This window comes from Crocodylus siamensis, chromosome 1, assembly GCF_052110815.1.
Source record: "Crocodylus siamensis isolate JL-2025a chromosome 1, ASM5211081v1, whole genome shotgun sequence".
Classification (NCBI taxonomy): Eukaryota; Metazoa; Chordata; order Crocodylia; family Crocodylidae; genus Crocodylus; species Crocodylus siamensis.
Window position 1 is genome coordinate 299,526,617 of NC_143395.1, and position 144,179 is coordinate 299,670,795.

The 144,179-nt window shown below is 43.0% G+C and overlaps 1 protein-coding gene and 1 long non-coding RNA gene across 3 annotated transcripts; both read left to right on the plus strand.

Annotated features, from left to right (window-relative positions):
- The first annotated feature begins 3,474 nt into the window (after positions 1 to 3,474).
- Positions 3,475 to 22,325, plus strand: LOC149874689 (uncharacterized). The gene is made up of 4 exons (XR_016438385.1): positions 3,475 to 15,447; positions 16,256 to 16,441; positions 16,549 to 16,694; positions 21,245 to 22,325. It is a non-coding gene; the product is annotated as an uncharacterized LOC149874689 (long non-coding RNA).
- Positions 22,326 to 24,297: 1,972 nt separating this feature from the next.
- Positions 24,298 to 74,575, plus strand: TMEM182 (transmembrane protein 182). Of its 2 annotated transcripts, none has more exons than XM_090020872.1 (5): positions 24,298 to 24,895; positions 25,191 to 25,287; positions 28,082 to 28,180; positions 50,626 to 50,772; positions 70,540 to 74,575. In XM_090020872.1, the coding sequence occupies exons 1-5, from the start codon at positions 24,755 to 24,757 to the stop codon at positions 70,761 to 70,763; spliced, it is 708 nt and encodes a 235-aa protein (XP_089876998.1). In that variant the 5' UTR covers positions 24,298 to 24,754; the 3' UTR covers positions 70,764 to 74,575. The 2 variants fall into 2 exon arrangements, with proteins under 2 accessions (XP_089876998.1, XP_089877008.1); XM_090020882.1 differs by having other exon boundaries at positions 24,396 to 24,895; positions 50,635 to 50,772.
- Positions 74,576 to 144,179: the final 69,604 nt, after the last annotated feature.

Sequence of the window (144,179 nt, forward strand, 5' to 3'; positions counted from 1 at the left end):
ATGAAAACCTCTCCACAACTCTGCTAGCCCCCTATTGCATCTCCACTGGACAATAGCTTTGTTGACAGCCATGATAGGACAAGGTTCACGGGTTATGGGAGGTTCCCTGGCCAATGGAACAGATCTGGCCTGTCCCTAGCATCAAGGCTGTTTTGCAGAAAGAGATGGGAAGGAAGGGTTATGGCTATGGCAGGGGCACTGTTCTGCAGTTTGTACTGGTGTAATAGCTCATACAGTAACATTACAAGTCAGTACAGCTTGGAGCAAGATCCAGGGCCAAATTACAGCAGACACAAAAGTTGGCTTAAACCTGCACCACAACTCACATACACTTTCCTTCAGTTAGCCCTGGAAAAGGGAATCAGACCTCACAAACTGTGAGTCTTTAATTCTTTCTTCTTGACAAAAATATTATGCCTTCTTACACTCCAGTCTGATTATCTGGTTAACCTGCCAGCTAAGCTAAAAAGTCATTTGCTTTGATCAGGTGTTTGATTCAGGGGATCAGATGCTCTTTTTACTTTGGGAATGTAAGCTTCAGATGTGTAATGTGTAAAATTACTGGGAGCTGTGACAAAGCCATACAAAGGTGAAATATACTGCTGCTGAGTTTTATATGTGAGTTTTATATGTGCTTTTCTGCAAGCTTTTCATATGCTTTAGGAGCAAGAGATACTGTCACAGTTTTAATTCCAAACTCCCCAACCAGACCAATGCGCTGCTGGAAAGCAAGGGTAACTCCAGGATGTCAGCCTCAAATTTGTATCTGGAGCAGGATATTATTATGTGCTCCATGGTTTGATCAAGGTGTCCACAGTTGCAGCCAGGTAAGGTTTTTAGGCACCACTTGTACATCAGGTGGCCACACCAAACATGTCCAGTATGTATCCTAATAAGGGCTGTCCACATGGAAGGTTGGAGGGTTGTTGCCTTGTTGGGTTGGAGGAAGGTTGAAGCCTGGTTGTTGCATTGTTGGGTTGGAAACAAGATGTTTATTTGGGAAAGTATTTTCTGCCCAAGCTTTCTTCCAAGATTCTTCAGTGTTGTGGTATATGAAGTGCTCGGTTCGTGTCCCAAAAGTTTTTTGTGAAATCATGTGATGAGTTGGGAGATCCTGAAGGTCGCTGTGGATGGGAAGGTCCAGATTGCTATTGATATGCATTATTTCTCTGTATGATGCTACATGCCATCGAATAGAGGGAGGAGTAATGTTTGAAAGTACTGGTAGCCACTGCACTGGTGTTGATATCAAAGTTCCAGAGATAGCTCTCATTTCTGAGCAGAGTTGTGTGTCGATGAATTTGGAATGTTGACTTGAGGCCCAGACGGGTGCACAGTACTCAGTTGTTGAGAAGACCAGGGCTATGGCAGAAGTCACTTTTGCACCCCAGGTTGTGCTGGAGAGCTTTTGGATGGTGTTCACTTGTGCCTTTGTTTTCATGGCAGTCTTTTGGATGTGATGATGGTAGGTTAGGGAGTGGTCAGGGGTCACCTCAAGGTAGGTAGGATTTGGGTCGTGACATACTTTTTCTTAACAAAAGGTGACATTGAGGGTGTCATGTACCTTGCAATTGTCAAGATGGAATGCGGAGACGATAGACTTGTTTGGATTTGGTCGTTTTCCACTGATGGAAGTATTCAGTCGTCATTGGTAAATCAGAGTTCAGTGTGGCTTCAGTATCCTAAAAACATTTTGCTTGTGTGGTTAAAGTGATATCATTGGTGTAGATAAATTTCTGTGATGATTTGTAGGGCGTATCACTTATGTAGATTGTTAAAAATTGTCAGTGCCAGAACACTACCCTGTGGGAAGCTGTTGTTGAGTATTCTTGGAGTGCTGGCCTTATCTGGTAGGTAGACCTTCATCCTTCTGTTGCTCATTAAAGTCCACAGAAGCTGGAGTAATTTGGCACATGGCAGCAGCAGGGACAATTTGAGCATCAGTCCCTGTTTCCACCCAGTGTCATAGGCCAAGGACATCTATGAAGGACATAGGCCACATCTATGCAGGACACAGTATCATAGGCCAAGGACATCTATGAAGACAGCCCCAGTCTTGAGCTTATGGTGAAAACCAGCTTTGATGTTTGTAGTGATGGCAAGGACTTGTTCACAGCAGCTACGATGAGGTCTAAAGCCAGCCTGTCCTTGGGGTTGTAATAGGTTGATGATAGGGCTGATTCTTAGAAGGATCAGCTGCTCCAAGAGCTTATAGGTTTTGTAGAGCAAAGAGATGGGTCTGTAGTTCCTAGGGTCATGTACCGGCTTTCCTGATTTTGGCAGAGCTATCACCATTGCCTCACACCAGATTTGTGGAATGTAGCCGTTCTTTATCACAGTTGAAAAGAGAGCCAAAAGCCACTGTTTTGCCATGGGCCAAGAAGGGGGAGGAATTTCGGTGGAATACCATCTTTCCCAGCAGTTTCCCCCTTCTTTGTGGATGCTAGGTTAGCATCCAGTTCCACAAAAGTAAAATGATCAGACAGTCGAGAGGACTGGACAATTTGCCATTGTCTCTGCATTTCATTTGAGTTGGCCACCAATTTAGCAGCAACAGCATTTGAGCTGACTTGTGGGTTAGCAGCCTCTGTTGGGTTTGATGCTTTAAGTTTCCTCAGGAGGCCCCAGGCCCAACGGCTTGAGTGCATCAAGTCTGTGGATTACACTCAGTCCAGCCAGCTTTGTTGTCTACAAGTATCCAAAGATTCAAGCAGGGCTGGGGCTGTTGCTGGGTCTCCAGATTCTTTATATCATTGGAAAAGTGCTGCGCAGTCATGGCTCCAACAAGGGATGTACCGCTCTGAAACTTGAAGGATGTTCTTTTTACCTGCAGCAATAAGCAGGGCCGTAAAACGATTATACTGTTTTGGCATCGGGGGATGCCGTGGATGGTTTTCTCCACCTCAGCAGTAAATCCAGACCAGTCTGCCCTATGAAAGTTCCATCTTGGCACTCATTTTGATGGCATGACAGGGATTTCAACTCCTATGTGACTGATAATCGGCTTGTGCTGGCTGTGTGGGAAGTCTGAGAGAGTAGTTTGAGACAGGTGTATAGGGACACCTTCATTATCTGACGAGACAAGGGTGAGGTCAGGGTTATATTCCCTCCCCTATCTTGCTGATAGAAAAGCTGCACAATGTTTGGTATCATACACAAGGTGAAGATCCTGGGCCAACATCCAGTCTATCAGGACTTCCCCATTGTTGTCATTTACATCATAGCCCCATTCAGTATGGGGACTGTTAAAGTCTCCCACCTATATAGTTAGATGCTGGGGGGGGGCAGGGTCGTGGCAAGTTTGTAGCCATAACTCTTATAGCGGTGTGCCTACTCATTATTAGCAACATGCATTTCCTGTAATGTGAGAACATTCATATAATTGATTCTCAGCATCTTTCTTAGGTTTTGCCCATGAGAGAACTTCCTTCAACATTCAGTAGACAGATCTGTGTTCCAGGGCCTAATCTTTGGGGTCCTTGTTCTTGAAAGGGATTGTTGTAATGACTTCAATTTTGAGTTTTGCGCCATTAATCGGGAGGCTAGTTAAAGGCATTTGGTCGCCTTTTTGGTGACAATAGTTGCAGACCCAGGAATTTTCTGCATTGGGCATTTATGAAAGTTGAACTTTGGATAGACATAATTTTATATTATATTTCAATTTTAAACAGTTGCAATTGCAAAACAGCCTGGGATTCTTGGCTGAAACTTGCCATATGAATGCAAAAAAATGTTGTAATTGGGAGATTTTCATGCAACCACTTGGTCAAAGATCAGACAGCAAAGCTGAGAGCCAAGATACTATATAAAATAGCAGTTCTATGGAAAGAACAGGCCATGGAAACAGGCATGCTCCTAGGCCTGGTGCGTGAGTTAGCGTGGAAGTTTGCACAGGAGGGCAAGTGGGAGCCCCTCAGGGTAGACAGTCCCAGCTGCAGTCAGTGCACCAGTGGCATGACATGGATGGGCATGTGCTGTACCCCTGGGGTCCCCTCAGGGTCTGCGGCCCTCACCTCTGGCACCTCAGAGACGGCCACCCAGATGGAGTGCATGGATGGCTCTGGGCTCCACTTAGACAGAGCCTCTGGCTCTTGGCTGAGGGGGCTGCCTGTCACTTTTTCAGGCTCTGGGGCCTGGGAGCATGGCCACCTCCCCTTGTGAGGTCTGCTCCCTTCTGGGGTTTCTGGTGCATCAACTGGAGGAGCTCCAGGCCGGAGCCCAGAGACTGCATGCCATCAGGACTGTGAGCAGGAGATTGACTCCTACTGCCAGGCCCTTCTCCCCTGGGAGGCAGAGGGTAGACCACAGTCTCCCTCCAGGACAAGGGAGGACTCAGGGACCTCCCATTCTGTCTAGCCCAGGGGATGGACCAAGGTGGTCAAGGGCCCCAAGGCCCACTGCATCAAGGCCCCCACCCCACTGGAGCTTTGCAACATGTATAAACCTCTTGCAGCCCCAGCAGAGCCTGCTGAATTGCCAACTCCCACAGGCAACACAGGCTCTATTGTAGCTACCATCCCCACTCTCCCCAAGACAAAACGCAAAGTGTTTGTTGTGGGAGACTCCATCCTGAGGGGGACTGAGGGGGTAATCTGCTGTCCCAACCACTCAGCCTGGGAAGTTTGCTGCTCCCCAGGAGCCTGCATCCAAGACATTGCAGAGAAGATCCCTAAACTCCTCCAGCCCATTGACCACTATCCCATGCTCCTTATCCATGTGGGCACCAATGACACGGCTTGGAGTGTTCCCAGCCAGGTCATGAGGTGCTACAGGGATTTGGGAGCAGGATTTAAGGCTCTGGGGGTACAGGAGGTGTTCTCTTCGATCCTCCCAGTCTTGGGCTATGGGCTGAGGAGGGAGAGGAGGATCCAGGTAGTTAACCAAAGACTGCGGCACTGGTGTCATCGGGAAGGCTTTGGCTTCCATGACCGCTCTTTGGCGAGACAGGCAGCGAGTTGCTGGGAAGGGACAGCCTCCACCTCTCTCCGCTGGGGAGGAGGCTCTTCTCAGCCAGACTGGCTGACCTGCTCCACCGGACTTTAAACTAAGCCCACCAGGGGATGAGGGGACTACTGCCACTGCTGGCCTGCTGAGCAACCCTGGCAAAGCCAGAAGGCCAAGGCACTTAAGGGATCCAACCCCTGCCTTAGCCCTGGAACAATGTGTAGGCAAGACATCTCATGGGAGGAGCTCTTAGCCAAATCTGAGTGGTCGCAAATCTTTCTCTTGTGTATGGATGACCTCTATCTGATGCAGGAAGTCTACGGGCTGATGAGAGGTAAAGCGCTGCTCGACCTTGTACTGGCAACTGGGGACGACCTAATCAGCGACCTAACAATCGAAGGGAAGCTGGGTGACAGTGACCACGAGCTGATCACCGTCACCATCTGCCGTAAAGCTGGCAAGTCATTAATACAGAAGTTCTTGATTTAAGGAAAGCTGACTTTGACAAAAAAAGGAGGCTTGTCAGTGAGGCCCTAAAAGGCCACAACCCGAAGGGATGAGGGGGTTCAGGATGGGTGGTTGCTCCTCAAGGGAGCAATCCTGGTTGCACAAACAAAGTACATCCCATCTCAGAGGAAAGGCAGCAAAAGGGCACAGCAGCCCCATTGGCTCTCCATGGAACTGGCAGACCTCCTACGTCTTAAAAGGAAGACCCACAAAGGAAGGAGGACTGGAACCATCACTAAAGAATACTCTACTCTGGTCCAGACCTGCAGAGAGCAAACTAGGAAAGCCAAGGCTGTGATGGAACTCCAGCTAGCTACAGATATCAAGGGCAATAAAAAGTCCTTTTTTAGATATGTGGGGAGCCGGAGGATAAGCAAGGGCAACACTGGAGCCCTGCTAAATCAGACAGGACAACTGACAACCGATGCCCATGAAAAAGCAAACTTGCTAAATGAGTGCTTTGCATCAGTTTTTCACCAGTGCCATGGGATGCCTCTGCCCCCTGTGGGTCAGGGAGACCCGGGTGAGGGAGATTGCTTGTCCTCCATTGAAGCTGACCTCGTGAAGGAACACCTTGAGAGGCTAGATACCTTCAAGTCAGCCGGCCCTGACGGTTTACATCCCAGGGTACTCAAGGTAAGCATCTGGTAAGCATCATAGCTCAGCCCCTGGCACAGATCTTTGAGAACTCCTGGTGCTCTGGTGAAGTGCCCGAAGATTGGAAGAAGGCCAATGTCGTGCCAATCTTCAAGAAAGGGAGAAAAGTAGATCCGGCAAACTACAGGCCCATCAGTTTGACTTCTACCCTAGGAAAGGTCTTGGAAAAGATTATGAAAGAGGCCATCCTTAACAGACTAGCTGATGGCAATATCCTGAAGGATACCCAGCATGGGTTTGTTGCGAGTAGGTCTTGCTTGACCAATCTCATTTCCTTTTATGGCCAGGTGACCTATCACCTGGACAAGAAGGAAGAGATTGATGTCATATACCTTGATTTTAAAAAAAGCCTTCGATCTGGTATCTCATGATCACTTCTTGACAAAACTGGCTGACTGCGGCCTCAACCTCACCATGATCTACTGGCTGGGAAATTGGCTCCGCAGTAGAACCCAAAGGTTGTTGTTTAACGGAAGCCAATCATCTTTGTGTGCGGTCACCAGTGGGGTCCCTCAAGGCTCTGTCCTAGGGCCTATACTGTTTAACATCTTCATCAGTGATGTGGACATTTGTGTCAGAAGTGGACTGGCCAAGTTTGCTGACGACACCAAACCCTTGGGTAAAGCATCCACACCTGAGGACAGGAGGATGATCCAGGTAGATCTTGACAGGCTCAGGAAATGGGCAGATGAGAACCTGATGGTGTTCAACACCGAAAAATGCAAGGTTCTTCCCCTGGGTGGAAAAACCTGCAGGATGCTTCTAGGCTCGGCAGTGCTATGCTGGTTAGCAGTACAGATGAAAGGGACTTGCTGGTCATGATTGACCACAAGATGAACTTGAGCCTTCAATGTGATGCTGCGGCTAGTAAAACAAGCAAAACGCTGGCTTGCATCCATAGATGCTTCTCAAGCAAATCCTGGGATGTCATTCTCCCATTGTACTCTGCCCTGGTGAGGCTGCAGCTGGAGTGCTGTGTCCTGTTCCACAATTCAAAAAGGATGTGGAGAAGCTTGAGAGAGTGCAGAGGAGAGCCACGCACATAATTAGAGGTCAGGAAAACAGGCCTTATGATGAGAGGCTGAGAGCCATGGGACTCTTCAGCCTAGAAAAGTGCAGGCTCTGGTGGCCATGTATAAGTTTATCAGGGGTGCTCTCCAGGATCTGGGGGAATGTCTGTTCACCAGAGCGCCCCAAGGGATGAAAATATCGAATGGTCACAAACTCTGCTGTGACCGATTCAGGCTGGACATAAGAAAGAACTTCTTTACTGTCCAAGCCCCCAAGGTTTGGAATAAACTGCTGCCGGAGGCAGTTCAAGCACCCACTTTGAATACCTTCAAGACACATTTGGAAGCTTATCTTGCTGGGATCCTATGATCCTTGCTGACTTCCTGCCCCTGGGGCAGGGGGCTGGACTCGATGATCTTCCAGGGTCCCTTCCAGTCATAATGTCTATGAAATAGCTATGAAGAGAGATATGTACTAATTACTTGCAAGTATTTATTAAATGAGGAGTGTTTATCTTAGTTTTTAATAATTAAAGTAAATACTAAAATTTTTATTTAAGAAAAAGCTCTACACAAAAGGCCCCTTACAACAGTTAAGTTGGAAAAGACTTAGTTCAATAGTATTTTCCTAAAATTGGATTTTACATTATGCTTGTGTTCCAATTGTGTTTAAAGAGTTCTCTGGGCATTTAGGCACCTTTCAGGATACAACCGTTCTAAGCATCTAACATAATCTCTTAGCTAGTTAGGGTGTAAATCCTTAGCTGGTCACTTGATGAAAGGAAAGATTATGTCAGCTAAGAAAGGTAGGCAGAAATGAGTAACTGAGCTATACAGGCATCACTGGGTAATTTGCATCATTTATATTTTCATATCCTCTGAAGAACATCACACAGGATTGAGGGACTGGTTAAACGTGGGCTAAAAATTAAATGAAGAACTGGTGTTTTTCTTCTGTCAATAAAGAGGAAGCTTTGAAAGATACTGCAAAACTTAGAAGAATGTAACCTATTGATATATATCAAAACAGAGTCCAACTTGCTGTCATTGCCATTAGGAGAAATTACTTTTTGTCACCCATGACATTGCTATGGCAGTAACACTTCCGATCCACTTCTGGGTCTGCTGCTGAGCATGTGGGCTACCCCTCCCCCCCGTGCCTCCCGGGCTTGGTGATCAGCTGTGCGGGGACCCCAGGTGCCCCCCCAGACCCAGAAGGCACCAGTCATCGAGTTGGAGGGGCACAGGGGGCTCCTCCCCAGCAGACTCAGAAGTGGATCAGAAGTGCTTCTGGTCCACTTCTGGGTCTGCTGCTGAGTGCGCTGGGGAGCCCCTTGCGCTCCTGTGGGATGTTCCATCCGCCTCAGCATCCCGGCATTCATGAGCTGTCTGGTACCTTGAGGTATGTAGAAAAAACATAAAGCTGTGTCTATGTCCGAATCGTTGAATCTCTGCAAATCAATTCAGAGGGTTCTGATTTGATTAGGAGAGATTAAAGAGTCTCCTGATTTGATTCGGATTTGGAGATTCAGCCACTGAATCAGACTGAATCTCCACCAAATCGAATCGGCGACCAAAGCTTCATATAGCCCTAATGTTTACTTTCCATAGCAAGTCCCACTGAGCTAGTCAATTTATTGAGTCCACCCAATAAAAACGGAGTAGTAATAAATGTGCACACACAGAAACAAGGTGGAAGGGATGGGGAACAATATAAAAAATATTATAATGCCATTATAAATTGATGTGATGTTGTCTTCCTGTTGAAAACTGGATTGAATTTTGGTAATCTCATTTCAGAAATGACATAGAAGTAATATAAAAAGCCTGGTGAAGGGAAAAATATTATAGGCTTGAGGAAGGGAAGGGAGGGCTAAAAAATGCTAGAATTTATTTAGACACTGGTCATGCAATTGGATGCAGGCGGGCTTTTACATCCACTCTGGAGCCTGTTGACATCAGTGCCAGATTTCAGAATCTAAGCTTTGTACGTGCACATTCCTCTCAGGCTGTGGAGAACTGTTCAGAATTATTGAATGGCTAGGAAATCAAAATTGTAGACTGCATTGAATTCAAGAAGCAGGAGAAATAAATCTTAGTTTTATCTTTCTCCAAAATCTCAATGAACAGTCCCTTGTAACAGAAGTAAGGCATAGACAGTCACCAAACATTTTACTATTCTACAGAGTCGATAGGGCTTGTTCGTTATGGAGCAAACTTCTGGAAAGATAAGCTTTTCTGTTCATTTAACATTTGGTTCTTTATGCTTTGTTTCAAGCAAACATGATTAGCTTATGGAAATGTAAATAATATGTTTGATTTTTTTATTAATGTAAGACATACACTTTAATATGTAGCAACAAGGAAAATACCTCTGTAGTCTTTAGCTGTAAAGAGGCTCTTTCCTGCCACCTCAAGAAATCCCACTCATCTCTCATGTATATTACACAATTTAAGTCAAAGTTTTGCAGACAAAATGGCTAATACATGATTTGATTAAAGAAACATTTAAGGAAGGACATATAGATAGTGGCAATTAACATGGTTTTGTGGAAAATAGATCCCACCTAACTTGATATCTTTTTTGAATTAGATTACAATTTTGCTTGACAAAGATAAAAATGTTGATGATAAAAATGATGAGGCATCTTCCTTGGTTATTTTCATTAAGAAACCAAAATGAAACAAAATGAATGTGGTAGTCATTAAGTAGAGTAAAAAGTAGTGAATTAATAGATCTCCAAGTGTAATTAGACATCTAGACAGTGTTACCATTTCTGCATAAATGATTTCTATATTTGCTCCAGGCATACTATACAGTCATGAATGAGAGGAGCAATGACTCATGTGATCATAATGGGCAAAGAAGTGTTCCATGGGATGAACTATGTACTAAAATGTGGTCCATGCTATAGGCCCATTCTTCAGATAATGTCTTGTATTTGAAAGCTTGTCTGATTTTATCCCAACTACATACTTGATTCAATAAAAGATATCACCCTAAGAAATCCTTGCCTCTTGCATAATTTATGGACCATCACACCTACAGCATCATTCTTACTCTACTGTCTCTGCTATAAAAAGTTGAAAACCTTGGGTATAAGGTTTAAAGATCTAGCAAGTTTTGAAAAAGACATACTCTCATTCTTCATCAGTTAAGAAAATTAAAAAAATTGTAAATGTTCAGCATTCTTACAGTCTTTTGGTAAAGAAGATCTAAGGTAACTAATGCAATGTATTGAAGTAAATGGAACTCATTCTTGGATTTCTGTATTATAAATAGGCAAGATAATGACCTTCAAATGTATCATCTATCATCAAATTTAGCAAATCTAAAAATGACTTATTTCATTCTAGTTTACAACTTCTGATCATTACGGTGCATTTAACCCTCATTTAAACTTTTCAGATACAAATTGAGTGCTGTAGAAAAGGTTACAGTCCAGTGGGCCAGAAATTTTTAAGAGCTACTGTAAATGGACTGGAGTTTGGAAACTACCAATAATACTAAGAGCATTTAAAATGTAATCCCTTCTAAAAGATGTACAAAATCGAGCTGTAGAAAATAGTCCATTTACTGACTACAACTTCAAAGCTATTAACATGGAGGAGTGGGACAGAGGCTAGGAACAGATGTTGCATTTGTCTCTGGACAAGTTGTGCCTGCATTTGTCCCAGAACAGAAATATCCTGGGATTGGCATGTACACACATCACCCTTGTAGTCAAGCTTTAGTGAGCAGTTGAATGCACTGGTGTCTTTCTGCTATTTGTTCAATGATGCCACAAATTAGGCAAAATGGGTTCAGTGATGCAATCCTGGGATAACTGTTCAGGCATACATTGTGATGTCCCAAGATAAACTGCTTGTACTTCTTACCCTATTATTCTGGGGACCACAAACATGGATGTCTGAACATTTGCATTTTGTCCTGGGATAAAATGGTTTATCTTGGGACAGATTGAACATCTGTTTGTAGCCAAAATATTTTAGAAGCATTTTTTTCCTTTTAATCTGGTTAAGAGGTATTATCTTAAGGGTACTGCTTACCTTGGCTTGCTCTGCTTTTCTAGGGATAGTGTAATTAGCACTGAGCACAATAGTTACCTTTCTTATTTCTTTTTTTCTATGTATATTAAAATATTAGTGGAGGTATTTCTTGTGTGTTCTTCAGGAATTCTGCAGAGGGGGAAGTTGGTACCTTTAGAGAAAGAACCAAGGACTAGATCTACAAAGGGACTGTGATGCTGCAAGCCTGAGAGAGCTGTCAAAGCTCTCTACAGTACAGGCAACCCCTGCTTATCACTTTTAATTGGTTCTGGAAAAAACAAGTGTTAAGTAGAGCAGCTTTAAGCAAAACCTATTTTCCCATAGGAGTTAATGTAAATAAATATAATTTGTTACAGGGCGCCCAGCAGCAGCAACATGAGCACCTGGTAGCTCAGGGCCAGCTCGGCCAAGCTGTGGAGGCAGTGCTCTTGGACCCCTCCATGCTGGGTGGCGGGCAGGGGGGTGGTTATGGCCACAGTCATGGTCACTCCAGGCCAGCTCCTCCTTCTCTCTGCTGGCGCAGCCCAGCCTGCCTCCATAGAGCCCCTGCCAGCCTTGGCCCCATGCTCCTGCCATCCTGCCCTGGGCCCTGCTGGCCCTGGCACTGAGGCACTGGCAAAGGCCCTGTGCTCATGCCCACCCACTCAGTGCCACTTGTCTCCCTGCCTGCTGCTGCTATTTCCCTACTTTTCTGCCCGCCACTGCCACTTCTCCCCACCTGCCCACTGGCTGCTCTGGCATCATGTGCCAAAGTGTTATAACAAAACTTGCTGAGCGCCAAGTGGAATCAGGTATGAATGTAAAATGAGCATTGTAGCAAAATAGTGCTAAGTGAAACAGTGTTAAGCTGGGGTTGCCTGTATAAGGAGAAAGTTAAGCACCTACTCTGTACTACAAAGTTTTGTCAGTATAGTTATAGTAGCTAGGGGAGGGAGGGAAGAGGAGTGAAAAAAGACCATAGTACTTAGCTATGCTGACATGAGTCCTGGTGTTGGCACAGTTATGCTAACAAAAAGTATTTTTGTTGGCTTAGCTCTTGTCATTTAGCGGGTGGCCTGGCTACATTAGCAGAAAAAAATTCTGTTAGCATACACTACAAATCAAATCCTGATTTGGAATGGACTAGTGTAAAGGGACAGTCATAGCAACCTAGGGCTAGAAGAGGCCACAGGGCAGAAACATCTCTGTCTAAGCTATCCCGGAGAAATGTTTGTCTAATCTGTGTGTGAAAGCATGCGGTACTGGAACTTCCACAATCTCCTTAAATCTGTTTCAATACTTCAGGGCTGTCTGGTTTCTTGGGGGAAGTGGGGTGACAAACATCTTGTAGGCTGCAAACCCCTGACTGCCATGAGCATGGGCTACACACCACAGGTCTGGTCCCATTGGGGTTCACCCCTGCTGTGCAGGCAGCTCATTCCCCTTGCTCCTCATATGCAACCCAGACTGCACCATGGTCACCCTATATCTGCTCCTGGCCCTGCTTTCAGTCATGCATGCAGTCTGGGCAGCCCCACTCCACTCCTGACTGTACATGCAAGCCCAGTCAGGCCCAGCCAGACCCACTGTGCGTCTCTCCTGCCTGTGCAGAGAGTGCAGGCAACAGAAACCCCTCCTTGGTCCTTCTTCCATCACAATGCTTGGCCTCCAGGAGCAGGGCAGGAAGCAGAAGCTGGAAGAGAGAGGCAGAGCACAGAGCAGCTGGAACCATGTGGGAAGTGGTGGCCGGATAGGAGCCTGCAAGCAACCAGTTGGACATCTGTGTAATACTTAATCACCTTCATATTTAGAAAGTTCTTTCTAATATCCAACTTAAATCTGTCTGGTTGCCTATTAAACCTGTTACTTCTTGCCCTGTCTCCTGTGAGCATAGAGAGAACAATTACTTACAACAATCCATTCTGTATTGGAAGACTGTGATCAAATTCCCCCTTAGTCTTTTCTTAAAGGTGAATAATCCAAGTTCTTCCAATCTTTCTTCATCTGTCGTGTGCCATAGACTTCTAATCATTTCTGTTGCTTTCCACTGGATTTTTTCTAATTTATCTGTGTCTTTCTTGAAGTGTGGCAGTCAAACAGGGCCTCACTGCCCCATCAGGGAGTAGAGCGAAAGAATCATTTCCCATTTATTAAGCTGTCCACTTATATTTAGCTTTGCGGTTTGCTATAACTCTCCCATTATTTTCTGCATTGCTGCAGCCTGGCCAGTCTTTCCCCATTTTCTATTTGTGCATTTTATTTTTTCCCTTTTTTGTACTTATCCTTATAGAACTTAATCTTATCTATTTCATACTGATTCTCAAATTTGTTCAGGTCATTTTGAATCCTATTCCTGTCCTGTAAAGCAGTGCTGTCCAATTGAGAGACTGGCTGTTGGCAACGGCTGAGGTTTCTGGACTCCCCCTCCCTCATTTGGCTTCTAGTTCCTGCCATGCTTCTGACCTCAGGGCAGCAACAGTGGGAGGGGACCAGACTACCCAGGCTCTGTGTGTGGCAGAGAAGGGTACCAGGCTGTGCACACTAAGTGTTTGGCATGGGAGGAAGCCAGGCTGTCTTTGCGGAGTGCTGCAGTACATGTGGCTAGGGGGCAAGCTGGGATGCATGCATGGTGAGAGGTGGCTTTGGAGGAGAGGTCAACTCCTGTGATGTGCAGCCCTGGGTTCTGCAGCCTGCCCTCTGTGATGCTCCCAGCTGCCCAGAAGTTGGACAGCCCAGCTATAAAGTGCTTATTATCCAAGCCAGCTTCATGTCATCTGCAAACTTATGACATGAGTCCTATCTGCCAAGACAGTTACTGAATGGTGCTGAACTTAGAACAGACATCTGAGAATCCCACTTGATAATTTCTCCCAATTAGACACTGAGCCATGGACTATGCTTTGAGTTCAATTTTCCACCCAGTTATAAAACCTCCTCTAGGGTTTTCATCTAGGCTGTATTTTCTTACCTTCATTCTTAAAATGGGAGATAGTTTCTAAAGCCTTGCTGAAGTCAAAGTATAGCACATAGATATGCTCTCCACCCATCCGCAAAGCCTGTCACCATGTCATAAAAGAAAATTGTGGTGGCTAAGCATGGGTTGCTGTTCACAAATCCATGGTAGCTGTTAGTTACCACCTTGTCATCTTAAATTATTTGAACAATTAAATATCTTGTGAAGTATTACATTGGCCAGTCTGTAATTCCATGAGGCCACCTTTTCTGTTTTTTAAAGATGGGCATTGTATTTGTCCATAGTGTTATAGGTCTATGTCTACCTCTATGAATTCTCAGAGATAATAGCCAGTGTTTCTAAAATTAACATGAGCCTCATCAGGCCCTCATGATTTGAAAACACCTAGCTTATCTAAGTAGTCTTTAATATTTTTTTCTTTACTTTAGGCTGGTTAGCCTTGCTGCTGGGTTTGCCATCTGTTAATTGATTTTTTTTGAGGGGGAGATGTCGGGGCTAGGAACTGAGGTAAAAAAGTCATTAAACTCTTCAGGCTTCTGCACATCAACTGGTGCTAGCCACCCCTTCCAGTTTAGTAAGGGACATTGTCTTTGGTCTTCATCTTACTTGTAGCATATTTATATAATGCTTTTTGTTGCCTTTTACGTCCTTTGCTAGCTGTATTTCATTATGTGCCTTGGCCTTCTTTATCCTGTCCATTATACTCGTATACTCATCTTTATTGCCAAGCAATATTGCCAAGTTTCCATTTTTGAAGATTCTTTATTAAATTTCAGGTAATTGAAGAGTCCACTGTTTAGCCAAGCTGGTATCTTGCTACATTTCCTGTCTGTCCTTTGCACTGAGATAGTATGCTATTGTGCCTTTAATACTGTCTCTTTAAGGAACAACTAACTATCCTTAATTCCTTTATCCCTTAGATTTGCCTCCCTTGGGATCCTGCCTACCTTAACTTTCCTGACATCCACAGGTGTTTATATATGTGCTCTGGGAGTGTGTGTGTACGTGTGGGGGGGGCACTTTAATTAGAGGAGCTCTGAGAGCCACTTTAATTAAAGCACCAGAGCATCTCTTGTATAAGTATCCCAAGCTGAAAAATGGCGGTGGGGGTGCTTTAGTTAAAGCTTAGTCCAGCGGACTCAATCAAGTCTGCTCCAATGCAGTGTAATTACAGTGTATTGGAGCAGCCTCGCTGCACATGTATGGGTGTCCCATAAATTTAATTCTGATACTCTCCTTCCTTTCTTTTCCCTAGGATCATGAACTGTTATTGGCTAGGTACAGACAGTCAAAAAGCCTGAGACTGAATCAATTCAGTCTTTGCAGGTTAGTCTAAGCTGTACAAATTAAATTGAAACAGAAGTGAACAGGGCATTTACCTTTCATCCAAGAAATGCAGTCACATGCCTTCAATGGCTCAGGTCAGAAGCTGGGAAGTGTTAGAGCACAGCTCTCTTCTTACTGTGTGTTCAGTGTGTCTTCTTACTGCCCCTAAGGTCTCTGGGATTTGCAGTCCAAAATCACAGCAGTAGGACTCTGCAGGGTTTCTCATCACTTCCTCTTCCTGCTTCCAGGTGCCTCTGGGATTTGTAGTCCACAGTCGCAGCAAGCAGTAAGCTTGAGTAGGGGAAGGGGAGTTTAATCCTCCTCCCTGGCCCCAGACCCCAGCTGGGGTTTGCTTGGAGGGGGTATTCCCCCCCACAGACTGAGTTGCATCCTCAGCTGCCCCCCTTCCCACTCTTGTCAGCTAGCCCTCACTGCTCCAGCTAGGGAGCAAGGGGGCGGGGCCAGCCCTGCTCTCTGGAACAGACAGCATAGCCCAGCCCAGCCTAGGGCTGAAAAGCATGCTGAGATGCTGCGGGACTCTGATTTAACTTGAACCAGGAAGGGGTCTGGGACAGAAGCTCCATAAACCAGTTTATCCAAATCAGTTAAGTCTGATACTACATTTAAGATAAGTCGCTCATCATAGGCAACTTCATCCTGGGAGGTACAGAGGATCCCATCTGTCACCAAGATCCCATGTCATGTGAGGTCTACTGTCTGCCTGGAATGAGGATTCAGAATGTAATGGAGATGATCCTGGCCATTATCTAGCCCACTGATTACTTCCCCATGATCCTAATCCATGCAGGCACTAATGATGCAGCCAGGAGCAGCCCTGATTGCCTGATGAAGGACTACCAAGCTCTGGGGAGCAAGCTGAAGGAGGCAGGGGCACAGGTGGTCTTCTCGTCTGTCCTTCCAGTGAGCAGACATGGATGACACCATGAGACGCATCAGGGAGGCCAACCTGCAGCTTTGGAAATGGTGTCTCAAGGTGGGCTTTGGCTTTTTGGACCACGACTCATACTTCAGGACAAGAGACATGCTCGGGTGGGATGGGATTCACCTCTCCCCCAAAGGTAAGCATGTGTTCTTTTTCAGGTTGGCCGATCTCCTCAGGCGGGCTTTAAACTAGGCTCATTGGGGAGGGGGAAGATGAGGACGGAGGGAGCCATGGAACACCAAACCAAGAGCCACCCACAAGAACAGCCCAGTCAAGACAGGCGACGAGCACAAGAAATAGCCAGGTAAGAGAGGGGCCCGGATAGTCCTGGGATTAGGGGGGCAATGCATACACCTCCACGAGGCCTTAAATGTCTCTACACTAATGCTCGTAGCATGGGGAACAAGCAAGAGGGTCTTGCCCTCCTGCTAGCTAACACTAACCTGGACATAGTGGGGCTTACTGAAACTTGGTGGGATCCAACACACGAGTGGGCAGTGAACATCAAGGGCTATAGTCTGTACAGGAGGGATAGAATAGGGAGAAAAGGTGGGAGTGTGGTGCTCTACCCTAAACAGCAGTACACATCCTCAACAAACAGCGCTGGGTCAGAGGAGGGGAAGACTGAAATGCTCTGGGTCCATATACAAGGGGGTCGAGGGGGAAAGGGACTTAATGGTAAGGGTTTACTACAGGGCACCCAACCAGGGGGAGGAGCTGGACCAGGAATTCTCAGGTTGGCTCGCGGAGGCAGTTAAGTCAAGGGATGTGGTCATCGTGGGTGACCTAAACTACCTGGACATCTGCTGGGAAGAGCAGTCAGCAAGGTATGACCACTCACATAGATTCCTAGCCGAGTTACAGGACCGTCATCTAATCCAGGAGGTGCACAGTCCCACCAGGGGAAATGCCTTGTTGGACCTGGTCCTGGCCACGGGCGATGACCTGGTGAGTGGACTGTGAGTTCTCGTCCATCTGGGCAAAAGCAATCATTGCCTACTGGAATTCACCTTCCAGCGCAGGGTGTCAAAGGCCTGCAGCAAGGCAACAGCCCTAGACTTCAAGAGGGCAGATTTCAGTGAGGTAAGGAGACTAGTTGGGGAGGCACTGAGGTCCCAGAGGGGAGGGGAGTTGGGAGTCCAGGAAGAGTGGTCTCTCCTTAAGGAGACGATCCTCCAAGCCCAAACGGTGACAATCCTAATGTGGATCAATGGGGGCAAGAGTGCTCAAAAGCCCCCATGGCTCACCAAAAGCATCCAGGAACGTCTCAAAGCCAAAAAGGAGGCGTACACCCAGTGGAAGGGAGGGGCCATCACCAAGGAGGATTATACCTCCATTGCTCAAGACTGTAGGAGGGCTGTTAGGAAGGCTAAGGCGGAGATGGAACTGGGACTAGCGACCCGGATCAAGGATAACAAGAAGTCCTTTTTTAAATACATAAGGGGTAAAAAGAAGTTACTGGGTAATGTAGGACCTCTGCAGGATATGCTAGGAAATCTAGTGGTCACACCAGATGACAAAGCTAACCTCTTTAACAATTTTTTTCTTCCATCTTTTTGAGCAGGGACTGGGGCATCCCCCCCACCAGGATCCCCGACAGACCCAGGGTCAGTGAGGACCTAGTCAGGGAAAGTCTGGTGGGTCTAGATGTGTTAAAATGTGCAGGTCCTGAGAATCTCCACCCCAGAGTGCTGAGGGAATTAGCAGAGGTCATTGCAGGACCTCTTTAAAGCTTTACAAGCACTCATCGTGCTCTGGCGAGGTGCCAGAGGACTGGAAAAGGGCCGATGTGGTTCCTTTTTCAAAAAAGGGAGGAAGGAGGACCCAGGAAACTACAGGCCCATTAGACTTACCTCAGTCCTGGGGAAGCTCTTTGAGAAAATTATCCAGGACCACATCTGTGAGGGACCAGTGGGGGGGGGGGGGAAGATGCTTAGGGCCAACCAACATGAGTTAATTTGAGGCAGGTCCTGTCAGACCAACCTGGTGGCCTTCTACGACTAGGTCAAAAAAATCCTTGGACGCAGATGTCGTGATGGATGTAGTCTTTCTGGATTTTAGGAAGGCCTTCAACACTGTCTCTCACCCCATTCTCATTAAGAAATTAGGCAACTGTGGCGTCAATGCCTACACAGTCAGATGGGTCGCAAATTGGCCGGAGGGCCGCACCCAGAGAGTGGTGGCGGACAGGTCTTTTTCGACCTGGAGGGATGTGGGCAGTGGGGTCCCACAGGGCTCGGTCCTCAGGCCCGCACTGTTTAACATCTTCATCAGTGACTTGGACAAGGGGGTGAAAAACACCTTGTTCAAATTTGCAGATGACACTAAGATGTGGGGAGAAGTGGGCACACTGGAGGAGAGGGACAGGCTGCAACTAGATCTAGACAGGTTACAGGGGTGGGCGGATGAGAACAGGATGGGATTCAACACTGACAAGTGCAAGGTGATACACCTGGGGTTGAAAAGCCAGCACCATACCTACAGGCTGGGGAACTCCCTTCTCGTCAGTGCAGAGGCAGAAAAGGATCTTGGAATCACTATTGATTCCAAGATGAGCATGGGCTGGCAGTGTGGGGACGTGGGCAGGAAGGCTAACCGCACCTTGTCACGCATGCACAGATGCATCACGAGCAGGTCCAATGAGGTGATCATCCCCCTCTATGCAACACTGGTCAGGCCGCACTTGGACTACCACGTCCAGTTCTGGATGCCGCACTTCAGGAGGGATGTGGACAACATGGAGAGGGTCCAGAGGAGGGCCACTCACATGATCAGGGGGCAGCAGGGCAGGCCCTATGAGGAGGCTACGGGACCCGAACCTGTTCAGCCTCCACGAGAGAAGGCTGAGAGGGGATCTGGTGTCTGTCTACAAACTGGCCAAGGGAGACCAGCAGGCTATGGGAGAGTCCCTGTTCCCCCAAGCACTACCGGGGGTAACAAGGAATAACAGCCATAAGTTGACTGAGAGTAGATTCAGGCTAGACATCAGGACATCAGGCTACTTCACAGTCTGGCAGGCTAGGATCTGGAACCAACTTCCAAGGGAAGTGGTGCTGGCTCCTACCCTGAAAGTCTTTAAAAGGAGGCTAGATAGTACTCTTTCCTGCCATGGCAGGGGGTTGGACTTGATCTGCTCAGGTCCCTTCCAACCCTACCAATTATGAAACTATGAAACTATTTAACCAGGTTTATCTTAAATCAGTTTCATCCATTTTGAAGCTGGTTTATGTACACTGAGATTCTGTTTTGTTACCAGCTTAAACCAGTTTCTGGTCACTAAACCAATTTATGTGCAACTTCTGTCCCTAGATATTTTGTCTATGATCACTTTCAGCTAACTTATCTGCCGCCCTCAGATCCTCGGCCAATTCCTCTCTGTTGTTAAGTACCAAATCAAGAAGAGCTTCTCTTCTGTTTGTTTCTTTCACCATCTATACAAAAAAATGTCTCCAACACAATCCAGAATCTTTCTGAAATGTCTGTGTACTACTATATTACCTTTCCAGCCTAATTCATAGCAATTAAAGGCCCACTATTTGGAATGCACCCTGTAACTTGGATGCTTTATTTGTTTAAAAGAAAGACCACTTTCTCCTCCTGGTCTGGTGTCTGTTGTAGCACCACCCTTACTGTTTGCTTCTTTTGCCTCAACCTGGAGGTTTTCAATAAGTCTACCTCCTGTTTCATTCTGTACCTCAGAACAAGAGTATGTATCTTACTAAATATACAGTGCAACACCGCTTCCTTTTTTCCTTTCTGTCCTACCTCAGTAAATTACATCATCCAGACAATATCCCAGTTGTGTGAACTAACTAACTCTCAAGTTATTTTAATATGTTATCATTTTGTGTGTGTACTATGATGCCTAACTCTTCCTGCTTATTCCCCATACTTCTTACAGTGGTATATAAACATCCTGAGTGACCAGCAGATTACTCTTTTAATTCTTTCCTAAAATAACCTTGTTAAGATTCTCCATATTGCCTCCTCTCCCCGGGCCTTTATTCAGGTCATCTTGCACTTTATCTACCCATGGGATTTTGTCTCCAACACTCATTAAACATAGTTTAAAGCCTTCCTCATTGGGTTAGCTCATCTTACGTGCAAAGATCCCATTTCCCCTATTTGTTAGAGGGACCCTAATCCTGCTCAGCGGGCCTTCTTCCTGGAGTATCACTCCAAAGAGCAGTGTTAGTCCAGGGTTAGATGGCTGTAAACTGCATGTGCTTAAAAGAAACCTAGGCCTGGTGAATTTAGCTCTGTATGTACATCCAGCATTATGAATACATTTTATCATATGCAGAGATCCTGGTTTTCTCTGGTTAAAACCCCCCTCCAATTTTCAGGTTAAAAAGGTAACCCAAAATCCATATGATCAAAATGCAAAACCGCTATATGTATATCTATGTATTACAGGCATTACATTTTAATCATGGAAAAATGTGGATTTTGGGTTACTTTTTTTAACCCGAAAATTGGTGGCTATTTTTCACCCAGGATCCCTTATCATATGGATATAATATATTCTAGCTGGGATGGTGAATGCAGATTAGTATCTGCAAGAGTGGTTGAGATATTCCACATCTTTTTAAAAATATCCTTAAGCAGTAAGTAGACCATTAGGTCTTAAAATGATTCAGCTCTTTGAACATTTTTTTCAGCAGCTGCTGCAGCAGTGAAAGGCAACTAGTATAAAAGGCTGTTTTTAGATCATGGACTTATCTGCCAGCACAGATAAGGAGACACTTGCCAAGTTCCAACATACACACACTACATTCAATCAATCACACACAAATATAAACAAGCAAACAGACAACCCTCCTCCATAAACTAATCATGCTATTTCTCCTTCAGACAAAGAAGAAAGAAAGAGGCAGACTGCTATTGTTATTTTTATTTTGAAATGCATGGTAGGTACTCAGATGCTGTTTGGAAAAGCATATAAAAGGATAGCAACATGCAGGAGTGAGTTGTAGGCCTATTTGAAAAAAAAATGAGTCAGACAGCATTTGTCAGTTTTATCACATGAGATCTGAATCCATTCATTATATTAAGTCCTTTACCACTGTCTACCTCCCTAAGAAACAAGAAATGCAATTAATACAAATTAGGCAAAATGGGTGGAGTTGATTTATGTAGGAAATCATTTAGTTATATAGAAATGACTTTGGCCCAGTTTTCTTTCTTAAAATCCTAGTTTTCTAGAGAAAATTTATGAGTGTTAGGTATTATGAATCAGGGACCAAACTTGTTTTAAGGTTCAGAAGAATAATTGGAATTCTGTTCCTTTCCTTACTTTTTTCTTACTTCATGATGAACCATCAGAATTAAATGAATTAAAGAAAAATTGCCAAAAGATTTTCTGTGAGTTTGAAAGAGTGGAAAATATGAACCTTTACCATGACATAGATTTCATAGATTTCATAGACATTAGAGCTGGAAGGGACCTCGGGAGATCATTGAGTCCAGCCCCCTGCCCAAAGGGCAGGAAGTCAGCTGGGGTCATAGGATCCCAAAAGCAAGTCTTGATATGGCTCCTGATTCATTCCCAACATAGACGGGCATTATTCTGAAGATATTACAGTAGTGGTGCCAGATTGGCAGTGCCCAGTCCATCCATGAAGTGTTTCAATGCTCAGGCAGGTATGATGGGCACCATCTGGCTGAACAGAGTGGTCAGGGGGCAGGCTGGCCCCAACATACCCCACAGGGGAAAGGACCCTGACTCAGCTCAGTGGAGAGGGGAGGAAGTGCAGCCAGGCCCCAAAGTGACCCCGTGGGGGAATGGTGTGTAGCCCTGCAGGGAGGGACAAGGACTCCCCTCTTGCCAGCACGGAGACGGAAAAGGATCTTGGAGTTGTCATTGACTCCACGATGAACATGGGCCGGCAGTGTGGGGAGGCAGTCAAGAAGGCCAACCGTACCCTGTCATGCATCCACAGATGCATCTCGAGCAGGTCCAGAGAGGTGATCCTCCCCCTCTATGCGGCACTGGTCAGGCCGCAGCTGGAGTACTGTGTCCAGTTCTGGGCGCCACACTTCAAGAGGGACATGGACAATATGGAAAGAGTTCAGAGGAGGGCCACTCGTATGATCAGGGGTCAGCAGGGCAGGCCTTATGAGGAGAGGCTACGGGACCTGAACCTGTTTAGCCTCCACAAGAGAAGGTTAAGGGGGGACCTTGTGGCCTGCTACAAACTGGTCAGGGGGGATCAGCAGGTATTGGGGGAGTCCCTGTTCCCCCGTGCGCTGCCAGGAGTGACCAGGAATAACGGTCACAAACTGGCGGAGGGTAAGTTTAGATTAGATATTAGGAGGCGCTACTTCACAGTCAGGGCGGCTAGGGCCTGGAACCAGCTTCCAGGGGAAGTGGTGCAGGCTCCTAGCCTGGGGATTTTTAAAAGGAAGTTAGATGAGCACCTTGCCGGGGTCATCTGACCCCGGTGCTCTTTCCTGCTAAGGCAGGGGGTCGGACTAGATGATCTACCTAGGTCCCTTCCGACTCTAGCTACTATGAAACTATGAAACTATGGCCTGACTCCATTCCAGAAATGGGGGCAGGTATGGCCTGGCCCCATGGGAAAAGGGGGCATAGCTTGCCTTTGACCAGCTGTGCAGAGATTGGAGCTTGGGGATTTGGCAGTGGGAAGGGTGCCTGTGTTAATGGCCACTGCTCCCCCACTGCAAAATTCCCGGACACATGGGGAATTCCGGGGGTCAGATAAAAGTAGGAGTTTCAGTGCCTTCAGGAGACAGGAAACAATAGTAAAGAATCTATTGAATTTATGGTCATGTGTCTAAATTGTCCAGTGTAAAAAGGTCAGAACAGTAAAAGAATATCACACTCACATGTGTATTAAGTTAATTTGGTACAAAACTAAATTAATAAATGTGTAAATGTAATATGCTTTTACTGTTCTGGTCCTTTCACACTGGACAACTTCAATTAACATAGGTTCTTTGCTACCATTTTCTAACAATCTGCAAACATTATATTGGTTATTCCCATTAGCTATGTAAAAACTTATTCAGACCTTGAAAAAAACATCCCATCTCCAGCTTTTTCTTTTTGGGGTATGATGTAGGAAATGCAGGGAGTCTCTTCCATTCTCTCTCCCCAAGCACACCCAGGTAAGATCCAGAATGGATTGTAACTGCAGCAGGTCATCGAGCTAATTCAAAATAAAAGTTTCTCTGTGACTGTTTTCGGTTGTTGTAGCTTCCACAGCTCCTTGATTCCAAACTTGCCAGGATAAGAAATCAATGGAGTTTTATCTGGAAGGTTTGCTGCACTGTGCCAGGTCGGTGTCATTTTGTGGGAGCATGTCATGCTCTAGGTTATTGGGAATGTCTGCTTGGCATAAAAAGAAGGGCTTTTCCTGTGAGGGATTCAAATTTTGGAATTTACTACCTCATTACATTCTGAAATGGTCTTCAGGACAGGTAGCAATACTCCTTCACAGAAGGGCTGGCATTCCTTTTATGGATTAAGTTATTATGTGCCTGCAGTGGTTTATTTTGTTTGAATTTGTCATAAATTGATTCATAATATACATGTTATGAATTATATGCCCTTTTGGATCTATATATGCAAAGTGCCTTGGGGAGGTGCTTTCTAACATTGTCTATACATCTAAATATATAAATCACATAAGGAATTAATCTGAAATAAGTAAAAAGTGCAAATTTTCCCCTTTTAAAATAAGGAGGATTTGAAGCAAAATGTTACAGTTTATTTGGGACTTTTCAAAGAAATCAGTAGGATTTAAGTACCCTATTTTCAGTAGAATTTGGGCACCTGATTCCTTCTTATTCCTTTGAGGGATATAGGACTTACAGGAACTTACACAGCGTTGTGTGTATTTTCTTTCCTGTTAGTGTTAGAAGAAATGTTCTCATTGACATACTGGAAGTGCTTGCTGTTACTATGCTATAATTCAGCCCATTGGAATGATAAGATTGCTGCTGCTTCTTCTCCCTTCCACTTATGTCAATGTACCAGCTGCAATAATATTTCAAGTCAATCCCTGTCTCTGGATAGTTGGGGGAAGGTCAGCTATATTTGACTCTCCTCGCCCTGAGAATGAAGAGAGTACAGCTCTTCTATCAGTGTCCTAAAATAGAAGGCCCTTTCCATCTGTTGGCCTAAAGTCAGCCCCATGGAACACAAATCAACCAGAGGGCACAGGGCTACAGAGAAAGAAAGACAAGGAAAGATAAAATTCTTCAGACAGAGGCTTCATTGTCCAGACAGCATTAACTATCAACTAGCTTAATTTCTCTTTTTTTGTCCTTTATTTGAATGGATTGATTTTTAAAAACAATTTTAAGCCTGATTCATATTCATCTGGAAAGAAATCAATAATGAAACTGAACGTGGGAATATTTTTTGGAGGCTTCTTTGGGGCCCTGGGAATTTTGCTCTTTTTGGTGGCCTTTGGAACAGATTACTGGCTTCTTGCTACAGAAGGTGGAAAGTGTACAAGAGGTCCAGATGACATTGGGGTTCGTATGTATATTTCTTCTTCATAATAATGACCTCTATGAGTTCAGAGATATGTTTATCTCTTTCTGCAGGTAGCAAGAACTTCTGTACTGAAACTTACGTACAGAATCACAAAATGCAGCCTGACGTTCTTACAAAAGGAGCTATAAGTATACAGGCTTTTTTGAAATAATCAACAGGCAGATAGGGTGCATTTTATTATTTTTTCAGCTTTTCACCTATATTCAATAGAACTTGATTCTCTCAGCTACCTGTCTTGACTCAGGCTGCAAAAATTATGTTTGTTTTGTATAGGAGGAAAAGATCACTTTCCACCATGAAGGTTTCTTCTGGAGGTGCTGGTTTAGTGATGTAGGGGAGAACACTACTAACATTTGGAAATTCTGGTACAGTAAGTGACTTTTTAACTTTTTTGCATCCCCCTTACCACTGCGTTGTAAAAGCTGATTTTTTTTTTTGGTTTGTTGGTTTGTTTGGTTGCTTATCATTGGTTTGGATTAGCTCTGTGGTAGCCAAGTTTCTTAGTTACATTACTAATAAACCTGTGACAGGCAATGACTTAACTGAAAAAGACAAAAAAAGAACAAAACCATGCTTGCATATACCCCAACTCTGTCTGTTAGTCTAGTTATGGATAAGAAAAAGTCACCTTCAAGTTATCAGTTAACAACAAACTGCAAAAGATTGTCCTGGTAACTGACTACTTGCTTTCTTTAACAAGCTTGTAGGAAGCAAAACAGAATGAAACGTAAAGTTAGAAAAAATCCATTATATTCCACTCTCAAATTTTCTGGTGGGGGATGGGTGGGGTTAAGAGGAAATTGAGTTTACCCTCACTAAAGGACAGATCAGAAGAATCCCTCTCCTAAAATATGCCAATGATTTGAGATCTAAATGAACTCTAGAAGATTATCAGGACATAAAGACACCAGCTGAAAGGTTGCTGAGAGGTACTAAGGTACAAAGCACCATCTGATGTCTTCTACAAATACACTTCTTGAAGGCAGCACTTTTTGTAACTGGATTTACCATCAGGAATCTCCCATAAGTAGGCTGGTAACAGAAAGTCCCTTTCATTGCTCTTGGTCCATCTCTCAATCATAGAACCTCTTACTGGATTTCCACAGAGCTTGTGACAACTGGAAGGTTGGAGAAGAGCTGCACTGTGCAGATGTAACCTCAATGTGCCATGTTTTGCTATCCATGCCATTCAACATTAGGTAACACATGTAATGCCTTCTGTAGCTAACTTCCCTTGAATCTTATAAGCCTTGAAATTGTCAAGAACATTCGGCATTTGAAAGTTTGAAATATTTAATCCATTTAATCTAGTGAATATTCATCATGCACAGGGAAGAATGAAGGTGATAGGCCTTTTATAAACATTTGAGACTGGGAAAAATGAAAGCATCTTTTTTCCGGGAGATATTGGCACCATAGACTTTGGTTGAAAACACAGACTTTTTCACAGCTTTTGGTTTATCTCGCTGCCCTAATTCAGGGCTGCATTTTAAGTCCCTCCATCCACTTAGGATCCTGAGTTCAGATTTCTTTCCTGAGAGTTGGCCCATAACAGGCAGTACCTAATGCTTTTTAGAAAGACAGTAGTAGTAGTGGTACCTAAGTTTACTATAACAGCCTAACAAGCAGAGAACTTCGCCAATGAGAGAGCTGGGTTCTAGACCATCCTTAGCACGCATATGAGAGTATCCTAACCAGTGCAATATTGAACCATCTAGCTGGTTGAAGCTGGGTCATTGTCTAGCTAAGAATGCAGGATCATGGAGCCAGACAGAGAACAATGAAATGGGAACCTGACTCCACAATTCCTGGGAGGTATGAGTCCTGGGTTATAGCCTCAGTTCCCATGAAGGATTCTTAATGTATTTAGACAGCTATAGGATAAAAAGCAGAAATAAGCTTTCAGGGACCAGACCCTAGATCAGGGGTGGGCAATTATTTCAGGTGGAGGGCTGCCTACTGAGTTTTGGCAAGCCATCGAGAGCTGCATGACAGGCAGCCAGGGGCAGATAAAAATTAATTTTCTAAATTTTTAGGGGCCCCATGGGCTGGATACAATAGTCTGGCAGATCACATCTGGTCCGAGGGCCACATTTTACCCACCCCTGCCCTAGAACTCCCTCTCTTGTCTAAGTGCCTTAACCACTAAACAGTACTTCCACTGCCACTTGCATTCTACTCTATGGAGTGGCTCAGCTACTTCAACAGTGGGAGTGGATGTTTTCCCTCTTACACAGCTCTCCTGTTGGGGTAATTTCTGCAAAGTAAGAGATGTAGTTGAATCCTTCTGGGCTGAGGAGGGCCTAGAACATGTCTCCCATTTTTTAGATGGTTGCTATAATGATTAAGTTACTTAAGGGGGGCAGATTCCTTCTCCAGCCATTCGTTTGAATGAAAGTGACTGTGGATACTGTGCTTTGTGTTATTGGTATGCATTAGGCCTTCTCAGCGCACCTAATGGATTAGGCCTCCCTAGAGACTTTGGTAGAGTTTAATTGCCACTGCATCTCATGTTTGTATCGCAACAGAGCATAGGCAGGAACTAGGCTGCTCAGACTCGAATGATTCAGTGCTTGCTCAGAAACCTAAGCTGAGGTTACTTATGGAACTTGGTGGTCTGAAATGTAGGCATCAGATGGTGAATAAGGGGTTTCGTGCCTGATGGTATGGGGGTTTTCTGGACCACTTTTCTGGACTGAGGCACTAATATTCTGCTTAAGTTCATTTTACAAACACTCTCTGGATCTCACCTTTAGGCCTTAGAAAAGCGTGTATGTATAACTTTATTGAACTATATTCTGGCTGTCACTAAAATCATTCTACTTTAGGGCAGCATAAAGTTTCCTTTAACCTGCCGTAGCTGGGCATTCTCCTCAGATAGGGCTATTACTAAAAGGGAGGCAAAATGGGTAGAATTGATCTCTGGTATGAAGCTATTTAGTACAATAGGAATGGGGCCAAAGTGGATATTGCCTCTCTTGCTGTAGTAAAATTTACATGAAAGTTCATAAAATTTTGTCCAAAACCCCCCCAAACAAACCAGCCTTGTAGACTGGACGGTAGAACTCAGCCCAACACTTCAGACTTCTAAATTATTCTGTTGGGAAAAGATGCAGTGCGTCTTCATAAACATTAATGTTTAACCTTTTTCTTCTTTTTCCTAGCCAACCAGCCACCTTCTAAAAATTGCACGCATGCTTACCTCTCACCATTTCCTCGTATCCGAGATGAATACAACTCAACCTCCTATGACTCTGCAATCAGTAAGTACTTTCTTTGGCTGCAAATAGTTCTGATACCTATACTTGCCAAAAAACAAATTTGGACACTCCAGTACACAATAGCTTTATCACTTCACGCAGTTTAATTAATAGACTTTCAGTATTTCATACTTCATACAATTTGTAAATAAAAGTGCAAGCAAAAATGCCATTAATTCCCTTCACCAGCACTGAACTGCTCATTTCTGAAAGACAGTTATATTTAGGCCACTGCCCAGCAAACTGTATAGCACATTTAACTTTAAGCATGGGAATAATCTTATGAAACTCCACAGGATACCTCCCAAGCTTAAAGCTAAGTGTGTGTTTAAGTGCTTCATTGGATAAGAACCGTAGTCTACAAATATGACATTTCTTTTTTGAGAGATTTTTTGTTGTTGTTTTACCAATAAAAAAGTGTCTCCCTAAAATTTGAGCTTAGACTTGGATAAAGTATAAAATATAAAACCATTTAGCTTTTCTATGAAGAGTCAAAAAATTCCATGAATGTCCTCAGAGTTAATCTCATACAGTTACACTGTTCATGTAAAGAATAATAAATTCTACTTTACGTGTTTTTGTTTTTCTTGACATGGGTTTAGTGAGGTAATTCCACAGTAATGATTCAAATTTTTCTTTTTGTGGTTTTGATGGTGCTAGGGGATTTTTTTTATCTTTATGCAGGTTGAGAGAGAGAGAACCATTTGGGTTCTTTGAATGAGAATCTTTAGGTTTCCAATAAATTAATATTTGAGGATACACTTGTATTGGTTTTTCAACACTCAGGCTTATTTTGTCAGGTACACCCTAATGGAGCATGTATGCTCTGTAAGATTTAAAAACCTATACTTCCCTGTAGTATATGTTGACACCAGCAAACTCTACAGGAATTACTTTAATATACAATGGTAAAGACATCATCTGCACAGAACTTGAAAACCTGTGTTTGTACAGCTGCCATTAAAATGGACAGATTTGATTGAAACAAGGACTTCATGCAAATGCAGTGAAAATTACTTTTGAAATAATATGTGGTTCCTTTGTTTTTCAACTGTAACTCATGATATATGGCTGCTGTGTATTCTTGGACATTCACTATACCTGTTTGCAGTTGCTTACAGGATCCAGTTTTATTTTACATATGGCTCACACAAGAAAATAACATGCATTGCCAGCAATTCTATTGATATTTAAAAATATGGTAACTAATAGCAGAAGCAGAGTTCAAACTTAGTCATTTAGAGTCAGAGGTCAAATCTAGGACTTTACAGCAAGTCTAGTGAAGTTTATCTTTCCAGGTACATATGACAGAACCTTAAACCCCTACTAATCTAAGAAAAGTATAAATCAATCATTCATTCAGAAATTCATAAAGAATCTTAAAATTATTTTACATGATTACACATAGATGGACAAATAAAGAATAAGAAAGGGAGAAAGAATATCATCAAAATTTTAATTATTTTTAGTTAATATTTGCCAAAAGAGCCATTGCTTAAATATAATTTACTTACTTATATTTCATATTAGAAGATTAGAGACTGTACAGTAGATGTCGTCTTAGGAAGCGTATTCAAGACCATTCCTACTATATAAATAGACTCAACTGGATTGCTTTGGAGCTTATTAAATCTGTGTTAAGAAAGAAATTGTTTCAGCATCTGAGATGAGTTGTTTACTAAAGCAGATCTTATGTTAAAGAATCTTTACATGTGATCATAATAATACCCCCCAATGTTTGATGCTTTTTATGTTGTCGTTTTTGCCAGTGCAAAAACCTCCTTGGGCTTTGACATAACACAACTACCTGCAACATCTTCTAGAAGTTTGTATACCTTGCTGGAATTGTGCTTGCTAAGGGAAGAAAATAATATTAATGTTCTATTATTTTTAGCATACCCTGGGTGAAATCATAGCTCTGTTGAAGACAATGATAAAACACCAATTGAGATCAATCTGACCAAGAGTTCACCAATTATTTGTGTGTCTGTGTCCAATATTAGCTCTCAACCAAATAAAAGACAAAAATGAGACTATCAAGACACTGAGGTTACTGCCTTCTTTTATCTCTTTTCTGTTGTTTGCTGATGATACCAGGTTACCTCAGCTGATATCTCAATGTTGCAAAACACAAATAGATCACAACTCCCTTTCACAAGCTCATAACTTTCTCAACAGTCTTCCAAGCTTGATTTTTTTCTTGAAGAGTTATTTATTCATTCATTCATGGTCAGTCCCTTAAAATATGCTTTATTAATGGGACAAATCAGGAGGAAGAAGGGCAACATGACTGTGTGGGAGGTGGGGGGCACTATAGGGCAAAGTGATATGAATATAAGATTTAAGGGTATAATATTGTTGCAAAATAGTTAATAGCATGCTGGATGTATCAGTAAGAGCGTCACATTCAAGTTATGGGCACACAATATTTGTGCTCTGTTCTATACTGGTGAGGACTCACCTGGTGTACTGTGTCCAGTTTCAGGCACTACACTTTAAGAAAAATGTGGACAGATTGAAGAGTCCTGGAGTGAGGTGGGGGAACCAAACATGATTTGAGGTCTTGAATACATGATACTTGAGTACCAGTGGAAAGACTGGAATTATTTAGGCTAGAGAAGGGAAAAGTGGGAGGAGAGATTGACCAGAAAAAAAAAAAGATATAAAAGATGATGATAAGCAGTTGCTATTTGTGTCTACTGTGGACAGGAGAAGTAGTAGTGGACTTATGCAGGAATATCTAGGTTTAATATGCGGAAGAACCTTCTAACTGTGAGGAAGACTATGTACCAGAACAGATTCTTTTAGACAGATGGGGGAGGTTTTTCAGTATAGTTTAGAAAAACTTTTATCTGGAATAGTTTAAATGATAATGCTCCTGTTCTGAGCAAGTGGTGAGGCTACCTGACCTCCTCAGGGCTATTTCAGTCCTATTTTTCTATTGGTGATTTTTCATAGACTGTCTTCAGGAAAAATATATGCTCACAAAACAAAAAACTATCTATCTATTTCTTTTGAATATGAAACAGCTACCATGACAAAAGCCAACCAGAATCACAGCAGAATTGTGGATATAAACACCCATCTGCTCATACATTCATATCCACCTTTACAAGTTAGACGTCATAGATTCAAAACTTCAACTCATTACACTTTTTACAGTCACCATTATTTTATGTTACTCTGCACATTATTTTTTGTAAACATCATGGTCTGTATTCTATTCCATCATCGGGCATTTGAGTGAATTTAGGTTTCTAAGTGTGATTCAGGGACTTGAGCAGGATGGAAGAGAGTTGTACTTAAGTCCATTTAGACTCCTAATAGTTGGAAAAAAGTCTTGTCCTGTATGTCTTTTAGGTATTAAATAACAGTTTACAGCAGGGGTATGCAAAATACGGCCTGTGGGCCAGAACCAGCCCACAAGGCCATTCTATCCAGCCTGCGGGGCCCATAAAAAAAAAATGTAAAAAGTTAATATTCATCTGCCCTTAGTTCCTGTCAAAAATGACAGGAACCTAAGGCAGTAGGACCCAGGGGAAGCCCAGCGAGCTCCCACAACAGCAGAACCTGCCTGGCCCCGCCCCCATTGCTGGGGTTTCTGGCCTGGGAGCACGTAGCTGCCCCGGACCGGAACTGCAGGTAAGGGGGGGGAGGAGAAGGGCAGGGGGGGACCCTGGGCAGGGAAGGAGTGTGGGGAGGAGGAAGTGGCCCCACCCCCACCCCATGCCTGGTGCCCCATGCTGCAGCTGCTTGCAGCCTGCCTGTACCTATTCTGGACAGCCCCGTGTGGGCTGCGAACGCCTGCAGCAAGGAGTGCTGGCCATGGAATAGGCAAGGAGCTGCTTTTCCCACTCCACACTCAACTTTTCCCTGGGCTCTTTCCCTGCTTCTTTCCAGTATGGAAGAAAGTGGCCCCTCGCTTGCCCCATGGCTGATGCTCCCTGCTGCAGCCGTTTGCAGCCCATGCACGGCTGTCTGGAGCAGACACAGGCAGCCCCAGGGGGGCTGCAAGTAGCTTCAGCACGGGGCACTGGGCATGGGGTGGGGAGAGGCTGCATCCCCCCACCCCCAGCGCTCAGCACCACCCTGTAACCCAGCCCCGCTGCCAGGCTGGGCCCCATGCCAGCTCCAGGTTTGCCCGTTGGGGCTGTGCGTGGCAACAGCAGCTGCAGCCCCCACCCCTGCTTGCCATGCTGGGCAGTGTTTGCCACCACCGCCTGTGGGCTGCCCAGTGCATGAGCTCTGGGGTGGGTTACAAGCTGGTGCTGAGTGTGGGGAAAAGCAGCCCCTCGCTTGCACCATGGCCAGCGCCCTGCACTGTAGCCACTCGCAGCCCGCGTAAGGCTGCCTGTGCTTTTCCAGACAGCCCTGCGTGGGCTGTGAGTGCCTGCAGCAAGGAGTGTTGGCCATGGGGCAGGTGAGGTGCCACTTCTTCCTGTGCTCAGTGCCAGCTTCTTCCCTGCTGGTGAGCAGGGGTTCAGGGCTGTGTGCTGCCCCATGCCTGTACCGTGGGGCTGGGGGGCACTGGGAGAGTGGGTGGGGAGCCAGCAGGAACATGGGGCCTGCACCAGCATCCTGGCACCAGTGCCGGCGGGGCCCAGAGCAGGGTGGCTGGAGCACAGGGTCCCAACTGGCAGGGGCTCTATGGAGCTGGGCAAGCTCCCCCCTCTCCCTGCTGGTGCCGGCCCAGCCTGGCTCCATAGACCTCTGCCTACCTGCACCCTGCTTTGGGCCCCACCAGTGCTAGCCCTGGGACATTGGTCCCAAGATGGTGGCCAGGGGATGGGGCACGTGTCAAGGGGCGGGGCTACCCATGTGGCCCTCAACAGCCTGCCAAAACTGGGTAAGCGGCCCTCCACCCAAAATAATTGCCCACCCCTGGTTTACAGTGACAGGATTCAGCATTTGAACTAGGCCTGTACAAAGCGGCTAGTATTTGCTTTGGATTCACCTGATTCAGGGGACAGTGATTCAAATCACTGTCCTGAATCAATTCACCTGAATCTGATTTGGAGATTTGGCTGGTGATGAATCAGCTGAATCTCCGAATCACACAGGCCCCATCCTCCGCCCACTCTCAATGCCTGCCTCACCTGCCCCAGCTCCTGACTCTTTGGGAAAAAAAAAATTAAAAAAACCCCACACTCACCTGCTGCTGCCAGGCAGGGGGAAATCCCTGCTGTCCCCCAGCCATGAAGGGGGCTCTGTCACGAGCCCCCCCGATTGTTCTTTCAGCCCCAGCAATGGCTGCCCTACCCACCCCAGGTCCTGGCCCTTTCAGAAAAAGAAAAAAAAAAGCCCGCATTCACTCAATGCTGCCAGGTGGAGGGGGGGCCGATCCCCACTGCTGGGTTCTGCATGGACTCCCAGAAGCCCCAAGGCCAATGCAGGATCCACTGAGTGCTGGGAGGTTTTCTTCTTAAAAGGTCTGGAGCTCAGGCAGGCAGGGGGCTCATGGCAGAGCCCTCCATATGGCACGAGGAGGTGGAGGGCAGTGGGGATCACTCCCCTGTTGGGCAGCAGCCAATTAATGGGGGCTTTTTTTTTTAAAGGGCTGGGAGCTGGGGCCATGAGGGGTGCTGGGGGAAAGGTGGGGGGTCAGTGGGGGCTGGGGGAGCAAGTAGGGGATGGGCCTGGCAGGGGTCCCTCTACGATCCCCTCCCTTCTCCTCCTGCCCCCTCTACCTACCAGCTCAGAGTCTGGGTCCAGCTCCCCGCTGCAGCCAGCAGGGACTGCCCGAGTTGCTGAAGCTCTCCAAATCTTTTCTGAATTGATTTGGAGATATTTGAATCGATTCAGACCTTTTAATTGGTCCCCTGATTCGATTCGGATCCATAGATTGCCTATAACCCTGGTCTGATTGGGTGAGTGTTGTAACCAGTACATCGATACAAACAAGGCAACCAACATCATCTCCTTTAGCTGTTTTTTCTTTTCTTTCTTTTTCCTTTTCCCTCCGCCCCTTCCCCCCCCACACACTTTTGTTCTGTGAAAGTGGCAGTGGCGCACTTTTGAACTAAAATGCATCAAAGGTGTTTAAGTTCAAAAGTGCACTTCCATCATTTTCTGCATGTTGATGTGTATTTTGTTGTTTATACGAATGTATGCAATGCAGCACCGGGTATGTCAGCTCTCGTGCTCCGCAGACTCAATCAATTGTGTTTGCTCCAACGCACTGGATTTCAGACACATCAAAAGTACATGTATAAATGTCCTAGATGCCTAGCTTTCAACCAAAAGCAGTCCTGGTCATGCACAGTAAGCAGGACTGCAAGCAACTAGAGAGCTTTGAAGCTGAACAGGGAAGTACTTAGGCAGTTTTAGATACTTGCAGGGTTAGGCATCTGGTGAACAGGCCACAACTCAATCACAGTTTTGGGTACAGATGGGTTTAAGGGCCACCTGAATCCCATTTAAGACAGCTAAGCCCTTCCCTACTCCTTACTCATGCAAGCCCATTCCTTTCAGTAGGACTGTTCAGTGAGCACATCTACACATATATTAATGTGCCTTTTCTAATGCTTATTAAATTTAGTATCTGCAGTGTGAGGTACTAGGCTGTACTAATTTGAAGTAGTGCATTTGCACACTCTTTTACTAATGCCTAATGTGCAGTAGACTATTTTACTGTGCATAGTGTAATGTTACTGTTTTTACACGACATTTTAATGCACAGTAAAATACTCTACTACTCATTAAAGTGCATGTGTAGATGCATCCAGTTAATTGCAGGATTTGGTCCACAGCCAAGTTATTAAGTTGATCTGCAAATAAAGAAGCATTTCCCTAGCTGCTATAATTCAGCATAGGTTCTTTGAAATCCACATCAGAAAGTCATTGAATTAATGGGGCTACACTAATTTATGCCATTTGACTAATCTGACCGGTGGTCCTTAAAAGTCTTTTCTGACCCCACCTGACCATTAATATTCTGGGTTTTTTGGTTTGTTTTGTTTTTTAAACAGTATGAAGCCCCTGTCAGCAGATAACAAATAATACCTTGTAATGATATGGATACAGAAAGTCCACTGAGCCAAGAAATTCTAGTTTATCTACTGTCAAGTTTTAAATAGCACAATGAAATTTCTTGGCAGGTATGTTACTGGATTGAAACTACCCTATTGTAACCAATAAAAGTATCTAGTCCGGACGTTAATCTATGACGTATTAGAAATGGCATCTGAAAACAATAATTGTGTATAGGAACCTTAGACATAACCTATCTCCAGGGCAAGGATTATTATTATATAATATAGTCATGTCCTTGCATACCACAGATTATACTGTAATACAGGGAAACTTTTCAAATGTAAGATCAAGTCAAAGGAAAAAAATATTTAGCAATTGAACATTACATTTGTTTTCCTGCTAAGATTCAAGATTTCGGTTTTTTTAAAGTAACTGCTGTTAAGGGATAATTACTGGTAATTGATGGCATATGAGAAGAGACTGTCTTGCAAGATTGATGGTGTTTCTGTGAATCCAATACTAACCTGACTTATACTTTGACTTCCAAGAAGATTCTTTTAATTTATGCTGGCATTTTAAGCCTTCTAGACCTAGCTTCATTTTCTTTTGTAATTTGGGAAGGTTTTGTGATACTTCTGTTCCTTATAGACAACAGGAAGGTAAAGAAACACTTTTTAAAGAACTTTATCACATTTTCAAACGTCAGAAAAAGTGAAGCTCAGATTTGTAGTGTCCGAGTGAAAATTTAGGTCAATTCTTATTTAAATCAATGTACTGATCTCTTAACTATGACTTACATACCTTTATATTCAGACACCAGCTTCAAAAGAACATTCAGTGTTATAGTACCTAACAATTCATCCTTTGATTTTATACTGTTGTTTTCTGTAGGCTGTAGGAAATATATGGTACAAGTTCTTTGAATAGACTAAACTTTAATGGCTGCTGGGTACAAAATCAGCACATGTGCTTGAGACAGCAACACTTCGAGTTGGGATGGAGCAGCCTTGGGCTGGCAGCAGGTTCAGGGGGCCATTTCCTGGCTCTGATTGTGGCATTGGGAGGCAGAGAGGCTGGCTCAGGCACAAGAGTGCCCAAAGAATGGAGCTGTGTGACTAGGTGACAGGCAGGAGCCTGGCCCCTGGCTGCCTGGGCTGAGTGCATGCAGTTTATGCCAGGGTCAGTGTTTACACATCCATTTAGGTGCAGTTATTTTTGCCACTGTAAGATAATACTGTCCCTGACAGCCACCGTAAGCTGTACAGTCAGGGACAGTACTATCTTACAGCAGCAAAAATTAGTTTGCACATGTAGGCTCTAATGCTTTAGACCACAAGAAATTAATCTAATGCACAGTTAAGTGCACATGTAGATGCACCCTATGATGCTTTGCATTGCCTCTTTTTTTAGAAAATCTGACATCCCTTGATGTAAATTTCCTAGCGGCCAGGGGCTGTTAAAAAGAATGCTTAATGAAGCTGGTATGATCATGTACTATCATGCATCTCTATTAGTTACTAACACTATTTACTTCTGTAGTTACATTAAATCTTTTTTCCTCTATCAGATATATTCCCTTCTTGTATCTTATGATGGATTAAAAATAGCATGACTTCCTTAACTAGGTTGGGAACTACTATTGTAGTCTGGTAGCATTGCCTAATATTCAACCCTTTCTTGGGGGCTAGGGTCATATGGCTGCTAAAATGCAAGTTCGAGGCCACAGCAGAAGCACTCATGGCGTGACAAATACCTTGTCACAAGGACATAGGAAGGAAGGAACCTTTTCTCAACTTCCAGCTCACTGCCCAAGAATGGTTGCTTCTTGGCCAATTTCTAAACCAGGTAGGGAAGCTCCGAAGGGAATTCTATTATAACTTCAGTTTGGAGGATGAGGGATTGAGTCTTGGAGAGAAAGAAGGATCATTAGGAAACAGAAGGGCTGAACTATAGTTCTTCAGTAGTGACAAGAAAGTTTTTATTTTAGGAAAAGAAAACAAGCCAAATTACATGCCAAACAATTTGGAATGCATGCAAGTGTTACTATTCCTGTAGCATGCTTCATGAATGGGGCACAGCTCAGACACACATGCAGTGTGTACTTTTGTGTTCTTTTAAGTACAATCATATTTTTAGGTTTGGCTGACACTTGCAGTGCTTAGATATAGGGAAAGTCTTCTGAATAGTTAGAGAACTGTACTGTTTAAGGCTGTGGCAACATAGAGTTGCAAATACTGCAGATATAGGATTACCTCAGAACCTGCAGTATTGCCTTGTACTTTCTTATTCTTATTACAGGAAATGCTTTGAATGTTGCAAGTTTTGAGGTTAGCTAACTCAATACAGCTGGGAAGTTAATTTACTTGGGGCCTCCATATACCCTGGCAGAAATCAAGTAGAAGCTTAATGAGAGGCAGAACATGGCATTTACCATGTCAAGTGAGTAGAGGAGGCAGAAGCCAGCCCCTTGCAAAAATGAACCACACTACTATGTCTGATAAACAAACAGGCTTCCTTGAACTCATTTCCTTGGAACGGGAGAGAAGATAGGGAGCAAGCAGAACCTTTTCTGCCCTCCAAAGTGACTGGCAGCATAATGGTCAGGAGCGTATTCTAATAGACCTGCTCCAGTTTACTCCATCCACAGAGCAGCAGGGAGATTGAAGGTCCTTGGGTCACAATCTCTCTATCACATTCTTTCTCCTGAGCTGCCTCAGGGACAGTCCTACAACATATAGGTAGCCCTTTTCTGTAAGATATAATACAAACTGATTGTTCCTATGACTAGAGACGTCTGCGAGTACTCAACTTGGAGTAAGGTATTATTCCATGCAAATAAAAGCTGCAACATTTGTCTTTGAGCTATTCAAGGTGGCCATTTTTATGTACAACTATGCTTTTCAGTTTCATTTTAGTACCTCTGATAGCATATGTATGTATCTACAAAAACATTAAAGCAAAGTAGTCATATTGTATATAATTAGTCTAAAATAATACGGAAATGTTCCATATAACTCATGTTTTGAAACATTTAATTCTTAATTCTTCAATTATACCAATCACCTAGGTTTCTAAACATGACCTAGGGTTTAAATGATGAAAAAAAAGGTGTTTTAAGGCATCAAAGTAAAAATGAACTATTCAAATCTGTCCTCAAGGGGAACAAAGTATATCAAAGCATGCATCAGTAAGCAAGCTGTGGGAAAGCCAGGTCAAAGAAATAGAATGTGGATTTGGATCTGAATGGCAGTAAGGTTCAGGTTCATCTTTGTGTTTCAAAGTTTGATCCTATCAACAACAATGACTTGTTTCTTGTAACCACAAACTAAACAGGATAAGAACCTCCCCCTCTCCTATCCAGGGCAATGGCCTCACCACAGTGCTTCAGTGTTGCCTCTCTTCTTAGCTTCCCTCCTTCCAAGTACTGTTTCTCTGAGAGCTTTCAGGGTCAGCCACTCATCTATGTCAGCTGGCCCAGCACTTCTAGGCAGACGGACTAGTACTTTTAACCCCCTGCAGCTGGACTTCAGCCCCTGAACCATGCACTATGTTACACATGCCCCTCCCAAGAGTGGAGTCCAGGATACACTCTTCCATTTTTACATCCCCTCCCACGAGGAGAAGTCTGCATTTGCATGTGTAGTCCCAGGGTGGTCGTGTACTGAATAATCAAAAGCCTGCAGGGACAGGTACTCTCTCATCAATTGGGGATTGGCTTTCCACATAGTATTAAGCCATGTTAAAGGGGCATGTTCAGTGACCAAAAGGAAACGGACCCCTAGGAGGTAATAACAGAGCATCTCAACTACCCACTTAGTTGCTAGACTCTCCTTTGCTATCGCAGCACGTTTCAGCTCTTGGGGCAGGAACTTTCTGCAGAGATACAAGATGTGGTGTTCTCCATCTTCAAACTCCTGGGAGAGAACAGCCCCCATGACTCACTCTGAGGCTTTCATCTGGAATATGAACTCCTTTGTTAAGTCTGGGCTGTGCAGGATCAGCACACTGCATAGCAGCTGTTTTACTGTCCTAGATGTTGCCTCATACTTGAGTGACCGCTGGATTTTTTGAGGTGCTCCTATCCCCAGCAGGTCAGTCAATGGGACTATAATGGCAGCAAATTCTGGGATGAATCACCAATAGTAGTCTGCTAACCCTAAAAATGACTTCAACTTCTCTGCTGCTGCATGCACCCCTGGGGGAGGCACGGGGCGCATGTGCCAGCTTTGATTTGTACGGTGGGTGGAGGCAGGATGCCTTCTGCGGGCTTGGGGCTAGGGACAGTGCCAGCCTCTTCCCAGTAGGCTGGGCTAGGAATGGGCTGGAGCAAGGCGGGCTTAGCTGCATGTAGTGGGTGGCAGTGCTTGGAGGGGTGGTTATGGGGGGGGCTAAGGTGAATTTTGGGGTGGCCAATAGCCCCTTAAGTCCCTCCAAGTGCTGCCTCTCCTTGGAGAACTCTGTTCTGCTGCATTTTCCCTCAGGATCCTTGTGCTGTGGGGTGGGCAGGGAACGTGCAGCCAGCACAGAGCTCCTGAGGGAGAGACAGCAGAGTGGAGTGCCCTGAACAGGGGTGGCACTAGGGAGAGTTTGGGGGGGGGGGGGGGGCGGGGGGGGGGCTATAGCCTGAGTCTGCCCTGCTCCCACCACCAGTTCTCAGCCCAGCCCCAGCCCAGCCCCACCACTGTTAAGAGGCAGGTGCTTCCCTGGCCCCAAGTCCACAGCAGGCAGCCCACCTCCACCCTGCACACAAATCGGGGGGGGGGCATATGCCCCCCACACCTCCCTTGGGGATTTGTGCAGTGGTGAGGAGCTGCCCTCCCATCCCCCCCCCAAACACCCTGGATGAGCTGTCCATTGCTCTGTCCCACTCCTAGCCCCAGGGTGTCATTCACCACACTGGCAGTGCAGCATGTGCCCCTCACCCTTCCCTCACTGTGGGGGCCTCAGTCTGCCCCCTCATGTCCCTTCCCTCCCCCATGCCCTTTCCTGGCCACATGTAAGGTGTCTGCACACATGCATGTGGCATTTAATCAGTGACATTAATGGTACACCAGCCCAAAAAACCCAATAGCCAAAAATGGTAATTTTCCTTTTATCAGTGCCAATCCAATATGTGACTGATATATTGGTGCACCTCTAATAATAATTCTGGCAATAACTGATCCCAATTCTGAGACAAATCCCCTTATCATTCCCTTCAGTGTCTGATTCAGTCTTTCAATTAATCCAGTGGGAATGGTACACTGAAGTCTTTACAGAATGGACCATCAGTAAGCCCCAAGCTTCTTACAATAACCAGGACATGAAGACTGTGTCCTGGTCAGTCAAAACCTTGTGGGAAATGCCTAGGATGGTAAATGGGAGAATATCTGAAATAGGTCAGAGGCCAAAGTATGTGCTGAGCAAAATCGCCACAGCCTTGGGGTAGTGGGTGGCATACTTGACAAGGATAAACGAGGATCCTCTTGAGCTGGGTTTCAGTGGTCCCACCAAGACCATTCTACCCCACTCAAAGGATATATGTCAGCTGACAAAATAGATACCAATGGGGCTTTGAGTGGGGTGGGGAGGAGGTGCAGGGTGGAACCAGCTGGCACAAGGCAGGATACACAATAGTCCTCGATTTCTTGGTGCACCTCAGGCCAGAAAAACGTTGCCAGTACTCTATCCTGGGGCTTTTCCACCCCAATATGACCTCTCCATTGTATATTATGGGCTAGTTTCTGCAGCTGACCATGAGCCAGGGTTTAGCCAGCAGGTGCACAAGTCCTTTAATTTCTGAGCCTTGCATTTGGGTCCCAAGTCTCCCATTGAAACTTGCAGCAGTAGGTCTCCTCTGTGAGATCCAACCCATCTAGTATGGCAGCTTTAAGGGTTTTTATAATCCTGGGCCACATCTGCTCCTAGATTTCATAGACATTAGGGCTGGAAGGGACCTCAGAAGATCATCAAGTCCAGCTCCCCGCCCAAAGGGCAGGAAGTCAGCTGGGGTCATAGGATCCCAGCAAGATAAGCATCCAATTTGCTCTTGAAGGTGTTCAATGTAGGTGCTTGAACCACCTCCAATGGCAGGCTGTTCCAGACCTTGGGGGCTTGGACAGTAAAGAAATTCTTCCTTATGTCCAGCGTGAAATGGTCTTGTAGTAGTTTATGACCATTTGACCTTGTCATCCCTTGAGGCGCTCTGGTGATCAAACATTCCCCCAGATACTGGTGGTCACCCCGATCAACTTATAGGTGGCCATCAGATCACTCCTGAGCATGCACCTTTCCAGGCTAAAGAGCCCCATGGCTCTTAGCTTGTCATCGTAAGGTCTGCTTTCCTGACATCTGATCGTGCGCGTGGCTCTTTTCTGGACTCTCCCAAGCTTCTCCACATCCTTTTTGAATTGTGGAGCCCAAAACTGGATGCAATACTCTAGCTGTGGCCTCACCAAGGCTGAATACAGGGGGAGAAGGACATCCTGGGATTTGCTTGAGAAGCATCTATGGATGCAAGCTAGCATTTTGGTTGCTTTTCTAGCCGCAGCTTCGCATTGCAGGCTCATGTTCATTTTGTGGTCAGTGATAACCCCCAAGTCTCTTTCTTCCGTAGTGCTAGCCAGCGTAGTACTGTTGAGCCTATAAGGATGCTGCAGGTTTTTTTCCCCCCTCCCAAGGTGGAGAACCTTGCATTTTTTGGTGTTAAACGCCATCAGATCCTTGTCCATCCATTTGCTGAGCCTGTCCAGGTCAGCCTGGATCACCCGCCTGTCTTCTGGCATGGATGCTTTGCCCCAAAGTTTGGTGTCATCGGCGAACTTGGCCAGTCTGCTTCTGACTCCAATGTCCACATCATTAATGAAGATGTTGAACAATATGGGTCCAAGGACAGAGCCTTGGGGGACCCCACTGGTCACAGGGCACCACGATGAGTGACTTCCATCAATTACTACCCTCTGGGTCTGACCACGGAGCCAATTTCCCAGCCAGCGGATCATGGTGGATCCAAGGCCACAGTTTTGCCAAGAGGTGATTATTGGATACCAGATCGAAGGCTTTTTTGAAGTCAAGATATATGACATCAATCTCTTCTCCCTTGTCCAGGTGATAGGTCACCTGGTCATAGAAGGAAATGAGATTGGTCAAGCAAGACCTACCCGCAACAAACCCATGCTGGCTATCCCTCAGGATGTTGGTGTCGACCAATCCATTAAGAATGGCCTCTTTGATAAACTTTTCTAAGATCTTCCCCGGGATAGAAGTCAGGCTGATGGGCCTATAGTTAGCTGGATCCACTTTCCTCCCTTTCTTGAAGATAGGCACCATATTAGCCTTCTTCCAATCTTTGGGCACTACACCAAAGCGCCAGGAGTTTTTAAAGATCCGTGCCACGGGCTGGGCTATGATGCTCGGCAGCTCCTTGAGTACCCCGAGGTGTAGATTGTCAGGGCCAGCTGATTTGAAGGTATCCAGCTTCTCAAGATGTTCCTTCACAAGGTCAGCATTTATGGAGGGCAGGGGATTTCCCCCACCCGGACTTCCCTGTCCCGTAGTGGGCATGGGTGTCCCATGGGACTGATGAAAGACCGACGCAAAGTACCCATTTAACAGGTTGGCTTTTTCCTGGGCATGAGTTGTCAGTTGTCTCATCTGGTTCAGCAGGGGTCCAATGTTGCCCTTGCATTTCCTCTGGCTCCCCACATATCTGAAAAAGGACTTTTTATTGTCCTCAGTGCTCGAAGCTAGTTGGAGTTCAGTTGCAGCCTTCGCTTTCCTGGTTTGCTCCCTGCAGGACCAGATCAGTGCAGAATAATCCTCCTTGGAGGTGAATCCCATCCTCCATCCTTTGTAGGCCTTTCTTTTTAGCCTCAGGAGGTCCGCCAGGTTCCTGGAGAGTCAGTGGGGCTGCTGTGCCCTCCTGCTGCCTTTCCTCCAAGATGGAATAGACTTAGCTTGTGCATTGAGGATCACTCCCTTGAGGGGCAACCACTTTTCTTGAACTCCCCCCTCCCTGGGGTCGTGGTCCCTTAGGGCCTGACTAACAAACCTCCTGAGCTTGTCAAAGTCGGCTTTTCTGATGTCAAGGACTTCCGTGTTGCTGACTGACTTGCCAGCTTTACAGCGGATGGTGAAGGTGATCAGCTCATGGTCGCTGTCACCCAGCTTCCCACTGAACATTAGGTCGTTAATTAGGTCATCTCCAGTAGCCAGTACCAGGTCGAGCAGCGCTTTGCTGCTTGTTTGCCCACAGACTTCTTGAGTCAAGTAGAGGTCATCCATGCATGAGAGGAAGCTTTGTACCACTTGGGTTTTGCTTAGTGATCCTCCCATGAGATGTCCAGGTAATTGAAGTCACCCATGACAACCGTGGTCCTGGAGCATGCGGCCTCAGCCAGTTCCCGGGGGAATTCCTGCTCAAGCTCAGGACTTTGGGTGGAAAGTCTGTAGTAGACTCCCACCGTTGTGTCCCCTGTGCCATGTTCCCCAAAGATTTTAACCCAGAGGGTCTCCAGTCATCCACCCTGGTCACCAATATCAGCTTGCAGGGACATGTAAGTTTCCTTAACATAGAGAGCTACACCCCCGCCCCTTTTATCTACATGATCCCTCCTGTACAGGGTATAGCCATCTATACCCAAGGTCCAGTCATGGGCGGAGTCCCACCAGGTCTCCGTTATCCCTATGACATCATAATTATTTGCATTGAGCAGGAGGACGAGCTCCTCCTGCTTATTCCCCAAGCTCCTGGTATTTGCATACAGGCAGGCAAGTGTCCCCTTGGGGGTTCTTGCCTTGCCCACAGATTGTACCAGGGCTGGGGCAAGGGTGGGCTCCCTTAAGTGCTTTGGCCCACTGGCTTTGCAAGGGTTGCTCAGCAGGCCAGCAGTGGCAGTAGTCCCTCCGTTCCCCAATGGGCTTAGTTTAAAGCCCAGTGGAGCAGGTCAGCCCATCTGGCTGAGAAGAGCCTCCTCCCCAGGGGAGAGAGGTGGAGGTCATCTCTTCCCTGCAGCTTGCTGCCTCTCGCCAAAGAGCGGGCTGTGGTCCTGGAAGCCAAAGCCTTCCCGATGACACCAGCGCTAGTCTTTGGCTCACAATGTGGATCCTCCTCTCCCTTCTCAGCCCATAGCCCAAGACTGGGAGGATCAATGAAGACACCACCTGTGCCCCCAGACCCTTTAGCCCCACTCCTAAATCCCTGTAGCACCTCATGGTCCAGCTGGGAGCACTCCGAGCCGTGTCATTGGTGCCCACATGAATAAGGAGCATAGGATAGTGGTCTGTGGGCTGGAGGAGCTTTGGGATCTTCTCCGCAATGTCCTGGATGCGGGCCCCGGGAAGCAGCAGACTTCCCTGACTAAGGTGTCGGGGCGGCAGATTGCCCCCGCAGTCCCCCTCAGGATGGAGTCTCCCGCAACAAACACCTTACGTTTTGTCTTGGGGAGAGCAGGGGCAGTAGCTGCAGTTGAGCCTGTGTTGCCTGTGGGAGCTGGCAACTCAGCAGGCTCTGCTGGAGCAGCAAGAGGTGCATACCTGTTGCTAAGCTCCGGCGGGGCAGGGGCCTTGGTGCGGTGGGCCTTAAGTCCCTTGACCACCTTGGTCTGTGCCCCTGACTGGACAAAGTAGGAGGTCCCAGAGTCCTCCTTTGTCCTGGAGGGAGATAGTGGTCTACCCTCTGGCTCTCAGGGGAGAAGGGCCTGGCAGTAGGAGTCAGTCTCCAGCTCACAGTCCCTGATGGCACACAGTCTCTAGACTGTGGCCTGGAGTTCCTCCAGGTTGCGCGCCAGAGACCCCAAAAGGGAACAGACCCCACATGGGGAGGTGGCCATGCTCCTGGGCCCTAGAGCCTGAAAAAGGGACAGGCAGCCCCCTCAGCCAGGGGCTCCATCTGTGTGGAGCCTGGAAGCATGGGATCCAACTGGGTGGCTATCTCTGAGGTGCCTGAGGGGTGGTGGGGCTGCAGAGCCCAAGGCGACACTTGGGGTGCGATACATGCCCATCCATCTCATGCTTCTGGTAGTCTGGCTATGGCTGGGACTGTCTACCCTGGGGGATTGGCAGGCAGGGTCTTGGGCACCCTCCTGTGCGAACTCTATGCTAACTCACGCACCAGCAGGCAAGTGAGCCTGTTTGTGCAGCCTGGTCGTGCAGCTCCATTTGCGTGGGTTCCTGGGGGGCTGGGCGAAGTAGGGGCCTGGGCGGGACTTGACCTGGCCCGGCTCTATGCAGCCACCTTCTCCCATTCAGTGAGGGGTTAACCCCTGCCCACCACAGGCCCCGCTTGCCTCTGACTGTGCTGGGGGTCAGCGAGGGGCTCTGCAGCTGCTGGGGGGGTGTCTGCGGGGCTTTGGGGGAGTGGGGGCACAGTGGGCTTTCACCCGCATGTCTCTCACTGCTCCAGAGCCTAGGGCCTAGTAAATGTCCTGCGCCTTCCCCATTAACAGAGGAGCCATCCTTATAGCCAAAATGTTCTGTGCCCACTGATAGTTCTCTGCCACCCTCTCAGAAGTCACAAGGAAGGCCTCTGGGTCATCTGTAGGTCCCATCTTGGTGAATACACCACCCTCTATCATCTGGATACCAGAAGACTCACCAATTTAGGTTTGGGTCCATCTTGACTCCAAATACTGCTTTAAGAACTCCTGCTGTTGTTGCTGCTGCTGCTTCCTCAGAAACAGCTGCTGCTGTTGTTGCTGCTGCAGCCCCTCTAGCCATTTAGCAGGGCTGCCATCTCTATTGCTGGAGTTGAACTTAGAATGCCCACATTCTCCATCACATGTAGCAGGTTCTTACTCCTTTAGCAAGTCAGCCTTCCCCCTGTCCTTTCTCAAACTAAACAGGATAACCGAAACATTAACACCACCCACCTCTCCTATCTATGGCAAGGGCCTCACCACTGTGTTTCAGTGTTACCTCTCTTCTTTGCTTCCCATCTCCCCAGAATCATCTCTCTGGGAGCTTTAAATTTATTCCGGGGCCAGCCAATCATCTCTGTCACCTGGCCCAGCACTTCTAGGCAGGCAAGCTATTACCCTCTAATACCCTGCACCTGGGCTCCAGCCCCTGAACCATGCACCTTGTTATAGTTCCCTTATTAAGAAATAGAACTATGGCCATCTAGATGATTAAGGACTGGAAAATTACATTTGAGAACTTAAAGTTGACAGTGTTTCACAGGAACTGAATGGACTGGCAGGGCACATCTGTATGGGACATTTACTGCGGAGCTGCCTAATTAGCTCTACAGTAAAGTCTCAGTGTCTACAGATGTGGCTTTATTAGGCTGCAGTAAACTAATTAATTCTGCCATAGGTTAGAACTTGTAAATACAAGTACTATCCTATGGCGACATTCTTTAGTGCTCAGCAGTGCATGTGTAGATGCTGACAGGGCTGGATGTGGCACAAGGGTGCTTCAGTGCAGGGGCTACCTGCTGGTTAGCTCCACACTGGAGCATCCTTGTGCCTCAGGAAGCCCCTCCACAGCACATCAGAGGTGCTCCGACCCAGCTCAGCATGCTTAAGTCCTAGGCACATGTGTAAATGTGGTGCCCAGGAGCTATAAACTGTGGCTCAATATGCACCAGAGCTTATTTCTCTTTGTTAGTCGTACGTGTAGATGCACACGCAGAGTACTGAGTAGCCCATGTTGATAAGACATTGTCCCCCGTTCAGTACCAGTTACAGTCTTTTTTTAAGAATGATGGTTTCCATGGTATAAGGTACTGGAATAATTCAGTCCAAAGAAACAAATTTGTGCAAGAACATGGCTTGATTTGGCAATAATTTGTGGAGGATGTAGTTTCTTAACTGGTTGTAGATCGAAGAATGAATGAATGGCTCTGCTGTTACATGAAAAAGCTATATGAGAGAACAGTTTCAGTGGACAGTACAAAAGGACCCTTAGATTTCTGGTACCCCTTAATGTTTTGGGGGGGAAAATGTTTTCAACTGGTAGAGACAGTGTATAACATTAAGCTCTGTAAGATCTTTCCTTTTGGCCACAAACAGATATTCATTCTTATGGGTTTAACTTCAACTCTTTGAATCCATGTGCTGTTTCCAGCTGAACAGTTAGCTTATCTTGTGAAAGAGAGAGGTGAGCACTCCCTAAATACTAGCAGCTTTTGGATCTATGGAGACTAACTACTTGTCCCTTCATTTGGCCATTTGTAAAAACTGATAGCTAGAAGGGTGGCATTAATAGTACAGTAACCCACAGTTGAGAGCTTTTCTTCCAAAACAGAAGTACAGCCCTTAAAGGAGTCGTCAAACCATTTTGTGCTTCCCTGATTAGATAAATGTTATTTTTTTTAACTGAAATTTCATTACCATGACAGTTTAGTGTTACCAAGACTTCTGCTTTTTGCCTTTGACTGACAGTGCTTAGGATAAATCACTGGCAAATAAATATCTTAGTTTAAAAATATAATTTTTTTGAAGTTGCACTCTTCTTGCTTGTCAATTTTGGCTTCATTTTCCAGCATTCAAAATTGACAGTTAACAATGCTTTTGGCCATAAGTATAGATATCAGGAAAATATTAGCTCCTCTCCATTATTTTCTAGGTAAATATTTCAAACAAAATCTGGACCCGTGCATACAGATGTATATAGACATAAACCACCATCTACGTTATGGATGTTAGCTCTGTCAAATTGAAATTTATTTCAAAATGAATAAAATAGTTTTGTTACTAAAGGTGGGAAAATTTCTTCTCATTCATAGTTATGAGAAGGTTTACATAAATTTGCATTGGTTACATTTGTACTACTTTTGAGTTGCTGATAAAATGTTCACAGAAAGCAGATTTCAAAGGTGCCTGTTAACTAGAAAGGAAACATTAAAATTGTATACAAATGTGTTAATGCATGGTATACTTTTGTTCCTTTGCATTCAGCAAGGAAAAACAATACTATATGACCAGGTGGTGACATGTAGGGGGTGCACAGGGGTGCACACGCACCCCCTGAGAGCGCCGGTGCACCCCTAACCTGCTGCTCTCGCCACTTAGGCAATGGGCGGGAGGGGCAGGTGGGAGCTCTGGTGCCCCACCTGCAAGTGCCGTCCGATAGCTGCAACCACTTCTGGGAGTGGCTGCGGCCGCTTCTGGGAGCGGCTGCAGCGATTGGCTGGCACTTGCTCCCAGAAGCAGCCACAGCCATTCCCAGAAGCGGCTGCAGCGATTGCAGCGATCAGCCATCGTGGCATTGCCCTGGGGGGAATCCTCCCCCCCGTCCATAGGATCAGCCACGTGGGGAATCCCACCCCCCAGTTAGCAGGACTGGTTGCAGAGGGGGCACATGCTCCACCTGACTAAGGCGGCACCAGTCGCCCATGATATGACCTAACCTGACTAACCATAACACTTGTTAGAGCTTTTCGTAGGTCTGTTTTGGCAAGATATGCTACAATATGCTTAACTTTCAAGTATTTGCGGATACCCATTCACAATAGTTGGGTGATCATAGACTAATTTAGCAGCGTTAGCTTTTAAATGAGGAAGTTGGATTCCATGAACTCGGGGATGATGAGCCTTACCAAACCACCCCATACTGTGTGACACTTCCTCAAAGGTTCAAGACTGAAGAATGAGAGAGATTTAATCTTCTAGGTCTCAATTTACTGTCTATCCTCTCAGTAATTCATTTAATTATGTGTTTAACTCTATGCTTGTGCTTATATCCCATAGGAGTTAAAGTATTTAAACATCTGTTAAAATGCTGTGGCCATAGTGTCAGGTGATATTTCTATCAGCATTTGCGTGTGAAGGAAGCTTCACACTGCTTTAAACCTAACTACAAGTTTGATAGCTACATTAGAACAGATGCTGGAAGGTTTATTTCTTTCCCTGAATGCCAGGGACAGATGGATACCTCTGTCTGAAACTTTGTCAAGAGGCAGCTTTAAAACTGTGTTAATTAGATGTTACATAACATGTTCCAATGCATTATAAAGAATGTTTGTAACCTGTTATTCTTAAGGAGTTTTATTGTAAAGAACACCCTACCCATTCCTTCTCTGCATGGGCTAAATCTAGAAATGAGGCAATGGAGCAATGCTGCTGTTGCATGCCGTCACCCTTTAGCAAACCAGAGACAGAGCTCTGGAGAGTGAGCATGGGGTAAAGTGCTTATTTCTGGGTTTGCCATGCATAGGGTGGGAGGGCAGGATTGGAGAGTTGCCAGCAGGGCCAGGGAAGTTGTGCAGACATATCCAACACATAGATAAGGCCATACGACACTTTAATACGAGTAAACTGGTCAAGTTAAAACCAATAGACTTTTAGAATACATTAGATCATGTGCATTAGCTGATACCTCCTAACAGCACACCTTTAAATCCTAGTCTACACAAAGCCTGAGTGACTCTAGAGCGGCTGCCACTTGAGAGCTATAAGTGTTTGAAACTTTCAGCTTACAAATCTAAATGTTAAAGCTGCTTAGTTGCATAGTGTCAATAAGAGTAAGTAGGTGCTGTCAGCTGGGAAATGGCAGGTTCTTCTGCAAATCACTTTTTCTTAGGTACCACTTGTTTTGCATGCTTTTCCTTAGGCACGTGGAAATGTTTTTACTGACTGAATTGTCAGTACTCTCTTTGGTTTTCAGATCCAGGGTCAAAAATCTTAACTACTCACAGTTTGGCTAATGGACTATATTAACGCATTCCTTTTGTGAGTTGCTAGAGGAATTCACTTCACATTGGTAGCTTTTGTAACTTGATGACTTTAATATGTGTGTCATTAATCAGCTATAAAAGTATTGTAGAAGCACTCTTTTGGCCAGAATCTATCACAAAACACTCATCCCATATATCACCAGTTGCAGCTAATAATTCAGCATTGCTTGTCTTTGACTAAAGGGGGCTTCTGCAACTTTACTGACAGAATTGGTTTTATTTAAAGCACTTAATTCTTCAAAAATATGGTTCACATTTTTATTTCTGTCTTTTATAGCTTTATCTTTTCTTAATACATCTCTTATAAAGATGTAATTATATATGGAGAATTATCAATTTCTAAGTGTTCGCTTTGTCAGAGAGAGAGAATCATACAGATTGTTAGTGGTGATATTATGCCAGCATTAAGAATTTCAATGTGTTACTACCTCCTTGATACAGTTGTATCCAATCAATCTGAGCAGTGATCCAAAAGCATCCTGGCTACGGCATCAGTGTACCATTTTCTAAATAATTTAAAATTTGATCAAGTAAATGAATTTATTAAGCATACATACACTGTATACACACTGAACAGCAGGTTTTCATTCCTCTGTAACTTACATCATATATTCCATGATCACCAGATAAGATCTGGGATTCAAATCTAATTCTCTCCATATGGTATATAAAATATGTGCACAGTGGAAACAGACCTGGAATGACTTTGGGTTCATTAATAAGAAAAGTGAGAAGAGAACAAAATCTTTAGTAGATAAAGCTGTGTTCTGTTTGAGTTCTAAGAATGTTTGTGCTCTTTTCTCCTTTCTTTCTCTTTTGGGGCCTCCAGTTTATCGTGGTTTCTGGACTGTTCTCATGCTCTTGGGAGTGGTCACTGTTCTGATGGCTGGTTTCTTCATCATCTGTGCAGCCCCCTATGCCAGCCACATTCTGTACAAGACAGGAGGAGGCTTTTTCATCACTGCTGGTAGGTATCCTGTATATGTATGTACGTGTATATGTGTGTGTGTGTGTATGCACACACACATATACACATATATAGGGCTGTGCGAAACAGCACCATTTCGTTTCGACTTCCATTTTGCCGGGACAGTGTTTTGTTTCGGGTTTCATTTAGTTTCGAACTACCATTCCGTTTCGTTTAGTCAAAACTTTTGCTGTTTCAGCGTTTCGCCCATAGGTTATAATGGGGAAGCACAAAACTGCCTATAACTTTGTCATTTCATGCCTGATTGCAGGGATGGTAGCCCCTTCTGAGGCCATGAAGCCTGCTAAATTTCAAGGAGATAGGTGCAGGGATTTCTGGGAAACTGCACCTCAAGCTGCTGACAAGCAAACCTCATGTCACGTATGTGTTGAGGCACAGCTGGGTGAAAACTGCAGACATGGTAGCCCCTGCTGAGGCCAGGAAGCCTTTTAGCTTTCAAGGAGATAGGTGCAGGGGTTTCTGGGAAATTGCACTTCAGGCTGCTGACAAGCAGAACTCGTGATGTGTGACTATGTGTGTATATTAAGGTGCAGTGGGGTGAAAACTGCATGAATGGTAGCCCCTGCTGAGGCCATGAAGCCTGCAGAGGTTCAAGGAGATAAGTGCAGGGGTTTCTGGGAAACTGTACCTCAAACTGTTCAGAGCAAAACTTGTGTCACTTGTGTGAAGGCACAGAAAAAGTTCAGTTCAAACAATACTGCTTTTTAAGCTGTTTTTCTGTTCCTCCCCCAGACCACTGGGATTGGAAGGGACCTCAGGGAAGGATCACAGTCACTGGCCAGCTACACAGTCAATATCAGAGCAGTTCTTTCCCTGTCTTCTCCCTCCCTCTCCTTAGTTTCTCTTTAGCTGTGAGCTTGAAACAAGTCGATACAGCGTCAAAAAAAAAAAAAAAAAGCTGGTGAAATTTCTCACAGCCCTAGTGTGTGTGTGTGTGTTTATATGTATATATATATGTATATGTATGTATTTATAGTCATTCATAGCTGGAAACACAATGAGTATTTCTGTCCCTTATATCAGTTTACTTCATTAGCTAAGAATTGTACACATCACAATTAAGAAGCATAAAGTTCACCACTCTGGGTGTATGGAGGGCCAGATTGGCAGAGGTTTATTTCCAAGATATTGTAGTATGAAACTGTTATGACAGTTACATTTGCATTAAAATAAAGAACCTAAGATTTAAATTAAACCATACAATTAAATTGAAAATATAGTTTAATTTTTTAATAAGCAAAAATATATAAATGCTTAGTAATTGTTGCTTGCTGCTTTATAGTAATATGATTTCTGAGTGCTTTCTGTAAGGTGATATTTTTGCAACGCATATGAAAGATAATGGACTTTAATGAAGTTGGAAACCACAGTACATTCATATGAGCATTTCTACAACAGGAATGTTTTGAACAAGAAGGGAATGCATAGGATTTTACTATGCTTCCTAAAATGCAAATGGAATAAAGGTAACTTTAAAATTCTATAAAAGAAGGCTGGCTAATAACTGAGCTCTTAGCCCCTTGTAAAAACAAGACCTTAAGGAATCTTCATTTTTTTTAACTGTTTCTTTAGGGTCCATAAATACACACATTGTTAAAATTAATGACTTTTATCACATTTCATGTATAACACATTAGCACATCCCCTTTTCTTTAAGAAACATGTCAATTTCTTGAAATGAAATATAATGAGAAGTAAATATGTGACCTTGTAGGTGAACAATTAAAATTTAGTTACATTGAGTTGAACAGTACACAATTGGGGCATAGATTCATAGAATCATAGAAAATTTGGGTTGGAAGGGACCTCAGAAAGTCATCTACTTAAAACCCCCTGCTCAAAGCAGAACCACTCCCAACTAGATCATCCCAGCCAATGCTTTGTCTTAAAAGCCTCCAAGCATGGAGGTTCCACAACCTGTTTGGGAAACCTGTTCCAATGTTTTACTACGATCCTAGTGAGAAAGTATTTCCTAATATCTAAACTAAACTTCCCTTGCTGCAACTTGAGACAATTGCTCCTTGTTTTGTTATCCGCCATTGCTGAGAACAGTCTAGCTCCATCCTTTTTTGGAACCCCTGCTTCAGGTAGTTGAAGACTGCTATTAAATCCCCTCTCGGTCTTCTGTTCTCTAAATAAGCCAAGGTCTCTCAACCTCTCCTCCCAAGTCATGTTCCCCAGCCCTCTATCCATTTTGTTGCCCTCCGCTGGACTCTCTCCAATTTGTCTACATCCTTTTCGTAATGGGGGCCCCAAAACTGGACACAATACTCCAGATGTGGCCTTACCACTTCTGAATAGAGGGCAACAATCACTCTTATCAATGTTGCCCAGTATGCTGTTAGCCTTCTTTGCAACAAGAGAACACTGTTGGCTCATAGTCAGCTTTTTGTTCACTCTAAGTCTCAGGTCCTTTTCTGCAGATCTGCCCCCAGCCTGTACTGGTGCATGGGATTGTTCTGTCCTAAATGCAGGACTTTGCACTTGTCTTTACTGAAACTCATGAGATTTCTTTGGTCCAATTTGTATGTCTCTCTGAATCCTAACCCTACCCGACAGCGTATTTACTACTCCCCGCAGCTTGGTGTCACCTGCAGATTTGCTGAGGGTGCACTTCCAAGCCATCTTCCTTCATTGATGAAGATATTGAACAAAACCAGCCCCAGGACTGACAGCTGGGGCACTCCACCTAATACCAGCTGCTAATTAGACATCAAGCCATTTACTACTACCCTCTGATCCAACCAGTTTTCTATCCACCTTACAGTCCAATCATCCAACCTGTGCTTTCTTAGTTTGCCTGCAAGACTGTTGTGGGACACCATATCAAAAGCCTTGCTAAAGTCAAGGTATACCACATCCACTGGTCACCCTGAATCCCCAGAGCCAGTCATCTCATCATAGAAGGCAATCAGGTTGGTCAGGCATGAGCTGCCCTTGGTGAATCCATGTGGACTATTCTTAATCACCTTTTTCTCCTCCAAGTGCATAGAAATAGATTCTTTGAGGATCTACTCCGTGATTTTTCCAGGGACTGAGGTGATGCTGAATTGTCTGTAGTTTCCAGGATTTTCCTTCTTCTCTTTCTTAAATATGGGCACTATATTTGCCCTTTTCCAATTGTCTCAGACTTCCCCCAGTCACTATAAGTTTTCAAAGATAATGGCCACTGGCTCTGCAATCACATTAGCTAACTCCCTCAGCACCCTCAGGTGCATCCTGTCCAGCCCCATGGACTTGTATATGCCAACCTTTTCTAAATAGTTCCTAACCTGTTCTTTTGCCACAGCTGACTGCTCATCTCCTCCCTAAACTGTGCTGCCAGGTGCAGTAGTCTGGGAGGTAACTTTGCCTGTGAAGACGGAGGTGAAAAAGGCATTGAGCACTTCAGCTTTTTCTTCATCCTCTGTCACAAGCTTGCCTCCCCCATTCAGTAAGGGACCCACACTTTCCCTGATCCTCCTCTTCTGTGGTTTTAAAGGTGTTAATTAGGTGTTAACAAGCTAATTAGCAAGGATTAACACCTACAAAGCCACAGACTAAGGAGAGGAAATAATCAATACAGACAATCAACTGTCCCAAGACAGTCAGTTGCACAAGCACCCATGTCACTAGTTTTACCTGCCAGCAGCTAGAGGTGCAGGGCCCCATGGGCCTATCACATTCCCATAGATGGGGGTGCCCAGGCCACCACAGACCCATCATGCTCCCATGGATGGGGAGCTCCAGAACTCAGAACCCCTGCACCTATGTCCTTGACAACTGGTCAGCCTGCAGCTTTCACCCCGCTGCGTCTTAACACACACAGTGTCACCCATGTCATGAGTTCTGCTTGTCCACGGCTTGAGGCACAGTTCCCCCTGCCCCAAACCCCTGCACCTATCTCCTTGAAACTTGGCAGGCTTTGTGGCCTCAGCATGGGCCACCACCTCTGCAGTTTTCAGCCCGCTGCGCCTTAATTCACACAGGGTCATCTGTGTCACGAGTTTTGCCTGTCGGCAGCTTGAGGTGCAGTTCCCCCCCAAACACCTGCACTTATCTTCTTTAAACTTGGAAGGCTTCATGGCCTCAACAGGGGCCACCACCCCTGCAGTTTTCACCCCCTATGGTGTAATACATACACGTGACTTGAGTTTTCCTTTCAAGAATTTGGGGTGCAGTTTCCCCTGAACCCTTGTATCGATCTTCTTGAAACCTGGCAGGCTTTATGCTCTCCACAGAGGCTACCAGCCCTGCATGTTTCATCCAAATGAGACAAAAAACAACAAAGTTATAGATATTTAATTGACTCCCTATTATACCCTATGGCTGGATCTCCGAGGCAGCTCCGAAGCTTTGGAGCCGCTTCGGCCAGATCGAAGTAGGAACCCAGTCCGGAGCTCCGGATCAAATTGCTGGCATCTGAAGCTGGATCAAATAGCTGCCTACTTGCACAGGCCTAATAGCAAACCCCCACCGTGACATCACCCTTGTTGCTCTCTTTTCTGACCCTGACCCACTTTCAACAGACCAGTTGAAATACTGGAGCTCTAAGCAATCATATGGCTTTTTTACATGAAATGTAACTCCTCCTCCTCCTCTCCTCTGCCTGTCTTACCGGAACAGTTTATACCCACCCATGATGGTGCTCCAGTCATGTGAGCTATCCCACCAAGTCCCTGTTATTCCAATCACGTCATAGTTCCTTGACTTCCAATTCTTTCTGCTTGTTTCCCAGGCTCTGTGCATTCATGTAGAGGCGTCTAAGGTAACTAGCCAATGGCCTTGATTTCTCAGAAAGAATGAGAACACCTCCCCTGTTGCCCACTCCTGCTTGTGCTTCCTCCAGGTCACCCACTTACCTTAGAGCTTTGGTCTCTATCCCCCGGCTAACCTAATTTAACTAGATTAGTGAGCCTATCTGTGAAGATGGTTTTCCCTCTCTTTGTCAGGTGGGTCCCATCTCTTCCTAGAAATCCTTCTTACAGCATCATCCCATGGTCAAAGAAGCCAAAGCCCTGCTGGTGACACTGCCTGCACAGCCATGCATTGATCTGCAGGATATGCCCACTTCTGCCCAGGCCCGTCCCTTTGACCAGAAGGATTGAGGAGAATACCACCTGAGCCCCAGTTCCCTTCACCCTTGCACCCAGACCCCTGTAGTCACTTTTGATCTGCTCTGGGTCTACCCTGGCAGTATCATTGGTACCCACGTGAATGAGCAGCATGGGGTAGTCAGAGGGCCAGATGAGTACCAGTAATTCCTCTGTGATGTTTTGGATCTGGGCTCTGGACAAGCAGCAGACCTTCTAAGACAACAGGTCAGGCTGGCAGATGGATGCCTCTGTCCCCCAAAAAAGGGAATCTCGAAACACCACCAGCTGCTGCTTCTCCTTGTTGGTGGTCGTCTCGATCCTTCTAACCTTGAGAGATGGTTCACTATGTTAGTCTGAAGTCAGGCAGATGACAGGGCACGTTGGCACCTTAGAGATGAACAGGTTCAGAGAGGAATGAGTTTTCATAGTTAACAGCCTTCATCATCATTTTGAAGTGTTTCTACTGGTCTTGCCCACGAACACAGAAAGAATGTTTTACAGCCATGGTTCCCAGCAAAGTGATATAGTATAAAGAGTATAGACAAGCATGGGCCAAATTCAAGGAGGATGTGGATGAGGGAGTCCTGGATAGTATAAAATATAGATGGAAGGTTCTGGAAGAAATTCTGAATTATACCAGTGTAGAGTTTCACTGAATTTACCTATATGTTTGGTTCAAATATATACTTCTGGGAGTCTTCTCCTTCAATCAGTTGCAAGTTTTGTTTTTTGTGAAGCTAGAATTGAGTAAAATCTGTTGGGGAGGTAGTGTGGTCTCAGGTGTAGAAAACTTGAGCAGGTCTGACTTCTGTTCCTGGTTCTGCCCTGACTTGTATCCTGACTGTGGGCAAGCTGCTCTACCTCCTTGTATCTCTGTGTTCCTTATATACATGCCCTTTGTAAAATGGTGGTAATGAGCCTTACCTTTACTCCTAAAAGACTTGGAAAACTGTGTGGAACATTCCCTCCATATGAACTAAGTGTTTTATATTATCATCATCAAACCTTCCTCCAAACTCCTGCATTCATTTCCATAAACCTTACTCAACCACAAGAAAGGTAGAGTTTATAGGAAATTATAGACTGTTCAGTGCTTTGTAAAACATTTTTTTCTTTTACAGATGAAAAAAATCCTTGGCTGTTCTGTTCACTGATTTTTTAATAATGTTTTATAATGTTCAGGTTTCAGAAGGCATTTGTTTGGATTTCTTAGGACAGGATAGGAGGTGATAGAAAGGCAATGTGACTAAGGGTTAGGGCACTGAAATGGAAGTCAGGGGACCTGGGTTGTATTCCAGACTTCGTAATTGTTCTGCTCTTTGATCTTCACCTTTCTCACTTTTTGTGAAGAGCATACATCTAGGATGTATGCTCGTCACAAAGGAATTGTTCTCACTGTGCATTTGTATAGTGCCTAACACAATGTTCATCGTGTCCACTAAGCACCGATATTATTATAGTTAATACCGTTAGTGTTGTCACATGTGGTGTATTTGGATCTCATAATGGTCATATCACAACCACACTGCAGAAATTGGGCATAAACTGAATTATAAGAACACGGATCCTTTGGAAAACAACACCACTTGGCACCTTTAAAATATGTACTGAGAAAGGCGATAACATCCTCAAGTAAATTGATCATACAATCATAGAAGTAGGGTCAGAAGGGACCTTGTAGACCTTCAGGTCTGACCCTCTGCCTGGGCAGGAGAGAACTGGGCTCAAATGATCCCACCTAGGTAGGCATCAACCTCCTCTTAAAGACCCCCAGGGTAGGAGCCAGCACCACTTCCCTTGGAAGTTGGCTCCAGATCCTAGCCGCCCTGACTGTGAAGTAGTTCTTACGAATGTCTAATATAAACCTACTCTCCAACAATTTATGGCCGTTATTCCTTGTTATGCCAGGGGGCGCTAGGGGAAACAAGGTCTCTCCCAAACTCTTCTGGTCCCCCCTAGTGAGTTTATAGACAGTCACCAGGTCCCCCCTCAGCCTTCTCTTGTGACGGCTGAACAGGTTCAGGTCCCGCAGTCTCTCATTGTAGGGTCTGCCTTGTTGTCCCCAGATCATGCGGGTGGCCCTCCTCTGGACCCTTTCCATGTTGTCCACATCCCTCCTGAAGTGGGGTGCACAGAACTGGACACAGTACTCCAGCTGTGGCCTGACTAGTGTTGCATAGAGGGGGAGGATCACCTTCTTGTCCCTGCTAGAGGTGCACCTGTGGATGCACGACAAGGTGCGGTTAGCCCTTCCAACCGTGACCTCGCATTGTCGGCCCACGTTCATCTTGGAGTCAATAATGACTCCGAGATCCCTTTCTGCCTCCGTGCTCTCAAGAAGGGAGTTCCCATCTTATAAGTGTGCTGCTGGTTACTACTGCCCAAGTGCAGCACCCTGTACTTGTCAGCATTGAAACGCATCCTGTTTTTGCTAGCCCACCCCTGCAACCTATCCAAGTCTTGCTGCAGTCTTTCCCTCCCTACTAGCATGCTCACCTCACCCCAAATTTTGGTATCATGAGCGAATTTAAACAGGGTGTTTTTCACCCTGTCGTCCAAATCGCTGATAAGGAGATTGAACAGCGTAGGCCCCAGGACCGAGCCCTGGGGGACTCCGCTGCCCACTTCCCCCCAGGTCGGATATGACCCGTCCACCACCACCCTCTGAGTACAACCCTTCAGCCAATCTGCAACCATCTGACTGTGTAGGCATCAATGCCACAGTCACCCAATTTTTTAATGAGGATGGGGTCTTAGACTTGGTCTTGATGCCTTGGTTTAAGTTATGTTTGCAGTAATGATTGTGTTGCCCCTGAGATTCTGCAATGTGGCTGATTAATAATAATCATATACAGTGACTGGTGATGACAAAAGCCATAATATGTGACAAAATCCAGGTCTATTTACCAGGAGAAAGTGATAGCAGTAGAGGACAGGTTCCTGGCAGCATTCAGGATGACCTGTACAGAACAGGAAACACCTTTATTTCAGTGTTTCTCACCACTCCTAATATAACCCTTCCGTCATCTCCTCCTAATTCTATCATCTACTGAGAGTTGAGGAAGTTACTTCATGTTAAAAATTCTGATGTGTAACAACACTGAAAATCTTTCAGTATGAATATTTTTAAATGAACTGGTTGTTCTAACTAGTTTCTATAGCTGCTCAGTGATAGAAAATACAGTATGTAGAAAGACACAAAAGCTTGTAACCTTATAAATATAATATATAGAACTCAAGGTCAATACATAGTCAGAATATGACAAGAAAATTTGAAAGGGTATTACCTGTATTTTATTCATTTGAGGCTATCATCAAGGGTAAGATTTGCTATAATACTGGATTCTAGTTTAGTTGTACATCATACATAACCTACTGTTTTACAGGAGGGAGGGTTCTTATCAACATAGGAAACACTTGGAGATGTCTTTTCAGTAACAAATTAGATTATGATATTGCTAAAGTAACCTTCAGGACCAGGATTTATTTCAATTTTTTCCCTTGTTTTAAATTTGTTTGTTTTTTTTAAACTACCAGTTCTTCTGAAAACTGTAATTCCTGATTTACCCATTTTTCGCAAGTCAAGCATATACTTGAACTTAAGTGGGAAGTAAACAGTGATAGTATTGGCATTGACAGTTGGTAAATTAATCTGGATTGGCACTTTTAAAATGGTATTAAAAAGGTGATATAAGAAATGTGATTTTAAAACCTCACAAATAAAAAGGAAAAATATTTAAAGCCTGGGCTTGCTGAAGTCAGTGTAAAAAATCCCATTGATCTGTTTAGGTTTATGATTTCATCTGTTTATTAAGAATGACCTATTTAATTAATAACTGGCTTAGTTTCAGTTTTTAGATCACAAAATATCCAGATATTAAATGTCTATACTTTTATATTCTCCAATTAAAAATAATTTTACTGAGCAGTCCCTAAAACCAGCACAACATACTTTGAGGTTAATGTCTACTGTATTATATTCGGTCATGAAGGCCTCCAGAAAGGAAAATAATGGATAAATATTACAGTACATATTACAAAGATAGAATTATTACAACGGTACTTAGTACTTATCTAGCAACTTCCTTCCAAAGCGCTCAGTGTATATAATTATATTTAACTGAATAAGCCTCATAATCATTTATAGGGTGCTGCAGGGAAGTTTAATTTGAATACTCAGTTTGTATATTTAATACACAGTTTCTATCCAAAGCGCTTGATGGGTAATGCATTCATTCTCTTCCCTGCCTCAATTATGTCTCTATGGTTTCATTGTAATTTTTCATAGAACTGTGTCTACGTGTGCTGCCTTTTTGTTACAGTGTTTTGAGCATGCAGTAACCCAGTTTTCAGTGGTATAATATTTCAGTATACAGCAATATCCAAGTGGACAGCGAGGAACGCTTAGACCCAAAGGTATCCATCACGAGATGCCATCTCTGTTCCCCCTGTTGCAGGGCTCAGATCAGGAAGGAGAATGTGTGCACCATGTCACCGCTCATGCTTCTCAGGCTCCTGATGAACAAGGGTCAGATTTTGCAGCCCTTGCCCATAATGTGTAGTACCTTATTCTTTGAGTAATTTTATTGATTTCAAAATGAGTAGGGACATTGATAACTGGTCTCAAACCTGTGATCTTCCTTCAGTCTGTATAGTAGTTATGGCTTGCTACATGTAGACACTCTTGCAGTGGTGGCTGTCCTTTTTAGCAACTGTGCCACAAGGTAAGTCCAAAGTATGAGATAATGCCACTGTAATAATCTGTCACTGTGTTCCCCAGTGCTGCTGAATCCCATCACCACTGGGGTATGATAACACTGAACTCTATGGCATCTACCCTTGCAATTCTTGCAAGGCCAAACCCTTTAAGGCAGCATTTGCTACACATTGAGCCCCTGATGCCTGACTCTCTCCCTGAGTGCTGCTTCAGTCCCCTCCCCTTCCCTGAGTGCCTCCCTGATGACTATTACCATCATGCCAGTTAACTTGGTACTTGGGCTTATGTTCCAAACCCATTGGTTGCTCATGCTACGTGTACATTATTGTATGGTTATACCAACAAAATGTTGCTACTTCATGCCTTCTGTCCTGTTGCCCCTAAAACACGTAAGCACACAATATACCATCCCACAGATCTCCAAAAGTGAGACGGGGTAATTGGCTAGATGGATCATGTGGGAACAATAAAAGATATAGAAGCAGCTAGTAAAGTGGTACAGATCTTTGTTAAAGAAAGTTTAAGTTCCTTTAACATTTAATATATAAGGGACTAGTGTATGCAGATGTTTGCTCCAACACATTGTGCATAAGAACTTGCATATAGGTTAGTATCTTAACTATTAATATACCTGTTTTAGAGTCTAGGGAAGTGTGTCCATGCTGCCTGTGGAATCAGATTGCAAACTCTGCATACATGCCACAAATGGCAGTTATCTAGCTGCATAACTCTCATTTGAGCATGTAAAGCAAAACAGGTTTCTACCCCAAGTGCATGTGTTTGCTTGTATATACCATCTTCTGTGCATCTTCTATGGAAGGAGGTTTGATGACTGTTGGATGCTTAAGGAAGTATGCTGAGTGTGCTGACTCAGCTCCTGCAGCATTGTAATGGATACAGCAACAAAGGCTTCAATTCCACAGGTGGTAAGCAGCATTATGGTTACTTTTTCTGTGAGCGGATATACCCAATAATTGGGGACAACTGGCTGGATGGCAGTAATATGGAGAAGGAACTAATTGACATGTAGGATCACAGATGCAATATAAGTCTGCAGTTGGATGGCACAAAAGAGGAATGTGGTTTTGGGTTGTGTCAGTTGGATTATTAGGTGCAAGACACAGGAAGTTATCGTGCCTCTTCACTCAGCACTGATTAGGCCTCATCTAGAGTACCGTATGCAGTTTTGGGCTCACAGTTTTTAAAGGATATGGAGAAGTTAGAGTCCAGAGGTGGGAGACAAAAGTGATAAAGGACTTGTAAGGCAAGCTATATGAGGAAAGGCTAAAGGAAATTGGCATGTTCAGCTTGTAGAGAAGGTGCTTGAAGAGGACATGACAGCAGTCTTTAAATTTCTGGAAGGTTACCATAAAGAAGAGGAAAAACACCTTTTTTCACTTGCTGCAGGGGGCAGGATATGGTGAAGTTGCAGCAAAGCAGGTTTAGATTGCATAGCAGGAAAAAACTTCTTTAATGTCAGATCAGTGAAGCAGTGGAATAAGATGCCAAGGGAAGTTGCAAAATCTTTATCACTCAAGGTGTTCAAGAAGAAGTTTCATAAATATTGGTGAGTGATGATCTAGGAGTAGGCATGCCTAAGCTATACTCTGGGTAGTTTCCAAGCTTTTGGCTTTGTTAGTTGTCACATGGGACCAGAAAGTAAGCAATTTCTTACCCCCTCCTGTTGCTACACATGTGAGGGCCAGTAACATAACTGGGGTGGAAAAGCAAGCACCAACTTAGGAGATGTACCAGACATGCTCTCCATCCCCAAAAACTCTGTGCCCCAGTAGCAGAAGCAGCTCCACAGTATTGCTTTTGTAGTAGTAACTGGGTGCACCCTCCTACACTCCCACAGGATTCTCCCATGATGCAAATCCTGCTTATTATGCCTCTGGTCAGGGGATTCATCTTTTTTTTTTTTTGCTTTCTTCAGGGACTTTGGATGTTGGCTGCAGCCAAAACTGAGGGATTTGACTGGAGTGTGCTAGTGCTCCTGCTGGGACTAAACCTGGATATTCCCGGATAAAGGATCTTGTCCTTTTACTCAGGGGCAGACCAGTTGTTACATTAGTGATCAGGAAGGAATTTTACCCCATATTCAGTCTGGTATGCATTGTGGGAGTTTTTCTCTTCCTTGATACCTCAAGTGTATTTTAACAACCCTTACAGCAGCAGGACAATGGCCACCCTTGTTCTCCTGCTTTACCTTGGTGAGGCTAGGGTGCTATACTTCAAGTCTGTGTGACAGGGTTGACTGTAGTTTTAGTGATTTAGTAGTTTTAGACAAGGATTTGCTAGGGATGGTTTGGATAAGGATGGTCCTGCCTACAGCAAGGGATTGAACTAGATGTCCTCCATAGGTTCCTTCCAGCCCTACTTCTCTGTGATTCTATAATAATTTAATTATGAGGGAAGTCTTAGTAAAACCCATAATTACCATAGGCCTAATACTTCAAGGTGCTGTGTACCTCCTGGGATCTCCTTAGAGCTGTCAGCTCCCGTGGACTTAAGTGAGAATTGATGAGACTCACAAGCCACCAACAGGTTCATAGTAAGTTGCATGATCAGGCCTCCTGTGGGAGCCTAAGATTAAGAAGGTATTTAGGATTCCCCTCCACCCCCCTTTTTTGCTGATAGAATGAAGGGAATGATGTCTGTATTCTAGGTACTGACTTACAGCACATTTTGCTCTCAGATGTACATGCAGGCTCCTGTTACACTAAAAAGAATCCCATGTACATATTCAAGAGCTGAATAGGACCCTTACTGCCTGACACTAAAGTCCTAAGAGCCAGGAGGACAGAGGTCAAAGTGGGAGGGATATCTGTGAGCTAAGCGAGAAAACAAAAACTGGCTTATAAAAAAAGTTCTCTACAAATTGGAGAACTTCAGAACTTTTAAGCACAACCAAAGGAGTCTCATCATTTGTCTAGCACCTGTTGTCTTTGTGTCTATATAGTGAAAGATTCATGCTATAAACAGACATCTACCATTGACAAGTAAAAGGCATTTCTGCATGGTAAGAATAAGTGCTAAAGGCCAACAAACTGCCTCTTGAATGCATAGACATTTCTAAAGGTTCTGCATTCTTTTTTTCCCCCTGTAATATGCAAAAGTATTTGTTTGAAAGAAATTCAAAAGAATAAATGCTTGTGACAGAAAAGAGTGACCTCAGAGGAGTACGTGTCTTATCACACTGCACAGTGCTGTGTATTAAACATGTGGGTTCTTAAAAAAATGCGGAATGGAAAGGAAAAGGCGGGGGGGGAAGTATTTATTTATCCTAATCTCTCTCAGACATATTTTATGCTCTGGAAATAATTTTTCCCATCATTCCTGATGCATGCAATTGCTGTTTTATTCCATGCTTACTTAAAGGCAAGGGCAAGTGGACACCCATCCCTTCACAAGAGGTCTAACATCTTAAAATGTAGAAATATAGCACCGCACTAAATGTTTCTAAAAGTATTTGATGGAATTGTGTGATTTCTTTTTCACATTGGTCATTATAAATTGAAAGTTGGGCAAATTGAGGGTTCATGACATTTTCAATAGCAAGTCAGCATATGGGGGACAGGACCAGATTTCCCAAAACAAATATATTCATCTTAGTATATTTTCCTTCATAGTGAGCTGACATTTCACTTATACTTGAAATGGATGTTTTGTTGACTTTTATAGGCATGACTAATATTTTGAAGGAGACAGACAAGCTAATGATGAAAATGTGTGAGTATAGAAATATGGAGGAGCAAATTACTTTACAATTCCCTGCAAGTATAATTCTCTTTATCTAAACAAGTATTCTTAAGAAATAAAGGCCTAGTTCTGCTCTCACATATACAAGATTTACATCAGTGAATTAACTTCAAATCAGACTTCAAATGCATGTTTTGAGCAATTCTGATTAATTTGCCTCTTAGAAATTTCAAATACCCATCACAGTTTGTTTTTTCTTATTATCTTGTAGAGCAGGGGTGGCCAACCTGCAGCTCTATAGCCACATACGGCTCTTCAGAGGCTAATATGCATCTTCTTGAATCTTTGCACAAACACACGGTGACCAGCTTCGAAATGGAATTATTGGTCCAAGTAGAAGCTGGTCACCATGTGCTTGTGCAAAGATTCAAGGAGACACATGTTAACTTCTGAAGAGCCACATGTGGCTACGGAGCTGCAGGTTGGCCACCCCTGTTGTAGAGGAACTGCCTTAAAAAGTTATCATATTCCCTGTATGCTCCCTGTATCTGATGTACTAAGTGTGGAGACAGACATCTCCTTTTGTTGCCCTGTGCGACCATACAATTTTTTTTGGTGGCACAAAGGCCAAACAAAAAGATAGGTCCATGCCCCTTGCTGTACCACAAATGCCCAAAATTTGTGGCCATGACAAAGGTGGTATTAATTTGTGCTGCTGTTTAGTGCTGGATGTCTCTTTGCTTTGTGGTGGGAGAGACTTGGCAGCTCGCAGCTGCTTACATTCTGTCACTGCCCCAGGCAGGTGCTCCAGGGGGTGAGGGGCCCTGCATATCTTGGGAATTTCCACTCAGCATCAGACCCCTTAAGCCCTGGAAGCACCTGCCTGCATTTTGCTTCTCTCAGAGATATGCACTTGGGACCTTTAAGTTAAATGATGGAGTCCTATCTGGTGAGAAACCCCGCCTGTTGCATTTATACGTGCTCCTGTATACATGCTTCATCAACTGGCTAAGACAGTCCCTTGAATATGGCAGAAGATTGTGTGGTTTTGCTCACAGAGCTGTAGAACTGAAAATCAGAAGACTTTTTGTTTTATTTTTTGGTTTGCTGTTGATTTGCTCTGTAACTTTGAACAAATCACTTTGGTGTGGTTTTCAGAATGCCCCTAAAAGGCTCACTGTCAGCAGCAATAGGAGGGTGCTGAGAGCCTTTGAAAATCTAACTCTGGTCATTCTATAAATCATTTTGTCTTCTAGAAAATGGAGATAATCAGGTAAACTCACACTTAGATGGTGCCTTTTATCTGGAGATTAAGCACTTTGCTATATAAATCCTGAGATGACATTATCGTATGTGACGTTATTTTTATTTATATTCTTGTTTATGTCCTGTGTTAAAAAAATATTTTTATGTTGCATGTTAGGAAATTAATTGTTTTTGAGTCTGTCTTCCTTTAGATAAATGGTCAAGAGTCAATTGCCCATTCAGTAAATCCACAATTCCTCTTGTCTGTATCACCATGTGTTTGGTGTAGGTAATGAACAGGGATCCTGGGTTTCTCTGATAACAATTTTTATTTTCTCTGACTAAAAAAAAAATCCTTAATTTTCAGGTTTAAAAAAGTAACCCAAAATCCACATTTTCTGTGATGAAAATGAAACACCACTCTGTATGTGTGTGTGCTAGTGACATTTCATTTTACTCATGGGAAAACGTGGATTTTGGGTAACTTTTTTTAACCTGAATATTGGGGATTTTTTTTTTTATCAGAGAAAATCAGGATTCTTGGTAATGAAGTTTTTTGAACTTGTCAGAGAATTAAGCATGTTCTTTTCTGCTCTTGACACCTTTATTGTTCAGGTTTTTTCTTCAGTGCAGGAATCCTTGAACGTCTCACAACACAAGATTGAATGGGCAGCAGTGGAGGTCCTGCCTCTTTGCTTTCCATGTTAGGTTTTGCTGACTTCTGCAATGGACTCTCCCACGTGATTAGTAGAGGCAAGAGGGCCACTGCATGCCATGGAACATTCCAGGAATTAGCTGGGTTTATGGCAGAAATTCTCACTAGTATTGTTATCTAGCTTGTGTCTGCAAAGTGCGTTAGAGACTGAGATAAGTACAGATACATGAAGATGGATAACTTTTATTTGTTTTTATGACGAAAGCTCATATGTCACCAGTCTGATATTTTGTTTGAAGTGAAATCTGCCCTTCTGCAAAGATCCTGCCTAAAGCCCTTGTGCCTTTTAAGTCCTCCTTAAACCTTCTTTTAAAGAGTTTTAATGGAGCCTAGACACTGTGTTGCCTATCCATAGGGGAGTGGCTTCCATCGAGGGCGGCTATCATAAAGGGCAGTCCAGTTGTCCTCTGTCCTCTATTGATATGAAACCCGGCACCTTTATGTCCTCCATTTTTCTCTTGCAGAAAAATGGCATTGGGTTTCATATCAATAGAGGCCAGAGTAGCAGAAAACTGGAATGTCCTCTATGATGGCCATCCTGCTTCCATCCTCTGGGTGAATTTTCTGGGTGAGTAGTTCATTAATACTGATATTTAGTATAACTTCAGTACTAAATTCCATCAATATTGGGTGTGTGTAACATTTTAGTTGGGTAAAATATTTTCAGAATTGAATTTATGCCATTTAGAGTTGGGATGGGGGAGAGGGTTGACTTTGTTGTGAACTCAAGCACTTAAAATATATATATACTCTTGAACATGTATTTCACAGTCAGACAATGTGTCTGCCTTACTTATAATGCATCTCTTCTGCCTCCTTAAGATTGCAGCTACTTTGGGATTTTAAGTCTTAATTATGCTTCAAGGTAACCATACTAGCTTTTTTTTGGCAGGCTTCAAAATCTAGTATTCATAACCTGAAAGTGATTGAGAATGACTTCATTACAGATAATCATGATGGTCAAAGTGTAAAGACAGTAAGTTTGCAAAATAAATTCCAATAAAAATGTCAGTGCATTATATCTTAAGTCTTTGAATTTGGGTCAACTAATGAGTCCAAAATATAGTTTGGTTTGTTTTAGGCTTTTTATATTTAATGTCTTTCAAACAGTTAACTTCATTGCTGGAGGCCTGGCAAATCAAGTTATCAGTCCAAAATCACTCGCCTCCAGTTTTCACTAGTATGTTACCTCATTCTGGTAATGTAATTCTGACTTGGAAAACCTTTAAAATTTTTAAGAACATCCCGCTATTCAAAAGGTCCACAGACATTTAAGAATCTCAGAAAACCCATGAGGTAGCTAAATAGCCCCTGGACAGACAGGGCATTGACAGTGTGTTGCCAGTAGGTCCAGGGAAAAGATTATTCCCCTCTATTCAGCGCTGATGAGTCCACATCTGGAGTACTGTGTTCAGTTTTGGGCCCCCTACTACAGAAAGGATGTGGACAAAATGGAGAGAGTCTAGTGGAGGGCAACAGAAATGGTGGGGCTGGGGGATATGACTTCTGAGGAGAGGCTGGGGGACCTGTGTTTATTTAGTCTAAAGATGAGAAGACTGAGTGGGGATTTAATTGCAGCCTTCAACTACCTGAACGAGTGTTTGAAAGAGGATGGATGGAGCTAGGCTGTTCTCAGTGGTGGCAGATGACAGAACAAGGAGAAATGGTCTTAAGTTGCAACAAGGGAAGTTTAGGTTAGCTATTGGGAAGAATTTTCTCACTAGGAGTATAATAAAGCACTGGAACAGGTTACCCAGAGAGGTGGTGGAAGCTCCATCCTTGGAGGTTTTCAAGACATGGTTAGACAAAACTTTTGCTGGGATAATCTAGTTGTGGCTGGTCCTGCTTTGAGCAGGGCCTTGGACTAGATGACTTCCTGAGGTCCCTTCCAACCCTCATTTTCTACGATTCTATGATTCTATTCTGATTAAAACTCTCCAAAGATTTCTAGCATGATTTTCAGATTTATTGGGCATCACCCACTCCAGCTGAAGTCAAAGAAAGTTGTGAGTACTCCACCCCTTGACATCTTGTAGCAAAATAACTCAATTATCGTACTCAGAATTTGAATACATTCTGGCAAAAATGCCATAACTGCCCAATGTCACCAGAAATAACTGGCAGAGTTGCTGTTAGAACTTAGAAGCCTGTGGCTCCCACTCCCCTGCTTTTTCTTCTACAATCTGTAGACCCAGTTTTACTAAGAAGTGCCACCCAAAACTGGGTTTTTTTGTATTACAGAGATACATACCCATCTTGGAATTGATATTTGATGTCAGTTATCCTCATTATATTTGAATATCTGAATACCTAGCCCTAATTTTGGAATATAAGGTATGCTTACACCTCTTCTGTAGCAATCCTGAGACCACCTCTGAGAAACTAGCCCCACCCAATCTCCTGCTCTGCACATGCTGCTTGCATAGAATACAGTCTGGTTGCATTTTTGGAACTTGCCCAGGGTGGCTCTCAGATTCCCCGCCTGGGGTGTGCTTCCAGGACTGCTCTAACTGCAACCATATGCAATTTTTTTGTTGGGATGTGGCATATGAGGAGTGGGGGTGAGTGGGTAAAGATTATTTCTTGGCAGCTGTCACCTCTGTGGCTGTGAGCGTTTGACTGCACCCAGCACTCTCGTTGTCTTAAGTGGGAATGCTGGTAAGCAAAAAATCTGGCTCCTAGTACCACAGCTGATTCTATTGCTCTGCTCTACCATCTACGTTGCAAGGCTGAACATCTGACATATCAGCATTCCACTGAAATAACATGGAGTACTAGGGGAGGCAGCTGGTATATCAAGCAACACTCGTTCTGGAATATTAATGTAGTGGCTATGTGATCAATAACGTTGTTGGAGGGGCGTGCTGCAAGTACGTATGTGTTAACAGTCCAACGGCTTTCCAAAACGGTGGCTGGAAAACCACCATTTGTCTTTGCTGTCTTCCTTTAGCCCACTGTTTAGCCCAAATTTTTGGCACAAAAGATCCTAATGTTGGTGGGGGAAGGGGTGCTTTGTGCCTTGTGGTGTGAGGAAGGGGCTGGATGGATGTTGTGGTCTTTTTGAAAAAATGTTTATTATGCGGTTGCCCGCAGCCACAGAGGACTAAATGACCCAGAAGGTCCCTTCCAGTCCTATATCTTATGATAGTTATTTTCAGGAAACTGTTATGCCCAATCTGATGAAAATACTGATGTACTGATTAATTTTTTTTCATGTAGCTGTCCCATTGTTTTGGGTAGTTAAGGAACGTTCAGCATGATGCATCATAAAATGATCAAGTAGACTCCAGTAGAATGGAGTACATTCTAAAATATGTAGGGCGACCATATTTCCTGAGTCTCAAAATGAGACATTCTGCTCCATGCACTCTCTGGCATACTTAGTTGTCTCCAAGCTCTGGTATCAGCTAAGTGTGCTGTCCAGTATGCATTTGGGGGAATGCAGCATACTGGAGAGAGGAATGTGTCTGTGTGTGCATGTGTATGTGTATATGTGAAAGCATACAAACACTAACAGACTTTCTGTATGTCTGAAGAAGGACATTTGTGCCCGAAAGCTTGCAAAGAACACTTTTTTCCAACTATTTATTTGATCTAATAAAAGATATCACATCTACCCAAAGAACCTTGTCTGCATAAGTGAAACAGTGCCACTTTTGTTGGGGCAGTCCCTCATTAAACACCTGTCTGAAATGTCCCACTGAAAATGGTACAGAAGTGTTTGAATAAAAGAGATAGGTGTTTAGGCCAGGACTGTCCCAGTGAAAAGAGGAAATAGTCATGCTAAAACTATGCATTTTACCATGAGCAGTGTTGCAGTATGCCTTAACTTGGATTTACAAACAGACAGGAAGATGCAAGGATCTCCTTTCCTTGTTCACACTATTCATATCTTGCAGAGGAGCTATGCAGGGAAGCAATTCCAGAACTTATGAGACAGAAAGATTTCTCCTTCTTACTGTCCTCAGGGGAGCAAGTACAAAATAGTAGCTGACCTGCTGAACTCAGGCCTTAAACATGCATCTTTTCTTTTTGGTCACTTTGAATGGTCCAATAGAATTGACAGCATCTTTTCCCTTTAGCTGGTAGGCTTGTGCATGCGTCAGTGCAATTCAGGAACGAGAGAAATTAATATGGTTCAGCACAACTTTAGGCAACAGATGTCTGAGGACAGCTGACAGTGCCTAACAAAGAGGGCCTTGATCTTTGACGGGATGCTAACATATTCAGTAAATACACCGATTATTTATTCCATACTTCTTATCATTACACTATTGATGTTTCTTTTTCAGGCATCATATTTTCATTGGTGGTCGTGATGTATGTCATCTGGGTCCAGGCAATGGCTGATTTGGAAAACTACGAGAACATGAAGAAAAAGGATTGTCCAGATTTTACTGTTCATGTGCGCTATGGCTGGTCTTTCATACTGGCTCCTATAGGAATATTTTTTGCTTTGTTTGCTGGAATGCTCTTCTTATTAGTAGGTCGTACTATTTATTTGCACTCTGACTAATCAGCCATCTGGTAATGGGCATGCTGGAAGCTGAGTGAAACTTTTTAACTGGATCACAATTTTTATACATTATTCTTGCTACCATAATCTAAAGTTGTAGGTGTACTGGTAGAATTGCTTCAGTTACTTGTTTAATTGATATGTTCCTATGATAAAGGACACAAAACCCACTAAAAGAAAAAAATCCAGTTTCTTTGATTCTTCAGGAATTACATGACATGTTTTTCTACATAACATTATTTGCAGTATTAGATCTGCCTGCAAACATGAGAGGGCAAAAAAGCAACATAAAATGGGTCAAATCAAGATTTTATACGTTTGCCTTTTGGCAATTATTTTGCGTGGCTGTCAAAAAAGTCCTTGTGGAGAATGGTAAAAGACAGAGAGGAAAACAAATGCTCAGCTGAGTAATTTAATACACTGCCTGTCCCTTTCTCCACTGCTCTCCTAAGCTTTAATATGAACAAACATTTCTGCACTTAAAAATAGAGTGCAGTTGTTCTTGCAGTGTTTTTCTTATATGGGTAGTACAGATGACCCCAGTGAATAATGACTTGGTGCTAGTATGTACAGGCAGTGGCTAAACTGCTAACATTATCTGTTTTACTTCTGTAAATGTTTGAAAGTGTGCTCTTCTATTCTTCCGTATTTTGTTGCATGATTCTCTAAGCCAAATCAATGCCCTTAAACAACTTACTTAAAGTATGCCAAAATTACAGCATAAAATATATGGTGCATATTTTTAATCAAGTTTTTACCTAGACATTTTAGATGTGTTTAATAATTGGTTTCTCTAGTACCTGCAATGTTATCTAGAACTAAACTTAAATAGAGAAAAATTGTTGTATATTGACTTTTTTATTAAAAATGTTTATAACGATTATCATGTACAGCACATGAACATTTATGTATTCTGAAGCCCTCAATTTCCTAAATATTAAAATCTGTATTGTAGACCAAATCTGGCTTGCCTACGGGTCATCCCAAAGAAACTATTCAAGTGAGTAGGGGTAGTAGATTTATGCCTATATTATGCAACCGAGGTGAGCTGCTTATGTGTGCAGGTCCTTGTGCTCATGGCATGGAAAGAATGGGGTGGATTTCTAATAGTGGGGAAATTTATTTCACTTGGCAGTAGGTCAGGTTGAAATTAAATCCATCTGGGAAATTGGTTAGAGTTTGCACTTTGTAACTCAATGCAAAGTAGTTTTGGTTTGATGGAGTAACATAAAGACTTTATGCTGGTTTCTTTTCATGCACAATGCTTCATTCCACAGCTGTTATGAATATTAAAAGCATCTCTAAGAGGGAGGAAAGACTGACCACCTAGAAGATGTGGTGGGATAGATTGGCTGTTGCTTCCAATCCAGCAGCCCTTGTGATTGGAAGATTTCCAGTCTTCCCTGCTACTTATTTATTTTTCCATCATCAAGATTAACTTTATACATTATAAAACAGGAAGGCAACTGGGGGGAGCACAAGCATTGGAAATAATTACCAAATCACAAAAATATTTTTATTGGCAGCTAACATGATGTTTTTAATTATTGTGCCACAAGAGTACGATGGGTGAATATTTAACAGAAAAATCATAAACAAATATATGAATTCCATATAGATGCTGGCCATCAGGAGAATATTAAAGTTACACAATAATGCCCTCGGTTAGCCAGGAAAAACTGAAATTAACCCAGTCCCCCACCTTGTGCATAAATATTACATTCCTGCCTTTAATTACATGATCATACACTATTTCTCAAATAATACAATATGTCAATTTTTCCTCTACAGCCTTGGATACTCAACAGTAATTGTGTGAATAAATTCAATAAGCAAGAGCTATTTGACTAGACAGCATTTTCAAACCCTGGCCAATGCTCCCCAGGAGGGAGCCCTTTTCCACTGCAACTTAGGGGGCACCAGGAATAAGCCACTTTCCGACAACTCTTAAAAGCATTAGAATCCTGAGGTGCCTCAGAGCTGGGCTCCTTCCTGCAAAGCTTACCATGTGTGCAACAGCAACTAATACATTCTGCAAAGCAAGAGCCAAAGGCTCCTTTGGAGCACATAATTCAGCCCATGTGCATCTTCAGATCTCTTTCCATTGCGCAGCTAAATTAGCTACACCCTTACGTGTGGTGGAATCTCCCAAAATTGTGCACTTTGGGTCGGACTGTAGGTTGGCCAGCATGGCTAGAAAGGAACTTACAGACAATTGAAGATGGAATGAGGGCATACCTGGCTGCTATGTCCTTCACTTGGAAATTTGGTGAGGCTTTAGATATAACTTTAGAATTGTACTTTACCCAGTTTGATTGTGCTATTCTAGTCCCACTGACCTACTCATTTTTAGAAAGAGCTTGAGTATTTGTAAAAGTCAGGTGCTGATCCTGATTTTCTATATATTTGGATCTTCACAAAATAATTGAGAATCGCAACATTTTCACTTCAATTTACATTTTGGAGATCTTCTATGATTGGATCAATGCACTTTAATTCCTACTCCCATAGCAAACTACAGTAGGAAAGGAGCAGAGCTGGAGACAGGATGGGAGGGGTGTTGGCTACCTGTGCATACCCAATAGGGTAATGTGCTGCTCTTGCAAATGAGAAGTAGGTAATGGGGAAGAAATTATTCTGAAAGGACTTTTCCTGGTATAGTGAAACTAACACACTGTCTTTTACTTAGGGCTCTCTCTCAAAAGACATGATGTGGGTCTTTCATTTTTTGGTGTTTTTAAGAATTCCAGGAAGGGAGGCCAGGCAGTGATTCTTACTTGGTGAAATCATTCAGAATGAATTATTGCCTAGAAATCCTGATGGTAGCACAAAGATTACCATGATGAGTAGAGCTGAATAAAAAGATTTTAAGTGGGATTCAGTTCTTTAACCTAAATAGTTTGTGAAATGTGTCATATTATTTTCTTCCCAAATGTATAGCTCTCTCAGTTTTTTATTCAATTTAATAGTCTGTGATCAGAGAGCTAAAAATAAGTACCCATCAACTAATTTATTGGGGAAATAATTGTGAAAGGAAGCAACTGAATAACAACAAATGTTGTGTTACAAGCTCCTATCACAATTTTATCTCTTAGTCTTCACTACAAATTTTTGCAGGCATAGGGGCATGAAAAAAGACACACCTATGGAAGCAAAACCTCCAGTTTGGATACAGCTAGCCAACAGAAGAGGGTTTTCATGAATTTGACTTTATGTCACTTGGTGAGGTGATGTCAACAGAAAATCGCCTTCTGTTAGCATACTGTGAATTTCCTTGAGGGGGCCCTGTGTGGCTATAGTGGCAAAGACTTTTTAGGCTTGGAGGCTTGAGATGCCTTTAAGAGTCACTACTGAAGGAGGCTGTGAGGAATGTTCAAGCTTTGTGGGGAAGAATGAAGCAGCACCCTCTGCCAGCCATTGAATGCAGTTGTCATGGGTTTTAAAGGAAGGTGTCAACCCAATACGGCTAAGGCTGTTGCAGACAAGAGCTTACAAAAGAAAGATTCCCCCCTGGGTAGGATATTGGACTTCTCACTTAGTATTGTCTTCAATGGGCTCCTGGTCATTAATATCTGAACTAGTGAAGCAAAGGAATGATCTTCTTTGAATCAATGAGGAATATGGTTCAAATACTCTGTAAAGTCACCAGCAGTTTGTGGCACAATCCAAAAAAGCCCTGTGATGTGCTAGAAAACTGTAAAAAGCTGAACAGAACACGTGACTGGCATGCTATGTACTTCTCCAGAAATTCCTTGGTAGCTGCAACGTTCCACTTACTAAGATTTTTTAATAAATCTAAATATTGGACCTCACACAGGTGCTCTTTGACTTTCACTGTAACAACTGGCCCTGTTCTGTTTTTGCTTTTGGCCCTGTTCTGCTTTCTTGCCCATATCCATGTTTTCAGGTAGTGTTCAGTGAAGTCTACACACAACTAGCTAGCTGTGTTGGCCACATCCCATAAAGAAGACCCCTCCCTTGATTCCCCTTCACAGCTCTGCTCACCTTGTGATCAAACTGGAGACTGGGCAAAAACCGGAAAGGCCGGCCCAACATTCCTCTCTATGAGCAAACCCCCAACAAGGGAACACAGCCAGAAACTGTGGATGTCTACGCTGCATTCTCAGCGCTCCCAGAGAAGGCTGTTTTTAAGTATGTCCTACCTGCTTCTCCTGGTTGCATGTGTCAAACTCAGAGGTAAAGCTGCTCTGTGGGTGCCCTCTGCCATTGCTCTTGTGATCTGTGCTTTCACAAGCTTGAGATTAGCAGCTTCGCTACTTCATTTCTGGGTCTGGATGGTGAGTGGAGGAGTGAGTGGGTGAGGCATGTTTAAAAGCAATACTCCCTGCAAGGCCGGGCATGCGATATAGACATTCCCTCTTAAAAATCAGTTGAGGACTTTAACATAGGAACATAGGACAGGAAAGTGGCTCTCGGGTCAGTGAGTCTAGACCTCTGTGTTTTCAGACAATGATTTTTCTGAAAGTATCCAGACTATCAACTTTGGCTCCTCTCATACACTGTGCTACAACTAGCTACACTGTGGGCTATAAAAAAAAACCTATACCATTCCACAGGGGAGACATAAGCACCACCATTGTCTTGGACATAGGCTATAGGACATAGGCCCTTGACATAGCAAAGGAATTGTTAAGGTAACATTTTTTCAGCTGGTCCAATATAAGGACAATGCCCTGAGTGACAGAGGAAAGCAAAATCCCCAGCAACTATGCTTACTAATCTGCCCTGGGGGAATCATTCCTTCCTGAGCCATGATCTGGTGATGGTTTAACCCTAAGCACATAGACATAACCCTTCAGACAAGCACCTGAAAGGTTTCTAAGTCCCAGAAGGAGCAACCAGTGCACCCTAGGCAAACTTCCACTTCTTACCATATCCCATGTCCAGTGATTCAGAGGAAAGTGAAAAATAGAACCCCGACTCCTCCCTCCCCCCAAAAAATTAACCCAAGAATCAAATGATACATTAAGAGAAAAAAAAATCCTTTCTATCCCCTACAGGCAACCAAGCTGAAGCCCTGAAGTGTAAGATTATCACATTTTTTGCACAAAGATTGATTTTCCTTTGAATTGCGTTTTGGGGATATCAGAGACACAAATCCACATAACACGCGGGGTCTGTCTACACGTGACACTACATCACCAAAGCGATGCACTGGATAAGTAGCTGTTCGGAGGCACAGGGGTGTAAAGTGCTCCGTTCCAAGGATGAAGAAACTTCCCCCACAAGGGACAAAAGGTGGTGAGGGAATTACAACAGTCTTGAGTCACAAATTATCCCTTGGTCTGCTTTTGGGGCAGTGCTTGTGTGTTCACTGCTCCTTCTGCAGGGCAAACAGTTTAGGCTGTGAATAACTGCTCACCAGTGACACTGAAGGGTTCACAGTCTTGTCCTAAAGAGCTAGAAATCCCCACATGCACAAAGCAGGAATTTACTCTCCTCTTAAATGAGAAAGGCTCTATTTTCCCACCACCCTGAAGCTGGAATTCAAACTAATAGCAACTGCTTCCTGAGGGGTAAAGCACTAAAGCCTAGTAATTTAGGAACTAGACACTAACCCACAATCTTGTAGTAGACGACTGTAATGCCTTGAGCATTTTAGCTTTTGAATAGCTTGGAAAAAATGTACTGCACTGAGAAGTAAGAATTTAATGCTGAAGCAGTGTGTACAGCACGATGTGACAGTCTTGCATCAACTGATTTATACTGTCCCAGAATTGGCCTGTTTATGTGTATGCAACAGAAAGCAAACCCTGCCTAGTGAGAACTGCAACCTTAACTACACCCTCTTCACCCTCATCTCCTGCTCAAAGAGGGAATTCATTCTGGCTTTGGGTCTAAGTCCTGCCAGGAGTTGGCTAAAAGGCCAGATCTCATAAGAAATTGCAGTTTTTCAAAATTTCTTGTAAACTAGGAATGACAAAAAATTCATTTTTGAAACTCCAAAACATGGTGTTTCATCCTGAAAGGAAATACTGTACTATATTATATACAACATTAACATTTTCCTCCAAAAACAGTCCCCCAGAATTAAGGTGCATGTATTAAGCAGGAAATCTGATTTTCTGACAAGTATATAAGCACCCTGCTTTGATTCCTGCTCCCCAATACACCTCCCCATGGCATTAATTTTCAGGCAGGTAAGGGAGTCCCTTGACCTAATGCCCCATTGCTCTTTGCTCCAGAGGTGTTGAGTCTCTTCATGTCTTGACGTTCATATCAAGATCATATTTCTTAGGGAATTTATGCTGCCTGACAGTGATAACTGCTCCCCATGCCTCTCCTTCTATTTCACAGCCCTGGAGATGCTTTAGCTCTTTTCAAAATCATTGAACCACCCCATGAGACCAGTTTTCAGCAACAGCTAGGGTTTCAGCTTTAGTTAAGCAAATAAGGGAAGGTGGGGCATCTGAAGATTAGGCCCTGTCCCTGCTCAAAACAGCCATAACTCATGGTAAATTTTTTTCTTCATTCTATTAAAAACGAGGTGCATATTATACTCCAGCGTGTGTTGTCCTGTTTTCTCCATAACGGGAGAAAATGCAGTATGCTTCCTGGGTTCTTGCAGCTTCTGCGTGTAATTGACATGCTTGATAATAGCTAATGGCAGTCATAAAACTGACAAAAATCTCAGTTTAATTCAGAAGCTCCCTGGTTGCGCTGGTCTGAAGCACTAAGGTATGCTTTCCACAGTGACTGACTTGGCAGCCTGATTGGTGAAGCTGTCCTGAATTGGAGACCCTGAAAGTATACACTAGGATTTCCAGGATTTGATGCTTCCTGGCTGTGCAGTAGGGATCTGGAAGCATAAGGAACACTGGTTAAAACATGCTCTCCCCCGACTTTCAAATTCCCAGCTCTGGGACAGCAAGAATGGAGGTCCCAGCCTGGTTGATGGCCCTGAAAGCCTAGGGTTCTACCATGAACCCAACACAAGAACCATGCCTTTGATTTGCTGAAATGTTCTTGCATCTACGCTGTTATTGACAGAATATTTGGAGTTCTGTGAATGGTGATGTTTTTAATGAAAATGTTTTACTGAAAAAATTCTGAACAACTTTGGAGTTGATTGCTAACTTCTAATTTATTTAGAGTCAAATCCTCTCTGGGATACTGGAGTTAAAGCCAACATAGCTCAGTCGTAGTCAGTGAAATTGTGCCAGATATAATCCAGTATAACTGAGAACAGAAGTTGGTCTTTGCAATGAACAGTGTCAGAAGAGGTGAAAAATATCTAGCTTGGCAGCAGTATGGCAGAACATGATCTGTGGGTTATAGTGATTGCAACCTAAATTAACGTCAGTGTGATGCTGTTGCAAAAGAAAAAAGGCTAATTTAATTGTATGGTATACAGTATAACCTGGATGCTTTGCAGTGTTAGGTTCCTTATCCCCCTGTGAGGGTTTGCAAAGCAACCAGAGAATACAAAACTGCTGGCCATAATGGTGCTGAACTAATGCAATGCTGTTTGCTTTGGCTTTTATTTCAAAGGGTGCTATAAGAGACATAGGAAGGCTCATGAATTCCTGCTGAGTGGAGAAGCAGTGCCTTTTAAAGTAAAAGCCACAGCAAACAGTTGGGTGGCTCATCCTTAATTCAGCAACCTGCTGCAAATTAAATGGGTGGTGAACCACCCAGTTATAAATGGTCTCCATTCTTCTCTGTTAGCAGGAACATCTTATACACGAGATGGGAGTGAATTTATTCCAGTCTACTTGGCACTAATGAGGCCTCAGCTGTGTCCACTTTTGGTCACTATTCTTTAAGAAAAAATATAGACAAACTACAGAAAAGCCCAGAAGATGGCCAGAAGAATAAGAAGACATTAAGACAACATGAACTATGGCAGGGCTATTTAACTTTGGTGTAACCTGGGGCCTACCTTGCACTCTGCATGATCCACCACATGTGGGGGCTGCCTTCTGGGGATCAGCTTCACTGTCCAATAGTTGTGCTAGTGGCCCTGCCCCTCATGTCATGCAGGCTGTGCTGGTGGCATGCAACCCACCCACCCCCAGATGTGTAGGCTGCACAGGCAGCAAGCGGACCTTCATCTCCTGTTGGTGGCATGTGGCCTCCTTTCCCTGTTGCACGGCCTGTGCAGATGGCACATAGACCCCTCTAGTCCCTTCTTTGTTGCATGGCAGCAGGAGAAACAGCTGCTGTGGTCCATGGGCCACCAATTGGCAGCCCTGATCTATGGGCAAAACTCAAAATAATCAGGTTTTCCTAGTCTAGAAAAGGCAAAGGAGGAAATGATAGTGTTCTTTCAATACAGAAAAGGTTGTTATAAAAAAAGGTGATCAAATGTTCTATATCAGGGGAGGGCAAAATATGGTCCGCAGTCCAAATCCAGCCCACCAAGCCATTCTATGTGGCTGTGGGGCCCCTAAAAAATTTAGAAAATGAATATTTATCTACTCCTGGCTGCCTGTCAAAGATGACAGGAGACAGGGGGAGTAGCACTCAGGAGAAGCTGGCAGGACTCAGTAGCAAGGCCAACCTGGACCTACCCTTACCCCAACCCCCTCCCACCTCTGCCCCTCCCAACCAGAAGCCTCTCCCTGCTGCAATTTTCACTGCTTCCCTGAATGTGCACCAGCTTCTCCAGCACCATGGGGCCCCTGGCTGCATTGCCAGATCACAGATCGCGCAGCCTGCACCAGTACCCCAGGGCCAGTAGTGGGGGGCGGGGGGGTGCGTGCACATGCACATCCCTGCAATAAGGAGGGGGAGAGACACAGGGAGCAATGAGGGAGGGAGAGAATGTGTGCATGAAGGGAGGGAGAGAGAGAGAGAGGGTGTCTGTATGTGTGTGTGTGTGTGTTCATAGGGCGCATCCCACATGCACACTCCACCATACACATGCACCCCCCTTGCACTACCATACATACAGGCTCCCAGACCCACACCCCCTTACACCCCCTCTCCCTCCTCCCCCACACACTTCCTTCCACAAACCTCATACCTACCCACACCCCACATGTCTACACACACATGCCCACATGCTCCCTCACCCCACACTCACACCTCCACACCTTGCCCCACCTGCCACATACCCACACACCAACAGCCTCCCACAAACATATACCTACCCTTCCATGCCCTTCACCCCCCAATATACAAGAGTAAAACTTCATTTTAAGCAATTTGTGCAATCATCTCTATGTTTCATAGTTTCATAGTAGTTAGGGGTCAGAAGGGACCTGAATAGATCATCTAGTCTAACCCCCTGCCACTTGTTGGAACACACACTGGAATCACATGACCCCAGACAGGTGTTCCTCCAACCTCTTTTTGAATTTACCCAAGGCAGGAGCAAGGACCACATCCCTAGGAAATTGGTTCCAGATCCTAGCTACCCTAACAGTGAAACAGTGCCTCCTAATCTCTTACCTGAACCTATTGTTCAGCAGCTTGTGGCCATTGTTCCTCATCACCCCAGGTGCTGCTGGGGGGAATAGGACCCTTCCTATTTGCTTCTGATCTCCCCTAATGAGTTTGTAGGCAGCCACCAAATCCCCTCTCAGCCTCCACTTGCTGAGGCTGAACAGGTTCAGGTCCCTCAAGCCTTTCCTTATAGGGCCTGCCCTGTTGCCCTCCAACCAAGAGGGTGGCCCTCCTCTGAACTCTCTCAAGGCAGGCCACAACCTTCTTAAAGTGCAATGCCCAGAACTGGATGCAGTACTCCAATTGAGGCCAGACCAATGTCATGTAGAGGGGGAGTATCACCTCTCTGGACCGGATTGAGATGCATCTTTGGATGCACGACAAGGTACGGTTAGCTTTGCTGGCTGCAGTCTGGCATTGGCAGCTCATGTTCATCTTGGAGTCAATAATGACTCCAAGATCCCTTTCTGCCTCTGTGCTCTCAAGGGTGGAGCTCCCCAGCTTGCATGTATGCTGTGGATTCCTTCTCCCCAGGTGCCGCACCCTGCATTTATCTACATTGAAGCCCATCCTATTACCATCTGCCCACTTTTTTAGTCTGTCTAAATCTAATTGAAGCCTCTTTCTCCCTTTGAGTGTGCCTACCTCTCCCCACACCTTGGTGTCATTGGCAAACTTGGACAACACGTTTTCCACCCCCTTATCCAAGTCGCTGATGAAGATGTTGAACAGTGTAGGCCCCAGGACCGAGCCCTGGGGGACCCCGCTGTTCACATCCCACCAGGTCGAGTATGACTCATCCACCACCACTCTCTGCGTGCACCCCATCAGCCAATTTTTGACCCATCCAACTGTGTAGGCATCAATGCCACAGTCCCTCAATTTATTAATGAGAATGTGGTGAGAGACAGTGTCAAAGGCCTTCTTAAAGTCCAGAAAGACTACATCCATGGTGACACCATCATCCAGGAATTTAGTTACCTGGTCATAAAAGGCCATCAGGTTGGTCTGGCAGGACTTGCCTTTGATGAACCCATGTTGATTTCCCCTAGACATGATCTCCCCTGCTGGTTCCTCACAGATGTGATCCATGATAATTTTTTCAAGGGTTTTCCCCAAGACCGATGTGAGGCTTATGGGCCTATAGTTTCCTGGGTCCTCCTTTCTCCCTACACTATTATGTACACTACACAAACACATGTAAATCAGGACAAAAATATTTTTTGAAATCAAATTAATGAATGGTGTAGATGTTTGATTTTTAGTATATAATTTGGTATTTTTCTGGTTCTGAGATGGCAAAACCCCTTGTTGACAGGAGTATTTCCAGGGGCAAGGGGAGGGCCTTCTGGTGGCAAAGGTCAGGTGTTAGGGGGTGGGACTTCTGACCACAAAATGGCGACTGGGGGGGCACTCGTCAAAGGGTGAGGCTACCGATGCGGCCCTCGTCAGCTTGCCTAAACACGGTAAGCAGCCTTCTGCCTAAAATAATCACCCACCCCTGTTCTACATGGTCACAGGGAGGAGATGAGAAGAAGTCAGTTTTATTTTAATAGCGAATTTAGCTTGGATATTATGAAAGACTTTCAAACTGTTAGAATAATGAAATACAGGAGCAAGCTATCTAGGGATATTATGGAATCTTTCACTGAAGGTCTTTACAGAACTTACGAATCAGGAATGATCTAAGTATACCTAGTCCAGCTTCAGATTATTCAGTAGGTAATCTCTGGTCGCCCCATTTAGCCCTACATATCTATGATTCTTTGATGAGAAAACAAATATCATAGTATCATATTTTTCAGACTTCCTGGGCATGTCTACATGTGCATCTACGTCACATTAAAATTACTGTGCAGTAAGTAGAAATAGGTGGGCATCTACATGTGCAGGTGCTAAAGCACATATTCGCTGTGTGTGGTGTGACTTAGGACTAAAGTTAGTCCCAAGTCAGTCTACGCACACAGAGTTACTGTGCAGCAGGATGTCTACACATGTGTTACTGTGCAGTAATTAATTGGGCACAAATTTGATACCTGCATGATGCAGGTACCAAATTTACACCCTAGGCGGCATAAATTGCCATAATTACTGTGCAGTACAGGCATGCATGTGTAGACGTGCACCTGTACTTTGCAGTAATTTTTGGTTACTGTGCAGTAAATGTGCATGTGCAGACACAGTCCATTGAATTCCATTGAAACTGGGGGAGAATCGCCCTCTCATCAGCTTAGACTATATTTCTCCTCCTGGCATAATGGGTGCACTTGAGCTGGCTGAAGCCCAAATAGTATAAGAGAGAAAGGTGGAGGTTGTCATTTAGGTGTTCCTAGGGCTCCTAGTCTTTGGTTTTGTGTCTGCCCCAGATCAGCCTGTTTGTTAATCATGGGGCTCAGGGAATGTTGCCAAGGCCACCTTTTCTTCCTTGGCTCTCAGAAGGTGGGGGTGGATTAGGGTTGGGTAATGGTGTGGAAGGGTTGAATATTTGTTACCGTCACTGGCTTTTGGTCTGGGATAACTGATGGAAGCTACTGTTTATCTGAGAAAATGGTAGAGGGTGGACTGCATACTGCTTCTGTCTTGTAGTTTGTACACATCAAAATGCATAAATAAGGTAGAGTGTGTCTTGCAGAATAGGAAGTAGCCATCTAGATCTTGATGAACAGAAGAGGATGGTTTCAGGGACATAGAGCAAGTTGTTCTTTCCCACATAATGTCCTGAAGGAAGCAGAGAAGGGTGGCATACCCATCTTCAGTCAAATGGGAAAGGGACCACCCAAGGAGATTTCCCTCTAAAATAACTTGGATAGGATTCAAAAATCAGAGTGCCTAGGAACAACCTATGAATCAATGTCCCTTTAAGATGGAAACAAATTTTAAAAAGAGAAAGAAATGTAGAGAGAGAATGAAAAATGTTTTCCCTTCCATGAGATTGACTTATTCTCTGTTATGTAGCTTTACTTTGAAACAGATCACTCTCATTGCAACACATTTAATGCTGCCAGCCACCACATAGTTATTTGGCAGCTATTTAAAGCTCAGATCATATTACTCTGTTGCAGTGTTAGGCACCCATGTTCCAACTAGTATACAACTGATCTAAACAGAAATCAGCTTCAGGTTTTTGTGCTCTGAAATGAAATGTGACGGCATGATCTCTATGATCCCCTCTTTTTTTTTCTTTTTACTTCCTTTTTTTTCATTATTACTTTTTGGAACAGTGTTTTGCCAGCACCACAGGGGAAATTCAGTTGGGTTGTCAGTCTGATATACTGCATTATCAGATATGTTAGCTTTTCCTCCCTCTTACATTTGCTTAAGAGCTTATAACCACAGAGAATAAAAAGTGCTAAATAGAATGAAATGACCTGTCAAGGGTAGATATAGTATTTGTGAATGACTTAAAAAAAATTCTACCAGCTTCAGGCACTCCAATCTGACTGAGTCTTTATGGTATCTCAAAACTTGGCCTCTTTCTTTTTTCCCCCAAGTAAAGTGCTTTGATGGTCATTGATCTTTGATGATTGCTTCTTGAAAAAGACTCATTTTGTCTTCCCAAATTAAGTCCAAGACCAGATCTGTAGCAGTACAGGGTAGCAATTATTAGTTGGGAAATAGATTTGAATCCTGCTCTTAAGATAATGAGCCTGATCTTGAATTTTTACAAAACAGTCAACAAAGTTAAGACAAGCAACTCCCAAGCAGAATTAACCAATACGCACTTCATATTGCAGGGGATTTAGTGGTTTTATTAATAGAGAATAAGAGAATTTTCTATGTGGAGTAAAGTGACCAATCTCAGGTCAATGCAGTTGTTAACCCTGAAAGGATAAGTTAAAACTAAGGACTTTTGGTAATCAAATTACATTTAACTTGTTTAAGAAAATATATAATAATATTGCATATTAAAGCCCCAAAGGAATCTTAGCTGTTGTTAAGGGTGCAATAATATTTTTGGGTCCGGTTATTTTCTCTAACAGTCAGAAAAAGGACTACAGTTATGTCAGAAACTTTTTCAAGGGATTCCCAGAGCCACCAGTTCTAGTTGGAGGAGGACTTCCCTTAGCAAAGGCATTAGAGAATAGCCATAAAACTGCCTTATCAGAACCTTTTTGCAGGTGCTGCTGCACAGTGAATGCTGCAGAGATTCTTGGCAGTGCTGCTGTGTATAGTGAGGTCCCAGAAATTGCCACAGGACTGTTTAGGTTCTACTAGAGCTGGGGAATAGTCCAGGAGAACATAAAGAGGACTTAAAACCTCATCATCCTGCATGACAAGTTGCATGTTGCTCCTCTAAGGTCATGTTGAGCTTGGGACTACTTCTAAGCAACATGCCCTACCCCACCCACTCCTACTCAGGGAGTGCATCTACACACATTCTTTACTTTGGAGTTGACTAATTAGCTCTGTTGTAAAGCATCACTGTCTACACATGTGCCTGTATTAGGACACACTACAATAATTAACTCTGCTGTAAGATAGTGATGCCAGGGACAGTACTATCTTATGGCACAGTTACTTACTCCATCAAAACGCATGTGTAAACAATGACAGGAGCCTGCTGGGGCACAAGGGTGCTGAAGTGTGGCAGGTTCCCCTGCCACAGGGCTCTGTACTTTAGCACTCTCATGCCCCAGCCAGCCACTCTGCCACCCTTCACTGCCACCCCGAGCATGGAGCTGACTAGTGTTGCCAACTGTTTGGATGTATTCAGGGAGGTTTCATCACATGATGTAATGACATTAATGACTTTACACGGGGAAGGCAAAGGCACATTACTATTATATTTTAAAAACCCACTGGACTATTGTATAAATCAGAAGTCCTAAATTTCAGAAAGGCAGATATTGGCAAACTCAAGAGGCTAGCTGGAGAGGCCCTCTGCGACCAGCAACTGAATGATTTGGGAGTTCAGGAATGGTGATGCCTTTTTAAGGAGGCAATTCTCATGGCTCAAAACCAGGCCATTTCCACATGGACAAAAATCAGGAAAGGAGCCAGGAAACTTGCTTGGCTCAACAGGGATATTACAGGCCTATTGAAAAAGAAAAGAGAAGCCTATAAGCAATGGAAGAATGGCTTAGCAACCAGAGAGGAATACACCTGTATCACCAGGGCCTGCGGTTATGAGACACAGAAAGCCAAAGTAGGCATGGAAATAAAGCTGGCAACTGGAATAAAAAACAACAAAAAGTCCTTCTACAGATACATAGGGAGCAAGAAAAAAATGGGCTCCACTGTGGGACCCCTACTGAATACTCAGGGGCAGCCCACAGTCAATCCCTATGAAAAGACAGAACTCCTAAATACATACTCATGTCGGTATTCAAATCAAACGGGAGCTGTTCACCTGACCAGAGGCCCAGGGAACACGGGAAAGACAACAGACTACATGAAATCAGTCCTGATCTCCTACCACACTTGGATGTTTTCAAGTCTTCTGGGCCAGGTGACCTGCATCTGAGAGTCCTGAGAGAACTGGCTGAGCTTATAGCAGCACCACTGCCAAAGTTGGTTGAACAGTCATGGAACTCAGGAATGGTCCTGGATGACTAGAAGAGGGCCAATGTGGTGCCCATCTTTAAGAAACGGATGAGGGATGACCCTGCAAACTACACACTGGTCAGTCTGACTTTGGTCCTGGGTGAAATCTTTGAAAAGTTTGTTAAGGAGGTCATTGGTTATAAGCTGGGAACTAATGGGGGCGGAGGGTGGCAGTGGGGTTAGGAAGCAACTAGCATGGCTTTGTTGAAGGTAGACCATACCTGACAAACCTAGTGTCCTTCTATGACTAGGTAACTGGCCATCTGGATGAGAGTCATGAGGTTGATGTCATTTATTTAGACTTCAGTAAAGTCTTTAATTCTGTTTCCTATGGGATTCTCTGAAACAAACTGAAGGGTACTGGGCTCAACCAGTCTACAGTGAGGTGGGTGTACAACTGACTTAGAGACTGCTCCCAGAGAGCTGTAATCGATGGAATAGCCCCATCCTGTGGTATCCCCCAGGGATTGATGCTTAGACCCATGCTCTTTAATATATTTATTAATGACTTGGGGGAGGGGGTGGAAAGCTCAATGATTAAGTCCAGTGATGATATCAAACTGTGGGGAAATGCGGGCACATTAGAGAATAGGGTAAAGATCCAGGATGACCTTGACAGACTGGATTCATGGGTGGAACAAAATCAGATGAGGTTTAACAGGGAGAAGTGCAATGTTCTTCATCTGGGTAGGAAGAACCCTCATCATAACTACATGATGGGTGGTGGTCCACTGCCTGGCACAGAATCTGAGAAAGACCTGAGGGTCACAACTGATTGGAAGATGACCATGAGCCAACAGTGCAATGAGGTTGCAAGAGGGGCATATAGAACTCTGGTGTGCATCAGCTGATGTGTTGCCAATAGATCCAGGGAGGTGCTTCTTCCTCTCTATTCAGCATTGGTGAGACCACAACTGGAGTATTGTGTCCAGTTCCGGGCACCGCATTTCAAGAAGGATGTGGATAAGCTTGAGAGGGTAGAAAGAAGGGCCACCCATATGATTAAGGGCATGGAGAATAGGCCCTATGGGGAGAGACTCTGGGAACTGGGGCCTGTTCAGTCTGAGTAAGAGAAGGCTGAGAAGTGACTTGATAGCTGCCAACATGTATGTCAGAGGTGAGCATGAAGATATAGGGGAGCAACTCTTCAGGAAGGCACCTCAAGGGAGGATGAGGACCAATGGGCATAAGCTAACAGAGGGTAAATTCAGGCAGGACATAAGAAAAAACTTTTTCTCTGTAAGGATCACCAAAATCTGGAACACACTCCCAGCAGAGCTGGTGCAGTCACCCTCCTTAGAGGTGTTCAGGTTCAGGCTGGCCAAGCACCTTGTTGAGCCTGTCTGAGCCCAATAACTTCCTGCCCACAGCAGGGGACTGGACTTGATGATCTTACAGGTCCCTTCCAGTTCTGTGATTCTATGAAATCAGATTCAACATTAAATATTTACGTTAATGAATGCCCTATCATTTATCTCTTGGGTGACTCTCAGAAGTCTCCTGGAGAATTGTATCTAATTCCTGGAGACTTCGGGGCAATCCTGGAGGGTTGACAACCCTAGGGATGACCTCCTGAGTCTGCTGGCAGTCTGGGGCTGCTCCACCCTGGTTCAAACTGCTGCTGTCCCATGTGCACATGCAGACATTGCCCCTGGGAGCAGTATACTCCAATGCAAATTGTACCAGCGTTTATCATGTTGCATTCATTACATGTGTAGATGCACCCAGGATGTGCCAAAGCCCAGAGCTTAGGCAATGTCATCAGCTTACAACAACCTTGACTGAACGCTAAAAAACATATCTAAGACAGAGTTGGAGAGTAGTGCTGGGTCATGTGCTCAGGGCCATTCTAAGCCAACTATGCTGCCTAATTTCTAGGTGTTGGCATACATTACTTTGAGTGGGAGTGAATGGGTGAAGCATGCTTCTTAGTAGCTGGTCTGGACTCTGTAAGGAGACAGTATAGATGTGACACAGCACATAGTCTCATTCACAAATCTGAGGCAAGAAGGCACCTGGCAGTGACTAACACGAGTGAATTTATTATTCCCAAAGAAGGTAGGCCCACTGCAAAGGTGCAGTTCTGGCTCTGTAGAGAAGCAATGAATCTTATCCCAGGAAAGGCACTGTGCTAAAACAGCTATACTATTTCTGGTACCTGAACTACCCTGTTCAGAGCTAGGTTGTGCTACATAACACTGCAATGTACCATACAGGTCTGCCCCACATGACCAGTTGTAGAGCAGACAAGGTTCTTTGTGTAAATCCAATATCTTTTATTAGACCAATTTATTCCACTTAGGAATACAATAAAAGGTTTTCACATCACACCATGTGCAATTTCTTAGCACAAACTATTTTTGTGGTCAGAATTAAAAAAGGATCAGACATCTGTAAGGATAGGACATTAAAAAGAAGTTGAAAAAGTCTGCCAAATCCAACAACCCATTGGGCTAGCATGGTAAAGGTATGCCAGCTTCTGTATCTAATACCACACAAAACAGAAATGAGGCTAGCATCTTATTTAACCGATTTTGATTTTCTAATCATACATTGGCTAAACAACATTATGAGTTAAAAACAAATGGTTTAAACTGGATTTATTTGTCAAATAGGTGGATCCTGAATGGTCTTCTGGGAAAATGTCACTGACTTTGTAACATGAAGAAGGCCTCTTTTTTAGAGCTGTCTTTTGCACATTTTTTGACTAGTTGCATTTCCGGGTGGTTGGAAACACCTGAGTCTTAGAAAAGTAGGACTGGATAAGGACCTCCAGAAGCCATCCAGTAGAACCCCCTACTTGAGGCAAGATCATTCCTATCCATGCCATCCCATACAAGTCATTGCCTAACCTAGTATACATAAGGCATGTCTACATGAGATGTTTACTGCGGAGTTGCATAGCTTCACAGCAGAATATTGGAGTGCAGTAAAACATCTGTATGTACAGTGCTAATATGCTGGAATAAAATAACTCTGCTGTAGGATAGTACTTGTAAGCACAAATACTATCCTATGGCGGAATTAATTACTCTGCTGCAATGCACATGTAGATGCTAATAGGGCTGGCTGAGGCAGGGACATACTTCAGTGTAGCCAGCCAGCCCCTGTACAGCATGTTGAGCTGGGCTGCAGCAGCCTCGAGCTGACAGGATCCCTGGGATTCCCTGCCAGCCAGGGCTGCTCCACCCTGGCTCAATGTGCTGAGGTCCCAGGCTCACGTGCAAACACTGTATGTGGAGCAATAATCTCCAGCGTGAACTACACCAGTGTTTATTCAATTGCATTAATTGAACATGTAGATGCACCCACTGATATTTAAGCTACCATCCAAACTGCTTCCCCCACATATGTGTACAGATAAGCAGTGAAAGGAAAGATGGGGCACTAAGACAGCAGTTGAAATGAAAGCGTTAACCTATGGTGACTTTTCATTTTATACATCTATTCATAAAAGTATAATTAACCAAGAGTTTGAAATATCCGATGAAGATAAAAAGGGACCACTTCTTTCACATAAACTTCAGAATTCTTGGAGCTTTAGAACATGAGACTAGTGCCAGACCAATTAAACTGTTATCAAAAGGAATATACACATACAGTTTTATTTGAGAAAGAGATACTGCAACATCTATTTCATGCATACATAGTTATATTTAATATACAATGTGTATGAGAAAAATGTATGAAACACACCGTATACACTATATATCACATTGTTTTGTAAGCAAGATGGAAATATTATCAGTCAATGCTCGCAACTAACAATGAGGCACTCTATCTTTCAACCATTCGAATTTTAAAATAGAATAGACGGCAAAAATTTCTCTGTAGATAGTGGAAGTGTCAGAAACAAATTCTCTTGTTCTATAGTGAACAAAATGTGCAGGACGTGATCAAGCAAAAGTTCTGAGGTTACTGCAAACATACTGGGAAATAAGCAAAGGGAAATGTCCCAGGGAATAGAAACAACAAAGAAAATGTGATTTATATTGATCTAGGTACAGCTTTCTTGATTCTGAGAGAAAGGAAGGCTTGTATTTTTCTAAGAAAGTCCCAAAATGAGATAAAAATTGTCTATTGTAACTCTGGTGGCCACCACCAGAGGGCTTCATCTGTTAAGGAAACCTTCTCTTGAAAATCTAAATGGGCCTGTGACAAATTTTTGTTGATGAGCCACTTAAAAAAACAACAACAGCCTAGAGGGATCTTATGATTTTTAAATTAATTTTTTTCTTTAAAAGATGTCTAATATTTCTTTTCAAACCTTATTTGAGGTTATCCCCAGTTGATGGAACCAAATCGTGTCCCTTTTTTTACTTATTAAAGACAGTAGTAGTAACAACTGGCTGTTTATCATAATAATTTATAATATTAACATCAACAACAGTTCTCAGAGAACTCGATAAAAGAGGTCAACATCATTATCCCCTAGAACCACCATTAATGGAAGTATTAAGACTTGTTGGCTGCCACTGTGAATCAGAGAGGCTGTCGTTGAGTTTCTTCCAGTTTCAAGGCAAAGCTGAAGCCAAAGCACGTAGCAGGTCAGATAGTGGGTATGGTCTTAAAAGCTGCAGTTGCACTAAAGGAGGGAATTAAACAGAGTGGGGACAATTGGAAAGCGTATGCTAGGTCTAAGATCTTCTGGGGATTACTGAAGAGCTGAAATGAGAAGCAGCAGTAAGCAATGCAGGAAGAACTACCAGTTAAAGGAGCCAAACATTTCTTAGGTGACACATCACTTGAAGAACTTCACAAAGAACTCGTGTCCTGCAGCAGAGAATGGTCCCAGCAATAGGAGGAGTTCAAGGTCTAGTAAGAGGCCTCTGATTTCAGGTTCTCTCATCCCTGCAATCCCTCTGTTTTTATAACATTTTCTAGCTATGACATTATACAAACTGTATAACTGACACATCTTCAGTTCATATTATATTTAAGTGGCTTCCCTCCCATCACTTCTCACTGTTAAAAATACATTACCTAAATTACTATCCTGCCTAGTAAAACGCGCAACAACTCCGGTGTCTGTCGTTTATTTAGAAAACATTTTGGCACTTTTCTTCCAAAGTTGTCTTTACCCTCTGTGTGTGAAGGGAAAAGGGGGGTGGGAGTTGCTATTTTCAGTTTCACTTGCTGCTATACACAGTAAAATACAACAGTCCTTTGTACAGAAAACATGTTATTGCCAGAAATACCCTAAATGAAAGCAGTGCTGAAAGCACCTTAAGAGCAGGGGATGGAAGGTGGAGACAATGCCAATGTTTCAGCTTAGTGGGCCAAACTGATCCCTATCTCAGCCCCATTGACACCTAAGCTTAATTTGAACCATCCATCTGAGATGCTGTCCTCTTTCCTCCCTTCAGGTTTTCAGTTGAAATGCTAGTGCTGCTTCCAAGGACTGTGGAATTGTGCAAAGAGTTTCTGGGTATTAATCATGCTGCATAGATCCGTTCTCATTGTGATAAGAGAACAGCTAAATCTGGAAGGAAAGGAGGAGAATCAATCTCTCTGATTGCCACAGACTCTTCATTTTGCACTCCGCAGCCCCTTGCCAAGCGAAGCAGCAGGGGATCCTGTGCATGATCACCTCAGTTCTCCCCAGCAGGTGTCACTATGGAATGGGGAAATGTGTTACGGATTCTGCTGAACCGACTGCCAAACAACACATCATGAACCCTAGCTGCAGATACAATGTACCCTGACACAGCCCTGAAGATAACATGCCAGCACATCTGAAAAAAGTTTCCTCATTAGATCTGATGCATAAGTGATTATAGCTTCCTCTTACTAATACAGCCAAAACAAAGTATGAAACCTGAGTTTATCCATGTTTCTCAGAGAAAATGTAGAGCCTTGCAGGGATCCAGTCTGTTGTACAGTAACGCATGTAGTGTTTCAGAATTGTTGGCACTTACCAATAAGTCCAGTTCTGCACTCAGTTACACACAAAGCTGGGTAAACATCAGAAAAATTAATTAGCGAGCGTGTTTGCTAAAGCCGGCCAGTGAGTCCATCTGATCAGGTTTCTGCTCCTCTTGTTCCGGTTGCACAAACATTTGGGGGGCCAGCTTTTATCAGCATCTGCACTTGGAGGAGCTGCCACTTCTGCAAATACCACTACTCACCCACGACTATGGGTGCTTGTGCTCTGTGCCATACACACACAGGTTTTGTGGCTCGGCCAGGAGGGTAGTAGGAGGTCGGGGGTGTGGCTCTCTCAAGCACTATCATCTAAGTCTGTGCACCGGCGGAAGAAGCAGCAAGAGGAAAGAAAAATAGGGGCTGAGGAGGAACAGAAAGGATATTTGTCTGAAGACATTTTTTTCTAGTAGTTTCAGTCCTAAAGCAGCGTCAGGTGTCTTTGGTGAGAATACGTGCCAACACAGTGAGAAGGAGCAGTTTGGGTTGAATATGAAGGACTGAATACAAAGCCTCATAAGGCACTCAGTAAATATTTCATTTATATTTTTCCATCTCCCTCTGTGGGCAGTCCCTGGTATGCCCACTGGCTGGATCAAACTGGTGGACCCAGTCCAGCATGCTGGGTGGGCACGGTGAGGGGAGGGGCTGGAGGGCCCCCGGCCCCAACACACCTGCACAGGAAAGAAGGAGGCATGAGTTAACTCTGATTCAGCCAGGTGTTGGGGAAGGAGCATGGCCAGGCCCGAACCTGGCCATGTGGGGCTTGGCAGTGGGGGAGGGGTAGCAAATTGCTACCAAACCCCTGCCAACTAATTTCCCAACCCATGGGGAGCTGTATGGGCTAGATGTCATGGCTCCACTGGCCAGATTTGGGCTGTGGGCTAGGGACTGAGCACCTCTGTTGTAAGGTATGCCTACTAGAGCTTACAGTCACTAGTACTTGAGCAAATATAATGTAGCAGATGTGCTGAGAATACCATGATTGTTTTGCAGATATTTTCACAAATCAAAATATATGTTTAACATTTCAATAGCAATGACTGATTTGATGGGCTCTGGTGGTACCCTATAGCCATGCCATGCTCCCTCTATCCAGGAAATATTTGGTAGATAGACTCATCAAAGTAGGCTCTCCTGACAATATATTCAAGCAATGAACTGATCCAGGGCATAACTGGCCCCAACAGTTGTCTTCCATCTTGTGCTGAGAGGTACAGGCTGCAGTCCAGATTTCCAGGTTCCTCCCCATGTAGTGAAACAACAATAGTTCAGTTTTATCTAGGATCTTTTCTGTTCATAGAGGTGGATAAATGACTTGCTTCAAGGTAAAACAAACATGTTAAGAAAATTGGTAAATTCATGTGCAGTTTCCTGGCAATATATGTTTGCAATTAACCCTCACCTGCCTCTCCCTTAGCTACTGTTAGGAAAAACAGGTGCAATTTTTGTTTATCCTGAACACAGTGTCTGGATGTTAGCCATCCTAATTAAACTGCAAAGATTTTTAGTGGAGAGCTCAAATGTGACTGAAACCAGTGTCAAGTGTTGGATCAATCTATGTCATGTCCCCCGAGTTTTTCTGAATTTTTCTGGCACAGAGAACTGCAAATAAAAGGGTAAGATCTGTTCAGTTGCATTCATCAATCTCACAGAATTTAGCAGAAACTCCATAAAACAGAAAGTACAGTTTAACTCAGTGTATCAGCTGGAGAATATGGGTGATGCCTGAGCTTCAGAGACCCTATATATGAATTATCTTAGGTATTTGGCCTAGGAGAAGCAAGTAATACTTGACTTCCACAACATCCCTTTTACATTACGGTCTGGATTATTTCTGGTGAAGTGAGCACATTTATAAGGTGCCCTACCCATGCAGGATAGGGGTCAGCAGAAGAGTCCAACTATGCTGTTGCTTTTTCCTGGCATGTCAGGGCTTGGGATATAAATCAGAGTTCAGCTGCATATGAAAAAAAAGAAGATTCAATAAGCTCCTGGCCCTTTGCAACTAATACACTATCAAGAACACACTGTATAAGCACCTGCTAGTAGACAGTCAGTAACTAGATACTCAGCAGTAAATATGTTAGGGCTTCAATATATGTAGCTTATTCAGTAGACTTACTTATTTTTTGTATTTCATGTTTCCCATATACAAAAATGAGTATGATTTGCTACCAGTGGTTCTGCATGTCCTGTCTCTTCTACAAACTATATAGTAACTCATTTGGTTATATTCCTACAGGAATGTCAAAACAATGGCCTACTGTTTCTGTGTACGTCGCATGAGGCTCATTTGGGTAAAGTTGCATACAACCATTGCATAGTAGTTGGGTACAGTGTCATTTGTGGTGGGCTTATCTTCCACTAGGTCCTTTTTTTGAAGTGCAGAGTGCTAAGAGGAGGATAGGGGCGTTATAGTTGGGTGGATTGTATAGAACCCTTGTTACTGGGTATTCAGATCTTTTAGTACTCTGGATTTAATTTGGATTCCACTCCAGTCCTGCCCAAAGGGGACAATGCCACAGCAACCAGCAACCAGGCTGTTTAGATGTGAATCTTTGAAATAAACCTGAACTCCTTAAGAGGACTGATTTTTTGTGTTTAACACTGAATATCCAGAAAACATAGGGCCAGGTCCCGCTTAATGTGGGGAAGAGGGCTAGGCAGAAAAGTGAAATCTTGGAAGCCTCCACTCAGCTGCCATTTACCCTGGGTAGCTCCTAAAATCTTCAGGGGCTTCAGTTTTTAACACTGATGCTCTCTAGATTTCCTAATCTTCTATACAGGCCCAGAAGTATCTCCGTTTTCACAGGGCTGAGGAACTCAAGCCAGGTACAGACATTACACTTTTGCCAGCGTAATGTTATTAGAAGCCAGTCTATATCCATAACAGAACAGACGTTTGGTACACAAAACCTGTCTATACCTGTAACAGAACAGAAGTTTGGCACACATAGACTGGTTTAAAAATGGTGGAAGCTGGTCTACAATTTCTCCCCCCACAAGGGCAACTGTTTGCTACCAATCTAAACTATGCTGCTTGCAGAAAACGGCATAGATCAACTCTGACTTGGGCTTTTTGAATATCTGTATTTAGCCTTGGTGCCTACCTCACATGTAAACCTGATGGGATTTGTAAACTAGGTGTTCCTGTGCCCACCGGCCCTGAAAGGCTAAATCTCTTGGAAATCTCTCAAAATGCCTGTCATGTGCTTCCTGGATCGAACTCTGTATGAAACGCATTAGCAGGCACTATCTTCTTTGAAGGAATAGTCAGAGGGAGTCTCTGTCCTCTTTTCATATAACCGCACTGTTGTTAAGCAGTCACACAAGATGTGGAAAACCCAGGTTCAGTTTCCTCCTTTGTCAACAGGAATCCAAACCCAGCTCCGCTCCCTCTCAAGGAAGTGCCCTAACCATCAAACGATAAAAGCTCTTCCGGGTGGGCTCCTTCTCTGTACTCCTGTTGAAGCTGCATCACGGTGTGGAAGAGAATTCAGAATGTATTGGGCCAGAGAGTGAGAAGAAGAATGACATGACTCTGTAGCTTAGTGATTACATCCCTTATCTGGAAGAGGCAGATCTGGGCTCCAGTCTGTATCTAAAGACTGTTCATACATTTTATCCAGCAGCTATTCAACGTAATATATTCAAATAGTTTGGCTCATTCTTTAAAAGAAAAGAATGATCCCTGCCCTCTTTCTGGAAGAAGGTGTGTGGGTGCCTACCTCTAGGAAAGGGTTCCAGGGTGTTAATTATGAGCAGAGGAGAGGTGCTTCTTGGTAGCACTGAGTCAGGTGCCTGCAATCTGAGGAGGCTTGGTAATTAACCCTGTCCTCTGTAGCTTTGGCAACTCCACTGTCAAAGTGCAGTTCTTCTTTGGATCCCACTCTAAACTCTCCCTGTGCAGGACTACATGGCAAATTTACTGTGCTTAAAAGTGGTGCCCTCATACAGGTTAATTCAGGCTAACCTCCTAAACCAACACAGTGCTGCAGGCTGGCTAATTAACATGGGGGCAAACTCACCTGGGCTAGCCATGCAAAAGTGCTAAGCAGCCCATCCATGTGGTTGTAGTTACATTGTTTTTGTAGCTTGCCTGGAACAGCATAGTGTGCTTGAGGGTGCTGCTCCTAGACTCAGCAATTTTATTGTGTGAAGGTGAGTACCTAACACATGGATCCAAGGCTTGTCCAAGGGAAAAATGCATGTTGCCTCCCCCACTCCCTCAGTTCTAGCCTTTTGTCTCTTGTAACTCTAAGTCTCCTTTTGGAAACTTGTCATTATTTACTGGTTAGGTGTTGTTACTCAAGAAGAGAGCTTGCAGTAATGTTTCTTGGCAATGGTGTACACTGTAGGATGACTGAAAGCAAGGAGCCAAGGGAAGAAATGCCAGGTCTCCAGAATGGAATATCAACTTTTGTACCCTGTGAAGCATGTGATGACTTGTTTCTGCACACAGGCTTTTGGGTTACTTCTGCAGTTCATTACTGTATGTGAAGCTGCTTTTATTTCATACATACAACTTACTGTTCAATCCACAAAATACCATGTAATAGCCTGTATACTTAGAGGCTGTGTACATTTACCCTGGCTATAGAGGAGCAGAACTGAGACCAAATACTGAAGAAAAATTGCTCCAATAGCTGCCATTGGGTCCCTCTTCACAGAGAAACATCTGCTTTTTAGCCTGAATGTGATATTTTTTCAAGACAGATTTGTGACAACAGCACTGTACTGTGGCAGATAGAGTGGGAAGCAATAAAACTTCATAAGGACATTACAAACCATTAGGAAACCAAATGATCTATTTTTGACTGATTGAGAGTAATGTGGAACTATTGTATAAATGGGACCTTGCTTTGTCCTCTATCTCTGATTGCTAGAACAGGATTTTGGCAGGAGATTTGCTTTTGTCTTGGACAAGGTGAATCATGTATTTAGTTTAGGGGGAAGAAAGCCACTGTTACAGCACATCCTAGATTCCATTATTTAAAGCCTAATTCTCAGAATGAGGGCCCACAGACATATCTCAGTTGCACCAGTGTAAGTGACCCTCCACTCAAATGGAATCACATCAGTGTAAGATGAGAATAACTGAGACCAGCAAACTGGTGCCATGCCTGTTTATATTAAAAAGAAAAAGACACAAATTGCATGTACACGCGTACATGTCTCTCTCTCTATATATGTAATACATATAAATATAATGCACTGAGGTTCATTCATTTTTTTTACCACCAAAACTGGAGCACCGGCCAGAAACTAGAGACACCTCCTTTCCTCTCTCATCAGATGCTGCTTCCCTTTACTCTGTAGTGTTGAGATGGAGAGTTCTGCTTAGGTTTTCTGCTGAGGTTTCTCATTTTATCACATCAGCCCATTCAAAATACATCCCAAGATAAATGGATGTGTTACAAACCACAATGTTAACATAATATTAAAGACTTTAAAATGCTAAAAATGATTTCTACTGAACCAAGCCATACCCTACTCCTCTATACTGATTCAATGGCTAGGCTTTGTGGAAACACATGTAGGAAAAGCAGTTTTTGCCCCATACCAGCATAAACTTTGACTAAGAACAAGACACCCCAGTGAACATAACAACTGTTCAGAGGGAAGAGAGAAAGAATTAGGAAAACAGTATGAGGATGACACAGCAAACAGATGCCCACATTTGCAATCTATGTGCATAGTAGAGCTGTGTAAATAACAGAATTTTCAATTCACTGATTGATCAACAGGGATCCTGGTTTTCTGTGATAAAAAAAAAATCCCCAATTTTCAGATTAAAAAAGTAACCCCAAATCCATATTTTTCTGTGATTAAAATGAAATGGCACTAATACATATAGCTTTATAAACTTCTAATATATATACCTCTATAAATTTGTCAAGATATATATATATATATATATTTTGATCATGGAAACGTGGATTTTGGGTTACCTTTTTTAATCTAAAAGGTGGGGGTTTTCTTTTAATCAGAGAAAACCAAGATCCCTGCTGATCAATTTGATTTTTTTTTTAAACAAATCTTTTTGGTTTGATTTAAAATGATTTTAACTTTTTTTTCATGGACCAGAAATGCTTATTCTGGATTGAATGAAACGTTTCATTTTATTTGGTGGGTGGGTGGCTTAAACATTTTTAGCCTTTTTTGGAATTTTTAAAAACAAAAACAAAATTTCAAAATGAAAAGCTTGTGGACTTTTCCAATTTTTTTTCTTTTCTTTTTCCAGCTCATGTGATTTTGCCTAATTTGACCCAAATTTGTGAATCATTGTGGTTTCTGTAAAATTGTATTTTTCTATTAATAAAAAATTGCTGAAATAATTTGTCCAGCCCTATTTTAAGGCTTAGCCTCACAAAGAATTTACTTATAGTTACCCCTCAAGATGACATCCCCATTGTCATTGGCTACCTAATTTCTTATAAGAATTGTGGCAGACATCTGTTGTGAAAAGGATTTGGAGGAGAAAATCAAGATTTGGAAAAGTTAAGCTTGCTATGGGGACCTGAATTCAACCATATTGGAGGTCATAGGGCCTAATCCTGCCCTCAGTTATCTGGGAGTAGTTATATTGTTTATTTGATGATGAGGGAAAATGTCCTGACTAATAGATTTTGCAAATTTATATAACCATATACGAAGCTGATCAAACAATGGAAATGGTTATCCACAAGCAGTCCATCAAAAATACTATTTGTGAATATTATTCTGAGTCTCAGGGATTAACAACATAAATAAGCATGATGGAATACAAATGAGTAGATGATGCTAAAAAGTGTTTAAGCCAGTGCCATCAAACCTGTGATGTGCAGCAGGGCTGTGAGGACATCACTTCTGCAGAAACCAGGGATACACATTCCAGAGGTATGGACTATTCCCTGGTTCTCTTTGGAACTAGAAACAACAGCTAGATGTTGTATACATACATTTATCCATTTGCTTTTCTTTACATTCAGTTAAAAGTCTTTCTTTCTCTCCCCGCCACTCCATTCATCAGGTAATTTACTGGATAGTCATTTCAAACCTGAATTACAAAACTCTAGTATACTCCAGTCTCCATTGCAAAATTCCCTTGGATTTTAGTGGGGTTCAAGAATTTATTAATCCATCCCTGACATACTGCTGCTGCAATCAGATAGGAGATTCATTTTATATAAGGACTTGAAGGAGAGCTCCGCTTTTCTTCATGAGGCCAAATGGGCACATTGTTTAGAAAATGGAAGGTAAAATATCCATAACAGAATACACACAACTCTGTTATAGACACATTGGAAACTAAAAAGAAAAAAAAATACCGGCCATATGCTGATCCATTTCAAGCTGAAGAGTACCTTACTTCATGAGCAGTGTCACTGTTTTCAACGAGACACTTTGCAAAGTAAGGTGCTCCTCACTGGCACACAAGGAAATCTGAATCTGTCCTTATGTGACTGGGCAGGAATGAGTTGCCACATTAATGTGATATGAAACTGATACAATTCAACATTTGACGCATTCCTTCATGACATGTTGACAGGTGCTGTCATGCACTACCACTTTTTGGATATAGCAGTCTAATAGACTACAATTATATCTTACTTAATATGATATGACAGAAGAGGTGTGCATATACGATAACAAAGCAGTTTCCCTGATAAAAAATGGCTGATAGCAATAGATATGATACCTGGTAACTATAGCATGGGAGGAAATCAATTTTTACAATCCCTGGACCCAAGTCTCTGTAGAGATATAGGGCTCCTATATTTACTTTACCAAATAAAACCTTGCCCAGCTATCCTAACATGCATTCTCTCTTCCCCAAATGCCAACAGTACCGCTTTCACTTGTGCCTCCTAATGCTACTCCAACTGTTGATACCACAGTAGGGGGCAAAATGAAAGAAGTCTTGAAGAAACCTGACGCTATAAGTGGCACAAGATTTACAACACTTGGCAGCCCAACATCTCATCTCAATCGAGTTTTCATTTTTGCTTCCTGCTGTGCCTCTAACAAGGCAGGATACGAAATTCACCTATTGGGATGTGGGAGGCAGTAAGAAATAAAGACTGAAATAGTTTTACTATAACAGGGAGACTGTCAGTAAGCTGAGATCCAGAATATAAGTATTGTTAATTAAAATAAAAAAGAAATATGTTCAATCAATTAAAATTTCAGTATCAAGAGTGTGGATATTGAATCTTCCCTAATAATATTTGTGATTGAAGCATTGCAGGGTTTTGTTAGGGCATGAGATTCAAATCACTGCTAGCCAGAAATTAAAAATAAGCAAAAAAGAAATTGCCTAGTTTATGTTCTTTGGCTAAGCTGTAGTGAAGGAAGTAAGCAGAAAGTATTTAAGTGCTTAGCTTAGTGTTTGTATACAGCTGTGGTATTCAATAGTCATATGCATCAGTATATACAATAGTTATGGTGTGGTTTTTCTTTTGGGAACTATTTAACATTGAAATGTAGGAGTTTAAAATACAATATTCTGAGGTTGACTCTGTGCACTGCTGGTTGAAGCAGACGGAAGCTTGGTCTGAGCTGCAACAAAGGCAAAAATAAGTGCAGAAAGGGCACTGCAATAGTAAGAGTGCCACATTTGCTTCAATATCCTGGTGACAAAGCAGCCTTCATATTCCAACCACTTTCCAGCACAGAATCCTACTACAATTTCCCTTTTCACCACATTTCTGAAACATTTTTGTTTGCATTTGAGAGAACTGTCATGTTTGTTTATTCACTTAACCTCTTTGCTTCATTAGCAGCTGATCACAGGGTGAGAATAAATATGGGATAGCTTCTTTCTCCCCTTACTATGCAGAAGCCCAGTTCTGTAGACAGTATCCTAATTGCCTCCCTTTCCTCTAAACTGCCCTATGGCTTGGATCTCACTCAAACCCATCAGCACCCACTTAATTCCTACTCAAAAATTCCCAGATTGTGATCAAGGCCTTCAATAGTTTCTGATACCATCCTACTAACTCAGCCAGGCAGTCAGAGACAGAAAGGAAGGGGAATGTGTGTAGGTTTCCATGTGGAGCTGACTCCTCTTTTCTACCTGTGCCTTAAGCTTATCAGCCAATGGAAAGTTGATTTTCGACCAGTGGCCACATGTGCCTAATAAATGAGGTATGTTCTCACTAAATCACAAACTTTCTAGTGTTTAAATATTACTTGGCATGCCCAATTTGAACATTTCACTTAAGTATTTATACCATTCACCTTATGCAAAAGCATATACAACAGAGATACCTAGAATTTTAGTCTTACTATAAAAACACTGCATTATCTAGACCGTAAGATGAATATAGGACTTTAAAAGGCACTGTAAACTAGATACTGCATTAAAAGAAGCATTATATTATTTTGAAACTTTTTATATTATTTTATTTTGCACTACCAGGTATGATATATACAGGGTAAGCAAGAAATACATGTAGAACAAAAGAGAACAAGGAAAGAAATACTAAAAGCACTATTACAGTAATGCCCTAGTTGCCTTTAATATCACTGTAATTTCATGGTAGATTTTGAAGAGCATCTCCTGGCTTTACAAGCACAACTCCCATGAACGAGATGAATGATAATTGCATTCCTAAACCCCTTAGGTTCTTCTGAAAAACTGCCCAGTTAATTTCACCATTGCCTTTAAGGCATTCCTGGAGTAAACACAATAATAGTGTATGTTAAATTATGATAATCTGCAATTCCACTAGGTCCCTAGCTGGTTTCTGAAGGTGAGTTAAACTGGGATATTCCCTGATTGAATTTCATAGATTAGTTGGCAACAAGTACTTTGCAACATTTTTTAAGAGTTAAAGTTAATCCATTGCCACACCTCTTGATCAGATAGAACAATCATCCTCTGACTTCCTTATTTCAACTTTATAAAATATAAAAACCTGCTTTAATGAAACAGCAATATTGGACAGTTACAGTAGAAACGAGGAAATCCAAGAGGGAGTGTGTCAACAGCAAAGTAAACTTTTGCTGCCCTGTGTGTTGAATGCTGTAGCTTGTAGCACACAGCCTGTAATGTATTAACTTTAACAGGAGCCCTAACTCTTGCAGTCCTTGAGTTTTGCTATTTGGCATGTACAGCTGTCTCTGCTTACCCAGTGAAACCTGAGATGCCACTGGATTCCCAGTATATGCCTATGGAGCCAACCCCATACCCATTTCTTCTCAGCAGTAGCTGTGCTCCCACCAGTTTTTCAGTCTGCATGTCTGTGAAGACACTTTGTGTGAGTGGGAAGGCGAGGAAGGGAAATGAGTGTTAAAACTGCTTAGAACAGTATTAAATCACAACTAAATATGCAGAAAGGCTATTATCTGGCTCCCTCGGAAAGCAAACCACTAGAATACAATGATGGACTATAGGTGCAGAGGCACTGTCTGTGGATTTTGGTGCCAAGGAAAATTATGAAATGAAGCTCCTAGGCCTACTTAAGCCAATGGGACTAGGGAGGAACATTAGGACCCAAACCTTTCCCTTCTTCCTTTCCAGTGTATTGATCTAACTGTAGGAAGCATGAACACCAGAGTAAACTCCTGACTACCCTTGGATCTTGTAACTGTATTATAAGCAGGGATCCTACTTTTCTCTGATAAAAAAAAAATCCCCAATTTTTGGGTTAAAAAAAGTAATCCCAAATCCATATTTTTCCATGATCAAAATGAAACCCCACTATATCTATATCTATAGCTATATCGATATGTAGATAGATATGTAGATAGATATATAGATAGACATTTAAAGATTTCTCTGTGTCTGAATCACTGAAAATTTCTAAATCTCTTTGAATGGATTCGGAGGGTTCTGATTTGATTCGGAGAGATTAAAGGGTCCTCTGATTCGATTCGGATTCAGAGATTTGGCCCCTGAATTGGGCCAAATCTCTGCCGAATTGACTCAGGGACTGAAGCTTCACACAGCCCTAATAGACATATCTATATCTATAGATATAGATATAGTGGTGTTTCATTTTGATCGTGGAAAAATGTGGATTTCGGGTTACTTTTTTACTTGAAAATTGGGGATTTTTTTTATTAGAGAAAACTCAAGTCCCTGATTATAAGCCTTGCAATATTTGGGATTTTTCTTAACCCTCCAGTTCTTGAAGTCCTGCACTTATGTGGCAGCATGTAAAACATGGTAAGCTTCTAGTTCTCATGCCTAAGAAGGGGAAGTCTGAAACTGTGAGTCTTAAAGCTTTAGAACTTGAGAGGCTTTTACAAAATGTATTATTACATTAATAAAATTAATTATTTTCGTCAGGATTTTTTGGCCATTTCCTTCATTGACCTGTGCTTGGGCTAGCCAGTGTGGTACATGACTGGCACAAGGCAGAGCAGTATCCAATTTGACCAGTTTAAAAAGGTCTAAGAGAAGTTTAAGAGGAGGAAAGAACTTGGTTGTTACTTAAGGGCTCTGAACACTATACTTAAGGACCTACTTAAATTGTGGTTTCACGATTTTTATGGAAACCATGTAAAACATCAGTCTCGGTGAAAAAATGGCGTTGGCCGTGATTTCCCAGGAAATCAAACAAAAAAGTAATAAAAATAAAATGTTGTCTCCCCAGTGTGAGCCAGAGGTCCTCACAGCCTGGGTTTACAGTCTGCCCAGGAGGGGAAGACGCTGGCTGGTAAGACAGGCTAAAGGGCAGCAGGCAAGATGGCAGCTGCCCTCTCATGTCAATCTACAAATCAGTGCTGAGGGGTAGGGCCACACAAAGGGCGGCCAGCAGTCAAGATGGTGGTGGGGTGGGGCCACTGCAATGACTACAAAATCAGTTCTTCAGGCCACGACCAAGACGTGAAAATTACTTTCTCTCACCACAAGTTAAGTAGACACCTAACTATACTTCATATTTGCTTTCAAGATGGAGATTTAGAAATATTTTAGAAATCACAACCACTGTCAGATTTGATGTGGCATATTTCATTTTCTTGCCTTTTTGACCATAAGAGTTGTGGCCTGCTAATATATAATGTGGAAATGCAATGTATGTGACAGAGAGAAAGAGGCACTGACTGTCAGAAAGGATGTCTGAGACCACTTGGAACATCAGCATGTTGTTGCCTATATGAAGTATTTCTATGCTTTCTCTTCACGTAAGGAGCTCTTTAAACAGTGCATGGATGAATGAAGCCTTTTAAATGTTTTAACCCCCTTTTTAAAAATTGTGGAGTGATTGTGAAATCAGATTCTCTATGAAATGAACAGTTGCATTTTATTTCCTTTACAAACTGTGAGAAACTGTGATTTTCAATAAACTGCATCCTACATGAAACATTGCTTTCCTGTCTTTCATTCTTCCTGCCTTACTTTCTTTCTTTTAAAATTGCTGGTATAAAATGGTCTTATCAAGAGGAAATCTATCCATGTGAATTCATAAGTGACAGAGCTGCCAATTTGTATATTTTAGTGGAAAAACAACAATGCACAGCAAGAGTTCATGATTCCTTCTCTCTCATATGTATCTCTTTATATGGTGCGCGCCGCAGAATTTGGTGTATATGTCAGTGGAGATGAAAAGCTACTTTACAGAGAGACTGGAGTCTATTTCCAGTGACATTACTATACCACAAAATGGAAAGCTATGAGTGACAGTCACTCAGGTTTCCATAAATGCAGCCCCTATGTTGCCAAAACTCAGAAGTGATTTTTATTTGTCACTTCCCTTTGGAGGCTATATAAATAGCCTCATTCTTGTAAAATTATTATAATATTGTCAGCAATTATATATCTAATTCAATTTTTTTTTGGATTAGAGCTTTCAGAGCTTTATAAACTTGTTGTTAAATTAATTAACTCTACTGACTTGTCAAGAACCAGGTAAGAATCAGTGATTTTCCTATTCAATTTCTATGCTATACAGGGTTTCCTTAATTGTTAAAATGTTATCAGGAGGGGAAAAAGAAGAAAAAAGAAAACAGCTCTTTTGAGTTTCTCCCAGCTATACACAACAGTATAGTCTTTGTCTGCTTAATGCAATGGGCCATTTGAACCTTGCAAAGCATCAAGACCTGAATACCTCCCAGACTAAAGTGGAACATTTTCCCCAATGAAAGTAAAATAATCTTATAAATCTAATTGGGGATAGATTCAGAGAGTTTTTCTTAGCAGCAAGTTATGTAGGGTTTTAAAATAGAATCACAGAAGTAAAAATCAACCTTCCAAGTCAATTCTAGGCTTTCTTTCTATTATTTTTTCCCTTTGGACATAAAATACTTCAAATAAAACTTCTATTAACTAAAGCTCTAACCACAGATTAAATATTTCTACTGACATTATTTGACTGATAATATCAATTTCAAAGTTCAAATTTTAATAAGGTATTACAAAGCATAGGAAGAAACAAGCTAATCAAGCCAAGTTTCATATTTCCCCTCTTTGTATAAAATGATAAGTGAATTTAAAGCTATGCTTTGTCTCTCTAATATCTGCTAAATATGGATGAATTACTGAATATATATTTATTCTTAGACTCATTTGAAGGCAAATATTTACAAGGCTTTTCTCTTGTAATCTGATTTTAATATCTCAACTGAAAATGATTCATAACATGTGGCTTCAAATACCTTGTAGTTAAAGAGGCCAAAATTAATTAGCTGATTCTAGCAAGGGTTTCTTGGAACTGACCTTGAAAGAAAAAATTGTACTGTTTATCAGATTGTTGTACATTGTTGTTGCTTGCACCAAGAATTTCTGTAATAAATAACAGAGAACTACAACAGCCATATTCTAATCACTGCTACTGATGCATGCATAACTTCCAATGGGGTGGGGGGAAGTGTGTGTGTGTGTGTGTGTGTGTATGTGTGTGTGTGTGTGTATCTGTGTGGCTTCTCTGAGCACTTTTACTCCCAGTATGTTCTGTCTATCACTGAAACTGTCTAGAGGTGTGATGGTAGGTAAGCAAGGTCAGTGAGTATTTGGCAATCAAGGGAAACCATCTCTCTTTCACCTTAGGACCAGACTACATTCCAGTTGGTACAAGAGTAGTTACAGGGTTTTCTGGTCTGGAGACAATGGAATGGGGGAATGGCATAAAAACAAAAAAAAATTACTTAGTACTGATGACCTGAAAAACAAGCATCTTCATGAAGTGTTTCTCTTTTCCCTTCAAAATAATATGTTGCTGTTGCCACTGCTGAGTATTAGGAGATGGATTATTTTCCAGTCTGGATTTTCTCATGCCTTAAGTCAATCATTTCATTATGTCTTGTTATTTATGTATTAGTCAGCACACTGAGGTTTCTGTAGAAATATTTATTTTGCTCAGCATCATTATAGTTAAATGATCCTGATTTTCCACTGCTTTGTTGTGTAGTTATGGCTGTGCAAAGTAAGACCCTTTTAAGAACTGCTATAATTGCTTTGTAGGAAGCATTTATGGATTATGTTAACTCTAGCTTTGCTGGTGTGCAAATAACATTAATCCGTTTCTGAAATATTGAAAACAATCTCTATTCATTGCTTGTCATTTTCTCTAGTCTCTGGCCTCTCTATTCTAAAATATATATGATGTAGATGCTGGTAAATCTTTGACATAATTTCTAAATAGGTGCACAGACTGACGGGCATTTTAACTCTGCAGGAATGATCTTTTGTGTGTATTTGTATGTGTGTGCACACACATGTACACATGTGTGCTCACATACTCATGCAACATGTGCACATGTACATCTGCATGTATAGCTTCCATTGCTGTACATATGTAACTATATAAATCCCAACTTCTGCCTCTCAGCCTAAGTACAGTCCTCTTCAATTTTTGTCAGAAGTGACCAGCGTATTATTTGGGGGAAACCAGAATTAGGCAGTGAGCCTGGATTATGGTGGCCAACTGGCACTTAAAGGCAGATCTATTCTGCCTATACTCAGTTCCTGTAGCAGAAGAAAGTGGTTGGTTCACCTTGCTTTGTTTCAGCACCTTACGTGCGCCTTGTCTTCAGTATATATAAACCGAGTCTATATGCCTATAGCTGGAGCATCCCTAATGTTTGTTAAAGTTAGCTTATTCCAAAAGTATATATATTATACTATATAGTAGATACAATGGGTGTGTACACACACATGCACACATCAGTAGGGTCAGAGTTAGGCTAATACTTTATAAACCAATCCTATATGCCTACAGCTGGATCATCCCTTACTCTTGGTAAAGCTAACTTATTGCAACACTGCCAATACGTAATATGAAACAGAACCATACATTTAGAGCAACCCATGGGAATGTAGGACTGAATTGGGCCTCTTGAACCATCAGTTCCGGTTCCCTGCACTTGTAGGCAATCACTTACCCAAGGATCGATCAAAATCTCCACTTCAAGCATCACACACAACTGCAAGGCACAAACAAATGAGTCTTATTCTGGAAATTAGGTTATGTCTCTACAGCTTCCACAGTGCTCTTGAGAACCCCACAGAGAAGCAGATCTTGCCCACACACTTCTGTGAGGGTTTGCCTCAATCTTGGATGCCCTTTGGACTGCTGTAGTTAAGCCACGCTAGTTCTGGCAGCCAATGCTACATAAGCCAGTTTTATATCCAGCTGCTTTGACTTCCCAATCTAAATCACCAGATACCCATTTGCACCTGGACAGCTATCAGTGCAAGTCGCGACCAACACTTTAGTTGATACCTCAGCATCCCCAGCATGATGTCTTAATCATTTTACCCTCTATCCCCACATGTCTCATAAGCAAACCCCTGGCATATAAGAACTGTATGGTACACCAGGGAACCAATGTCATATATCAAGCTGATGTTACGTGACAATCTCCTTGTAGCCCTGGGAGCTACCATGTTAGATGTCCCATGACAGAATGCTTGACTTGTCTGCAAACATTGCAGACTGCCTAGGACAGTCATATATTTAGAAATATTTTGGGGATGCTAGCAATCAGCATTTTCCGATGTTACGTTGTCATTCCTCAAAATAATGGCAGTTCTTTTGGCAATGAGGGTGGAAAAATCAACGACTTGCTAGTGGTGTCCTAGTTCAGAGCTAATGTAGCTCTGATATTAAAAAAGCACTGTGGCATTGTAAATGTGTGAAAGACCCGTACTTAGCACAGCCCTTTGAATCATTTAAAATCATATCTCTACCAAATAGTAGTGCTTTTATCAGTGAATGTATCCACTGTGAATAGGTGTTTCTCATTCTCCAAGGTACTTTCTTTTCTTGGAATAATTGGTGACCTTGCATCTTTTCTTAATCGGAATACCTTCTGGAAATACAGGTTACATTTCATTTATGAATGAAGTTAAGGAATCGTTTTAGCCGATCTTACATAGTTAGATAAAGCCTGCTACATTCTGTTGTGTAAAAGCTTGTACTATACACAACTCCGTATCTTGCACTTTATCAGTGTGAGGTGATCTTACAGCCATATTCACAGGAAAGAATGAATATTGTAAGTAACCAGTAAGTCCTGCAGTACAGCACAGTAGGGCAAAACCCCACTTGTAACAGCTAATTTGGGTTTAGGAAACACAGACGGAGAATATATTAAATAATTTATATGACCAAGTGACTGAATAATCAACATTTCCCCCTTTTTATTTTTTGAGTCTTTTACATAGACAAAGAAAATGGATGATGATTTATGTACCCTGTCTATGTAGTTAGCTCAGGTTTTTGTATAATGTTAAGCACTGAAGAATTTAAATCTGTTCTTTTTCATATCAGAATCTTCCTCTTTAGTCTACATATGGGACTTTTAAAGATCTATTCTTCACTCAGGAATACAGCTGGATCAGTGTAGACTCATGATAATATAGTATATGTTTGGGAACCACCATATAACTGTCTGTGATCTTTCTGAGATTTTTTTGGTGCTGCTTACTGCACAGTGATACATCCTCTGCCTACCACCATTACCACCACCATACAAAAAAAGAAAAAAGGAGAGGAAAAAAGTGTATTTAATTGCAATGCTTTGAAAATCAAGATTAGATGGTAAGGACATAGATGTGGACAGTTAAGCTGTTCTGACAAACATAGCTCCGGGGAGCTATCTAAATGCACTGGGTGAATTACTATATCAATCTAAGGAACTTGGATACAGTCTCTGCTAGTTTACAGTTTCTTGAATGCTCACAGTCATCAGGTATTAGCAAGTTACGCCACAGAGTTTACAGCATAGCATATACACTCCAAGGCCTGTTATAGCCATAATCCATTTTTTAATGCTTTGTGTCAGGCATTCCTGCTGCCCTCTAACCATTCTTTAATAATAAGACAAAAGTGATATTTTAGGGTAACAGTTAATAAATAACGTGACTTATCCAATCACACCTTTCACTAAAATATTATTATCTTTTGACAGATTCATTACTGTAGAGACATCAGGAACTGATGAAACATTCTCTAATTCTACCACTAGTACATTTTCTGTAGTTGTCTTTCTTTTAATTTAATTCTCCTACTCTGAAAGCATACTGTCCATTGCAATTATCGAATGAGCATTTAATCTAGCATAACTAAGGCATTTTAATCTTTTCTTATGGAAAAACGATTAAATGGTCATAACATCCCTATGATGTGCATTCATTTACTCCTGACTTCGAGAATCAAAGTTTCCACTCTTCTGATAACCAAACCTCAAGTAAACCTGAGACTTGATTGCAAAATGTTGGCTGCTTATACTTTGGGAGTATTGCTATTTATTTCGTAATATTTTGCAGAGTCAGAAATATATTCTGTGGCTACCGATATCTTTTGGTAGAATTGCTCTTGAGGCTGGGCAAAGCCAGTGTGTTTGCCTGGGTTGACCTTTTTTATGATTTCAGGGTAGATTTGCAGGCAGTGTAGATTTGTACCTTATAGACTATATCAGAAGAAGCATATTATTTCAGAAAATGCTGAGAACAAACTGTAGGAAGCATCGCTTCTACATAGAAGCAGTGATTAGAATACAAAGGGCAGGGAAGGGGGAGGAACAAGGAGCAGGCACTGCTGGAAGAGGCAAAGCAGTTAGAAGAGAGGAAAAACAAAGCAGTTAACCCATTGGGGGACATAAGGTTTATAAAAGCTAATCCAGGTAACGGGATAAGGATCTGTACATTTGGTCTACACTGCATTTAACACAATTCAGTCAGTGGGTGATTTTTTGTTCTGCAGTTCAAGTTGGTTTTGAAAGTTTTGTTGTCTAAGAACAGCTACTCTGAGATCAGGGAGGTTAAAGTCTCCCTCACAGGTTCAGGTGTCCTTTTGGAATTGATGTCAAATAGGTTTTAATTCATTCTTACGCATAAGGATCGCCCCATCTGCGCAACGTAGACAGCAGAGGGGCACTGTAAACAAGTGATGGCATATATGATAGTAGAGAAACAAGTAAAAGGACCTCAAATGTTTGAATCTAAGAAATATGATTTCTTAAGATGGAGCAGGATGAAGAATACAAAGAGAAAACAAAACAAAGCTAAGCAAAAATAAACAATTACAACACTTTTCTGCACATCAATAGTCACATTCTTAACAATTTTACATCTTGTAGACCTTCTCTCTCTGTGACATTAGCATGCCCAAGATTTACTGACACAAATGTTTAAGGGAAGTAAATTTTAAATTTATGCACCTGGATGTTTGCAGGAAATGAATTTTTAATTCATATTTGCTGAAAGTGTCTGCATACTCGGCCACTTGAAAAGCAGAAGCAAAACCAGGTGACTTATCTAAGCTATGCAAACTAAATAGCATAGATCAGTGCAGCGAGCTTCAACTTTTTCAATATGAGGAACATTGCTCTTATCCGGCCAGGATTTTGCCTCCACTTGGCAACACAGCAAGGGAAGACTAGTTATTATTCTTTGATATCTGTTTGCCATCCTTAGACTATGTGAATCCTCTAACATAAATAGGGCATATAAAGTATGAAATGGCTGCAGAAGATTGTTTCAAATCAATCACAGAGTTAAAAAGAGCAAATAATTTTGTATAAGGAATGAATTTGAGGAGAAAGGGGCTAAATCTGCTAGATAAAATACTTCTGAATTATTCGTTTTCTCTGATCTCATTACCAGCTTCTTTTTAATAGCATCACATTTTGTTTTTAAATGACTAAATTGGAACACTTTAAAATAAAGGATGGTATGGATTTTTCAGTTATGGAGCCTTTGCCAAGCTGCTTAGCAAAAATCTATGCTGATTAGTATGCCACTGTCTTGGAACACAACTTAGGCCATTTCCATGCCATGTCTCTGCTTAATCTGGCATATCTCTGATAAACTCTGCCTACAGAGAAAAGGGCTGAGAGTAGCATTGGAGCATGCCCTCAGGACTGTTCTTCTAAGCCACTACTGATAGCCTGTGGGCTGGATTTTTCCCACAGACCCACTGGATGTAGCCAATGGACATGGGGTTTCAGCAGCATTCAGCAGCAGGGGGCTTTGGCTGCAGGTAGTTTCCCCATGCTTCTGTGGAGACAAGCAGCAGCAATGGTGGGAACCTGGCATCCACCCATTGGTTCACTTTTAATCTGGGGTTGGTTATTCTGGCCTATAGCCTGAAAATTTCACCTACCCCTACTCTAAGCCATATAAAATGCCTGCTAGTCAGCTAGCACAGAGTGGGAGTGAGTGCACAGGGCTTGTTTTTCAGCCTGTGGGCCTAGGCTTAGCAGGAAAGCAGTATCGATATAAGAATCAGAAGCAAATTGGGCTGGAAGGGACCTCCCAAGGTCATCTAGTTCAGTTCCCTGCTCAAGGCAGGATCATCCCTGAATAAACCAGGCCAGCCAAGTGTCCATCTAAATTGCTTTTGAAAGTTTCAAAGGATGGAGATTCCACACTTTCTCTAGGTGGCCTGTTCCATGGCTTGACCAGTCATAGAAAGTCCATCCTAATCTCCAATTTAACTTTCCCCTGATACAACTTGAGGCTATTGCTCCTAGTTCTGTCTCCTACAGCCACAGAGAAAAGCCCATCTTCATAATCTTCCTTCAGGTATTTGAAAACTGTTCCCCACCCCCTGCCCCCAGTCTTCTCTTCTCCAAATTAATAACCCTAACTCTCTCAGCCTTTCCTCAAATCTTGCTTCCCAGGAATATAATCATTTTTTTACTTTGAGCTGGAATCTCTACAATGTATCCACATCCTTCTTGAAATGTGGGGCCCAAAACTGACCATGCTGCTCCAGGTGTGGCCTCACCAGTGCTGAATAGAGCAGAAAAATCACTTCCCTTCATTTGCAAGTGAAGCTCATGGCAATATAGCCCAGGATGATGTTGGCTTTTTTTTTTTTTTTTTTTTTTGGCAACAAGAGCATCCTGTGGGTTCATATTTAGTTTGTGGTCCACTGTAACCCCCAGGTCCTTCTCTGTGGTACTGCAGCTTAGCCATTTATTCCCCATTCTGTATCTGTGCATGAAGTTATTTCACACCAAGTGCAGGAGGTTGTTGAATCTCACCTTATTGGCTGTGGACCATTTCTCCATCTATCCAGGTCATTTTGGATCTTCACCCTACCTTCCTGAGCATTCACAATTCTAGCCAACTTGGTGTCATCCACAAATATCTCAGTGTGCACTTGATGCCATCATTCAAATCATTAATGAAGATATTAAACAATACTAGACCCAGGATAGACCTGCTAGGGATCCTGCTTGGTACCTCCTCCCAGTGCCATTGAGGACTACATAGTAAGTATGATAATTCAGCCAGTGAGGTATCCACCTTACAGTTTTATTGTTTAGTTTATATTTCCACAGTTTGCTAATAAGAATGTTGTAGGACACAACCTAAAGTCAAGGTATACCACATCCACTTCTTTCCCCTCATCCACAGAACCCGTCATTTTATAATGCAAGGAAATTGTGTTGTTCAGGCATGACTTGCTTTTGGTGAATCCAGACTGGCTTTTCCTGACAACTTTGTTTTCTTCTAGGTGCTTCACAGTGGATTGCTTGAGGACCTGTTCTATGATCTTCGCAGGTATGGAGGTCAGGCTGGCTAGTCTGTAGTTCTGTGGATTCTCCTTTTCTCTTTCTTAAAGATAAGCACTATGTTTGCCCTTTTTCAGTCATCCAGGACCTCACCTGACCTCCACAAGTTCTCAAGGAGGGCAGCCAATGGCTCCAAAATTACCTCAGTCAATTCCTTCAGTACTCTTGGGTGCATCCCATTGGCCAACTTGAAGGCATTTAGATAGTTCCTTAATTGATCCCCTGATTATCTTCTACATTCAGTAAGTGACCTATGGTTTCTCTACTCTTCCTATTGTTTTTGAGATACCTGTAGAATCCCTTTTTTTTACCTTTTATGTCCCTAATGAGCTGCTCCCCAAACTGTGCCTTGGCCTTGCTAAATTTCTCCCTGTATGGCTGTGTGATACTTTTATATTCTTCCATGATACTATGACCAAGTTTCCCATTTTATAGGATTCCTTTTTGAGTTTCAGCTCTTTGAAGAAATTGTTGTGTAGCCTGGCTAGTTTTCTATTGCTGGAGTTGCTAATTCTGACAGAAGCTATTCTGGGAGATTTTTTTCCCCCAACATGACGTACTGTTCAGCCTGTTCACAATATCAGTGTCCCGGATTGCTTTCAATAGTCATTGGGAGATTGATGCTGATTCCAGTAGACTCCCAGTCAATCTGGGAGGGTTGGCAACCCTATCTATTGCACTCCCCATTCTTCTACCTCATCAAGATAACTTGCTTATGTGCCCTTAAGAGAAACTCCTTAAAGTACAACTAGCTGTATTGGACTCTTTTTCCAGCCAGACTTTTCTCCAAAAGGATCCTGCCCACGAATTTCCTAAGTTTGTTCAAGTTTGCTCTTCTGAAGTTCAGTGTCCTTATTCTGCTGTTCTCCTTCCTGCCTCCCCTGAGGATCTTGAACTCTATTATTTCATGGTCATTGTCATCTAAGTTACCTTCACATTTTCAATCAATTTCAATTTCAATGAGCAGTAGGTCAAGAAGAGCTTCCTTCCTTGTTGGTCTCTCTACCATCTGAATCAAAGTTATCCCTAACACACTCCAGTAACTTGTTGGACTGATTGTGCGCTGTTTCCCTCATGACCTTAGAATCAGGGGGAGAAGTCCATGTAACATTTGATGCATTCACTTGAAGCCTCAACCTAGCTGAGGTTTATATAGGTATGATATATGTGCAATAGGCTGTGTGAAGCTTCGGGTGCTGATTCGATTTGGAGGAGATTCAGCCAAATTCAGTAGGACAGTAGGGATCACATCCCTGCGTGGCAGCAGTCGGTGAGTGGGGGCTCTTTTTTTTTTTTAAGGAGCTGGTAGTTGGGGCCGGGAGACTAGGTGGGGGATAGGGGCTCATGACAGAGCACCTCACACACTGTGGGGCAGTGGGGGGCAGTGGAGGGCAGTGGGGATTGCCCCCCCCACCTGGCAGCAGCCAGTGAGTGCTGGGCTTTTTTTTCCCAAAGAGCCAGGAGCTGGGGCTGGGCAGGGCAGCCATTGATGGAGTTGGGAAAGCGGGGGGCGATGGGGCCAATTTGGAGATTCAACCAAATCAATCTGGGACAATGATTTTAATCATTGAATCGAATCACTGTTCCCTGAATTGGTCAAATCCAAATCCAAAGTGAATACTAGCTGCTTCACACAGGCCTAATGCACAAGAGCTCATTCTCTAGAGCCAGTTGGACAATAGTTTTTTTTTTTTCCTGTGGAAAACATAAACTTTTTAGGAAAAAAGTCTGAAACTTTTTGGCAATAATTGTATATTTTGATTTGGAGCTGCCACCAGTGTGTCTCATTTGGATGACTCATATCTCCATTCTTCTCTGAGTGACAGGTTCTCTGACAAAATTACTTCTCTCACAATGCATGACAGCCCCATTTCTCAGTGATCTGCTGAGGTGCATCATAACCAGGGATTCTAGTTTTCCATGGAAAAAAAGCAAAAATCTCAGCCCCTCCCCCCATAAAATGTACATTTTTTCTACAAGTAAAATGAAACATGTAGGGACTTAAAATTATGATGTAAGTCTTCTTGCCACTGCTGATTGGCAGTAGGGCCCCAGCAACCCCATGCCTTGCTGCTGATTGGCAAGAGGCAAAAACCATGGCAAGAAACACAGTTTTTGCTTCTCACCAATCACAGGGGAGGTGGAAGGGGGTAGGGGACACCCCCCCACAGCCAATCAGTAGTGGGTGGCTGTGGTACCCCTACAAAGGGATGGGGATGGGTCTCTATGCTTCTTCTGCAGTGTGGGGCTGAGCTGCCAGCCCTATGTGGGACCCATGGGAGGGGCAGTGGCTGCTCCGCCTGGCTCTGGAAGGCATCCCTAAAGCATGGGGCCTGGGTATTTTTAGGCTACTGTGCATTTAGTATCTTGTGTAGACACACCCCCTGTGTAGCAATAGAACCCCAACTTCAATGTTAGTGACTTGAGGTGTGGCAGGAAACTCTGCTTCCTCATTACTAGAAATGGGAAAACTCGGTTAGCCTAATTTTGAAGGCTACTTTGACTCAGGCTCAGTCTTAGTGATGTTTTCAGTCCACGTAGAAGAGACTATCAGTAAAGGAGCAGAAAGAGGGAAAGGAAAATATCTTAATGAAGGCAAAAATACAGGCCAAATGCTTTGATAGGATGGTAGGAAGTCAAGAAGCACCAGTAGTCTCCTGTCATCATCCACTAGGCTGGCTGGCTTAGGGGTAGAGCCAGATGTAGAGCAGAGGGTTGCAGGGGTAAGAGGCAGAAGGCACAAAATGTTAAGCCAGAGTCATAAGCTGGTAATCAGAAACCTAGCTACCAAGTCTAAAGGAAAATACTCTTCAAGTCCAAGAGTAAGTCAAACCAGGGTCAGGAGTTAGGAAATGAATTTGCAGGGTCAATCCAGAGGTTGGAAACCAGGAGCATGCTTAAAGCAGGTCAGAAAGCAGGGAAGTCAGAGATGTTTCTGGGGCAGGAGGAGCTGCTCAGAAACTGATGATCAATGTGCTGGGCCACAAGGCTCAGGTGCTGGAGGAGTTCCTTAAATCCTGCTCCAGAGCCAACCAGAGGGAAGGGGATTGCTGTCAGCTGGACTTGAGTAGTGGTAACTGGGTCAGTGCACTTAACAAGGGCTGTAGGCTAGGACCCTGCCTGAGTCTTACAGATCTGACCCAGGTTGCAGTGCAGGAGCCTTGCCAAAATAAGAAATTTTTCCATTCCCTCCTGTTTACCCAGGAGATGAATTTCAACCAAGACATGCCAAATTAAATTAATCTCTAGCAATAAATTTACCTATAGCCAGGTCCTGGCCCCTTCTGTAGCTTTGAAATATTTTTTTTTAGGGCCAGGTCTTTGAGGTACTTAAGGTACTCATTGAGCTCGATGGGAGTTAGACTTCTAAGTGCCTTTGAAGATCTGGGTTATAGCACCTGAATGTGCAAAACAGTGGTGTATGCAGATGGTTGTCAGCACATCATGCTAAGTGACCATAATCCTGCAGGTTGCCTTAACATTTTTAACCTTAAAAATAACCTTTTAAAAGTCCAGGAAAGCATACACTGATCTTGAAACTGAGTTCATAAATTCTGAGAGTGTCAGAAATATATAATAATGAACAATATTGTTGCATTCCCAGGCCATTCGTATGGAAGTCCTGGGCCATCTGTTTCTACAACAACACTGCAGATTTAAACAGGAACACCCTGAATTTTGTAAGTTATCTAACTGCTTTTTGGGAGAGGACTGAATTGTGTGTGTGGCCAGGCAAGCAAGCAGTAGATAATAATTCCCACCTGCCAAGGGATTTAATCAGTCTTCATGGGAAGGCAGTAATTCCGTAGAACTAGTTAGCTGAGTCCTGTTAGAATTAGAATTGATTCCAACATGCACAGTCTAATGCAGGGTTGCTCAACCTCTGGCCTGTGGGCCAAATACAGCCTGCAGAGCCATTGCATCTGGCCTATGGAGCTCCCCACAGGCCAGGAAACTTGATGGCATTAATATGACCACCTTCCCCCAGCCAATATCCCAAACCCCAAGCCCTGAAAGGTAGGCTGGGCTGGGCTGTGTTGCATCTCCTTCCCCCACAGGGCGGGGCTGGGCCACACCCCCCCTTCTGGATTGGGGCTGGGCCATGTCCCTTTCCCTCCCCATAGGGCCTGGCCATGTCCACTTCCCTCCCTGTTGGGCTGGTTCAAGACCTGGCCCCTTGCCTGGCCCCCTAGGGCTGGGCTAGATATTCATTCCAACCATGCTCCAGCTGCCAACCAGGCTTCCTGCTGCAGGAGTGCCACACCTGCAGCTCCCAAAGACCCCCAGGACCCTAGGTAAGGCAGCTGGGGCCAGCACAGTTGCTAGCCCCAACCTCCCTTACCCATCCTGGGGTAACCTGCTGCACGCCAGAGCACATGTGGCACAGGCGTTCCCTGGGGACAAATAGCAGTGGCACAAGGTGTACTGCTGCTACTTGTTCCCGGGGAAACACATATTCCCACTCATCTGGACGTGCCCCATGTTACCAGATTGTGCCCACCTGTGCTCTGGATTGGGAACACCAGCTGGATCTGGCTCAAGGATAGACTGGGCACTGGGAATCCAGCCTGCTAGGCAAAAAGGTTGAGCATCACTGATATAATGTAAAAGTAGAGCAGCCCATTTGCCTGGATTTGCTTTTTCTCTAAATACATTCTTATTATTTATTAATTTGTGACTGTTATACTATTTCGTTATATATCAAACAGATAACTAAATTTATGTTAATTATTTATTGGCTTTTTTCTTATTATTGTATTTTCCCTTGTAATTATGCCCTATATATTTCATAGCAATATCAGGTAGCCTACCTTAGTAGAAGTTCTATTAGAGTCTACACTCCCCTAGCTAGTTAATTTTCACCCATCTCTGTTAGTTATACAACATAAAATACAAGCAAGGGGCATGTCAATAATGTGAAATCTACCCTCGACTTTATCAGGCCATATACATAGAAGGGGAAGATGTGCTGTTATGAAATGAGAGATGAGATGAGAGCAGGATTAGAGCTGTATAAAATGTAAAAACAAAAATAGGAAGCTAATGTAAATACCTCATGACAGATTGATATGGTGATAAAGAGATTTGTAGATGGCTAAGGAGAAGAGGATAGGGAGAGGAGATATTCTAATAACAAATGTGACTTAACACCAACCACATCATGGTTAAACACACACACACACACACACACACACACACACACACACACGTTTAAGTAATATAATCACCTAAGCCTTTTCCATAGCAACTTTCTACTGAGCCCAGGATTGCTACTGAGAGAAAACACCCCATCATGCACTCTCACACCATCTGTGCCAGAGCCCAAGTTTAGCAACAAAGGACAACAGACAGAGATCCTGAGCATGCATCTCATTGCTGTTCTCTTGCTCTCTGGCTTGGGGAGACAGAATAGGCATCCCCTTAGAATAACAAGTTAAGTCTCACATAGTATTGGACTTGATTCTCGTTTACTCTCTCTGCAAGGCTCCTGCCAGTCATGCGGGTAAAGACGTGATGGGATCTAATGCGTGATCTACGTGATCGTGCTTCCTGCCATGCCACACAAGCAGGAAGCACAACTGTGGAATTGCACATCAGGCATGATTGTGGAATTGCATATCAGATCCCACTGCATCTTACTGCAGGTGCAGGGGGAGCCTGGGATCATGATCCTGAGCTCCCCCTGCACAGCTGTGAGTAGCAAGTTCCCATGGCCAGGAGCTACCCCAGCTGACAAAGGCTCCTAGTTACAGGGGTGCACCTGGCCACATATTCAATCAACGGTGTGATAGGAACCGGACAAAAGTTATTACACATTTTTAGTGAAATAACTTTGTGGATTTTTCCTCATTTTATCATGCCATTAATTGATTGAATGTGTGACCAGGTCACAACTTAAGTTGTGACTAAGTACCATGTGTCTTAAGTGTAATATGTGGCAGAAGCCTAAGACTGCTTTCTGCTGCCAAAGTAGGCCTTAGTAAAAAAATAAGCATCAGGCCCATTATTTTAATAAGGTCAATTATTCAGTATCTACTCATGCCTTTTGGTGTTCCTTGGTACAAAACCATTGTAAATATCATGCTTTTTTCCAGGACTGAAATAATATGAAACCATAAGTACTTCCCCCACAGTTTTTTTCTCTCCACATTTGAACACCTGATTGACAATATCTTGAACTGAGGGTATGAGAGATGTAGAGATGGGGAATTCTGAGGTATGTGGCCTCTAAACATGCAACTGAGTTTGATGTTTGTTTAATAGAAATATCACCATTTTGTGGGAATAAATATATTAATTTGCTATAATAAAGCCACCAATATATACATATAATTTTTAGTCAATCAAGCCTTGTTAGTTTTTCTGCTAAGGTGCTAAGTAGCTACAGTATTGTGGCTTAATGGCTTACACCTTGGCCTGGTGGCCAGAAAGTTTAAATTCTGTACTGAGCTCTCTCACTGACATGATGGGTGACTCCGGGTAAGTTACATCACCTCTCTAATCCTCAGTTTCCTCAGCTGTTAAATGTGTATAATGTTAGGGCCTTCCTTTGTAAAATGCATCAATGTAAAACAATGAAAACCATATCTAAAAACTAAGTATCATATTATTATAGGAGAACTGAAAGTTTATTTGGGACAAAAATATACTCTGTTAAACAATAGTGTTTTAATTCATTCTAAACTATTTTCTGTTAGTGAAGTTACTGAGATTAGAAATGGAAGAAACACACTTTAGGCCATTTAATCTCTCTTTGTAGGAATTCAGGATTATTCCATAAAGTATATTTTAAATACAGTTGTACTGACTTCAGTTTTGGTTTAAACCCTCTTCATTAACAGTTGTGAATATTTATCATCAGGAAAGTACTTCCTAAGATATTTGCTTCTGAGTACCTGTCTGTCCCACTTTTCTACTGCCAAGTTAAATTGACCTTTTGGTGATATAAATGGCATGTTATAATATACCAATTGCATTTATAAAACAGAGGGCCATTAGGTAGTATACAGTATTTGACACATTCAGATGCAGACACCCATGAGTACATGAGTAGTACATGGGATGCTGTGAACCCCTCGTTTATTTTTATAAATTAAATTGTATTGCAATTCAATAAGAAACATAAGCCATCTTATAGTTTCATTGTTGGTAGGGTTGGAAGGGACCTGAGCAGATCATCAAGTCCGACCCCCTGCCACGGCAAGAAAAAGTACTGGGGTCAAACGACCCCAGCAAAGTGTTCATCTAGCCTCCTCTTAAAGATCCCCAGGGTAGGAGCCAGCACCACTTCTCTTGGAAGTTGGTTCCAGATCATAGAATAGAATCAATGAGTTGGAAGGACCTAGACAGATCACCTAGTCCGACGCCCTGCCATAGGCAGGAAGGAGCACTGGGCGTGGGAGGGATCATAAGACCCCAGCCAGCTGCCCATCCAGTCTCCTCTTGAAGATTTCCAGGGACAGTGAGAGCACCACCTCTCTGGGAAGCCTATTCCAGGCTCTGGCCACCCTTACAGTGAAGTAGTTCTTCCTAATATCTAACCTAAACCATAAGCTCAGCTTGTGGCCCACTCTCTGGGTGTGGCCCTCCAGCCAGTTGGCGACCCATTTGACTGTGTGGGTGTCAACACCACAGTCCCCCAGTTTCTTAATGAGAATGGGGTGAGAGACAGTGTCGAAGGCCTTCTGAAAGTCCAGAAAGACTATGTCCACTGCTACCCCTGCATCTAAGGATTTTGTGACCTGGTCATAGAAGGCCACTAGGTTGGTCTGACAGGACCTGCCTCTAATGAACCCATGCTGGTTGACCCTAAGCATAACCTCCCCCACTGGCCCCTCATGGACATGTGCCAGAATAATTCTCTCAAAATGCTTGCCCAGGATTGAGGTAAGACTAACTGGCCTATAGTTTCCTGGGTCCTCCTTTTTTCCCTTTTTTGAAGATGGGAACCACGGTGGCCCTCTTCCAGTCCTCTGGCACCATGCCAGAGCACCATGAGTGCTCATACAGCCGTGCCAGGGTCCTGCAATGACCTACTTGGTAGTAGGAAGGACATGGCAAAGGCTTGACCTGAACTTTAGCTTCAATGACATATGCACAATTACCAGGTTTCAGCAGTGGCCTCTGACCTTATGTTCAGCACCAATTGTAGTTACAGAATTAGAGGCTTGATTGAAAATAATATGGCCCCTAAACTTCTGCTGAGAAAATTCTCTCTATATATATAGCTGCCAAAATCAAAACAAAAGCTTTTAAGCACATTGCCAAAAAGTTCCATAGATATATCTAATTTTCTTTTGTTTGTTATTTATTTTCACATTCAACAGCTTGCTATCTCTTCATCTTCACCCTCAGGTTTTGTTTGGGAACATGGATTAAAAAGACAGTCCCAGGAGTAGATTTTACTGTCAAAAATATCAGGAGCTGTGTAAATCCATTGTATACAGTTTGAGGGACAAATTAACAATACTATCTGAGCTTTTTGATAATGCAGGAGCTAGCAGGTATGCATAAAGAAGACTAAAGGCAATATCTGATTCTATTTGCTGACGGCAAGTGGATGTTTAAACATAAGAAAATGATCCCAAAGTTTTGCTGGTTTTAAATGACTTAAACTGCAGGGCTATAGGACAGTTTGGGGAGAGATTGTTTTTTCTGGAAGCAGGGCTAAAACTGCAAAATGCATTTACCTTTAGTTGCAGCATTCAGTCTAGGGAAACCATATGGAACATAAGCACTCTACAAAAGTGGTGAACCTTAATTCCATTTTACAAGATTACAAGAGGAATCATTACAGAGCTATTCATAAAGTACAAGTTTCCTGACCCTTGACTCCCTTTCCAGTACCTTAGCTCCTGGACTGCACTTCCTCTGGGCAGGTCTGGCTGTCTCACATTGTTTTCAGAGAGCACAAACTGTATGCTGGCTGCATTTCTCAGACAGTTTTGGTCTAGAGCAGAGTTTTGGACTCTCCCTAAAGGCATTTGTGAAATAAAGTGAAAATAAAAATGGGGCCAAGTGAAACCTGTGGATTTGAGCTCCTTTGGGGAAACTTAAGGATAATCAAATGTGAGTACAGAGCAGGCTTTAAGACAACAGACCCTGTCTTTAGTTGGCCAAATCTAAATAGCAGTAAATACTCCCTCCCATCCTGTGTTAGGACATTTGAAAGCTGGACCCATATTCCATGTCTTGAGCTTACTCTTGCAATCTTCTGTCTCTTATTCTGAATGCAGCAGAATGTTGTGCTGATCCAGATTTGGGGGTTGAACTAGATGACCTCTGGAGGTCCCTTCCATAGTTTCATAGTTTCTAGGGTCAGAAGGGACCTGAGCAGATCATTGAGTCTGACCCCCGGCCATGGCAGGAAAAAGTACTGGGGTCAAATGACCCCAGCAAGGTGTACATCCAGCCTCCTCTTAAAGACCCCCAGGGTAGGAGCCAGCATCACTTCTCTTGGAAGTTGGTTCCAGGTCCTAGCTGCCCTGACTATGAAGTAGCACCTCCTGATATCTAGCCTAAACCTGCCCTCTGCCAGCTTGTGACCGTTATTCCTGGTCACTCCTGGCAGTGTCTGGGGGAACAGGGACTCCCCCAATGCCTGCTGGTCCCCCCTGACTAGTTTGTAACAGGCCACAAGATCCCCGCTTAGCCTTCTCTTTTGGAGGCTGAACAGGTTCTGGTCCTGTAGCCTCTTCTCATAGGGCCTGCCCTGCTGTCCCTTGATCATGCAGCTGGCCCTCCTCTGGACCCTCTCCATGTTGTCCACATCCCTCTTGAAGTGTGGCGCCCAGAACTGGATGCAGTACTCTAGCTGCGGCCTGACCAGTGCCACATAGAGGGGGAGGATCACCTCCTTGGACCTGCTTGAGATGCATCTCTGGATGCATGACAAGTTGTGGTTGGCCTTCCTGACTGCATCCCCACACTGCCGGCCCATGTTCATCCTGGAGTCAATGATGACTCCAAGATCCTTTTCTGTCTCTGTACTGACAAGAAGGGAGTTTCCCAACTTGTAGGTATGGTTCCGGTTGTTCCTCCCCAGGTGCATCACTTTGCACTTGTCGGTTTTGAATCCCATCCTATTCTCATCCGCCCACCCCTGTAACCTGTCTAGGTCCGATTGCAACCTATTCCTCCCTTCTAGCGTGCCCACATCCCTCCACATCTTAGTGTCATCAGCAAATTTGAACAGGGTACTTTTTACCCCCTCATCCAAGTCACTGATGGAGATGTTGAACAGTGCGGGCCCAAGGACCGAGCCCTGTGGAACCCCACTGCCCACGTCCCTCCAAGTCGAAAACGACCCTTCCACCACCACTCTCTGGGTGTGGCCCTCCAGCCAGTTGGTGACCCAATTGACTGTGTGGGTGTCAACAGCACAGTCCCCCAGTTTCTTAATGAGAACGGGGTGAGAGACAGTGTTGAAGGCCTTCCAAAAGTCCAGGAAGACTACGTCCACTGCTACCCCTGCAGCTAAGGATTTGGTGATCTGGTCATAGAAGGCCATCAGGTTGCTCTAATGAACCTATTTTGGTTGCCCCTAAGCATGATCTCCCCTGCTGGCCCCTCGTGGACATGTGCCAGAATAATTCTCTCAAAAAACTTGCCCAGGATTGAGGTAAGAGTAACTGGCCTATAGTTTCCCGGGTCCTCCTTCCTCCCCTTTTTGAAGATGGAAACCACACTGGCCCTCTTCCAGTCCTCTGGCACCACACCAGAGCACCACAAGTTCTCATAAAGCCATGCCAGGGGTCCCGCAATGACCTCAGCCAATTCCCTCAGTACTCTAGGGTGGAGATTGTCCAGACCAGCTGATTTGAATACATCCAGTCCCTCCAGAAATTCCCTAACTAGTTCCTCACTAACCCTTGGCCTAGGTGCGCCTCCCCTGGGGCCTGAGTGGGGGTCCTCGGGGCGGGGGTGACTGTTCCGGTCCCTGCTCAGGAAAATGGAGGCAAAGAAATCATTAAATATGTTGGCTTTGTCGTCTGGTGTGACAACTAAATTTCCTAACGTGTCCTGCAGGCGCCCCACATTACCCGGAACCTTCTTTCTACCCCCTATGTATTTAAAAAAGGACTTCTTGTTGTCTTTGATCCAGGAAGTTAGTCCCAGTTCCATCTCTGCCTTGGCCTTCCTGACCACTCCCCTGCAGCCCCAAGGAACCACAGTATAGTCTTCCCTGGTGATGGCCCCTCCCTTTCATTGGGTGTACGCCTCCCTTTTTGTAAGGAGACATTCCCAGATGCTTTTGGTGAACCATGGGGGCTTATGTGGGGCCATGGGGGCCCTCCTGCTCTCTTTGATCTGTGTTGGGATTACCTCCCTTTGGGCTTGGAGGATCATCTCCTTAAGGAGCTACCACTCTCCTTGGACACCTGGCTCCCCTCCCCTCCGGGACATCAGTGCTTCCCCGACTATTCTCCTTAGCTCATTGAAGTCCGCCCTCCTGAAATCTAGGACTGCTGCCTTGCTGTAGGCTTTGCCACCTTGCGCTACTTCTCTATGCCCTACTTCTCTATGATTTCTCTGTGTTTTTTAGAAATGGTCCTCAATTTACTTTTGCAGTGAAGGTAATTCTTATGCACCAAAATCATTACAGACATATATGTATGTGTGTGTGTGTGTGTATATATACACACACACCGCCAAAAGGGTATATAACACATGTATTTTTATACACACACACACACACACACACACACACACACACATATATATATAGCCAAAAGAGTATGACACATATAGGTAGATAAAATTTCTATGTTGTTATGAGTAAAATTAAACCTTTAGCTCCACTGACAATTGTTGAAAATGCTACATGTTGTATATGTTACATTATGGTATATAATGTATTCATGGATTGTAAGGCCAGAAGGGACCTCAGAAGATCATCAGGTCCAGCACCCTGCACAAAGCAGAAAAGACAACTGGGGTCAGGTGATCCCAGCAAGGTGACCACCGTGTCTCCTCCTGAAAATTTCCAGGGTAGGCAATTGCACCCCCTCTGGAGGGAGCTTATTTCTCTGTTTGCACATGCTAACTGTGAAGTAGTTTTTCCTAATGTTGAGCCTGAATCAATCTTCCAGGCATTTGTGGCCATTACTCCTGGTTTTCCCTCTGGGTGCCCTGGTGAACAGTTGCTCACTGAGCCCTTGATGTACTCCCCTAGTGTATTGTTAAGCTGCTACCAGGTCCCCTCTCAGCCTCCTTTTCCTCAGGCTGAAGAGTCCCAGATCCCTCAGCCTTTCCTTGTATGGCTTGCCTTTTAAGATACTGACCATACGGGTGGCTCTTCTCTGGACTCTCTCAAGCTTGTTCACATCCTTTGTGAACATTGTTAGTGTGGTGCCCAGAACTGGATGCAGTACTCCAGCTGTGGTCTCACCAGTGCTGAATAGAGTGGAAGAATCACCTCCTTGGTTTTGCTGGAGATGCATTGATCAATGCACGCCAGAGTATTGTTTGCCCTGCAGGCTACAGCATCACACTGCCAGCTTATATTCATGCTGTGATCTATTATTACCCCCAGGTCCCTTTCATTCGTAGTGCTGGTCAGGTTGGCATTACCAAGCCTGTAGGTGTGCAGAGGATTGTTCATCCCGAGGTGGAGTGCTTTACATTTCTTGACGTTGAACTTCATCTGGTTCTACTCCACCCAACTTGCGAGCCTGTCTAGGTCCACCTGTATCTGTAGCCTATCTTCATGTAACTTGGAAAGGATTCTGGGATCTTGGCATTCTTTCTTCATTGTGGAATGGCCTCTTTTCCTTAATAAGACATTATTATTTAATCTTGGGTAGTATAACAAATACTCATTTTAAAATAGACTAGGGAAGGCCTTTGTAAAAATTAAAAGATGACAAATACTTACATTAATAGCCTAATATGGGATGACAAGAATGCTGAAAAGGTCATTTTGGCCATGCCCAGATGCACAAGGGCATCTGCTTGCAGTGGCACAAATTATTTCAGCACAGGCTCAGCATGTGCGCTTCATTTCAGGATAATTTGTCCTACAGCAGGCAAACTGCCTTTGCCCTGCTCCTTTTGGCTTTTGAGCCAGGGAGTTGGAGGCCAGGGCCAGCACCTGTGCTGGTCCCAGCACTCTTACCTGGTGTCCCAGTGACATGCTGGAGCTGGGCCATACTGCTGGCTGTATAGAGGCTGGGCTGGCAGCAAAAGCCCGGACTCTGTTTGTGCCAGTGAATGCTTTTTTTGCATGCCTTACGCCACTTTTTCTTCCAGTGTTTTTTTGTTTTTGCGGTTTTTTTGCTAGCATGAAATCCTGGTAGCATATTTTGCCACTGTGTCGCAGGGCAGCCCACATTTTAATATTCAGTGCATGTGGTTCGTAGTGCCATAAAGAGGTTTGTGGCACCATAAACCACAAGCCCCTGCTCATCTGGATGCGGCCTCTAGGGCAATAGCCAAAATAGTTTGGTTACTCTTATATTCTCATCCTGCCGGTCCTGGACTCTCCATCTCTCCCTGTGCTGTGTGTTCATTCTAGTTGCCTAAGTCTTCCCTTCATCAACACCTTGAGTTAAGTGTGTCAGTTCCCTTTTGCAGCCCTTTGTATTTATTGATCAGGTGCTGTCATCTTCTTGACTGCCCTTATCTGCGGTTGAACCCTCCATCCCCCAACCTTCCTACCCTCCCTCTCCATGAACCCCTTGCTACCCTTAACCTGGGCTGTCAGCATAATGAAGGCTTGATTTCAATACTTTCCCTCATTTCTCTGTTCACTGCTCTGCAGGTTAATGCAGATTCCAAACTTCAACAAGCAGCTGTTAAACATGTCATTAACACTGCTTCGGCTGCAAATGAAACTCTGCTATTGGGATTATTCCGGGAGCTATAGTTTTGTGATGAGCTTTGTCAATCACAGCTGACCTGCTGTGTACAGAATGAAACTCAGATTATCTTCTTTCTTCCTCAGACTCTTGTCATTTTTTCACAAAGAATTACTATTCTACTCCCCGAAAGATTGATTACTTGCACAAATAAGAGAGTCTGAGACATTAATACAAAATTCACAGGCTTTTCTTTATCTCAAACCTGCAACTCCCTCTACATTTCCTCCTGGTAATTATATTAGAATTGTGTACACTAGGAATTGCCATCTGATTATTATGAAACTAGTTTTGTCATGACAAAAATGAGCTTAAGTCTTGTTTTTTTGGAAAATGATCAGTACAGTGCACTGGATGAGAGAGAAGGAGATTAAATCCAACTTGCTTTCATCCATGAATGCTTTCATCTCTTTTTCAAACACAGGAAATGATTACCACTGCTATAAGCTGCAGTTCATATGAGTGAAAAAGGATAAGAAAATATTGAAAATTCTGTAACCAACAGTAGGACATAATATAGGTCCCTGGTACCCACTGAGAGACATGTACTTTATTTTTCTATACTGGCAATGTCAAGGGTTTCACATTTTAAGAGTTGCCTTCTTCTGACATGTCATTAAGTACTGGATAATATGTTAATTTATTTGCAATTTCTCCCGGTTAACATGTTCTTTTACTGGAGGAAAGTTAAATATACAATATACATATGCAATCTTTGTCGAATCTGACTGTCCTCATCAGTCACTTAATGAACCTTTCTCTTTTATTTCCAACATGGGCAAAATGCTTCTAAAATGAGGTTCAGAAGCTTTGTTGGCAATATTTTGGAAATACTTGAAATAAAAAGCAAAATCCTTTACAAACTGGCCCGCTGGGTTGCCTCTATTGCTGTAATGCCAGACTTCAACACATTTTCCCAACCAACTCTTTGTTTTCCATTTCCAAAGGCTAGGAAATTGCTTATTCCCCTACAGAACACTATTGTCCTTTCACTGGAACATCACTCCTAATGAATTGCATCCCACATGCTATAAAAGTCAATATTTAAAATGGGACACATCTTCGTGCAGGCCATATATTTAAATTCAAGCTTCTGTAGACTCACCTCCTCAAATAATACACTCCGGCAAATGAAACCATTTCAAGCATGATTCTGTTTGTCCAGGAGATTTCTCCTGTGCAAGGCTGAAAGGTAAGCCATGTTGCTGCTTCCCCTGAACCACCATTAAAACCATTTTTTTAAAGCTGCACCTGAGCCAGTAGGAAATTCAAACTTTTGCAAGCACTGAAGCCAACAGAGCTGCTAAACGTAAGGTCACGTTCAAAACAAGATCACTGCCTCATGAATCATGATCACATTCTGAACAGATGAGAGACACGAAGAGAGGGGGAGTGTGTGTTTCAGAGGGAAAGAGAGAGAGAGTGAGCAAGAAGCCTAAAGCTAGTATCAGTGAGAGAGACTGAAAGAGCCAGAAGAGTGTTGGATGAAGGCAGTCAGCCCCCAAATCCTGGAACTGGCACAGTTAACTTCTTTTTTTAAAACCCTGAAGTCTATACAGGGAAGAAAGAGAAAGAAGGTGGAGCATGGAGTGAGTGACAAAATATTCACCAAACAAAACCCCACAATCATTAGTAATTGAATATTTTATATTTTGGCTCATTCAAGCTTTGTGAACCCCAAATAGCACTTTTAAGTATTCAATTTTTTTCTCCATTGACTTTAATTAAGCTTGCCCCAGGCTGGCAATCCTGATGAACGTGGAGAATGTGTATATAAAGGAGCAAGCTAGAAAGGCAGTTTTTTTTCCTGAGCTCATCCAGCTGTTATTTAAACTCAAACTCTTATTATGTCATCAGGTACAACCTCTGAAATATAAAATACAGATATATTAAACTACTGCACCATAAATATTTTCCACTTGGTGACTGAGAAAATTACCATATTCTTTCCTGATTCAGATATGCCTGATGAAACCTAGCATCACTGGTAAGTGGCTGTATACACAATGGTTTGCATGTAGGGACTGGCACTTAATGCTTTAGTGATAGGATACACCTGCATACCTGCAGTAATGTATCAACTCTCATTTTGTTTTTCCTTTCCAATCATTTTACCATTACTGAGGTACTAACAGAAGTACATCCCCATGACCTTAAGATAAGACCAAATGTGGTAGTAATATTTCCTTAGTATCACCGTGACAGTTGGTAAGATTACAATGATTTACTGTGTCCTTCTATGGTTGAAAGTACATCACATTAATGTACTTGATGCCAGTCTGCATTGATGTACTAGATGCCTAGTGAAAATCCATGCTAACCACATTTGATTCCTTCACTGTCACCAGAGTTCAGTCCATTTGGTAACTAGGTTCTCTTTACAGAAGTGGTGGTCCTCGTAGCACTATAACAGCATATTGGTTTCTTCTTAGAACAGTCTTCCTGATCGTTACAGCTGCAGGGCAGTTCACCTCACTCAAACATGTTTAGGGCTTTCAGTATTTGACAGATCTTTTCTGAGATAGATTAGCTTCATGGCTTCTTCTCATCTGGCACGTTCATAAATTATTTGCCTAGTACTCCTAACAGTTACAGTGGTGTAAATACACATCTCCAGGGGAGTTGCTCCAGAAACTCACAGGTCTAATGGGCTAGAATTTGGCTTTGCACCTTTCTTTTTAAGGAATTGTATGCAAATATATATATATATATATATCCAAACAGCCAGCAGGCTCAAGGGTCTATCCAGAATAAATCAATTTCGTGAAGTTACAATTATGATCCAGCTTTTCATGTGGTGTGAACTAGTGTTGTGTTTGACTACAACACAGTGCAGCTGATTTATACTTGCTGAGAATAAGGTCCTAAAAGTGATGACTACAAGTATGGATGAAAAGGTGTGTGTGATGGTTCCAACTAGATTTAGGAAATAAAGTACTATTTTGAGGTGTTTCAGTTCTTGTCATGTATGTAAGGGGACAGGGGACCCACAGGCCTCCCAGAATCTCAGTGCTCTGCTCTTTCCCACCCCTCCATGGGGCGGTGGGGAGGGTTGGGTGGCCTGTCTGTAGGCTGAGTGAGAGCCTGCCAAACTGTGCAGCTACCAGGTCACATTCCCTAGTGCTGGCTTCTCCAGGACTTGGAGCCTACTGCTGTTGCTGATGCCAGGGCCTTCAGCCCCAGTCCCCTCTCCCTCTCTGCTGTTGGGAGAGGGAGAGAAGAGAGGTAGAGAGGATTGGGTCTGGAGAGTCAGAATCCTGGTGGTAAAGAGCTGGGCCATCCCTGCTGCTGCCCTGCCTCACCTTCTGTCCTCCTCTAGTGCCCCTGGTTACAAAACCACGGCTGTGTGCAGCTGTGACAAGTTTGAAACATTCCCACCAGGGGGTGCCACATGTCCCCTGGCTGGAACAATTCCTTTTTTAAATGTTTCCAAGCACATTTCACTTCCAGATATTTCAAAAGTTACTTCGGTCCCCGCTCAATAAGCTCTCAGCCGCCAGGTTTCCCTGAAGACCTTGTAGCAATCAATGAATAGTTGACATATAGGAACACTTTAGCTATGCACCCCTGAACTGCTCCAGAACCCCCCTGGAATAGCAATTGTGTTCATGGTTTTGTGGGAGGAAAGAGGAGGCCACTGAACTCATCCTGACTGCTCTGCAGCTGTCAGCTTGCCAGGAATGTCTCCCTGTTATGCTCATGCAGACCGGCTGCAGTGAAGAATTAAGTTCCCTCACTGTCCTGATTTTTTTCTTGCTTACACCTGTTTTACTCTGGTTTAAGTCGAAGAGCACCACAGTAAACAAGAGGAGTGTCAAACTGTTGGGCAAGCTATGGATCATCAATTTACCTTAATCCTTGTCCACATAAATATGCCTCTGCTATGCCTTTCTAGCCCTGTCTCACACAAATTACCAACTATTGTCAGTTAAGTGGAGCAAGGTATTACCAACCATTTCCACCCAAGAATAACCTGCAGCCAAACTCATTGCATTTGTGGCCAGATCTGAATACATCTCTTCATTGGCCTCCTCTTCTATCCTACTGCATTTTTGCAAGATTACATTTTTCTGTAATACCCTTCACTTTTGAATTCTATGGGCCAAAAAATCTGAACATTTGAACAAGTATGCAAAGGAGCATGTATGCTTGCTTACCTGTGCAGTTGCTATGTGGTAGCAGAAGCCACCAACTCCCCCCAGAACCCAGTAGATATCCTGTTCCAAAGGTCCTATTATAATAGGAAAAACAATCTCTGGTGGGGCATTAGGCTTGTGTGGTCTGCATAAATTTACCAGGCAATAAGTTTGTGCAAAAAAAAAAAATGCATGTAATTGTTGTTCTTAGCAGGAGCAACCCTTGTAGGGCAGCTACCTCTGGGGTTACTGCTATGGCTTGACAATAAGTTTGCATTCATAGACTGTGTGTACTGTTTGACAGGCAACAACAGTATGGCTTTCCCACAAACTAAGTTTTACCCTTATATCTGTTTGAGTCAATACCAGCATATTTAATTTAATAACAATTAATTTTCAAGCAAAAGGAAGTGGTCATTCTGAGCCTAATATATTGCTGCTGCATTTACACTTATCGTGCTGAAATCAATGGCAGTTCTGTTCATGGAGCAACTACTGATCAGGGTCATTGTGTGGGATTTGAAACCATTAACCTTCTCTGAATGTTATTTCAGACTTTACTTGGAGAGTTGGGGCTGGTTTCTTTTCAACGGTCTATAAAAGCAGCAGATGAATCTTTTTTTCTGAAGTATGCAAGCATCGAAACACTCAAATTTCTGGTCATTCCCAGCCTGTGGCCTATCAAGATTGAACAGCATAGTCAGCAGTAATACTACCGATCACCTGTACACTATAGGTGTAAGGCTGAGGCTAGGGTCTGAATTTTGCTACAGCAAGCAGAATTTTAATAGCCTTCCCATAGATGGGAGGAATTAATAAATAAAAACATAGCCAAATGAATAGATATTTTAGTCTACTTACTGCCTTTGTGCTTGTTTTGGGCATATTTGGGGTCATCCACAGTAATGACCACAATCAAACCAAATATTTCAACGCCAATTTATTCAATTATTTTCTATGTCAAAAGGATAATGTATTAAAAACAAGTCACAGACAATTCTTTTTCCTGTAAAGGTTAGGGATTCTCAATGTACATTCAGAACCATACACAGAAGTGCAAATAAGTCAACTACCACAGCTATTTAATCAGGAGCGTTTGTTGATTTGAGCAGAGCCCCTATGCTGTGAAATGAAAAAAGAAAACCAAATTTTCTTGAGCAATCTTGCTGTTCCTGCTTCAGGTGCTAGGCCATTTCACTAAAGCAGCTCAGACGAGAATGTCATTAGTTCTTAAGCCCCAGGTGAATTTGCCACTGTTCCACATGATTAAGCCAGATAATTGTGTGTTGATAGCGAATGTGGTTGGTGAAATACAATTTCTAGGACCTTCCTAAACAAACACAATGTAGAAGTGAGTCAAAGTGCTGTCATTTCAGTCCTTTGTCACAGGCTTTGCACTTGCAGACATCTCTGGTGAGGACTGGCGAATAATTCTATGGCATCTCGCTTTGCTCCTAGAGGTGACCTGGCTCAGAAAGTGGATCATATATCTTTTGGCATTCAGTTTAGGGGAGGGAAAAAGCCCCCCATCTTGTTAAAATACCAATGAGGAATGCAAGCTCAGTACTTTTAGCTTGTTTTAGACTGTAAGCGGAAGAGATTGCTTCAAGTTTGCATTAAGCAAATACTTAAAAAAAAGATTAAAAACATAAAAAGCATTATATTAGAGGACTAAGATCTAGCATTTCTACTACAATACACTTAAAGAATTAAATTTAACACTGAACGAAAGGTAAAAATTGCAAAATGTAGTAAACAGATAAGGGCTATTTTGACTAAATGTAATTACATATGCAGATATTTTTCTGTTTCTGACACAGGAAAGAAATTTCATCCCAAAAAAGATTCCCTGGTTAACAGGATTAACCCCAATCTCAGTACAACCCACAGCAAAGCCACTGAGTATAGGGCCCTTTACACATCCTAAATCTAAGGAGGATTGGTGTAATGGAGCGCCACCAGAACTCTGTCAGTAAGATGCTTTGCTGAGCCCCTGCACCCAAATTCCGTTCTGTACACTATAGTCTTGATTGCATGCATTCTTCCTTCATTGAAAATAGTGTTGGTTAATTTGGTAATGAAAATAAGTATGATTAGGCATCCAATTTTAAAGATTAACACTGTTATTTATTTCCTATTTCCAGTGTGGTTCACAAGGTGCATGGCCCTGTAGATACATGCAGAATGGCACAGTCTTTGCCTCAGATAGATTATATTCTAATCCCTTTTCTTTCATATAGCAACAGCCGCTGAGAAAAGCATCAACAAATGAGGCTGTGTCCTCCTGTGGATTTACTTCAGGGGTGGGAAAAATATGGCCGTGGGCCGGATCTGGCCTGCCAGGCCATTCTATCTGGCCCATGAGGCCCCTAAAAATTTTAGAAAATATTTATCTGCTCCTGGCTGCCTGTCAAAGATGACAGGAGCCAGGGACAGCAGGACCCAGGGGGAGCTGTCAGCAGAATGCAGCAGCCCAGCCACACCCCACCCCAGCCATTTCCCTACCTTTCTGTCCCTGTACTGCTCCAGTACCATGTGGCTCCTGACTGCATTGACGGACCAGGGAGTACAGGGTCCATGCTGGTACCCCAGGGTGTCTGTATGTGTACGTGTGTAGGGAGGGACTGTATGTGTATATGTGTGTGTGTGTGCACGCGTGCGCGTGTGTATATTCATAGGGTGACTCCCAGACACACACAGCACCATACACATGAACCCCCTTTACAGTGCCATACATGCAGACCCCCACACCCACACCCCCTCACACACCCCAGCCATCCTCCACCCACATACAATGTCCCACAAATCCCATACCCACCCATACCCCATATATCCACACACACACCCACATGCTCCCTCACCCCACACCTGCCACACCTATCCACCCCCTTCCCCACACCCTACGTACCCACACACCCACTGCCCCCCACAAATCTATACCCTTCAGCATATACAAGAGTAAGACTTCATTTTAAGCTATTATGTACAATCACCTCTGTGCACACTACACAAACACATGTAAGCCAGGAGAAAAATATTTTTTGAAATCAAATTAAAGAATGTTTTAGATCTTCACTTTTTAGAATATAATTTGGTAATTTTCTAGTTCTGGGATGGCAAAACCACTTGCTGAAAGGAGTACTTTTGGGGGCAAAGGGAGGGACTTCTGGTAGCAAAGGTCAGGGGTTAGGGGGCAGGACTTCCAGTCACAAGATGGCAACTAGGGGGTGGGGCACCTGTCAAGGGGTGGGGCTACCCACGTGGCCCTTGACAGCTTGCCAAAACTCAGTAAGCATCCCTCCAGCCAAAATAATTGCCCGACCCTGGTTTACGCAGTTCATAAGGCTCTTCCCATTATGTCCCTCCAGCTGAGAAGTCTTGCTCTAGTGAGCTTAAGTCAGAATTCCTGGAGTGTTTCTTGATGTTGTAAATGTCCTTCAGAAGGTTACCACATTTTCAGAGGTGCTGCTATTTAGGTCCTAAGCAGAAAAATCAAGCCCTTAACTTGTGGACCTCAGTTTACCTAGTTCTAAAGTAGGAATGATAATAATTAATTAAAATAACTCACAGTAGTTTGAGGAGCTTATTTACTTAATGCTGGTAATGTCCTTTGAGAACCTAAAATAAAAATCATTCAGCTGGAAATCATTACTGATATGAGTGAAATAAGAATTAAATCTTGAAAACCCAAGTTCCCCTTCCTTTCCCTTTCCCTCTAAGAATAAGAAAAGAAAACCTCCAAAAAACCATAACAGAAGAGATTGGTAGGAGCTTACTTCCCTGTTTTCCATACATTACTTCTTTTGTATTTGGTAGCAGCCAGTATGTCAGTCCTTTGATTTCTAAAGTGCAAGTTATTTTCCTCCTACCATAACATTTTTATTGGCAGCTATGAATGGTGGAATTGTCTCACCAAAGGAGCAGTTGCTCCAAAACCTAATTTTCTGTGAGTTTTAGACATGCTCATTACAAATCCAAATTACTTTGTTCAGATTCTTTTAAAACAAATACTAGATTTTAAATAGTATTGCCTGCCAAGCTGTGTTGTTCTGACAGTCAATGGGCAGGCAAGGGAAGAGAGGAGATGCAAAGGGAGAAGAAAGTATGTTTATAATTTTCACTAGTACTGAACTGTAGAAATCAAAGAAATAAATATTTCTCAGATTATTATTTTTACACTCATTAATTTGAATAAGCAGCCGTGTATTGCATGAAATATTTATCTCTGGGTTCTTGTGGTGGGAGAGGAAAGGAGCTTCACTTCCATGATTTATGATCCAATGCACCAAATGCCCTCATGGGAACTATGTGACTGAAACCAGACAAAACCTAAGCACCAGAACGAACGATCACCAAGAAAAGATAAAGGACGGAGACACTAGAATACAAGCAGGAGGACATTTTTCACAAGAAAATCACTCACTGTCCACCCTCACAGTTCTTGTGCTCCAAGGAAATCTACCTTTTAAAAATTCATTAGCCTATTGGACACCAAATACCATGAATTTAACATATACAGTGACTTTGTGGTCCATTATAATCTACCTGCTACTGGCTCTTAGGTGACAGCAATCCTCCCATTCCTCTTTTATCAGATGTTTACTGCATTTCTTCTGCCTGTTGACTAACTTTCTTATATCTTGTTTTTGTTTACATATGGAGTTTTTCACAAGCTTCTGTTCCACCTGCTACTTGGATCTGTTGTGTCTGCTTCTTTCCCAGATGCCTAAGGAAGGGTACTGTGATACCTGAAAGCTTGCCTATGTCTATCCCAACCAGACAATTGGTCCAATAAAATATGTCACCCACAAGAATTCTGGCCTCTTACATGAGTTACGATGCCATTAGATATTGATTGATTTCCAACCACACATTCCTCATTCTACAAAAAGGCAAGGATTTCTTAGGGTGATATTTTTATTGGACCAACTGTGTAGTTGGGATGAAGACAGACAAGCTTTCAAATGCAAGATGTTCATCATCAGGTCTTGATCACAGGAAGTACAAATGGTCTAGGCTTCCCATAATCAGAGATATGATGAAGAATGTCTTATATTTGAAGTTTTGTTTAACTTTATCCAAAATACCTAATAAAAGATGTCACCCTAAGAAAGCCTTGACTTTTGCATAATTTCTGGACCACCACAGCTTCAACATCACTCTTATGCTATCATTCTGGAAACCAACTCTTCCCATCTCTTCACCCAGAAACTGTCTTTCTTAAATTGCATTAGTCTTGTATCTCTTTTCTGGGCAGAACACTGAAGTGAGGCGTCCCTGAAAAGCTAATTTCAGCTTCACTTTATGGCTTCATTGGCTAATAAGAGCCTCTTGTTCATAAATTCTCTCTCTCTCTAAAACTGTGCTGTGGTGAAGTGGAATTAATACAAAGAACAAGAAAGGTTTAATGTTGGCATCTCCTATTCCCCTCAAACTATTGCATTGACTGGGATAAAAACATTACCTCTTACTGAATTTAAAGCAAGCACAGTAAGTAGAATTTTGCCCTTCTTGTAGGAAGATAGAAACCAAAAGTAGGACAAACTGGATGTCTACATGTACATTAAGGTGCTTTTCCTAATGCTCATTAAATTTAGTACCTCTGGGCATTTTTCCACCTGTTGTGGGATGCAACACAGGGTGCTTTAATTAGCTAGCCATGCTAGTTGAAAGCACCCACATGTCACGTGTATCAGCATCCCCATGCATCCTGGTGCTGAAGAAATGGCGGTGGGGCACTTTGAACTAAAGCTCATCAAACATGTTTTATTTCAAAGCATGGTTGCTGCCATTTTTTCAGTGTGGAGATGTGCTGGGACACTGATACACAGGATGCAGAAGACTGCCAGGGTGCATTCATTTCTGTGCTCCAACAGACTCGATTCATTGAGTCTGCTCTGACATGCTGGATTTCCAGCACATTGGAGCAGGCTCCACACACTTGTACAGAAGCCCTCCCATGTAATTACTAAACAAATGCGCATTAGGCTGCCTTAATGTGCAGTAATGAATGCACACAGTTTTTAAGTGATGCAATAGCCTATTTTAGTGTGCATTAGCATTATAGCACTTTTATATGACACTTTAATATGCAGTAAAATAGGCTACTGTGCATTAAAGTGTATATGTAGACATGTGTGTGGCAATTGGAGTTTCACCTTTGTTGGTCCAATTTTATTTACATTTTAATTAAAAAGAATTGTGGGATTTTGTTTTTAATGGAAGTCACAATTCTAAATTGCAGAATGATAAGTGTATCTTTACTCCTATAAGCTTAAGCACATTTGCTGATCCAGGGCACCTGACAGTTGGGAAAATTATTTAAAAGTTTCTCTATTTAGGTCAATATTGAATTACTCCTTAGAACTGCTATAGTGATCAGCAGCCCGCAGAAAATTGAGGGAAGGTAAGTTGTACTGTAGATCAGGGCTGTCCAATTGGGTGTCCGGCTAGTTAAATTGCAGCCCCTAGGATGACACGTAACTGCTGCTCCCCATATTGCTCTGGCTGAAGATCTCTGGGCTTCCTCTCCCTCCAGCTTCCCTTTATTGGCAGGTGGAGCAGTGCAGTGGAGTGCAATGCATTCTGCAGTGCTGTGGGAGCCTGAAAGGTGCAATGCAGCAAGGGAGCCCACAGCTGGGGAGCTTAGGGCACACAGTGCACTGGTGGGGTGGAGGCACCTGGCTATGTGGTGAAGCAGGGGATGCACACTGCAGTGGTGAGTGGGCACCTGGGCATGTGATGCAGTGCAGGGGGGTCATCAAAGTTTATGGTACGTGGTGGGGGTGCATGGTGTGTGTGTTGTGGGGGGCGGCGTGTAGTGTGAGGCTCTGGGAGCCCATGGCTGCCACTGGTGTGGCCACTGCTAGTATGGGTCCTGCTAATGCAGCCCCAAGGGGAGGGGGAGTTGTGTCCCTCATCCATTTAGAAGTTGGACAACCCTGCTTTGGTATATTTAAATAATTATATATTAAAAAGAAAAATTATTAGACTTTAACATGAAGTCTCTCTATGTGTGCCAACCTCCTGCTGAAGAGAAAACATTCTAGGCTAGCATATCATGTTTTTATAGGCGGTGTTTTGGTCTGTAGAATTTAGGAATATAAATATAAACATCAGTGTCAAATGGCAGAAAATGCTTTTATTCTTTTCTAATTAAATGCTAATGATATCCATTTCTTAACAGTGCATAAAGGCTATGAATCCAAATGGCCAGCAGGTTCCTTAAAACAAATAAAGCAAATGTCAAAAGAAGAAGAGGAAGAAAAACCTCCATAGGCTACAGTCTTGTCAGAGCTACCTAATGGTATTGCAGTGTGCAATTTAAGGAAAAGCAGAGGCAATTTTTAATAATTTTAAATAACTGTGTGCAAATAGCCCCCATAACTGCTAAATCTTTTTAATGTTTCTCTCTCAAAAAAGGACTCCAAATGGATTTAAACAGCTTTGATGAATGTGAAACTTATCTCTGTACTTGTAATATTTCCAGAAATAGTGCTATTAAGTTGATTTGTGCATGGACACAAATCATTAGTAAATTGGGCCCTTTGTGTTTAAAAGGTTTTAGTCAGCGCTTAACTCTTTGAGTGAAGAACATACTTTAGACCTTCCAAGTTTAGATTCTGAGTACTATGATATAAGGCACTGACTATAATATAAGGCCCTTAATACTCAGTGTCATGGCTGCCACATGTTATCTGCTGATATAAACTTGCTTTTTGCTTACGCCCAGGGGCTGAAGTACTGCATATGCAGGTGGGGCTTTTGCCTCTATTACTCACAGTCTTTTCTGCCTATTGGTAGTGATCATAAGTTTACATGAAAATCTTAGGTTTAACCACAGCTGAAAGATCCAAGCCCAATTAGCTTCTTCATGAAACCACTCATATTTTAAATTAGTTTGCTACTTCCTTCTCTCCTATCCTCATTTTAATGAGAAGATTTTAAGTTCAGCACCTTAGCCATTTCTCTCTCCCTCTCTGTGTCTCTTTCTACCCCTTCTTTTTTGTGTATCAAGGGGATTGAGTCTTTCAATACCCATCCATATCCAAAAACATGGGGACTAGAGAATAACACAGTCCACAGCTGCCATGTCATTCTCTTTATTCCCATTTAATTACTTGCTGGCTTTTTTTTTTCTGCTAAAGAAAAACAATCATTTTTCTTTCATAATATTTCAACTGTGTTCCATATTGAAAACCGTAATGTCACAGTTTCTTGAATATAAAGTAAATGAGCTAAAGCCACAGATCTACTCAGCTACCCTTTTGTCTAGCAGATTCTAACAGATGGTATCAACCAGTTGGAACACTCTTAGTTATAAGCCATTAGGATGAGCAGCGGGTCAGAGACTTAAAAAATAGGTAAGTGCGTATTTGCTTTTAAAATGAGTTTCTAACTAGTGAACAGTATAATTTAGTAAAATGGAGGCAAACCAATTTCTGTTATGAAACTGTTGGAATACCAATTTCTAACTCTGGTGATCAGAGCCAGTCTCATTTTTAGTTAGCTATATAGTAAGAAGTAGTAAATGAATGCCTTTGCTTAATTTATAGTTGGATATTCCTCAGGCATCCTAAGAACTGGGTCTCAGTTTTAAAGGCTTGTAAAGCCCTTTTAAGTCACTGGCAAAACTTTTGTTCAGATCCCAACTACTCTTTCCACCACAATATTATTTAAGTGACAGTGAAAGAAAGGCTGAACAGGAGGCATAAGAGGAAAAAAATGTTTAGCCATTTTATGCTAAGACATCCTTGAGATGTGCATTATTTAGACAGTAAACTCTTCAGGGAAAGGATTATCTCTTAATATATGTTTGTATGTTGCCTAGAACAATGGAGGTGTTATATTTGATTAAAGCTTCTATGTTTTCCCACAACACAAATAACCAGAAATACATATTATAGGTTTCTCTGTCTTATCTGTTTTATCTAACTCTGCTTTCTAGACTCTTCAGTGCAAGGACTGACTTAATTTATGTCTTGCAAAACATGAATTAGCATTGTAGTAAAAAACCCTAACCAACAAATAAAAAAAAATCCAACAGTAATAAACAAATTAATAAGGTAAAAAAATTGCTTCTTCCTATAGGAAATACCATATAAAGTTCAAGGAAACTGCTGCAACAATACATATTGCTGAACGTGATCATCACCTACAATTAACATACTGAACTGCATTTTGTTAGAATTCAAAATTATCCATTCTTTCTAGAGTACATTAGTAACACTTGTTATCATTTTGATAATGTTGGTGCTGCATTAATTATCTACTTCCCCAAGTGTGACAGCAATATACTCTGGCCAAAAAAAAATCCCTTTAGCCTTAAATAAGTAGCTTTAAATAATCTTATTTAGCCTTAAATAACCTCAGTAGTTATTTACTTATGGTAAAAAAATCTGGGAAATATTTTAGACTGAAAATTGTGTGTAGATATACAGCCTAGTACAACACCCACATTTTATTTGACAAAATTTCAATTGTGCTAAGATTTGGAAACTGAAAAAAATGTTTTACTTTGGGTTGGCAACCTCAAATCAAAGCATTTGTTTTGTTAAACCAAAGCAAACTGTTTTGCTTCAGATCAGTTTAGCGCTACTCTGTGTAGGCCTAAACTGCTCTGGGAATTGTAGTTTGGTTGTTTCAGGCCCTCTCTATATGTGCAGGTAAAGGTGCAATTGGATTTAAGGCGTGATCCACCCAATTGTACCTCCTTCCATGTTACATGGGCATGGCAGGAAGCATGATTGTGGGCTTGCACAGTAGAGCTAATCTTGCCTTATTGCCAGTGGAGGCCTGAATCGGCAAAAAGCAAGCTCCCATGGTGGGAGCCCCCTTTGCTGTGGGGGCTCCCAGCCTCATGGGCCACGTTCAGCTGGGACTGAGAGTCCTGCAGCTCATGGCGCTCTTGGTTCCAACTGCACTTGTGGCGCAGCCAGGAATGAGAGCCTTGCCAGTGGTAGGACTCTTGGTCCCAGCTGTGTGTGTGGGTTTCATGCACCCCGAGTCTTGGGGATCACTGTTGCTGTGATCCCCTGGGCCCAGTGGTTTCATGCTGGGTATGGCTGGGAGTGCTGTCAGCTGACAGGGCTCCCAGCTGCAGAGAAGACCCTGTTATATGTGCAAATTAAAGCTGGATAGCAATCAGCTATAAAGTTAGTCCACTTTTTCAAGGTGTAACTTCAAAGCTGGTTGGAGCATTTATTGTGTGATAAGTACTTTGCATGTGTAGCTGGTGTCCAGGTAATTGCACTATTAATCAGTTAATTGCACTATACCTGTAACATGTAGAGGGGACATTAACCTTTTATTAGTCAGGTGCCTTGTTTGACCTTTGAACATGTAGCACAGATTTTCTTTGCTGGTGCATCCTGGGCCTCATGGAACCACAATGCATCAAGTAATCCAACTGAGAGTCCTGCTTGCACAGGAGAATGAGGCTAAAAGGGTATGAAATACCTGAACTGCAGCTTTTGAGGGGCACCACTGCTAGCTTTGAGGCACACAGACTAGCAATGAACTGAGATGAACTAAATGAAATGTTCTCCTTTAGTTCAACAAACCAAAATGAAAAGTTCTAATTCATTAATGTCAAAACTTTCAATTTTTTAACGAGGAAAAAAGACTTTAACATTTTTGAGCTGAGACGTCTTGGAATTTCCTGTTTCATGAAAAATGGCTCCATTTATTCTTTTGCTCCCAAGTTGGGATGAAAACAAACTACAACATAACTTTTTTCTGCGTGTCAAAAATTCCAGTGTTCACTCATTCTAGCTGTGTCCCTTATTCATGTAATATGAGTTTCAAATATGGATACTAAAATGTTATTGGATTCACTGTATTCTCTTGCACATGTAGCAATGGTACAGTGGGATTTAACATTTGTATCAAAAGTAACTAAAATCAAGGACTTTGCTCATCACTAAATCATGTCAGAAATGGATACTTTTGCACAAGGAAAAAAAAAACATTAAGGAAGTCTGGCTGAAAAGCTGAGAGGAAATGGATAAATATGAGGCCTGCTTCCTGGAAACCTTCTAACTGTCTCACACTGAGAGTCACTTTGTCTGGTATGCTTTGCTCTCCTGGCACTTCATAACCCATAGCATAACTTTGCACCTCTTTCTTCGCAACCTCCCCTATACACGAGGTGGAAAGGAAAGGGCTGTGACAAAGACTCAGAGATTTATATGTAATTCCCGAATAGTTCTTCACACTTTACTATGCTTATATGCATAATATAAACTGGCCTTAAATGGATTCTGTCATTGTGAAATTATACATTAGACTGAGCTAAAATGTATCTTAAATATATGTCTACTTTTTGTTATGGAAGCAGCAAGGGAAATAAACTAAGGGCAGCCAGGTAGGCTGCTGATTGTTTGCCACAGTGCACACATACTTATATGAGCTGTCAGATATTACCAGTGTTTTTTTTCCCCTAGTTGTATCCCTAGAAAAAAAATCTTATACCCCCTAGCCCCCCTAGGCATGTCTGTTCTCTGCACATCCCTCCCCACTCTATCCCTCCACAGTTAGGCAAGCATGGAAGAGATGCTATATAAGCAGCCATGCATGCGCATAACTCCACTGTGGTGGAGAGGCATCAGTAATCTCTTATAGCTAGCCTGATACTGGAATATTATAGAACAAGGCATATACAAATACACACACACAAATACTGCAAACCGGCTGGCAGCCACAAGGGGCTGAAGGACACACGTACAACAAGGTATAACACTTTCAAGATGAGTACTGTGCTTTACTGTGCGGGAGCCGATTAAAGCTGTCTAAACACCTCATTTCCCTGTGGGGCCCAGCCGCTTGAGAACAATTCAAGCTCTGCTGCATCAGGCAGAGTAACTTCACTTCCACAAAATATTGTTGTTCCCCTCCTCAGTCTGAAGTGATCTGTATCCAGTTTAAGTGATCTTTGTCCAGTTTGACAGGCATCATACTTTTTTCTCTGTACTTTCTCTGTATCCAGCCACCGAGGGTTTTACAGGTAGATACAGGATCTGTGCTTGGGGTCTAATAAAGTCAGATAGTATTCAGATGGCAACCTCAGCTGCCATAGGAGAGAACTTACTCAATGTGCTTTTTTGCTTGGAATTACAGTCTCAACGACTTATATTCAAACAAAGTTCTGATGGAATGGAAACCTTAATAAATCCTGTTGCCAACGATGCACAGCTCAGTAGTGTTCATTATAGCACATATTTCATACCTCCTCTAACTCAGTGGTAAAGAGGTTTTTCTTCCCCCTTCTCCCCCCTCCTCTGGCTGATGTACCACTGTGCAAGTGCTGTCTCCCTGTCTGAAAAGTCAAATGCTCAGCAGTCTCAGGAGTCAAAATTTCCCTGGAGTAACCTGGCAATAGATCCATTTGACCAAAATCATTGTACGGACACATTTAGAAGATTCTCAAGATCTAAACGATGAGCAGGCTGGTGGTACAAAAGTACTTTTTTAGATTGGAAAAGGGTTCACATGTTAGGGCACCAGTTTAGTCATACCTCCGTCATGTTTGGAAAATGATTTTTAATACCCATGTGGAGTGTGGGTGAAGGTGAAAGTTGTCAGGCTGTGAAAAATGGAATTGGTGTTGGCTGACCTGAAATAGGGCCGTAAAGTTCTATTCCTCACAAAGGCAAGATATATTATTGCTGTAACGCCATTATTCCGCTCCATCACTTTTAAACCTTGTTCCCATTATCTGCAAGTTAAATATAACCCTATGTAAAAACAGGAAGGACAGTGCTAAGTTGTCCAGCTTAACAGCACACACTTAAAACATAATAGAGCACTTGTTACTGTATTTTATGGAACGGAAACTCCAAATGTAAAGATGTATTAAGGAAATATCTCAAAGTTATTAGGGAAGGATATTTACAATTACAGATTGCTTTATATTATGCTTTTATGAACATCTCAGGAAATGAAATAGCCCTCAGCTGTAGAGAGTGAAGAGGGAGGTAATTTTCCTTAATACGGGTGATAAAATTAATCTGATTGAAATCGCTAGCGATTATTTCGCAGAATACTGAGTGGCAGTACAATCACTTACACTCTTTTATATTTTTTTAGTCAAAGCTCGTGTAGATGAAAGCTAATTACAAAGTAGTGATGTGAAGCGCTAAGGAAATAGTTTGTATAGCATAGAACAGGCATAGCTAATTGGGGTTTGTGATTACACAGATTGTTGTTAGGGAGAATTAACTACCAGCAGTCTCTCCTGCAAAGCTTCTCATCAAGGGAAAGTAAAAATAGATACTGGATCTGTTATTTATCTAATTATGCCATGAATATTTTCACAAGCATGTTACACACTCTCAAATGGTTTGTTGTTCAAAAACTTTCAGTCTCATGCTGCTTGTGATCAAAGTATCAATATGAAGTTTTTGACACTGGGTTTTCTTCAGTTTATGCTACCAAAATCCTCTTTGACACACTCAGTTCTTCTTCATATAGCCATTCATGGGAGCCTAAACAGTGTGGAAAAGTACATGTTATAGAAACTGACTGACCCCAGTTCATTGCTCATGCATTTATTTCCAATGAAGACAATAGCATTACTTCAGGGG

Bases quoted from the DNA above. Each gene is read 5' to 3' on its own strand.
- TMEM182 (XM_090020872.1), top strand. From the start codon at position 24,755: ATGAAACTGAACGTGGGAATATTTTTTGGAGGCTTCTTTGGGGCCCTG. The intron at 28,181-50,625 runs GTAAGTACTTTC...TTTCTCTTTTGG, and splicing joins CTCCTATGACTCTGCAATCA to GGCCTCCAGTTTATCGTGGT. The intron at 50,773-70,539 runs GTAGGTATCCTG...TTTCTTTTTCAG, and splicing joins AGGCTTTTTCATCACTGCTG to GCATCATATTTTCATTGGTG.